We start from the raw sequence: 144,179 nt of genomic DNA on the forward strand, positions 1-144,179 counted from the left end.
AGTCTACTCTCAATCATCAGCAAAGTGATGGAAGGTGTCGTCGACAGTGCTATCAAGCGGCACTTACCAATAACCTGCTCACCGATGCTCAGTTTGGGTTCCGCCAGGACCACTTGGCTCCGGATCTCATTACAGCCTTGGTCCAAACATGGACCAAAGAGCTGAATTCCAGAGGTGAGGTGAGAGTAACTGCCCTCGACATTATGGCAGCACTTGACCGAGTGTGGCACCAAGGAACCCTAGTAAAATTGAAGTCAATTGGAATCAGGGAGAAAACTCTCCAGTGGCTGGAGTCATACCTAGCCCAAAGGAAGATGGTAGTGGCTGTTGGAGGCCAATCATCTCAGCCCCAGGACATTGGTGCAGGAGTTCCTCAGGCCAGTGCCCTAGGCCCAACCATCTTCAGCTGCTTCATCAATGACCTTCCTTCCATCATAAGGTCAGAAATGGGGATGTTCGCTGATGATTGCACAGTGTTCAGTTCCATTCGCAACCCCTCAGATAATGAAGCAGTCCGTGCCCACATGCAGCAAGACCTGGACAACATCCAGGCTTGGGCTTATAAGTGGCAAGTAACATTCGCGCCAGACAAGTGCCAGGCAATGACCATCTCCAACAAGAGAGAATCTAACCACCTCCCCTTGACATTCAACAGCATTACCATCGCCGAATCCCCCACCATCGACATCCTGGGGGTCACCATTGACCAGAAACTTAACTGGACCAGCCATATAAATACTGTGGCTACAAGAGCAGGTCAGAGGCTGGGTATTCTGTGGCGAGTGACTCACCTCCTGACTCCCCAAAGCCTTTCTACCATCTACAAGACACAAGTCAGGAGTGTGATGGAATACTCTCCACTTGCCTGGATGAGTGCAGTTCCAGCAACACTCAAGAAGCTCGACGTTATCCAGGACAAAGCAGCCCTCTTGATTGGCACCCCATCCACCACCCTAAACATTCACCCCCTTCACCACCAGCCCACTGTGGCTGCAGTGTGTACCATCCACAGGATGCACTGCAGCAACTCACCAAGGCTTATTCGACAGCACCTCCCAAACTCGCTACCTCTACCACCTAGAAGGACAAGGGCAGCAGGCACATGGGAACAATACCACCTGCACGTTCGCCTCCAAGTCACACACCATCCCGACTTGGAAATATATCGCCGTTACTTCATCGTCGCTGGGTCAAAATCCTGGAACTCCCTTCCTAACAGCACTGTGGGAGAACCTTCACCACGCAGACTGCAGCGGTTCAAGAAGGCGGCTCACCACCGCCTTCTCAAGGGCAATTAGGGATAGGCAATAAATGCTGGACTCGCCAGCGACGCCCACATCCCATGAACAAATAAAAAAAAGCGCACCGGGCCGGCGGACACTGCAGGGGAGATTTCAACCCATCAAGAACAGGTGGGTTGGGGGCGGGTGGGAGTTGAAAATAGTTGTTTTTTGGGTCGCAACCGCAACCCGGCTTTATTTCCGGGTTTAACTTGGGCGCGTAAAATACTGGCTTCCCGCTGGGAATGCAAAGTCCGAAAAATTTGCATTTGCTACCCAAAAAAACAACTATTTTCAACTCCCACCCGCCCCCAATCCACCGGTTCTTGGGGGTTAAAATCACCCCCTGCGTGTTCCTTCTCCAGGGCCACCTGGGCGCGGACAAGGCTGCGGAAGAGAGGCAGACAGTCAGAGCAGCCGCACCCAAGCTGGGCCTGTAAATGGCCACCTTGGCCAGGCCCAGGGCAGACCCACGAGGCAATCCTCTGACTTAGAATTTATTATGCAGAAGAATAGTAGAGGGGGGTATTGTTTTATTAAATACATTTTAAAAATGAGGAAATGGCATATTTTTTAATAAACAAATTAACCAACTGCTGTTAGCATTGTGGAAGGGGTGGCTTTGAAATGTTATGTTTTTGAGAGTGCAACTTCGTTGGGGGGGCGGGAGGGTGTTGGAGTCTTTAATTAGGGAGAGAAACTCATGTTATTCCAGAGTTCTTATCTTCCACAAACCTCTCGGCCTTCCAGGGCCAGTGGGCACCACCGGGTATAGAGGGGTAATTGACACTCACAATCGTATTATGAATTAATTATTATTTTTGTAATGTCGTTGTATTGTACATAGTTACTTATTGTTTGTTCATCATATTTGTGGTGCCCTAGGTCACTTGTCTTAATGTTTCCTGTCCCCGTCTGGTAACACTGGGGCAACTTAGTGACACCGCTACGGGTTTTACAAAAAAGACTCATATCTTCCAGATACCAATGGGCCTTCCACCACCGGTGGGCACTGCCAGATGTAAATTGTATTTTAGATGAGAAGAACATAATTGTTCTGAGATTCTTTTAGTTGAAATAGATAATCTGTAAGAGTGTTTTATTAGTGGTACCATCCTTTTGAGGGGGTTGGTGGGGTGGGTAGTTGCAGTGATGTTATTGGTCAGATGGCACCAAAATCATATTGATCCATTTTCAGATAGTCCTTACTCCTCTGGAGAGGGGACCCGCTCACATTTCTCGTGTAAAAAAAATAAAGTAAAGGTAAACCCTATCCATTTAAGACTTAATGGTACAATGATGTCATAAAGGAGGGTGAAACAACATGACTCCTTGCACCCTTACTGTCAGATAAAGCCCAAATCGTACCCAGTCACCATAGAGTCATACAGTACAGAAAGAGGTCATTCGGCCCATCGTGCCTGTGCCGGTTCTTTGAAAGAGCTATCTAACTAGTCCCACTCCCCTGCAGTTTTTGCCTTTTCAAGTATATATCCAATTCCCTTTTGAAAGGGAGTTTCAAACCAGTTCGCTTTTACCCAGCATCAAGACTAATGTTTTATTCTTAAGTGATTACCAGAACAATCTTATCTACTAACGCTTATCAGTTTATACTCTAATTGGAATAATTCTTAAGTCATGATCATACAATTTAACCTAAGTTTAAACACTGGCTGGAAACTATATTGAATCTTTTAAGTACTAAAAGTAATTTTGCTTAAAGCTTAGGTATAGTTGCCAGCCAGTGTTTAAATTCAGATTAAATTGATATGATCATGCTGACAGAAGAACTATTCCAATTAAAGATCGTGTTTCCTGAAATTTTAACACAATTGAATTCTCCTATTAAAAGTACCAGAATCCATTGAAGAATGCACTGATAATAGCTGACGGAACTTGGGCACAATCAGAAATGTATAAATACACATAATGATGTTTTTGAAAAGCCTGGAAATAAAAACAGTAAAAGCAATTTTAACCGAGGGCGAGCAGGAGCGTGGCGCCAACGAGGCGCACGTCATGCTCGCTCCGCCTTGCCGACGTGACACCCAGGCCATTTTAACTTTTGAGCTTCATTAAAGTAGACCAGGCAGGCATAACCTTTGCCCGAACCCAGCATCAATGAAGTTAGGCCAGCGGGTGGGCTGGAATCGGGTGAGCCGCGGCAGGAGGACACAGCTGGGGATCTGCAGGAACGGTCTCTGGCATGGTGAGCAAAGAGGGGTGCAGGCTCTGTTGCGATTGCAGAAGCCCAAGGATTCCCTGTGGGGCCTGAAGGAGCATTCCTGCTTCTCCTGGCCCCGAAGGAATTTGTAAGGAGACACAGATAAGAAAAGGTTCAAATATGGAGTTCTAACTTTAGCACTCAGTGAATCACAGGCAGAAAGGTTCCATCTCTACCAAAGCACTAGAGAGAGAGGCAAACAAGCACCTGCATCTTTCTCATGGCATGAACCATGTGGAAAAAGTACAGAAATGATAATGCCTGAAATTAAAATGGTCTTGCGATTTTGAGAATGAGATAGAGAGCCTGAGAAAGTAGAAAGCAAGATATTTACAGATTCACACATCAATGAATAGAAGCATTGTAAAATTACCCATTGTTCATATAATCTGTAAATTTAGAGATGTAAAAGTACATTTAGATTAAAAATTTGTAGTTAAGACAAATTCATGGTTGAACAACGATTAAATGTAACAGGATAAAATAACAAATATAGGGAGGTAACTTGGTACAACCATGTAATGTAGAAGACATGTTGATTGTCAAGTGGTAAGGGTAAGAGAAAGGTATAAAAAGTGGCAAACTTGGATTCGAATGGTTTGATCAACCTGAATACTGAGCTCAGAATCATAATGCATTAGAGTCCCTAACAATCAGGTGTGGTTGTAAATACTATTTAAAGTGTATTGCTATATACTTAATAAATCTATAAACACTTGACATCAGTGTTTTAAGAACCTTATTGATTGAGGAATAGATAGAACGTCTAATCAAAAATAAAAACTATCTTCTAACAAAACTTTAAAAAAATAAAAATAACAAACCTTTTCGGCTCTCTTCTGGGCCACATGATCATCTGTGCTGGGTTTCCCCGGTGAGGCCAGCACCAGGCATCTGTTGGATTTAAATAGAATAGTCATATATCCCGATTGGCCCTTATGTGGAGGTATTATAGGATATTGTCATACATACTTTACCTCAAATACAAATTTGAGAACTTGGAAACTCTGAAATGTATGGTTAATACTCTTTATTAATTGCCACTTTATATACCTTTCTCTTACCCCTACTACTTGACAATTAACGTCTTCTACATTACACAGTTGTAGCAAAAGTTACCTCTCTATATTTGTTATCTTATCCTGTTACATTTAATCATTGTTCGACCATGAATTTATCTTATGACAGATGTTAGGCTGATAATAGAAGTGAGAATCAGGCTGAATATAGAAAGTTCAGAGGGGAAGTGAAAAAGGAAATAAGAGGGGCAAAGAGAGAGTATGAGAATAGACTGGCAACTAACATAAAAGGAAATCCAAAAGTATTCTATAGGCATATAAATAGTAAATGGGTAGTAAGAGGAGGGGTGGGGCCGATTAGGGATCAAAAAGGATACCTATGCATGGAGGCAGAGGGCATGGCTGAGGTACTAAATGAGTACTTTGCATCTGTCTTTAACAAGGAAGAAGATGCCGCCAAAGTCACAGTATGATGTGGAGATGCCGGTGATGGACTGGGGTTGACAAATGTAAAGAATCTTACAACATCAGGTTATAGTCCAACAATTTTATTTGAAAATCACAAGCTTTCGGAGGCTTTCTCCTTCGTCAGGTGAATGTGGGAATCCTTGAACGTTTCGCATTTATATTCAGAGAACAATACCTAGTGATTACAGATAATCTTTCCAACTGCCCGTTGCCAAGGCAATCAAAGTGTTCAGACAGAGAGGTGTTACCTACAGGACCACCGAATATACAAACGGCCAGAACACAAGACAGAGAGAGAGAGGGAGAAACATCGGAAAGGAAGAGAAAGACAGAGAATGACCCGTTGTATTAAAAACAGATAACTTTTATTCGCTGGTGGGGTTACGTGTAGCGTGACATGAACCCAAGATCCCGGCTGAGGCCGTCCTCATGGGTGCGGAACTTGGCTATCGATTTCTGCTTGACGATTTTGCGTTGTCGTGTGTCTCGAAGGCCGTTTTGGAGAACGCTTACCCAAAGATCGGTGGCTGGATGTCCTTGACTGCTAAAGTGTTCCCCGACTTGGAGGGAACCCTCCTGTCTGGCGATTGTTGCACGGTGTCCGTTCATCCATTGTCGCAGTGTCTGCATGGTCTCGCCAATTTACCATGCATCCTTTCCTGCAACGTATGAGGTAGACAACGTTGGCCGAGTCACAGGAGTATGAACCATGTACCTGGTGGGTGGTGTCCTCTCGTGTGATGATGGGTATCTGTGTCGATGATCTGGCATGTCTTGCAGAGGTTGCCGTGGCAGGGTTGTGTGGTGTCGTGGACGCTGTTCTCTTGAAAGCTGGGTAATTTGCTGCGAACGATGGTCTGTTTGAGGTTGGGTGGCTGCTTGAAGGCGAGAAGTGGAGGCGTGGGGATGGCCTTAGCGAGGTGTTCGTCGTCATTGATGACATGTTGAAGGCTGCGGAGAACATGGCGTAGTTTCTCCGCTCCGGGGAAGTACTGGACGACGAAGGGTACTCTTTTGGTTGCGTCCCGTGTTAGTCTTCTGAGGAGGTCTATGCGATTTTTCGCTGTGGCCCGTCGGAACTGTCGATCGACGAGTCGCAGCAAATTACTCAGCTTTCAGGAGAACAGCGTCCACAACACGGATGAACGGACACTGCGCAACAATCGCCAGACAGGAGGGTTCCCTCCCAGTCGGGGAACACTTCAGCAGTCAAGGACATTCAGCCACCGATCTTCGGGTAAGCGTTCTCCAAGGCGGCCTTCGAGACACACGACAACGCAAAATTGTCGAGCAGAAATTGATAGCCAAGTTCCGCACCCATGAGGACGGCCTCAACTGGGATCACCTGACGAAGGAGAAAGCCTCCGAAAGCTTGTGATTTTCAAATAAAATTGCTGGACTATAACCTGGTGTTGTAAGATTCTTTACATAAAGTCACAGTAGAAGAGGAGGTAGTTGAGAAGGGCTAAAATTGATAAAGAGGAGGTACTAGAAAGGCTGGCTGTATGTAAAGTAGATATGTCACCAGATCCGGATGGGATGCATCCTAGGTTGCTGAGGAAAGTACGGGTGGAAATTGCGGAGATACTGGCCATAATCTTCCAATCATCCTTAGGTACGCAGGTGGGGCCAGAGGACTGGAGAATTGCAAATGATACACCCTTGTTCAAAAAAGGCCAGTTAGTTTAACCTCGGTAATGGGAAACTTTTAGAAACGATAATACGTGACAAAATTAACAGTCACTTGGACAATTGTGGATGAATTGAGGAAAGCCAGCACAGATTTGTTAAAGGCAAACAGTGTTTAACTAACCTGATTGAGTTTTTTGATGCAGTAACAGAGAGGGTTGATGAGGGCAATGCGGTTGATGTGGTGCATATGGACATCCAAAAGCCATTTGATTAAGTGCTACATAATAGGCTTGTCAGCAAAGCTGAAGCCCATGGAATAAAAGGGGCAGTGGCAGCATAGAAATGCAATTGGCTAAGTGACAGGAAACAGAGATTAGTGGTGAATGGTTGCTTTTCAGACGGGAGGAAGGTATACAGTGGTGTTCCCCGGGGGTCGGTGCTGGGACCACTGCTTTTCTTGATATATATTAATGACTTGGACTAGGGTGTACAGGGCACAATTTCCAAATTTGCAGATGACACAAAACTTGGATGTGTAGTGAACAGTGAGGAGGATAGTGATCGACTTCAAGATGACATAGACAGGCTGGTGGAATGGGCGGACACGTGGCAGATGAAATTTAATGCAGAGATATGCAAAGTGATACATTTTGGTAGGAAGAACGAGGAGAAACAACATAAGCTAAAGGGTACAATTCTAAAGGAGGTGCAGGAACAGAGAGATCAGTGGGTATATGTGCACAAATTGCTGAAGGTGGCAGGGCAGGTTGAGAAAGCAGTTAAAAAAGCATATGGGATCCTGGACTTTATAAACAGAGGCATAGAGTAGAAAAGCAAGGAAATTATGATGAACCTTTATAAAACACTGGTTCGGCCACAACTGGAAATTGTGTTCAGTTCTGGGCACCGCACTTTATGTGAAAGCCTTAGAAAGGGTGCAGAAAAGATTTACTAGAATGTTTCCAGGGATGAGGGACTTCAATTACATGGATAGACTGGAGAAGCTGGGGTTGTTCTCCTTAAAGCAGAGAAGGTTGAGAGGAGATTTGATAGAGGTCTACTCCTGCCCCTATTTTCTATGTTTCTAAAGGTGACATGAGGAAAAACTTTTTTACGCAGCAAGTGGTTTTGATCTGGAATGCACTGCCTGAAAGGGTGGTGGAGGCCGATTCAATCATGGCTTTCAAAAGGGAATTGGATAAATACTTGAAGGAAAACAATTTGCAGGGCTACGGGGAAAGGGCGGGGAGTGGGATTAGTTGGATTGCTCTTGCAGAGGGCTGGCACGGGCTCGACGGGCCGAATGGCCTCCTTCTGTGCTGTAAGCATTCTATGATTCTATGATTCAAAATCAAGTCAATGAGATAATAAAACACAACCCCTTACATGCAGTTCATATGAGATAGGTACCGATTGAAACTCACATACAAAGGACTCTTCAGGAGGTTGCAAGTATGTCATCTTGACTGCTTACGCCAGCCTCAGCAAGTCTAGGTCAAAATCCCCAAGGAGCTCCAATGTGTTGTATCTTTCATAGGTTTAATTACATAGGGCAAATGTGGATACAATATGTAATTATGTTCTGTGTGTATGCCGTTGATAAGTAAGCTCATTTAGTGGTAAGGTTAGCTGCTATCATTTGTTGTGCAGGCTCATTAATGTCTTAGGTTGTTTATCACACTCCAGACATTTCTACATGAGTGCTAATTAGTTTTCTATAGCCTTAAAAGTCTTATCTCTTCCACTACATCCATAACACAACCCTATTCATACTCCCCTCGTATTCTTAACGGATTTACTATATACCTACTATATTTCTTATCTCTTCTCCTGGACAGTTAATAAGGTAATGTCTCCTGTACCCCAAGCTCGACCTTGTTCTTTTGCAGATAATGCAAAATGAGTCTCTTTAATATGTGTGTGTATATATTTTATCTTAAGACAACCTTACTATGGCCATTCTACCTGGTACACCTATATTTACAGCATCAATCTCACGACTGTGGGTTAAAATGTGGTTGGGGTCTGAATCATCATCAGATCCCAACATTTGAATCTCAGAGGCCCTCTCCTCATTGAGATTCAAATGTCGGAGTGTGCTGATGTCATTCAGACCCCAATCAGTGAGTGCCAAACTACTGATACTTTAACCCCCCGCCCCGCACGCCCCGTTCTTGTCGGGTGTGGAAGGTTAAAATTGGGGTAAGGAGTCAAAATTCCAAGACTTTACTGCTGCATGGAGTCTCATTAGCAGTGAGTTTTGGTTGAAGAATCAGTGATATGTCATTATAACTCTTTCTTTGACCTATGGTCATTGCTAATAGGGCTCTTCATTAGGGAGTGGAAACTTGCAATTTTGGCCTTTAACTGTCAGTTTGGCTCAGTTGGTAGTATTCTCACTTCTGAATATGCCTCACTCCAGGACTTGAGCACCTAATCTAGGCTGATGTTTCAGTGCAATCAAAATAGTGTGTATCCCTTGGGTCCTCTTCGTGAAACACTGACACATGCTTTGAAGCAGTATCCTAGCAACTATGATCTCTGGAAGCTGGACGTGCAGGTTGAAAACACGTCTCACAATGCCAGCGGGGCCGGAAGGTTCTTCGGTAGCATCACCAGGACTGCGAAAGACATAGTACTACCATGGCTGTTTGCAATCCACAGAAGAGCAGAGGAAGGAGTGTGTAGATTCTGTGCAGAGGTATGAACTGGTCTGAAGCCACGTATCTCAAGAGTTGTACATTGACGACACCCAGCTCTACATCACCACCACCACCTCTCTCGACCCCTTCACTGTCTCTGATTTGTCAGGCTGCTTGTCCCACATCCAGTATTGGCTGAGCAGAAATTTCCTCCAATTAAATATTGGGAAGACTGAAGTCATTGTCTTTGGTCCCCGCCACATACTCTGTTCCCTAGCCACCGACTCCATCCCTCTCCCTAGCAACTGTCTGAGGCTGAACCAGACTGTTCGCAACCTTGGCATCCTATTTGACCCTGAGATGAGCTTCCGACCCCATAGCCGCTCCATCACTAAGATTGCCTACTTCCACCTCCGTAACATCGCCCGTCTCCGCCCCTGCGTCAGCTCATCTGCTGCCGAAACCCTCATCCGTGACCTTGTTACCTTTAGACTCGAATTTTCCAATGCTCTCCTGGCCGGCCTCCCACCTTGCACCCTCCGTATAACTGAGCTCATCCAAAATTCTGCTGCCCATATCCTAACTCACACAAAGTCCCATTCACCCATTACCCCTGTGCTTGCTGACCTACATTGGCTCCCGGTCTGGGAGCGCTCGATTTTAAAATTCTCATTCTTGTTTTCAAATCCCTCCATGGCCTCGCCCCTCTATCTCTGTATCCTCCTCCAGCCCTACAACCCTCCGAGATCTCTGCGCTCCTCCAATTCTGGCCTCTTGGACATCCCCAATTTTCATCGCTCCACCGTTGGCGGCCGTGCCTTCAGCTGCCTAGGCCCTAAGCTCTGGAATTTCCTCCCTAAAACTCTACATCTCTCCACCTCACTCTCTCTCCTCCTTTAATACGCTCCTTAAAGCATACCTCTTTGATCAAGCTTTTGGTCACCTGTCCTAATATCTCCTTATGTGGCTCCGTCAAATTTTGTTTGATAATCGCTCCAGTGAAGTGCCTTGGGACTATATAAATGCAAGTTGTTGTCAAGTTCACAGCTTCTCTGTGCTGAAGAAACAGGGTCAGAGAGTGTTGTAACGAATGCAGGAATATTCTGCCCAGTAATCTTTGCAACTCTTTTTCCTTTTCCCTCTTTCCACCCATTTTCTGCTCTCTGGACGAGGTTGACCATTTCCATGGCACAGGTTGCCCGATGGTACCTTGTCCATGTGGTCATTCTTGACGAATATGCCTTGACCATGTGTGTTAACAGGCTATCATGTCTTGGGGTGCATCACAGCTGAGCCTTATCTGGTCTTTCGCCAAACGTACACATGCACGCGTGTACACCATGTGTACATACGCACAGACGGCAAGGATGCTGAGGCCATTTGTAGCACAATATTTCACTGTCCTGGCTGAGATCAGCTGACTCAGCGTAGAACAGGGATCGAGTCTGGGTGCCTTCCTGCTCTTCACCGGCTAAATTTCGCTGAGCTATTTTGCGGAGCCATTTAAAAATGTGTCTTGAGTTTGACCTGTGACTATATCAGTCTTCACTATTCTGTCTTCTGATTGATTAAAAATTGGCACATTGATAGCCCGTGACACCAAAATCGGTCCCAGTTCGACCTGGATATGTGCCTTGGACTATTCCTGTTCGGTGTCATGGCAGAGGGGAGCCAGGAAAATCGGCCCCAAAAAGTTCTATGGATTTCCAAAACTTAGGACAGTGATAGGCAGCAATTGAATTTAGTATGGAGAAAGAGACAGAGATATGTTTTTTAGCCAAACATGTAAGTCAGGTTTGAGGGAGCTTGGGCGAGCAGGAGGGACATGAGAAAAAATTTGGGAGTAGAAAGCGTGAGAGGGAAAATGGGAGGACAAAGATTCAGGAAGTGGTGAAACTTGGGTTTTGGTGAGAACCAGACAAGGGTTAGGGTAGGCTGACTGGAGATGGAAGTGGCATTGATTCAAGGAGATGTCACGAGTGTTGGAGAAACATGGGTTGAAGTGAGAAGGGGAAGCCGCAGATGTGCTTTAGGCCATGCTTGAATAGTATTCCGGCTGCCTGGAGCGATTACCCTTTATTGGAGGAAAGACTGGTCATTGATTTCTGAATCCACTCTCCTCAGGGCAGATGTTGGGCTCATTCACAGCATCCTCCCAGAAATGGGCTTCGCCAATCGGATCAGGGCGCTGTTTGAACACACTGTTCAGACTGAGGCTGGCGCGCACTACGTTTTACTCTGGAGGATGTACCTTCACTTTACGGTAAGAAAGAACTGCGGACATTGGTACTGTCAGTAGGAGGAGCCTCCTGTTCTCCAGTCACCTTTGCTGTTTACGTTTGTATAATATCCTTACCGTGCCAATTAAACCCTGAAATCATAACTCATGGGGCCAGCTGAGAGCAAATTATGGTAAAGCCTTGGGGTGAATCTGGCACTTAAGGGATGTCGACACAATTAATACTGCAAATTAGCTCTTAACCTTTGGTTCTAAATCACAGAATCTCACAGCACAGAAGGAAGCTGTTTGGCCCATCCTGCCTGTGCCAGCTACAGAAGAGGAAAAGCTACTAGTTAGTCCCACTGCCCTGCTCTTGCCCCGTAGCCCTGTACTGTATGGAATTTGTATGCAAAAAATATATACAATTTTTTTAAAGAAGGGACTTGAGTTCCTGAATGAAGAGGACATTGCAGTGTAGCTGGGGAGAGAGAGTACAGGTTAGTTAAGGTCACTCAGCAATGTAACCATGGATAACCATTGTCTCCTGTGTCTCGCTTGATTGCCTAATGGAGTTGGGGCGGAATTTCTCAAGAGTTATTTTCCAGAAAGTGGCCACTGTGGTTTGTTTTGCCTCTCTACAGAGTTAGTCACTGGTTTTCGCACAGCAAGTGGTTAGGATCTGGAATGCCCTGCCCAAGGGGGTGGTGGAGGCAGATTCAATCATAGCCTTCAAAAGGGAACGGGATAAGTACTTGAAAGGAAAAAAATTGCAGGGCTACGGGGATAGGGCGGGGGAGTGGGACCAGCTGGATTGCTCTTGCATAGAGTCGGTGTGGACTCGATGGGCCGAATGGCCTCTTTCCGTGCTGTAACCTTTCTATGAAGAAATTTGAAAGACAAATCAATTAATGCACAGTTTGGAAAACTATGAGATGTGCCAATGACCTCACAGAATTAATGAGTGTTATATAAAAGCTTCTAAGGCAGGGACCTGAAATTAAGAAAATCACAGATTAATATGAATGTTCAAAAGGTGTGATTAATTCTAAGGCAGTTTGTTACCTTGATGACAAGAGCAACTGGCAGAAATTACAGAGTCAAGCTGAAAAGTAAACTTCTCACTAGCTGAGTGAAAATATGGATCCGATTTTAACTTTGGGCTGGTTTTGGGTGGATGGATGGCGAGGGAATTTGAGAAAAAGGGGGAATACGAGAAAAAGCTTACGCAGGATATCAAGGATAACACTAAAGGTTTTTACTATATTAAGAGAAAGAGGGTGGCTAAGAATAATATGGGACCCTTAAAGACAGACACAGGTGACTTTGAATTGAAAATCAGGAAATGGCAGACTTGCTAAATACTACTTTGTATTGCTCTTCACAGTAGAGGACGAAGATAGGGTGACCAGAGTTACGAGGAAAACTAAAAATAAATCAAGGGGAAGAACTTAGTAGATTTAATATAAGTAAAAAATTAGTAATGGAGAAAATAATGAGACTAAAGATAGACAAATCTCCAGGTCCTGATGGTTTCCACCCCCTTATTAAAAGAAATAGGTGAGGAAATTGTAGATGCTGTCGTCATGATCTTCCAAAACTCTCTTGATTCAGGAATTGGCCCTATGGATTGGAAAATTGCTAATTTCACTCCATTATTTAAGAAGGGTAGGAGAGATAAACTAGGAAATTATAGGCCTATTGGTCTAACGTCTGTTGTGGGGAAATTACTAGAATCTGTTATTAGGGATAGGGTGACAAAACACTTGGACAAATATGAACTGATCAGAGAGATCCAGCGTGGATTTGTAACGGCTAAGCCATTTCTAATGAACCTAGTTGAATTTTTTGAGGTAACTAATGTGGTAAATAATGGAGTGTCTATGGATGTTATTTGTATGGACTTCCAGAAGGCATTCAATAAGGTTCCACATAAGAGACTGTTGTCAAAAATGAGAGCGTGTGGAATTGGAAGCAACCTATTGACATGGGTAGGGAATTGGTTAGGAGGTAGGGATATTGGGTATGTACTCAAATTGGCAGGATGTGACTAGTGGTGTCCCCCAGGGTTCAGTACTAGGGCCTCAGATTTTCACAATATTTATAAATGACTTAGATAAAGGAATAGAAAGCCGTGTATCCAAGTTTGCTGATGACACCAAGTTAGTGGCTCAGTAAATAGTGTAGATGGGAGCAGAAAGTTGCAAAGGGACATTGATAGACACCAAGTGAGTGGGCAAAACTGTGGCAGATGGAGTTCAATGTGGGGAGATGTGAGGTCATCTACTTTGGACCCAAGAAAGATAGATCAAGTATTTTCTAAATGGTGAGAAGCTAGGAACTGTAGATGAGTAGAGATATTTAGGGGTCCAAGTACAGAAATCACAAAGCTAGTGGATAGGTACAAAAAATAATTTTAAAGGCTAATACAACATTGGCCTTTATCTTAAGGGTGCTGGAATGCAAAGGGATTGAAGTTATGTTACAGTTATATAAATCTCTGGTTAGATCCCTCTTAGAATACTGTGTTCAGATCTGGGCATCGCACCTCAGGAAGGATATATTGGTCTTGGAGTGGGTGCAGCGCAGATTTACCTGTTAAGGATGATGGCTACACATACTGTAAGATCCCCAGTTTGTGTCCCCTTTAATCGGTGCTTTATGAAGATTAGTTGTACAATGCTTCATTTTAGAGGGCGAAGAGTGTGCTGATGCCCAAGGAAGGCAAAGTGGTCAACATGTTACCTTGCCTGTCATGGTTAAGGTCATTGAACCTCTTGCAAGACTGGTCTGCAGTTCTGGGGTTAAGAATCGGCACTAAGTGCCAGTACCACCTCCCTCCACATGGCAGAAGACTTTTTTTTTGAGGCTTCCTCCTATGCAGACTCAGCACTCTCTCCTCTGTTCAATCTCTGAGGAGGGTTTGGAAGTTAGACACCCTAAAGTTCTGAGCTTTTCTTTTGTTCTACTTGGAATGCCTTTATCCCTTCTTTGGCTGTCTACAGCAGATCCTCCAGTCGCAGACATTTTTGAAAAGTGGGACAAGAACATTTCCCTCCTTGCCTGCTGCTCCCGGGATCTTCAGCCAGACTTAGATTTTTAAAGGCTGCACCTTAATTTCAAATACCCAGCACATTACTCTGACTTTACACAGGATTTGTGCTGTCAATCATCCAATAGTAATGCAAATGAGCTGACCAACAATTTTAAAAATTCATTCTTGGGGAGTGGGCGTTGTTGGCAAGGCCAGCATTTTATTGCCTATCCCTAGCTGCTGGGAGAGAAACTTGGAGGGGAACTTGGAAGCGATGGTGTTCCCATGCGCCTGCTGCCCTTATCCTTCCAGGTGGTGCGGGATTTGAGAGGAGCTGGCAAAGAAGACTTGGTGACTTGCCACAGTGCATTCTGTACATACTGCAACCACGGTACACAGGTGGTGGAGGGAATGAATATTTAAGCTGGTGGATGGGGTGCAGATCAAGCAGACTACTTTGTCCTGGATGGTGTCGAGTTTCTTGAGTGTTGTTCCAGTTGCACCCATCCAGGTAAGTGGAGAGTATTCCATCACATTCCTGACCAGTGCTCTGTAGGTGGAGAGGCTTTGGGGGAAGTCAGGTGAGCCACTTGCCGCAGAGCTCCAGTCAATTTAGCTCCGTAGACCATTAGCAGATGCACCTCCAGATGCATTGCCACAAATCCAGCAAATTTACTGTATGGAATTTCAAAGCTAATATCCCTCTCAGTTCTGCTATTCTATTCAGCACATTAATATGTAGTTGAAATGCTCGAGCCTGTAGCATGAGAGAGTGTTTAAAGAGATGTACTGTATGGGTAGAAATTGTGGCCCTGAATTTCCGCAGGGTACTACCAATCTCCTGCTCTAACATTGATGGGAGATTGGCAGAATCCTTGAGAACAGCTATAAATGTTCATTTTTAGCAGATTACACCAATTCTCCATGGGTTCTGTTGACAGCTGCCTGGAGAATCCCTGTGGAAATTCCAGGTGTGTAAATTTTCAATTTCTTCAATTGACTATTATGGCATCTTGGAGCTAAATTGTCAAATCAGTGCGAACTCTGACAAATGTGAAAGCAACTGTGTCCACTAAAAACTAAGCAGGTTGCCTATTAAACCGTTAGCAGCCAACAGAGAGCCTTCTTCATCTTAGATGGAATATATTCAAGACAAGTGTTCATCATTTGTGCAATCCAGTCTCCAGGTTGGTGAAATTTCATGTGCATGCATATATGAAACTGTTATGATATTTCAACAAGTGAATATGGTAATACTGCTAATGTAAGTATTTAATCAAATGCAAAGGCATTTCAAATAATGAAACTTTATTAAAGAAATGCAAGAATACACAATCTTAAAATTCAGCATGCTTACAAATTGATAGAAGATTAACCCTTTTCATTACTACATGTAGATTTTCTGGCCACGTACCGAATATTTATCATCTATCAAAAAATAATTAAGCACAATTTCCTCTCCACCCACTAAAACATTCCACTACAAGCCAAAATACAGTGGAGCCCAATTAAGATCAATTCATGTTTCTATGTACAGAAACTGTTTTCACTGCAGTATAAAATATCAAAGCTGTACAATAAAATCCCACCTAAGATTTAACATTTTTAAACTGTTTCCCTTCAAAGGCACCAATCTATGGCACTTAGAAACTGCTGTATCAGTACAGTATTAACCATGTAGAATAGCAATCTCATGATAAAATAAAGATTTTACACTGAACTCTATTATATTAGAAACCTGGGGACATTGATTATTAAATCTTAAGTCAAATTAACTTTCTCTCTGCAACAAACGAATACTGATCTTAACAGGGCACCAGTGTATAATAAAAACACATTTGAAATAGTTTGAAAAGAAAAAGAATATGAATTTGGATCTTCAACACATTTTGAAAATCCACTGTATTTAGATATTTGTAGTAAATGATTAACGTGTAGAAGAACTGCTCATATATGTTGTATGAGTACTGATAGTCATGCTGGATGAGGTGGCATCAAAGCTTCCTCGCCTTGACCCACTTCGTGAACCTGAACGGGAACCCGAACGGGATCCTGAACGAGAATTTGGTCCAGAGAAGCCACCTACATTGTAAGGACTGTTAATTCCTTTAGTAGAGAACGATGCTGCTTCCAACATCCGCAGGCCAGTTTTCTCCTCAACCATAGAACGATCTACTGCCTCTTTATATGAAATCTTCAATTTTGTTTTGGGACAGGTTAGGCATTTTGAACAGCTACTGGTGTCTTGCAGTTTCTGAGCTGTTTTGCCATTAACCAAGCCTCTTCTTACTGCTTCTTCAATGGTGATTCGTCCTGAAACATTTGGTACAACCAGTCCACCTGTAGCAATCTGGTACTCGAGGAAGCGTTGTCCAGCTTCATATGGCAGCCAATTCTCTTGCATTGCTTCTGCTGTAGAAAGCCTTTTTTTGTTCTTCACATCATCAAAACCAACATATGCTTTTTGTGCTGGCTTTAATCTTTTTCCCATGTCTTCCTCAATAATAGCTTGAAATATAGCATCTTGAATGGATAGCTTTTGACCAGTTGCAGGATTTATTATACCTCCTGTACAGGCCTGGGCTTCCAACAACCTCTGCCCCGTAATAGCATCAACAATGTTGCGACGTATGGCTTCAGAAATTGTTATTTTTTCCAATGTTTCAATATCAAATATGGCTGCAATGGGAGTGGAATCATCAAAAGAATCAAAAGAAGTTTTTTTTAAATTTGGCGATGGACTAGGACTCCTGTTTGTTAAACTATTCTGATTACTCCCATTAAATGTATTGATATTAATCTTGTCAGTGAACAAATCTGCAAACTGGGTAAGTGTCATAGTTCCAGAGCGGTAGTCATCTAAACTCTTTTTATCAATTAAACCTTTGTGTACCGACTCTTCAATGTCATACTGGTTCCCAGTTTTTCGGTCAACAACCACTGTTTTTATGGTCCCATCTGATCCTGTAATTGTTATTTCTTCCCACTCTGCCTCCTGTTCAGAAAGTTCTAGAAAAGTCTCATAATCTATCAAGTCTTTGTGGTATGCTTCACGTACTGTCATTTCCTGGTTTGTATCAGGATCTACAATAACAACTCTACGCTTTCTCACTGCGGATGACCTGGAGGTTGTGGTTTCCTTTTTCTTTTGTTTCAGTGGCAACAAACAAAGGCCTGTGGCTTGATCAGTAATACACCGTTCCATTAATTGAAGATAGGTCAGATTTTCTTCTGTGTTGGGATCAAAGAAGCCTTTGGTGTCGTCACTTGGATCAGACAGAATTTCATTCATGTTTTCTTCAAAGTAATTACGTTTGTAAGCAACATCAACTGGCAAACGGTGGCTCTTGTTGGGATCAATAATTCCACCAGTTGCAATTTGGGCTTCCAGCAAGCGAACTCCATGAGTGTGTTCAATCAGGCCTTTTCTCATTGCCTGAAACAATGAGATGATGTTCCCAGTTTCAGGATCTCTGTAACCAGTAACAGCCCTTTCTGCTGAAAGAAGTTTATTTGTGAATTCTCGACCTATAATTCCTTTTGCAGTAGCAGCCTCAACGGTCAGCTTTTGGTTATTGACTGGATCAATTATATAACCTGTGGCTGCCTGAGCTTCCAGAAGCTCAAGCGCTGTGCCCTGTCTGAGCAAGCCCTTCTTCATGGCATGGTAGACTGGAAGCTTCTCCTTTGTGGCTTCAACATACACTCCGGAAATGCTACTGTTGCCTTGCAGGTAGCCCCTATACTGGTTACTGACTTCCTCTACTGTTAAGCTTCCATGTTCAAGGGCTGTAGCTGTGCCTTGATCTATAACCTGGGCCTCCACAAGACTCTCTATTGACACTGGTGCTCTAATCCCTGGTAATGTTATTTCTGTTTTTTGCACTGGCAAAAGAAGCAAGTCTGTTCCAGGATCTGTTCTACAGGCTAACTTTAGCTGTTGATAGGAAACTTTTGTATTTGTATTTGGGTCAACAAAGACTTTTGAATCATCAAAAGGAGTGGTAAGCGTTTGATACATTTCTGCATCAATCAGCCCACGTTTATATGCCAGCTCTTTTGGTAAATATACGCTGTTCATTGCATCAATTATTCCACCTGCTGCAATCTGCGCTCCAAACAGGCGAAGACCTGTCTCTCTGTCAACAATATCTTTTTTCATTGCTTCATACAGTGAGATGACTTTTCCTGTAAATGGGTCTTTAAACCCAGTTGCAGCCTTCTCCGCTACCAGAAGTTTGTCTCGGTCTTTATAGTCAACAAGGCCCACTGCAACAGCTTCATCCACAGTCATCTTTTTGTTTTTGTTTGGATCAGTGATGAAGCCAGTAGCTGCCTGTGCTTCTAAAAGTGACACGGCCACATCGGGAGTAAGAATATTCTTTTTCATTGCTTCCGACATTGAAAGTTTTTCTCCATTTTTCTGTGAGTAGACTCCAGCTATGTTCTCCAACCCATGAAGATTCAATTTAATGTCATTGGAAATGTCCATCACTGTTTTTTGTCCTCTTAGTAGCTGATCTAAAGTTGATTTATCAATAAGGTGACAATCATACAACTGGTTTGCTGTAACCTTTTTACGGACTCCATCAAACAAAAGTTTTGCAGAATCTACCATAACTATATCACCTGTCTGAGTCGTCTTGTTGAATGTTGGTGGTTCCTGACTGAGTTTTTCAATTTCTAATTGTGTTTTAATACGCAGCTCTTCTAGCTCGGATCTCTTTGCTCTTTCACTTTCCTCATGTTTCCGTCTGTATCTTTCTTCGGTCATTCTCAGTTCTGTTTGCAGTCTGTCAATTTCAGCTTTCAAACGCTCAAACTCACTGCTTGACTTTCCCTTTTCTAGCTGTAGCATTTCTGTTTGACTCTTCCAGTAACTTAGATCAGTTCTGACCACATCATTTTCATCCTGAAGTCGCTGCTTCAAGCGGGATTCAGCTTCTAGCAGTGCCTTTATTCGACTTAGTTCATCTTCATAATGTTGAAGTCTTGATTTATCCTGCTCCAAGAGTTTGATCTTCAGTAGGAGAGATTCCTTTTCTTGCAAAATGTCTTTATGAGCAGAATGTGTCTGCTGAATCATATTAGTTGCCTAAATGTCAAGGTAGAAGATAAATATTATTTTTTCACATTTCAATATTTTAATCTTTAAAGGCAACAAAATTAAGATTTTTAAAATGGTTATTTTAAACCAGATTTTATAAATTTGCTAATATCATAACCCAATAACAAAATTATTCTTTAAACAGATTCCTAAATTTCAAGCCGCTATTATCTTACTTTACTTTGACTATTCACTATCTTATACACTTCCTTAATTTCAAGTTTGCCCTAAAGAGGTGAGTCTTTCAAGTGGGGAATCAAGTTATTGCATGTTATGAATCTCAAAATTATTTCTCTTGTTGATTAGTGTTATCCGTTTATAATATCACAATATGAAAAAACAGGTAATTATAAAGCAAATTTATTGAAATGTTTTAATATATGGTAATATTATATGATATCATCAGAATGATTGCTTGGCAAATTCAAAGACAAGAAAGAACTGGAGGCTGTATTGAAGATTTTTTCAAAAATTTAAAAGAAAGGCTTTTACTAAGTCATGGTAACAAGTTTAGGCAGAAGAGAGGGGTGAGCCCATTTTAGGCAATCTCTCTTATTTGAGCCATTAGCAGGCTTACTGCCACTGCCCCATCATATACAACCACCCGTCTTCTGCCAGTAGCTGGGTTTGCTGCTATTTCACCTGGAAGGCAGTGAAATTGCAGTTGGCCCGCCCGACCCATTTTCCTCCTTCTTCTGGATGATATATAGCAGGAGAATACAAGTCTCAAATTATTCTTCCTTCCAAGACAGACAACCAAGTTGGAGGTAATTCTCCAAGTTTGCACTGCTGCCAAAGAAACTTCCCCACTTCAGGTAGATATTGGAAAATTGTAGCGGCATATGCATGATTTCCTGGTGTATGCTAACAGTGCGCTAGGTTCCTCAGCACCAGCATCCATTTGGAAAATTTGGTCTATTTGTGTGTGTGCGCCGAACTAAGAATTGACTATAATCAACCACAGCAAGAAAGGCCTGTTTGAAAAAAATATAGCTAGGTAATGTTCAAATTGATCAAGGTGACAAGAATATATTTTATGGAAAACCATGGAAAAGGTATGATTACCTACCTGGTAGATATTTGGATGGATAAGCAACTTATACATACAACTAGACTAAGCCCAGGTTACTGATAAGAATAACACAAGGGATATCCCTTAGGCGGTTTTGAGCATCAGTGATATAGGTTCTGCAATCCTACCTCCTACACCTTTTAAAAGCATTCTCAACATTTTCATTTATTTTTCTTCCTACAATAAGGTAAACATATACCACCATACAATATGATAATGATAAATGATGCTAACTACAGTAGAATATGTGTATCCTTTCATCCTTAAAGATAGCAGAGGCTAGCTGGATGACTCAGGAAGTGCAGTACATGAAGGATATGTTCCATTTAAATAATAAAGAAAACTCTTGCATCCTCCGTATAACACTTGAGATTTTTCCTACATGGAAGAGTGTGGAACTTTTGCAGTGAGGCACAATACCTGAATTTAGAACTGATCTACCAAACAACAATATGCCCTAGAAGATAGGTCCATGCACTAGTGTTTGGTAAAGGTGTTGTACCATTGGTGGTTGTTTGGATTGGTCTTTCAGGTTCCTTTTATCAGCATGGACACAAGTTCCTCCAGGGATTGTTCTGACAAGAAAAGGTTGAAAACTGATATTTCTACCATATGTTCCTGAATAGAGCTTAATTGAAGACCTAAAATCAGATACATAATGAGCCATGTCACTAAGGTAAGAGGCAGAGGAAGGATTTCAGTTTGCATCCCTGCAGAATGTTAGACTCCAGTGATCATCAAACAGCCAGGAAAGAATCTTCTATCTGCAGCAGATGTGGTAATAAATGCTAGGGTTGGGTGAGGGAAAGAGACAACTGCAAAAGGAGTTCCAGTTGAAGAAATCTCATGAAAAGTCTCAGGTCCTGAGCTATCATGATGCCACTTAGGTCAGATAGAATCCTTACAATTGGTTTCCTGATGATTCTCAGTACAAAGAGAATTATTAGTCTCCTTTTGGAGGGCCAGAAAGCAATGTTGGAACCGGAGTATTCCTAGGGCATTTGGGAAACAAGCATTCATCCAGTCAGGTATTGCAAAAGTTGACTCAAGAGAGAATCCTGATGAGCCAGTCATCTAAATGTGGTGAGATGTACAGGTGCTGTAGCCTTAGTGATGTGTAATAGATGTATGGTGAATGGAATTGCTGATGGCCAAGGTGCTATAGCATGCAGACAGCACTGGCTGCGGACATCTGCTCAAGTAAACCTAAGGGTTAACTTTAAGTGTCAGCCAATTCTCAGAAACTCTATAGCTAGGCAGAATTGCAACAGGTTTAAATAAATTAACCATAGGACAAAGAAGTTGTCCATTGTAACATGTCTAGATAATATATACGAAAAGGACAAAGATGATGTAATTGACCTTTGCTAATCATTGTGAAGTTCTGCTATTGTTCTGTAGGTAGCCTTATATGGAAAATGTTTTTCCTACATTACAACAGTGACTACACTTCAAAAGTACTTCACTGGCTGTATTGTGCTTTGGGACGTCCTGAGGTCGTGAAATGCGCTATATAAATGCAAGTTCTTTCTCTTTTGACATGATCATGCAATGGACAGATGTACTGAGCTAAAGGTTAACAGGAAACCAATAGTCATGTACCCCCTTAACGGGTTGATAAAAACAGGGATTGTAATTATAACCGTTTCCTGAAAGTGCTAAGCTGACATGACTTGACGTTAAAGAGTTGTAGAAGGGGGGGATGTCAAAGGACTGTATAAAAGGAAGCATATTGTAATAGGATTTTTGATTTCGACCCGGGAAGACGGAGCTCAGGACTGTAACTCAAAACTCATTGTAACCCCAAGCAGATTAGCTTGGTTGCGAGTACTACTTTTAATAAATTTTGAACTTATGAACATGTAGTCTTTGGTGTCCTCATTTGAACTCTCAATAATTAGAGACTTGCTAGTTAACATTAGCACCTCAGTTGGGACATCAGACTTGTGAATCATTAAGGACGGACTGCAAAGGTAGCAACCTGACAATAGTACTTTGAGACTTCTACCGACTACAATGTTACTTATGGGTTACAGGAATTAGCCATCGCAGACAAATCTAACTTCGATAAACGTATTGAACAATTTGTCCTTGAGCATCAAGGAATGGACTTTGTGTTGGATGCTGACAGACACAAGGACCTCTTTGATGAGGAATCAAAAAAGTTGTTAAGCCACAAGGGGGAAAAAAAGGGTCTATATATGACCTGTAAGGCCCTTATGAAACAATTAGAACAATGTAATAATTTAAAGAACAATACTCCGCAGAGGAAGAGAAAGGTTCAGGATGAGAAGAAAACAATAGAAGTCTTTAATGTTTCTCTCGCTCATCAATTACAGGAGATGAAACAGAAGCTTTAGTAGCAAAAAAACGAGCAATTTAAAGAATGTGAGCACCAACGAGAAGATGTAAAAAGAAAAAAGATTTGAATTTATATAGCACCTTCCATGACGTCCCGAAGTGCTATACAGCCAAATGAAGTACTTTTGACGTGTAGTCGCTGTTGTAATGCAGGAAAAGCTGCAGCCAATTTGCGCACAGCAGCTCCCACAAACAGCAATGAGATAATGACCAGATAATCTGTTTGTCTTTTAAGCGATGTCGGTTGAGGAATAAATATTGGCCAGGACACTCGGGAGAACTCCCCTGCTCTTCTTCGCATAGTACCATGGGATCTTTTACATCCATCTGATGGGGCCTCAGTTTAATGTCTCATTCGAAAGACGGCACTCCCTCAGTACTGCACTGAGGTGTCAGCTAGGTTCTCTGGAGTGGGGCTTGAACCCACAACTTTTTGAACTCAGGAGGCGAGTGTGCTACCACTGGACCATGGCTGACACACGTGTAAGTAATGTTAACTCGGCCCTAACACACAATCTGGAAGAGACAAAAGAATCATGGTAAGGCCTCAAAACAGTGCAATTGGAAAATGAAAAATTGAAGGAAAAAGTAACAGATCTAAAAGGCGCTTGTAATGTTTTACAGGAACAATTATCCAAGATGGGACAAGGGGCACCATTGGACCACTATGAGTGTAGGAGATGTTGTAAAAAATTACAGGGTCAACTTATACCATGTATGGTATTTAACAACAAAGTTAGTCAGACAAGATATTTACAGGGGGTTGAAAAAGGAAAACCCCACTAAATGAGAGAGGCTTTGTGTTTACCTGTCAGAAATCGTTAAGTGGATATAACTTTCACGTGAAGCCTAAATTTTAATCGTAGTCATGATTAAGAAAATACTGTACAAGATTAACTAACAACTATTCATGTAACTGATTAAATATTGAAGATTAATCAAGGATTGAATATTATTTGAACAAAATATGTCTTTGATGCATTAGAGTACTTGTATCTGGCCAGCTTGGGCTCCCTCTACACCAAGGAAATGATCTAATTGGCAATATTTGGTGCCCAATACAAGAAGTCACTGGATAAAAAAATAATAAAAGGAAGAAAACAAATAATTGAACTACAATTAGTAAGACTAAGTTTAATAGAGAACAGAGGTTACAAAATGACATCCTGGAATGTGAAAGGAGGATAAATGTTTTTTTTAAACTAAGAATTTGAGATTTAACCTGTGTTTCTTTTATCACATTGCAGATGCCCTAACTATAATCTTTCAAAGTTCTCTAGATTCAGGAACTGTCCCTCTAGATTGGAAAATTGCACATGTCACTCCACTTTTTAAGAAAGGAGAAAGAGGGAAACCAGGGAATTATAGACCAGTTAGCTGTTGTGGGGAAAATGCTGGAGTCTATAATTAAGGATAGGGTGACTGAACACCGAGAATTTTCAGTTAATCAGAGAGAGCCAGCATGGACTTGTGAAAGGTAGGTCGTGTCTGATAAACCTGATGAAATTTTTTGAAGATGTGACTAAAGTAGTGGACAGGGAAATGTCAATGGATGTTATTTATATGGACTTCCAGAAGGCATCTGATAAAGTCCCACATAAGAGACTGTTAGCTAAGATAGAAGCCCATGGAAGCGAGGGAAAAGTACAGGCTTGGTTAGGAAGTTGGCTGAGCGAAAGGCGACAGAGAGTAGGGATAATGGGTAGGTACTCACATTGGCAGGATGTGACTAGTGGAGTCCCACAGGGATCTGTCTTGGGGGCCTCAATTATTCACAATATTTATTAACGACTTAGATGAAGGCATAGAAAGTCTCATATCTAAGTTTGCTGATGACACAAAGATTGGTGGCATTGTAAGCAGTGTAGATGAAAACATAAAATTACAAAGCGATATTGATAGATTAGGTGAATGGGCAGAGCTGTGGCAAATGGAATTCACTGTAGACAAATGTGAGGTCATCCACTTTGGATCAAAAAAGGATAGAACAGGGTACTGTCTAAATGGTAAAAAGTTAAAAACGGTGGGCAGTTCTGGGCACCACACCTTCGGAAGGACATATTGGCCTTGAAGGGAGTGCAGCATAGGTTTACTAGAATGATACCAGGACTTCAAGGGTTAAGTTACAAGGAGAGATTACACAAATTGGGGTTGTATTCTCTGGAGTTTAGAAAGTTAAGGGGTGATCTGATCGAAGTTTATAAGATATTAAGGGGAACAGATAGCGTGGATAGAGAGAAACTATTTCCGCTGGTTGGGGATTTTAGGAGTAGGGGGCAGTGTCTAAAAATTAGAGCCAGACCTTTCAGGAGTGAGATTAGAAAACATTTCTACACACAAAGGGTGGTAGAAGTTTGGAACTCTCTTCCGCAAACGGCAATTGATACTAGCTCAATTGCTAAATTTAAATCGGAGATGGATAGCTTTTTGGCAACCAAAGGTATTAAGGGATATGGGCCAAAGGCAGGTATATGGAGTTAGATCACAGATCAGCCATGATCTTATCAAATGGTGGAGCAGGCACGAGGGGCTGAATGGCCTCCTCCTGTTCCTATGTTCCGGTCAGATTTTAATTTCCTACTGATACATGTTCTTCAATATTGGAACTTGTTTTACTTGTTTAGTTATACATTGTACTTGTGATGCTGTCATTTGAGGTAACAATGTCAGCAGTAAGTATGTAATATATTAAACATCTCTGTGAAACATGTAATTCTGGTAATGTCAAGAAACTTTTATGTCTTAACTAATAGTGTTTAAAAATGGGCCCTATATTCAAAATTGAAGCAGCCATTTAAGTTGAAATTTATTTGGCAACATTCATCTGCACTTGACTGGGCAAATTTTGCCTGTGACTTTAATTGCATCTTGATCCTGGTGCAAGTTTATTTTACATTAAATTTATTATAGCGGTTTTCATAAATCCACAGGATGCATTATTCCACCATTAAATACAGATGAAGTAAGAAAAAAAAATAAAAAGGAGTTTAAGGAATTACAGACTTACAGAATCATGTCCTATTTTATGTAGATAATTTGGTCAATTTTGTGTACTATTCCTTTAAATTTACTCACAAATAGGGAAGCGCTGTCTGACGCAGCTTGCTTTCTAGACTGCTTGCACTGTGACTGTTATACTGTGATTAGTATATAGAACATGCTACCAAATGGAGTTGAGATGAATAGCCTAGATACATTTACAGGGAAGCTGGATAAGTACATGAGGGAGAAAGGAATGGAAGGATATGTTGATAGGGTGAGATGAAGTAAGGTCGGAGGAGGCTCATATGCAGCATAAACATGGCCTGTTTTTGTGCTGTACATTCTATGTATGTTATATGGAAATATGCAACCTTAATGTTTATTATGGCCACAGTCTACCAGACATTCTGACTGGATTTTAAAGAGAAGAATTGGTGTTTTGCATTTCAATCACAGACTGAATATGGGTAATAACTGATATTTTGGTTAAGAAATAGCACAAGGAACAGAGGGGCCGAAGTTCCTTGGGTGATCTGCCAGTCTCCCACTATAACTCAGGTGGGAGACAGAACACCCGACCCCCACTCCCTAAAAACAGTGGAGACCTGCTCATGCCAGGTCTCTACTCTTTCCAGGAATTTATGACTTGCCTTGTAAGGGGTGGATCCTCCATCAAGGAATCAGAGCCAGGGGCTGGGACTCCCTACACTGAGACTTCCTGCGCCACTTGGCTCAGTTGGGACCTGGCGTATCTGTGGAGATGGATATGCCAAGGGCATTGAGGCGTGCCGGTCTCCAAATGAGCAAAAGTGGACTCCATCAGTGGAGTCCAGGCCAGGACAACAGCTGGATCCCTGAAGAGTGAGACATTTAAAAAGCAGATTTGCTTATTGTCCCCTTTACTCAGGGGCGAAGGGGGATGTAGCCTAGATCGGTCACCAAGCCAAAACCCTCCCCCCAACCCAACCATGGTAATTGGGCACCAGAAACATGCCTGTTTTGGCGCTTGTGCCTGCCTGCTCCATGCTAATTAGATGCTTTCCCAATGATCCTACAAACTTCAGCGGGATTAGGGCACTCATGAGCACGATCCTGGATTAGGGGTAATATATTAACATGGACTGAGGATTGGTTAACAGTCAAAAAACAAAGTAGGAATAAACGGATCATTTTCAGTTGGCAGGTCGTAACTAGTGGGGTGCCGCAAGGATCAGTGCTTCGGCCTCAGCTGTTACAATATACGAGGGGCCAGAAATCGCATACAGCAGCGTGGCAACGCTCACCGCAGCTCCTTCAAATTAAATTAATGAAAATTCTTACTGCGAGGTGATCTCATTGAAATATATAAAATTCTGAGAGGGCTTGACAGAGTAGATGCTGAGATGCTGTTTCCCCTGGCTGGAGAGTCCAGAACTAAAGTCATAGTCTCTAGATAAAAGACCGAGATGAGGAAAAATTTCTCCATTCAGAGAGTGGCATGGAATTGCTTGATTTTGAAGTTTAAAAAAATTGTGCGCTATCAACCCAGCCTCTGAGCAGCGTGAGTTGACACGCGTGGAACAGTCTGGAAGAATGGAAGACACGCCCACAAAATCTGTCAGGAAGAGAAGTCACACCCACAGAATCAGGCTGCATTGCTCAAGCAGGCAAGCAGACTTCATTCATTTAAAGTTAGTATTCTGGATGTCATTGTAAATAAAAATTTTAATTTTGTTTTATAAAAAGCCAAATAAATAATTGAATTAAATTGAAGAGACAGAAGGGAAAAATAAAAAAATCAGTTTTTTTTTATTTTAATTTTTTTTAATGACCAAAAACTATTAAAAATAAGGAGTAATATGAGGCTCCACATTTTTAAAAGTTAATTTTTAGATGTTTGGCTATCATTAAGACTAACCGCGCTTTTAAAACTTAGTTTAGACCTGTATTTTTAAGCATACCTGTTTGGTGGCGGAATTAGTTACTTTCCAGCTGGGCAGATGAGCAAGTTTGGGATTTTTCAATGATTTCTCTGATTACAGCGTGCAATGGTCCATTAATTCAAAGCTGAAAAATTGCTGGCGAACCAATAGGAGCGCTGTTGAGCTCCTCCGTCATTTCAGAAGCAGTTTCTGTCCCATCATTGATTAGATGAGGGGATCAAGTGTAATATATCCAAGCTTGCTGACAATACAAATCTAGGTGGGAAAGTAAGCTGTGGGGAGGACACAAAGAGGCTGCAAAGAGATTATAGACAGGTTAAGTGAGTGAATGAGAAGGTGGCAGAGGAGTATAATGTGAAATTGATGGAGATGGAGAAATGTGAAATTATCTATGTGAAATTATGGTAGGAATAGAAAAGCAGAATATTTTTTAAAAAGGTGAGAGACTAAGAAATGTTGGTATTGAGAGGGATTTGGGTGTCCTTGTACATGAATCACACAATGTTAACATGCAGGTACAGCAAGCAATTAGGAAGGCAAATGGTATGTTGGCCTTTATTACAAGAGGGTTGGAGTATAAGAGTAAGGAGGTCTTGCTCCAATTATATATGGCTCTGGTGAGACCACACCTGAAGTACTGTGTACAGTTTTGGTCTCCTTACCTAAGGAAGGATATACTTGCATTAGTGGGGGTGCAACGAAGGGTCACTAGATTGATTCCTGGGATGAGAGGGTTGTTCTATGAGGACAGATTAATTAGAATGGGCCTATATGCTCCAGAGTTTTTTCTAAATTCGTTCATGGGATGTGGGTGTTGCTGGCGAGGCCGGCATTTATTGCCCATCCCTAATTGCCCTTGAGAAGGTGGTGAGCCACCTTCTTGAACCGCTGCAGTCCGTGTGGTGAAGGTTCTCCCACAATGCTGTTAGGAAGTGAGTTCCAGGATTTTGAACCAGCAACGATGAAGGAACGGCAATATATTTCCAAGTCGGGATGGTGTGTGACTTGGAGGGGAACGTGCAGGTGGTGTTGTTCCCATGTACCTGCTGCTCTTGTCCTTCTAGGTGGTAGAGGTCGCGAGATTGGGAGGTGCTGTCGAAGAAGCCTTGGCGGGTTGTTGCAGTGCATCCTGTGGATGGTATACACTGCAGCCACTGTGCACCGGTGGTGAAAGGAGTGAATGTTTAGGGTGGTGGATTGGGTGCCAATCAAGCGGGCTGCTTTGTCCTGGATGGTATTGAGCTTCTTGAGTGTTGTTGGAGCTGCACTTATCCAGGCAAGTGGAGAGTATTCCATCACACTCCTGACCTGTGCCTTGTAGATGGTGGAAAGGCTCTGGGGAGTCAGGAGGTAAGTCACTCGCCGCAGAATACCCAGCCTCTGACCTGCTCTTGTAGCCACAGTATTTATATGGCTGGTCCAGTTATGTTTCTGGTCAATGGTGACCCCCGGGATGTTGATGGTGGGGGATTCGGCGATGGTAATGCCGTTGAATGTCAACGGGAGGTGGTTAGACTCTTCCTTGTTGGAGATGGTTATTGCCTGGCACTTGTCTGACGCGAATGTTACTTGCCACTTATGAGCACAAGCCTGGATGTTGTCCAGGTCTTGCTGCATGCGGGCTTGGACTGCTTCATTATTTGAGGGGTAGCGAATGGAACTGAACACTGCAATCATCAGCGAACATCCCCATTTCTGACCTTATGATGGAGGGAAGGTCATTGATGAAGCAGCTGAAGATGGTTGGGCCTAGGACACTGCCCTGAGGAAGAATGAGAGGTGATCTCATTGAAATATATAAAATTCTTAGAGGGCTTGACAGGGTAGATGCTGAGAGGCTGTTTCCCCTGACTGGAGAGTCTGGAACTAAAGTCATAGTCTCAAGATAAAGGACCGAAATGAGGAAAAACTTTTTCACTCAGTTGTGATTCTTTGGAATTCTCTACCCCTGTGGATGCTCAGTTGTTGAGTATATTCAAGATTGAGATCAATAGATTTTTGGACACTAAGGGAATCAAGGGATATGGGGATAGGGCAGAAAAGTGGAGTTAAGATAGAAGATCAGCCATGATCTTAATGAATGGCGAAGCAGGCTCGAGGGGTCATTTGGCCTATTCCTGCTCCTATTTCTAATGGTTGTTACAACCACAAGATCACGTGTTGAGGAATTCTGGGGCTATATTTTTTTAAATTGCATAGGCATATAGTTAATATAATGATGTTCAACAGCACAATCCTTAACCAATCACACTAGGACCTATTTAAAATGTAACCCCTGGGAATTTGGAGAACTTTAATGTCAAATGGTGTTGATTAGCTAACTGACTTGCCTCTAAAAGGCAATGGATATTCCCATGCAGTTATAGGCAACTCTTTCCACCCCTTCCCCCATCCCAGTGAGTGTATGGGGCAACAGAATCAATGCTAAAATATGTAAGCTGAGGAACGTTTACCATGTAAAGTTTGTGAGAGCTCCATTTCGGCTATTACCTTGTTTTGGATAGGTAAGAATTGATAGATATGTTAATTTCCTCACCTCTTTGTGAAAGAATGTGGACAATGATTTTGCGTTCGGAACTGACTTAATTCCCTATATCAAAACGGCCCATCTCCTCAGACTCAGATGATGATGAGAAGCAAAATCTGAGTCCAAAGACCATGCCCAGATATGTGGGAGGAGTGAACTCTGCTACTTCAAGAATAAGATCTTTGGATTCCTGCCATATGGTCTCAGAGCTGATAAAAGGTTCTTTCCTTGGATAAGGTGGGTATTACAGTCCACAAGATCCCAAATCATAGGGATATCTGCCAGAAATCCATCCTTCATTCTGTCCACAGAAGAAATCAATATCTTGTATTGGATAAACGGGATACTGGGACGCTTTGCTGCTATCCTTTGGCCTAGCATCAATGTAACATCAAGCTGGACAAATCCTGACTACTAAACTGAATAGTTAGTAGCACGTTGGAAATTCTACAAAAAGTGAAACCCTTAGAGCTTTGTAGATGTATAGGCCAAGTCTTGACTCCAGCAGCCACCAGCAAGAATACATTCACTACAAAGATCTCAACACCAAACAGTAGAAAGACAGGTCATGAATCTCTACTCTAACTACTTACTTCAATGCTCCTTGGGTTTCATTGTCTTTGCTATCTCATTGATTAAGGATTAGACAATGGTCATGCCATATTTAGCTGAAGCAGAACAGACATCTCAGGTGGTTGTTGAGGATCAAAAGGATTCATAAGCACCTAAAACCCACTTGCCCTGTTGGAGATTCCTTTCCTTTTTATACTAAATAACTTTGAGAAAACTTGATGTTGGCTTCTTCAATAAAAAAAATGTACCTGGGACTGCAATGGGGAAAAAAATGCGCTAGCAATCGTGGGGCTTCTCTAGATCTCCCGCTGTAACATTAGCAGAAACCACAGATAAAAGGCGTCAAAGTCCATTTCTCCGGGATTTCTGTCAATCTTCCGCCAAAGTTACGGTATGAAATCAGGGAACTCCCATGGGTAATTCTACCCCATTATGACAGTAAAAGAAGTGTCATTTTACACATTGCAACAAGAATCACAGGACTAACATCACAATGTCACAGATGCTCAAAACATCTTATCATAGAATCATAGAAGTTACAACATGGAAACAGGCCCTTCGGCCCAACATGTCCATGTCGCCCAGTTTATACCACTAAGCTAGTCCCAATTGCCTGCACTTGGCCCGTATCCCTCTATACCCATCTTACCCATGTAACTGTCCAAATGCTTTTTAAAAGACAAAATTGTACCCGCCTCTACTACTGCCTCTGGCAGCTCGTTCCAGACACTCACCACCCTTTGAGTGAAAAAATTGCCCCTCTGGACCCTTTTGTATCTCTCCCCTCTCATCTTAAATCTATGCCCCCTCATTATAGACTCCCCTACCTTTGGGAAAAGATTTTGACTATCTACCTTATCTATGCCCCTCATTATTTTATAGACTTCTATAAGATCACCCCTTAACCTCCTACTCTCCAGGGAAAAAAGTCCCAGTCTATCTAACCTCTCCCTATAAGTCAAACCATCAAGTCCCAGTAGCATCCTAGTAAATCTTTTCTGCACTCTTTCTAGTTTAATAATATCCTTTCTATAATAGGGTGACCAGAACTGTACACAGTATTCCAAGTGTGGCCTTACTAATGTCTTGTACAACTTCAACAAGACATCCCAACTCCTGTATTCAATGTTCTGACCAATGAAACCAAGCATGCAGAATGCCTTCTTCACCACCCTATCCACCTGTGACTCCACTTTCAAGGAGCTATGAACCTGTACTCCTAGATCTCTTTGTTCTATAACTCTCCCCAACGCCCTACCATTAACGGAGTAGGTCCTGGCCCGATTCGATCTACCAAAATGCATCACCTCACATTTATCTAAATTAAACTCCATCTGCCATTCATCGGCCCACTGGCCCAATTGATCAAGATCCCGTTGCAATCCTAGATAACCTTCTTCACTGTCCACAATGCCACCAATCTTGGTGTCATCTGCAAACTTACTAACCATGCCTCCTAAATTCTCATCCAAATCATTAATATAAATAACAAATAACAGCGGACCCAGCACCGATCCCTGAAGCACACCGCTGGACACAGGCCTCCAGTTTGAAAAACAACCCTCTACAACCACCCTCTGTCTTCTGTCGTCAAGCCAATTTTGTATCCAATTGGCTACCTCACCTTGGATCCAGTGAGATTTAACCTTATGTAACAACCTACCATGCGGTACCTTGTCAAAGGCTTTGCTGAAGTCCATGTAGACCACGTCTACTGCACAGCCCTCATCTATCTTACAAGATGTCACTTAAGAAATTATACATTTCCATGAATATAGAACTCATGAAGTGGTTATCGGATAGAATTTTGATGGGGGTTCCCCAATCTTGCTGTAACTTTGGCAGACGATCGATGGAAACCCGGAGAAATGGTGTAAACTGTTGTTTATGCTGTTTCTCCAGGGGTTTTGCTGATGATCTGCCCAAGTTACGGTGAGAGTTTGGAAGAACCCATGGAAATTACTGTTGATTGTTTTTAAAATTTATTTTTATTTGTGAGGCTGATCAAATCACAAACCTTTGTGAAGTGATCAATTTATAACAAATGTTAGGCATTGAATTTTATTCTTTATTCTTTAATTCAATTTTTAAAACTAGGAGAAAATTAGTTAACCACGTTGCATTTCACCGATTCTCCATGACCTTCTAAATGTGGAGATAAGTGCCAATAATTTCTGCTGAGGATCTCTTCATCGTCTGCCATAATTTTGATGAAAGCCCCAAAGAAACGCCGGTAACAGCCATTTTACCGATCTGCCACTGGGAGATCGGGGAACTACCACAGAAATTCTACCTCAATTTATTTCCACAGTTCCTGGAAGCTAAGGGCACTTTCAAACATAGAATCATAGAACGGTTACAGCACAGAAGGAGGCCATTCAGCCCGTCTAGTTCGTGCTGGCTCTCTGCTAGAGCAATCCAGCTAGTTCCACTCCCCCGTCCTTTCCCTGTAGCCCTGCAAATTTCCCCCCCCCCCCACAAGTACTTATCCAATTCCCTTTTGAAAGCCATGACTGAATCTGCCTCCACCACCCTTTCAGGCAGTGCATTCCAGACTATAACCATTCGCTGTGTAAAAAAGTTTTTCCTCATGTCACTTTTGTTAATCACCTTAAATCTGTGTCCTCTGGTTCTCGACCCTTCCATCAATAGGAACAGTTTCTCTCCATCTACTCTGTCGAGACCCCTCATGATTTTGAGCACCTCTATCAAATCTTCGCTCAACCTTCTCTGCTCGAAGGAGAACAACCCCAGCTTCTCCAGTCTATCTACATAACCGAAGTCCCTCATTCCTGGAACCGTTCTGGGAAATCTTTTCTGTACCCTCTCCACGGCCTTCACATCCTTCCTAAAGTGCAGTACCCAGAATTGGACACTACACTCCAGTTGCAGCCGAACCAGTGTTTTATAAAGGTTCATCATAACCTCCTTGCTTTTGGACTCTATGCCTCTGTTTATAGGATCCCGTATGCTTTTTAACCGCTTTCTCAACCTGCCCTTCCACCTTCAACGATATGTGCACATATACCTCCAGGCCTCTCTGTTCCTGCACCCCCTTTAGAATTGTACCCTTCAGTTTATATTGCCTCTCCTCGTTCTTCCCACCAAAATGTAACACTTCGCCCTTTTCTGCGTTAAATTTCATCTGCCGCGTGTCCGCCCATTCCACCAGCCTGTCTATGTCCTCTTGAAGTCGATCACTATCCTCCTCACTGTTCACTACACTTCCATGTTTTGAGTCATCTGCAAATTTTGAAATTGTGCCCTGTACACCCAAGTCATTAATATATATCAAGAAAAGCAGTGGTCCCAGCACCGACCTCTGGGGAACACCACCGTATACCTTCCTCCATCCGAAAAACAACCGTTCACCACTGCACTCTGTTTCCTGTCACTTAGCCAATTTCATATCCATGCTGCCACTGCCTCTTTTATTCCATGGGCTTCAACTTTGCTGACAATCCTATTATGTGGCACTTTATCAAACAACTTTTGGAAGTCCATATACATATCAACTGCATTGCCCTCATCAACCCTCTCTGTTACCTCATCAAAAAACTCAATCAGGTTAGCTAAACATGATTTGCCTTTAACAAATCCGTGCTGGCTTTCCTTAATTAATCCACACTTATCCAAGTGACTGTTAATTTTGTCCCGGATTATTGTTTCTAAAAGCTGAGGTTAAACTGACTGGCCTGTAGTTGCTGAGTTTATCCTTACACCCTTTTTTGAACAGCGTGTAACATTTGCAATTCTCCAGTCCTCTGGCACCACCCTCGTATCTAAGGGTGATTGAAAGATTATGGCCAGTACCTCCGCAATTTCGACTCTTACTTCCCTCAACAACCTAGGATGCACCCATCCGGACCTGGTGAATTATCTAGTTTAAGTACAGCCAGCCTTTCTAGTACCTCCTCTATCAATTTTTAGCCCATCCAGTATCTCAACTACCTCTTCTGTTATTGTGACTTTGGCAGCATCTTCTTCCTTGGTAAAGACAGATGAAAAGTAAAGTACTCATTTTGTACCTCAGCCATGCCAACATAATTCGAAATAGTAAAACACTAAATTACATTAGCATTCACCTTTTCTATTTTTTTTGGACAGAAAAGACTGTTAATAAGATTAATACAAAATACTTCACATGATAAAACAGTAAAACTTGCATGTACCTCTAGAGCCTGCTTTTGGAATTTTTCAACTTCCAGTCTCAATTTTTCTCTCTCATTCTTTAACTCATTAATTAGCCCTTGAAGGTCAGTTGTTCTTTTGTTAGTTAGTTCAAGTTGGATCCGCAGTTCAGAGATGGCTTTTGATTTTTCGCCCATGGATTCATTTTGGTTTCTCTGACGATCCTCAAAATTTGTCTTTGAGTTTCTTAATTCTTCTTCCAGCTTCAGTCGTTCTTTTGTGAGATTTTCTACAACTGAACGCAGTCTGTCTATTTCGCTTATGCTTTCATTCAAAGCCTTGCTTTTTTCCTCAATAGTTTTCTGAAAGTGTTCACCTCTCTGATAAGCCTGTCTTGTATTCTCCTGTTCTTGACTCAACTGGCGACGCAATGTTTCTACATCAGTATATAATCTGTTCAATTCCTCTGTGCTGATATTCTTCTCTTTCAGGTGTTGGTCAAAAGCTTTCTGTTGTTGGCAGAGATCATCTTCAACTTTTTTCTTGATGATCGAGATATGTTCAATCTGTTGTTTGAGCCGAGTAATTGAAGTTGTATGTTCCCTACAACTTCTTTCAATGCGTTCAACCTCTTCTTCAGCCCTTTTTCTCTTTGAAGATTCTTCAAGTGCATTCCTCCTTAGTTCCATTAGTTCCTCATCTATCTTACATTTCACATCATTCGCTTCCTTTATACTATTCTGGAGTCGTGCAATTTCTTGTTCCAATCTACCCTTTTCTCTAGATACTTTCTCATATTCTATCTTAATGAAGGTAAACTCTTGCTCTTTAGTTTTAATTTTGGTTAGTTTTTCTGTGTCCTTCTTCTGAAAATCAATTTGCAGTTGTTTTAAGTGATCATTTTCATTTTCCAGATTTTTCCGTTTATTGACTTCTTCCTCTAATAAAATTCTTAGCTTTTCAATCTCCTTTCCTTTGTCTTGGATAGCCTTGGAGGTATCCTGCTGAAATGATTTAAGCCTCAGTATTTCCTCTGTTTTAAGTTTGGTGAGTGTTTGTATTTCTATTTCAAGTTCCTGTCTCTTTCTAGATTCTTCAACACTAGCAGATTTCCGCTGCAAAGCATCATTTTCTGCCCTTTTTCTACTGAATTCAGTTTCTCTGATAGAACTTCTTAATCGTTCTATTTCTTCCATGAGATTGTGTTTCTCTTTCAAAGCTTTCTCCAACTGAATTTTCAAAGTTGCAATATCATCTTCCTTTTTTATAGTTAGCTTTTCAACTGTGGTTTCTCTTATATGAACCTCTCTTTCAATCTGTGACTTCAACATCCTGTTTTCTTGCTCAAACTTATCCCTAAGCCCATCTAGTTCACTTTCAAACTCTCTCCTTTTTAAAGACTCTTCCTGCAATACACTCTTAAGCCTTTCTATCTCTTTTTCTTTGTCTTTAATTGATTTCTCAATATCCAATTTTAGCCACATGGCTTCATCCAGTTCCTTTTGTTTCATTCGGAAAACACGGTCATGTTCTTCCTTTTGCTGATCATACCGGTTTTCAGATGAATTTCTCTTTCTTCTTTCTTCATCAATTTCAAATGTCAGTCTTGTAATCTTCTCATTGATTTCTTTTATCTGGATAAGGTGTATATCCAGGTTCTGCTTCGTGGTATCACGTTCCAATTCAGCATTTCTCTTCTGCTCCTCTAGGAGTATAATCCTTTTCCTGAAGTCTGTATACTCAGTTTGAACCTGGCTTAAATGTTGATCAAGAAACTTCTTCTGGTGCATACTATCAGCATTTTCATCTTGGGCATGTTTAAGTGCCTCTTCCAAAAGTTCTATTTTTGTGTTTTTTATCTGTATAATTAAAATTAGATGGAAGCGGCGTGTGATATTTTGCTTTGTATCGCCTACATTTTTTAATACAAACAGAAAATCTATAATCTAAAAAGTTGTTTACAGTTGTAACCATGGTTATAGTTTTAGAGCAAATAAAGGCTGTCTAATTGGTAAATATACACAGTTTAAAAATACACCAGACTATATTACAAAAAAGAGAGAATATTTTTACTTCCTACTTGAAAACAGCCAGCTCCCTTGTAATATTTTCAGGAAGAGCTACAATATGAATATTAAATTTTCCTGGAACATAAAAATTAAAATAAATTCACCTTTACTTCTTCCATGTTCTTCAGCATTTCACTTAGATACTTGTAATAGTCACCAGATCTTGTAAGAAGTTCTATATAACGAGACTGCAGATCTGCAGACTAAAGAAAAAAAGTCAGGGTTTTTAAAATGACAATCTGGGAGCTTTCAAGATCATTATTTCTGGAATTAGCTCTCAAATTACCACATTTATTGAATTCAGAACTTGCCATGGTGGAATCTCAACTCATAACCTCTGGATTGCTAGTTTACTACCATAACCAGTGACCTACAGCAACCGCTGCAAAGCTGTTCAATGCCAAAAGTTCAATGTCCAAAATAAGGAGTGTTTGTTCATTTCCTGTACCTGATATCACCCTCATTAAGGAATGCTTTCTGACACCTGGATTGTATTTCATATGATGGCAAGCAACTGTCTTCACACTATTTTCTTCTTAAAGCAGAAAATGACCCACAACCAAAAATAATGACGTGACGCCTCAGACTCCCAAGGCTCCTGCTGGAAAGCATCAGCTAGCCATCTCAGAATCTTCTGCCGCTGAGGATACACAAAGGAAAAGGAGGTGGTTGGGACCGAAAGGGCACACATCTACAGGCACCAAGGGGAAACATGGCTGTTAAAAAAAAAATACTAGGAAGGCAAATAGATTTGTTTTCCTTAAAATGTTTCTGTCACTGACGGAATATGTGCAGAATGATTGGAGAGACAGATGTCTATCCAAAAGAAGCCCTGTATTGCAAAAATTCAGCAAACACAAAAAAAATCAGAAACTGCACATAAAACTAAACTTTCTAAAAAAACAACAGGTTTTAGCTTTATGTATTGACGGGGGTAATTTTCAATTTGGGCGAAGGTGGAAATCTGGGTGTTGTGGATCAGCCAGACATTTTACAGCCTGCCCAATTTCCCTTTCCACAGTGGAACGAAAAATCAGGCAAGATGTGCAACAGTCCACCGTTTCACAATGGCCAGTTTTCCGCCTGTGCCCAAAGTGAATATTAATCCTTGACAGTTTCAGTAAAACAGAATGAAAGCCACTGACTGCCCATTTCGATTGGGCAAGCAGCGCACAACTGGGCAGATTTTCCTCTACTTGCACTTGAGCGTAAAGGATAGCCTGGGTGGAGCGCACAAAGGAAAATTGCAAGCCTGATTTTACAACTATTTAAATTCATAGGTGGGAAATTGGTCAGGCTCCATTATGGACAGAGGATCCTCCTTGGCCGATTTCATCTATGCACTCTGCCCAGGTGATCCTTTACACCCAAGTAAAGGAAAATCTGCCCCAAAAAGCTCAGAGGCCAGAAAACATGGGGAAATTTGTGAACATTAATTTACATATAATGGGCTATAATAAGGGTCAATACTATGGGATTGACTTCCCCACTCTTTTCTTGCCCCAATCTGGCTGAGTGCAATTTTAAATTGTAGGCAGCAAAGATACTTGCCCCATGTTAGCTAAGATAGAAGCCCACGGAATCGAGGGAAAAGTACAGACTTGGTTAGGAAGTTGGCTGAGCGAAAGGCAACAGAGAGTAGGGATAATGGGAAGGTACTCACATTGGCAGGATGTGACTAGTGGAGTCCCGCAGGGATTTGTCTTGGGGCCTCAATTATTCACAATATTTATTAACGACTTAGATGAAGGCATAGAAAGTCTCATATCTAAGTTTGCCGATGACAAAAAGATTGGTGGCATTGTAAGCAGTGTTGATGGAAACATAAAATTACAAAGCGATATTGATAGATTAGGTGAATGGTCAAAATTGTGGAAAATGTAAATCAATGTAGACAAATGTGAGGTCATCCACTTTGGATCAAAAAAGGATAGAACAGGGTACTGTCTAAATGGTAAAAAGTTAAAAACAGTGGATGTCCAAAGGGACTTAGGGGTTCAGGTACATAGATCATTGAAGTATCATGAACAGGTGCAGAAATTAATCAAGAAGGCAAATGGAATGTTGGCCTTTATATCTAGAGGACTAGAGTACAAGGGGGCAGAAGTTATGCTGCAGCTATACAAAACCCTGGTTAGACCGCACCTGGAGTACTGTGAGCAGTTCTGGGCACCGCACCTTCGGAAAGACATATTGGCCTTGGAGGGAGTGCAGCATAGGTTTACTAGAATGATACCAGGACTTCAGGGGTTAAGTTACAAGGAGAGATTACACAAATTGGGGTTGTATTCTCTAGAGTTTAGAAGGTTAAGGGGTGATTTGATCGAAGTTTAAAAGATATTAAGGGGAACAGATAGGGTGGATAGAGAGAAACTATTTCCGCTGGTTGGGGATTTTAGGAGTAGGGGGCACAGTCTAAAATTTAGAGCCAGATCTTTCAGGAGTGAGATTAGAAAACATTTCTACACACAAAGGGTTGTAGAAGTTTGGAACTCTCTTCCGCAAACGGCAATTGATACTAGCTCAATTGCTAAATTTAAATCTAAGATAGCTTTTGGCAACCAAAGGTATTAAGGGATATGGGCCAAAGGCGGGTATATGGAGTTAGATCACAGATTAGCCATGATCTTATCAAATGGTGGAGCAGGCACGAGGGGCTGAATGGCCTACTCTTGTTCCTATGTTGGCAGGGTCCTCATCAAATATGCAAATGAGGCTCCGATTAAGTCAATGGTGCCCGATCTGCCATTTTAACCTGAATACTGAGCAGGGGAGCTGTGGTTACTTCCGTGCCAGGCAAAACCTGCCAGGAACAGCAGCCAGGGCCAGAAGCATTAAGTAAGTTTTAAAAAGCAGCAGTCCTTAGTAATACAAGGCTAGAAATTACTATAGGCTATCTCAGCAACCAAATGCTTAATGGGTTAAAATAAACCGGTCCATGCCTCTGTTAAAATAGTGAACATAGGAATATCATATGAAGGAGTTAAGAATTCAGTTATTAATATCCCCAACAGTAATTTCTGTCCTTTTAACTTAAGACTAGGAGACAGGTTGCAGAGCACTGCTGGTTTAAGCAAAAGTATGACAAAGAAAATGTTTTACATACTTCATGAAGAATTGTAGTGGAAATTGATTGTGCCAGTTGCCTCTTGATTGGAATATTAAGCAGTGTTTCCAGGCCAGCACTGTATGACGCTAATTGAAGCTCGTAATCCTGTTCAATAAATAAGATTATGCACATGACTCATCCCACAATATTATATATAAACAGTATTATTCACCTTATAGACCATATTGGAGTGTCTTACCTTTACCGATGTTGCACATAGGTCTGCAAGCTTTTGGTAGTCTTCAACATTGCCTCGTTTGCTCTTTATTTCTGCATACAAGTTCTATTTAACAACAAATATTAGTGCTCAAACAGGAATGAAATATTTTCAATAAAATCAGTCCATCTCAGTTATAATAATATTGAATGGCAGAAAATGTATGTTAATTCAGATACCTGAGTTGATATGAATGGGCCCAAGTTTCCTTTTGGTTAATGTCAATGTGGGGACATTATTGGGGTGGGCAGGGGCTCGCTGTGGTCAGAATTTGTGGCATGACTCATTTACAGCAGGTCATTCCCCATTTTTCCAGTGCCAGTGGTTCCTTGGTTGGAAGGGGGGAGGAAGAAGGAGTGGGATTGGATGGTTCCTGAACCGACCCCTTTGTAGCAGACAAAGGGGAGAAGGAGGCAGGACTGGCAGGATGTCACAATCTGGAGGAATTCCCACCAGTTCTGCATCTGGTGTCATCAATGTACTGTATACCTTCACAAAGCAAGCCAACAAGTACTGCCAAATGGCAGAATTGGGGTCCACCAGATTTGCAAAAGGCTGGTTTCCTTGCAGGAAAGTGATCAGCAAACCTAAGGAAACTTTTTTTTTTAAAAAAAGGGAAATTGAGTTTCCTTGTAGAGGTTCTTTAGCCAGACCTGGCAGCACTGGGGCCCAGCAGTCAGCCACCACAATTTCCAACCTACCTCCTCCCCATCTCGCGGATGCCCTAGCTGTACCATTACTTGCATGGGCACCCACTCACTTTGTACAAATTACCTGATCCTGGGCATTCCAATGGGGTCTAGGGGTGCAACTGGCCAAAGCACAAAGTTCTGCACTGTCACTGTTACAGTGCCATAGAAAGAAAAAGTCTTGCATTTACATAGTGCCTTTCAAGACCTCAGGACTTCTTAAAGCGCTTTACAGTCAGTAAAGTACTTTTGAAGTGTAGTCACTGTTGTAATGTAGGAAATGCAGCAGCCAATTTGCACACAGTAAGCTGTCTCAAACAGCAATGTGATAATGACCAATCTGTTGTAGTGATGTTGGTTGAAAGGATAAAAATTGGCCAGTACACCAGCCAGCACTCCCCTGCTCTTCTTCAAAATGGTGCCATGGAATCTTTTACATCCACCCGAGGGGGTAGACGGGGCCTCGGGTTATCGCCTCTTCTGAAGTAGGGTACCCCCGACAGTGCAGCATTCCCTCAGTACTGCACTGAAGCGTCAGCCTAGATTTTGTGCTCAAGGCTCTGGAACACACAACCTTCTGACTCAGAGGCGGAAGTGCTACCACTGAGCCAAGGCTGACACCAAGACTGCAGCTTTTTGGGGCCAATATATCTTAAATAAGCAAAAAACTTAACAATGAAATCTGTATTTTTTGTTACAGCTAGGACAAAATTTTATTACTACTACACCTGTGTTGGTGCAAATGACAATTCCAATAGAGTTTCTAAGGGTCAAGCGATAAAGTGAAACTCCAACATAAGGTACCATTGAGTCGAATGGCATGGGGGCAGATTTTCCTCTCCTTTGTGCCTAGATACTCCAGGTCACTGCCCCCTTTACTCCCCAAGGATGTCCTGGGGGAATCCCCCAAAGGGCAGTGGAGCATTTCCATCCATATCCAGAACAACCATTAAAACGAGGTGGGAGGAGGCATCATCCGGAAGAAGGCATCATCCGGAAGAAGTGGGCCTTATGCCCCACTTCCAGGTCCCAAATTAGAAGATCTGGGCAGGGCCAAAATACGACATCTTGGGGCTCACCAGAAGGTATCTTCTCTTTTGGCACCAAGATTATGTTTGGGCTGAAAGCGGTCTGACTCCTATTTAAATTGAAATTTAAGTTCCCTTCCAGCACGTAAGTGTGGCATACACAGGAATTGTGAGATGAACTGGTACTTCAAATGGACATTCCTCTGACTTGGATCGTATTATTAAAAAAACAAAACCCTGGTAATTGCTGAAATGCTGCTCAGGACTCTGACTCATTTTTAAAAATGTGAATTTGTTTAATCTATCTATCCTATGGGTAGTGAGATTAATCATACCCGTGGAACAAAATAAACACTGAATGTTTGTTACTGTAAATCCTAATTTTTGTGGAAATATGCAACACTGCTAATTGCAATAGTTCTTGAAATTATTTTGTGATAGCACAATGTACAATCTTAACCATAGTATCATAATAAGTACAGCACAGGAGGCGGCCATTCAACTCATGCCTGTGCCGGCTCTTTGAAAGAGCTATCCAATTAGTCCCATTTCCCTGCTCTTTCCCCATAGCCCTGTGAATTTCTTCCCTTCGAGTGTTTATCCAATTCCCTTTTGAAAGTTACTATTGAATCTGCTTCCAACACCCTTTCAGGCATTGCATTCCAGACCATTACAACTCGCTGTGTAAAAAAAATGTTTCCTCATGTCGCCTCTGGCTCTTTTGCCGATCATTTTAAATCTGTGTCCACTGCTTACCGACCCATCTGCCACTGGAAATAGTTTCTCCTTGTTAACTGTGTCAAAACTGTTCATGATTTTGAACACCTCTATCAAATCTCCCCTTAACCTTCTCTGTTCTAAGGAGAATAACCCCAGCTTCTCCAGTCTGTCCACATAACTGAAGTCCCTCATCCATGGCACCATTCTAGTTAATCACTTATGCACCCTCTCTAAGGCCTTGACATCCTTCCCAAAGTGTGGTGCTCAGAATTGAACACAATACTCCAGCTGAGGCCTAACCATTGTTTTATAAAGGTTTAGCGTAACGTCCTTGCTTTTGTATTCTATACCTCTGTTGATAAAGCCCAGGATCCCATATGCTTTTTTTAAAACAGCCTTCTCAACTTGTCCTACCACTTTCAAAGATTTGTGTATGTGCACCCTTAGATATCTCTGTTCCTGCACCCCCTTTAAAATTGTACCATTTATTTTATATTGCCTCCCCTCATTCTTCCTACCACAATGCATCACTTCACACTTCTCTGCATTAAATTTCATCTGCCATGTGTCTGCCCATTTCACCAGTCTGTCTATATCCTCCTGAAATCTGTTACTATCCTCCACATTGTTTACTACATTTCCGAGTTGTGCGTCATCTGGAAACTTTGAAATTACACCCTCTACCCAAGTCTAACTCATTAATATATCTCAAAAAGAGCAGTGGTCCTAATACTGATCCCTGGGGAACACCACTGTATACCTCCCTCCAGTCTGAAAAATAACCGCTCACCACTACTCTCTGCATTCTGTCCCCTAGCCAATGTTGTACCAATGCTGCCACTGTCCCTTTAATCCCATGGGCTTTAATTTTGCTAACAAGTCTATTATGTGGTACTTCATCGAATGCTTTTTTAAAGTCCATATACACATCAACCACACTACCCTCATCAACCCTCTCTGTTACTTCATCAAAGAACTCAATCAAGTGAGTCAAACATGATTTTCCTTTAACAAATCCATGCTGACTCATTTATTAGCCCATACTTTTCCAAGTACCAATTTATTTTGTCCCAGGTTATTGTCTCTAAAAGTTTCCCCACCATCGAATTTAGGCTGACTGGCCTGTAATTGCCGGGTTTATCCCTCTCCCCTTTTGTGAACAGGGGTGTAGCATTTGCAATCCTCCAGCACCATCCCCATATTTGAGGAGGATTAGAAGATTGTGGCCAGAGCCTCCGCAATTTCCACCCTTACTTCCCTAGGATGTATCCCATTTGGATTGGGTGACTTTTCTACTTTGAGTACTGCCATTCTTTTAAGCACCTCCTCTTTATCTATTTTTATCCTATCCAATAACGCTACTACCTCCTCCTTTAATGCTACGATGGCAGCATCCTTTTCTCTAGTGAAGACAGATGCGAAGTATTCATTTAGTACCTCAGCCATGCCCTCGGCCTCCACAAGAAGATCTTTTTTGTCCCTAATCGGTCCTACGCTTCCTTTGACTACTTATATGTTTAGGAAAGACTTTTGGGTTCCTTTTTATTTTAGCTAATCTATTCTCATACTCTCTCTTTGCACCCCCCCCACCAGTCCCTTTTTTTAGATCTCCTCTGTACTTTCTGTATTCAGCCTGGTTCTCTGCTGTATTATGAACCGCACATTCTTCATAAGCCTCCATAATTAAATATATGTAAATTTTATTACAACTGGTTATCTGGATTTAATTCTTTAAAACCGGTCTGAAATCAATACATATGTATAATGGTTATTTGTCCACTAATTATAAGTAGGCTGCATAACACAAAAGATCTTAAATTTCATACAAACCTTTTGCTCGTTTAGCTGATCCATTAGGACATTTGTATCCCCAAACCTATTGACCTGCAACCCATCCTGTTTGTGTTTTGTCGCATCAATCCACTTACTAAGCTTCTGGAACGACTCTCCGTAGTCTTTCAGCTGCCTATGTTGTTTATCTAGGTCCAAATATCTGTACAATGGAAAACAAAAAAAATAATGAATCTATTACACTTAACATTTTTTGATTAGACTATAAGTGAGTATGTGACTTGGTTTCTTTTGTAATTTACTAGCTAACCAAATTGCTGGCACATGACAGTTTCTAACCACATCATCAGAAATGTTATGAGCTTTAGCTGGGAACAGCTACAGGAGATAATTATATGAGAGAAGTTATTTGAATGAGTAATTTTAGCTTCACAATAAAATATATACTATGCACTGCTTACTCCAGCATTTAGATTTTACACTGAAATCGCCATCTCTCACAAATGGAAAAGTCCACCATCAGAATCAGGTGGCATTGGACAGCTAGCGCTGCCGGTACTAATCTGGAAAAGCTCCAACAAGCACGTGACATTAATGGGCCCTCTATTACCTCATTTTGTCACGGAGCTAGGATCAGGATATTGGTCCTCTTCAGCACCCTTTACTTTGGGGACACTGTGCTCCGAAGACATGGACATCCTGCTCTGAGGGTTTCAACTTGGGGTTGGACACAAGGGACCTTTACCTGCTTATTACAGATCTAGGTACCCTTCAACACCAATCGGTACACTCGTTGCAACTTTTGGGAAATGCTTGTGTCTCAAATATGCCCACCCCATGGGATTGTCCAAGCCCCTCTCCAGCATCTCTACTTGCAAAGCAGGAGGCCAAGGATAGAGGATTTAATACCCTTAACTCCTCTATCAAGAAACTTGTAGCTTCTTTAAACACCACGTTTCCCCACCACTGGGTCTCAAGCTGCACTTTCCCTGCTGGCTCCACTACAAGGATAACAGCCTGGAGTTGCCTCAGCCTCCAGTCAGTAAATGAGAGTAAAAGGAGGCAAATGAGGCCATTTTACCAGAAGACTGCTGTGTACATCAACATATTCAATGCTCAGGTAGCCCAAAGCCTAAACGCTCTAACTCCAGAAGCCACTGCACCCAAGGTAACCTTCCTTCAGGCAGGATTTGTTGCTAACACCTCTTTTTGGACCACCCCCATAAGAATGTAGACTGAAATGCAAAAACAACCCAGGATCGTGCCCAGATTAAATAAGGTCTACTAAGTCCATTATGCCTTAGGTGATCTCCTACACACTATTTCAATTATTGGTTGTTTTCAGGTTTTGTCTTGCTACAGCAAGACCACCGTTCAGAATTCAAATCCTAAATTACTCAGCCAAGAAGCCAGACTCGTGGAGACTACCAGTTTTCCAACAGGATCTGATACAGTTAGAATACACCTATCACCAGATACATTGAGCCAGACTTGTTCAGCAGTATTCAACTGAATCTATTAGTTCTTTTTCCTGTTATATATTTCACAATCGTGCATCTTCAACATCTCCTCAATCTATGACTGAAATCCAGTTTCATTTGTATCTTTTGGCAAGTTTAATCTTCCAAAATAACAGGTTCTTTGAGGCCCTCGGTAAGCTTGGCTCAGTAGTAGCACTCTCACCTCTAAGTCAGGAGGTCATGGTTTCAAGTCTCACTGCAGAACTTCAGCACATAATTTAGATTAACACTTCAGTGCAATGCTGAGTGTGTGCTGCATATTAAGGTAAGACATTAAAGCGAGCTCCATTCCACCTGTTCGAGTAAAAGGTAAAAAGATCCCTTGGTACTATTTGAAGAAAAGCAAGGGAGTTCTCCTGGTGTCCTTCATCCAACACCACCAAAACAGATCATAGTATGGTACAACATAGGAGGCCATTCAGCCCATCGTGCCTGTGCCGGCTCTTTGAAACAGCTATCCAATTAGTCCCATTCCCCTGCACTTTCCCCATAGCCATGTAAATTTTTCCTCTTCAATTATTTGTCCAATTCCCTTTTGAAAGTTACTAATGAATCTGTTTCCACCACCCTTTCGGGCAGTGAATTCCGGATCATAACAACTCACTGCATTAAAAAAATGTTTCCTCACTTTGGCAAAAGAACCAGAGGCAATCACCTTAAATCTGGTTATCGACCCTTCTGCCACTGTAAACAGTTTTTCCCTATTTACTCTATCAAACCGTTCATGATTTTCAACACCTCTATCAAATCTCCTCTGCTCCCCCAGATTATCTGGTCATTTTCTCAATGGAAGCAAAAGGAAAACTGAATTAGCAAAGACTTTAGTTTATTTTCTCTAACCTTGTTTTATGTGACAATTTCTCCCTCAACAGCCACCTATTTTACTTGTAACAGCAAGCTGGATGCAATAATTAGAGTTGCACAACAAAATAAAACATAATATGAAAAAGTCAGGTGCCATGGCGTAGCTGGCTCATAAAAGTGAGTGTTGAGAATCCAATGTCGCTATTCCAAAGTATGGTGCCATCTCAAATCACAATAGGTGTATTATTAGCAGATGATTAAATGGTGTATCAATGCTGGCAATATTGCTGACTACAATTCCTAAGCCTATTCAGGATAACATCAGTTAAATATCTGTGATGAGACATCTTTAGCAAACTACTTTAGAAAAAAAAGTTTGATTTTAAGGTTACCTAAAACCTTAAGGTTATATGCTAAAGTAATGGCATGGAACTTGATCTTACAATCTCCTGATTCAGAGGCAAGGCCGCTACTAAGCCAAACCGATATACTTTAAAAAAAAATTTTTTTTAAATAGGTAATAGCCAACCTGCTATCGATTTCTTTGTAGATCCTTTCCCATCGGTCCGTTAGCTGCGTGACTTTCTCGTTATATTTAGTAAGATCTATGTCACACTTGTAGAAAGATGGCATTATGTTATCATTGATACGTAGAGCTTCCTGCATATTTTGTTGCATCGATATCATTAAGTGCGACTTCTGATCCAGTTCACTCTTAATTTTCTAAGAAAAAGTGTAAAAAAAATGAATGCTAAAGGCTGCTTTTTAAAGAGGTAACGAATTCAATGTCAGACTTCCAGGTTGTAGTTTGGCTTTAGCATAAACAATAATGCGGGGCTAATCTAGGTCTGACAGGATAAAACTGGCGGGAGATGGGCAGAAGAGACACAGCCATCCAGTCAAGACGGAGGGGACTTGTCCCATTTTCTGGGTTCCCCCACATTCGGATAACTTAGGCGAGCTGCCAGTTCAAAATGCAATCAGCGTAGGCAGCTCATTGATTGGGGGAGGGACGGAGGCAGGAATATGGATGCTGCTGAAAGGGTCTGGCCAAAGTACCGAGGCAACCTTACAGAGCTGCAGGAAGATGACTGGGGGCAGAGGACGAGAGATTTTCAGATTCAGTCATGGAAGTGCTGGTGGAGCAGGTCAGGTGAGGAGTGACATCCTCTTTCCCTCTGGTCATTTTAAATACCATTGAAATGTCCACCTACGTTCTTCTGCCTCTTATGGTTTGTGGGCGGGACCTGGAAGTGATGTTATTGGGGCAGAACAGTCAGGAGGATGTGAAATGTGCTATATAAAATGCAAGTTCTTTCTTTGAAAATCTGGTGCAAAACATGCATTTAAAACACAGCCACCAAATACACTGGTTAGGTTTCAGGATGTTTTGGCCATTTATTTCCACAGAAAGGAATAGAAAATTGAAATTTTTTTTTTAAAAAGCAAACGTGTAATTCTCACAATTTTCAAGTGAAGACTCGTAGACGAAAGATGATTAAGGCGCTTAATGGGAGTTGTTTTTCCCAGAGACTAAACAATAGGAAATTCATTAACTTCTCCAATAATTGGAAAAAAAAGGACATTAATGGTGTTGGAAAACCCTAGGGAAGTAAAAACAAATAGTTTTCCTGCACCATTAGCTGATGCAAGTGATTGTGTGTGGTCACTGGGTGAAGGATCAGGCTTGGCTGCAACAACGACCATGATCAAACTGCCCACCAACACTCACTTTGCAAACTTTGACACCATGAATGGCCACATGGACAAGTTGCCAGAAAGCTGCCAGCATCCAAGGAATTGTAACCCTGCATGAGTTGCCACTTTAAGAGGGGTAAAATGAGAAAGTTAGGGAAATACAAGGGTTCCATAGGGAAACAAAATATAAATACAAGACCTCTGAAAGCAATAATTACTTTCTTCAAGATTTATCTGCAATCACTACTTTGTTTCACTATTATTTTTAATGTAGGGATCCTCTTCTCTCCACTCTCAATGGCTTATTAGGTAAAAGGTACAGTGTAGTGTCATACTATGTCCTACAGACTAGAAGAATCCAGGTTTGATTTATGGTCTATGCTGAATAATCTGATCTCAGCCAAGGCAGTTGAGAGTATTGCAATTGGCCTCAGTGACCTTGGGTATGTTAAGAGATTAAGATTGAGAAATAGTTAAGACATCCATTTTACACAAAAGAATCACTTACATTGTTTCCATTTTTAGTTCTGTATTTAAAATCTTAGAATTAAAAAAATCCGTAAATGTAGCTGACAGGCAATATCTGTAGAATGTCAATGAGTCTGTACGGCTGTAACTGTCGTCATAAAAAATAGTCTTGGATAGTTCTAATCATCTCATGGATACATCTATATGTTTATTCTTTTCTGTACAAGTAAGCCCTGGTTAGACTACACCTAGAGTACCGTGTTCAATTCTGGGTACCACACCTCAGGAAGAATACATTGGTCTTGGAGGCAGTGCAGCGTAGATTTACTAGAATGATACCTGGACTCCAAGGGTTAAATTACGAGGAGAGATTGCACAAACTAGGGTTGTATTCCCTGGAATTTAGAAGATTAGAGGTGATTTGATCGAAGTTTTCAATATATTAAGGGAACTGATTGAGTAGATAGAGTGAATCTATTTCCACTGGTTGGGGAATCTGGGAATAGGGGACACAGCCTAGAAATTACAGCCAGGACTTCCAGGTCTTCTACGTGCAAAGGGTGATAGAAGTTTGGAACTCTCTTCCACAAATGGCAGTTGTATCAGTTCAATTGTTAATTTTAAATCTGAGATTGATAGATTTTTGTTAACCAAAGGTATTAAGGGATATGGGGTTAAGGTGGGTATGTGGAGTTAGGTCACAGATCAGCCATGTCTCACTGAATGGCAGAATGGGCTTGAGGGGCTAAATGGCCTACTCCTGTTCCTAATAGATAAGGTGGTTTATGTTATGCCCTGAGATAGTGCTGTCAGGCCTTTTTGAGTCTTGTTATGTTGAGCTAATAATGTAAAACCAAGAGTGATGATCATGGAGGTGGTGATGGAATTGCGATTTAGATGAGCATAAAAGCAAGGCCATTATAATATGAGGTTGGGAATTGAAGGGAGGCATCTGGAGGGTTGGGCTCAACTAGCAGTAATATGTGTACCTTCCACGACCGTATCTTATGCAACCAATGTTGGCTGTGAGGATGTTGGTTCATTTAACCTTTAATAAACATTCAAGTGTTTGACTGCGTGTTGAATTCATTCTTGGCATACAGGCGCAGAACTGTAACGTTGTCTGTGATATTGTGACAAGTAGGAAGGCGGGGGGTGGGGGGGGGGGAAAGAGTATCAGCCTGCTGCTAATCCAGTGACCCCTGTTGGAAAGTGTACTTATGTTGGGAGAGTACAGGTACAATCTTGGGTGTGATCCCCTCCGCAGTTGAATAACCTATTCGTTTAGGCTTGCACACGAAGAATGGTCACTTTGTACTGGAGGGGTACCAATGTTTATTGAGTTGTACCCCAGTAAGAGTCATTGGGAGTAATTTTTACCATCACCACCTGAGTGGTAATCTGGCAGAGTAGATCGCATGCCTGTTGTAGAAATCAATGGGATGAAAATAGAGCAGGTTCTCCAACGAGTGGGCAATCCACTCCAACAAATTACCATCCAACTGATGAATGTGAAAATTACCCCCAATGTTTTCATGGAGAAAAGTGAAAGTGAAACAAGTAGTTCTAAGGCAGCTATGATTCTATTTACCTTCAGATTGATTCTGTAATTCTCTAATTTATCCAAACTCATTGGGACAGTTTCCTCTTCAGTTAGTCTAGCTTCATAAACTTTTATCACGTCCTCCGCTTCAAGGATATTTTGAAAGAGTAACCTCAATGCTTTCATTCTAAAAAATAAATAAATGCAATTAGTGCTTTCATGCAAAAAATAAAAACAAATCATTAACCCTGACTCACAAATAACGTTCCAATGTGGTTTCCATAAATTTTAGAACAGTGAATTCTGTAAAGGGCCATATCACTGCTGATTTAAAAATCAATACAATTCCAAAATATCCTCTTTTAGTTAAGTTACAATAAAGCAGTAATGATATACTTTTGATTCAGTTGTAATGATTCAGCTTCTTCCAATGATAAATTCATATGTCCACATTTATAATGGATTTTGCCTATGTAGTCTTGTAACTCTGTGGCAATGGAGATCTCCATTGCAGGAAGGGAGGAAAGGCTGATAGAAACCAAGCAGCACTTCACATTACTTAAATACAATTCCCATTCCACTGTGGTAAATGTATGAAAGAAATTTGAAACAGTATAGTTTGACAGGATCAGTCCCAGTCCTATGAGCCAAACATAGATGAGCACTGATCACAGTTCTACTGATGTTCGTGTCCCACACTCTTAGCATAATAAACGGGAGTGAAAATCTAAACAGGGTGGGGACCAGGTTAAAAAAAGGTTGAAGTGCAAATGTAACAAACTAGCAGATTGCTCATGGCAAGTCAGAAGATACACTGCTAAATAAGGACAGCAGCATTATACCAAGTAACGCACATATGGAATATAATGTGGGAAAATGTGAAGTCATCCACTTTGGGAGGAAAAATAAAAAAGCAAATTATTTGAATGGAGACATACTACAAAATGCTGCGGTACAGAGGGATCTGGGTGTCCTCGTACGTGAAATACAAAAAGTCAACATACAGGTGCAGCAGGTTATCCGGTAGGCAAACAGAATATTGGCCTTTATTTCTAGGGGGATGGAGTATAAAAGCAGGAAAGTCATGCTACAAATGTACAGGGTGCTGATGAGACCACACCTGGAGTACTGCGTACAGTTCTGGTGCCCTTATTTAAGGAAGGACATACTTGCATTGGAGGCAGTTCAGAGAAGGTTCACTGGGTTGATTCCAGGTATGGAAGGGGTGTCATGAGGAAAGATTGAGCAAGTTGGGTCTATACTCATTGGAGTTTAGAAGAATGAGAGGAGATCTTATTGAAACATACAAGATTCTGAGGGGACTCGATAGGGTAGATGCTGAGAGGATGTTACCCCTCATGGAGGAAATCTAAAACTAGGGGGCATGGGCTCAGAATAAGGGGGCGCCCGTTTAAGACGGAAATGAGGAGGAATTTCTTCTCCCAGAGGGTCGTGAATCTTTGAGATTCTTTACCCCAAAAAGCAGTGGAGGCCGAGTCATTGAATACATTCAAGGCTGAGTTAGACAAATTTTTGATCAGCAAGGGAGTCAAAGGATATGGGGAAAGGGCAGGAAAGTGGAGTTGAGGTAAAAATCAGATCAGCCATGATCTCATTAAATGGCGGAGCAGGCTCGAAGGGCCAAATGGCCTACTCCTGCTTCTATCTCTTATGGTCTTATTCTGCTTCTAAGGTGCAGCTCTATGGAACGTGGCATATCCTTTTAAGGCCACAAGCTCCAATTACAAATCCAAAAGTCAATTCCTTTTCAGCATCTTATTAGGTCAATTAAAGGGTGACTGTGTCTCTATTTTGCAGCAGCAGGAAATGACTGACTTTCTTTATTTTATACTTTTCTCGCAGGATTGTTTTGCATCTGTAACAAAATGTGATATCTGAAGTGAAATGGAATCAATTTTTTTTTAAATGTATGAATGATAGATTGAACAACACCACAGGAGATTTGTTATGGGTAGTCTGGAGCACAGTTGTGATATTTAGCTACTCAGCTGAAGTTGAGTTTAACCTGACCAGTCCCTTTAAGGGCACAGCTTAAGTACTCCTTCTGGGAAAGTGGTCTACATAGGCAACTGAAGGCAAATTATTGTTGCTTGTAAAATCCTGAGGTCAATTAAACAGCAGTTGTAGCTGCTTGTAAACTTCTGGCTGCATGTTAGAAAACCCATTATGGAAAGTCTACACTATTAGATTTCTATAAAATAAAGAAAAAACATGCATTTGAAAGAGTTTTTGACATTTATGCTATTGCAAAGCACATTTACATATAGTATCCATTGCTGTTTCAATCAAATTATTTAAATATATAAAACATGGTTACCATTTGCTCCCTCTCACCTCTCTAAATAGGCTGAAGAAAAATCACTACCATTCTTTAGTCTTTGGCCTATCAGGTTAAATTCTGTTTCATAGAATACTTTCGACTCACTCGACACGTTGAGTGAGTTATACCACCTTTTCTGTAGGCTGACAAAGTCATCATCAATTGTATTCAACTGATCTTGCACAAGCTGTCAAAATCAAAGTGAAAAAAAAAAATTAGAATGGAAACAAAGTGGCAGAGGTCAACCTTAACTTCAGATTTAAAAAAAAATCACAAAATTAGGCTTCAAGAATTCAGGACAGCTTTCAAATGAAATCTATAAGCCTGATGCAAGCACTATTTACAAAAAGGCACACAGAAAGACTACAGCATGGGAGGAAGCCATTTGGGCGTTTTGTGCCTGTGCTGGCTCATTGAAAGACCTGTCCAATTAGTCCCATTCCCTTGCTCTTTCTCCATAGCCCTGTAAATTTTTTCCCTTCAAGTATTTATCCAATTCCCTTTTGAAAGTTACTACTGAATCTGCTTCCAACACCCTTTCAGGCAGTGCATTCCAGATCATTACAACTCACTGCGTAAAAAAATGTTTCCTCATGTCACCTCTGGCTCTTTTGCCGATTATCTTAAATCTGTGTCCACTGCTTACCGACCCATCTGCCACTGGAAACAGTTTCTCCTTGTTTACTCTGTCAAAACTGTTCATGATTTTGAACACCTCTATCAAATCTCCCCTTAACCTTCTCTGTTCTAAGGAGAACAACTCAGCTTCTCCAGTCTCTCCATGTAACTGAAGTCGCTCATCCCTGGTACCATTCTAGTAAATCTCTTCTGCACCCTCTCTAGGGTCTTGACATCCTTCCTAAAGTGTGGTGCCCAGAACTGAACAATACTCCAGCTGAAGCCTAACCAGTGTTTTATAAAGGTTTATCATAATGTCCTTGCTTTTGTACTCTACACCTCTATTAATAAAGCCCAGGATCCCAGATGCCTTTTAACAGCCACCTTAACTTGTCCTACCACCTTCAAAGATTTGTGTACGTGCACCCTCAGGTCTCTCTGTTCCTGCACCCCCTTTAAAATTTTAACATTTAGTTTATATTACCTCTACTCATTCTTCCTAAAATGTATCTCTTCACACTTCCCTGCATTAAATTTCATCTACCATGTGTCAGCCCATATAACCACTCTGTCCACGTCCTCCTGAAGTCTGTTGCTATCCTCCACATTGCTTACTACATTTCCGAGATTAGTGTCATCTGCAAACTTTGAAATTATATCCTGTATACCAAAGTCCAGGTCATTAATATATATCAAAGAGAGCAGTGGTCCTAATACTGATCCCTGGGGAACACCACTGTATACTTCCCTCCAGTCTGAAAAACAACCATTCACCACTCACCTGCTTTCTGTCCCCTAGCCAATGTTGTACCAATGTTGCCACTGTCCCTTTAATCCCATGGGCTTTAATTATGCTAACAGGTCTATTATGTGGTACTTCATCAAATGAAAGTCCATACACACATCAACCACACTACTCTCATCAACCCGCTCCGTTACTTCATCAAAGAACACAATTTTCCGTTAACAAATCCATGCTGACTTTCATTTATTAGCCCATACTTTTCCAAGTGCAAATTTATTTTGTCCCAGATTATTGTCTCTAAAATCTTCCTCACCACCAATGTTAGGCTGACTGGCCTGTAATAGGTGGATTTATCCCTCTCCCTTTTTTGAACATGGGTCTAACATTTGCAATCCTCCGGCAACATCCCCATATCTAAGGAGGATTAGAAGATTGTGGCCAGAGCCTCTGTGATTTCCCTCAGTAACCGAGGATGCATCCCATCTGGACTGGGTGACTTTTTTGCTTTGAGTACTGCCAATCTTTTAAGTACCTCCTCTTTATCTATTTTTATCCTATCCAATATCACTACTGCCTTTACTGCTGCAATGGCAACATCCTCTCCTCTAGTGAAGACGGATGCAAAGTATTCATTTAGTGCCTCAGCCATGCCCTCAGCCTCCACAAGATTTTTTTTTTGTCCCTAAACAGTCCACGCTTCCTTTGACTACTCTTTTACAATTTGTGTGTTTATAAAAGACTTTTGGGTTCCCTTTTATGTTAGCCGCTAATATATTCTCATACTCTTTCTTTGCCCCTCTTAGTCCCTTTCTTAGGTATCCTCCGTGCTTTCTGTATTCAGCCTGGTTCTCTACTATATTATGAACCTTACATTCATCATATGCCTCCTTTTTCTGTTTCATTTATATCTCAATATCTTTAGTCATCCAAGGAGCTCTATAGCTTTGGATGCCCTTCCTTTCCCCCTCGTAGGGATGTATCTACTCTGTACCCAAACCAACTCCTCCTTGAAGGCCTCCCATTGTTCAATTACCATTTTCCCTACCAATTTTTGATTCCAATCCACTTGGACAAGATCCCTTTTAACTCACCGAAATTTGCCCCCCTCCAGTTATGTGCTGTCACACTTGATTGTTCCTTGTCCTTTTCCATAACTATTCCAAAACCTAATGATATCATGATCACTATTCACTAAATACTCCTCCACTGAAACATGCTCCACCTGCCCCACTTCATTCCCCAGAAGTAGATCCAGCACTGTTTCTCTCCTGGTAGGGCTAGAAACACACTGTTCCCCTCCTGGTTGAGCTGGAAACTGTTCCAAAAAGTTCTGGAACACATTTCAGGAATTCCTCCCCCTCTTTACCCTTTACACTGTTACTGTCCCAGTCTATATTGGGATATTTGAAGTCCCTCATTATCACTACGCTACTCTTGCATCTTTCTGTAATTTGCAAATGTTCTCTTCTATCTCCTTCCCACTATTTGGTGGCCTATAGTATACACCCACTGGTGTAATAGTACCTCTATTGTTCCTTAATTCTCACCAATTAGATTATGGGCGTCATTTTAGCACCTGCTATCGGGTGCGTTCCTGGCGGGGGGGCTCCGAAAATCGGAGAATCCCGGAGCTGACCGGAGCCCGCCTCGAACCCGCGCACTTCCGGGTTCCCCGCTGACGCGTGCGCGCGCAGCCCCCACTGGTGGGAATCCCGCAGGCAATTAAAGCCAGCGGGATGCCACTTGAAAGTATTTATTTAGGTATTTCAGGTCATTAACTGACCTGATTAAGGGATTATGTGAGGAGGGGTGGGATTTTAGAGCAAACTGGGACTGTTTCCCACACTGGGGGAAACACTCCCAGGTCAAATGGACATGTTGCAGCTGTCAGTCTGTGGCAGCTGCAACGGTCCATTTGACAGGTGGGGGGAGACCCTCACCCATTGCAGGAGGCCACTCTGTCACTTGGGACAAAGTTTGGCCTCCACCACCCTCCTCCTGACAGTCAAAGTCACCAACCTGCACACCTACCCTGGGGTCCGGAGACATGTACCTACCTTGCGGACCCCCTCAGATGTACATCTTGCGGATGGGGGCCGCCGTAGCTGCAGTCATGACCTCCTCGGAGGGCGAACAGCATCACCAGCCTCGCCATCCACGCCGTCCACCTCTGACAGGTGGAGCTCCACAACAGAGTGCTGTGACACATCCACCTGTACAGCAGGAGGAAGGGCTACCGCAGAGAGAGATGCGTCGCAGAGGGCACTACCCTCGCCACAGGGTCCACAGACCGAGGCTCAGCTTCCTGGACCTCTCTGAGCAGCAGTGCACATGGAGGCTCAGAGTCACTCGACATGTAGTCGTGGACATCTGCAGCTTCTTTCATGCCGAGCTGCTCCTGGTTGGCCCGAGCACCATCTTCTTACCTGTCGCTGTCAAAGTCACCACTGCCCTCAACAACTTCTCCTCCGCATCCTTCCAGGGTGCAACCGGGGACATCACCGATGTCTCTCCGTCGTCTGTGCAAAAGAGCCCTGCAAATACATCTCCACCCACTCTGCAGTGACACAATGGGTGGCATCAGTTGTGGGTCCTCATAGTGATCCTCAGGAGAGGGCATTATTGCACAAACCAGACAGGATTCGCGAAGACATGGCAGTAGTGGTGCCAATATAAGATGTAGTGTGAGTTGGTCAGAAATTCAATATAAGTAACAATCATGACAAACCCTCAAACACCCTTGTGCATCCCCTTCATGCTCACGACACGTTTGCCTTACGCTTCCTACTGCACATATGTGATGCATGCCCTGTGGCTGCAGCACAGGTAGTGGCAGGTTGAGTGAGGCTGGCCGTGAACGAGATGCACGAGAGGGTGAGTATGAGATAGAGCCATGAGATTGTATGAGGATTGGGTTGAGTGGTAGTGGCGGGATGAGTACTGGCGAGGTGAGTAGGTGCAGGTAAGATGAGGATGAGGTTTGAGTGGGTATGAGGGGTGATGTGACAGAGTAGTGTTGGCAGTGCTGAAGGAGATGTGGGGTGGGGGCAGTGATGTGGCAGACGGAGCGTAGGGGAAAGACTACGTGTACTCACTTTGGCTAACCTACTGAGGTCATTGGAGCGCCTCCTGCACTGTATACAGGTGGGCGATATGTTGGTTGCGCTGGTGACCTCCTCTGCCACCTCGAGCCAGGCCTTCCTGGTGGCAGAGGCAGGCCGCTTCCTCCCGCACGCCAGGAGGAAGATCTCTGTGCTCCCCCTCCTCCTCACCCCATGTATTGATACCTGGAGTGAGGCATCATTAAACTGGGAGCAGCCTTTCCACTGGGCTGCTCCATGCTGTAATTTTTGCTATTTGTTGCAGCATCTGTCAGTGGAGGACTGCCCCTTTAAATAGAGTGCCTCCAGCTGACAGATCTTACTGCACATGCGCAGCCCACCCGACGCGCAGATCAGCAGTGGGGAACCCGGAAGACCAGGTAAGTGGATCCAATTAGTGGATCGTCTGCTACAATCGTGCGGGAAGCTGACTAATTTCACCGGGCGCGATAGCCCCCCCACCAAGAACCCGCAGCCCTGCTAACATCGGGCCCCATGTCTTTGACCCCTTAACTACATCGTCCCTTTCCAGTGCTATAATAGCTTCTTTGATCAGTACTGCCACCCCTCTTCCCCCTTTTCTTTCCTTCCCTACCTTTCCTGAATACCTTGTAGCCAGAAATATTAAGTACCCAATCATCCCCTTCTTTGAGCCAGGTCTCTGTTATTGCCATTATATCATAGTCCCATGTGGCGACTTGAGCCTGCAGCTCACCAAATTTATTTACCATGCTACGTGCATTTACACACATGCACTCCAATCTCGTCCATCTTGAACAGGTCTCTCCTGCCCCAGAATTGGTCCCAATGCCCCATGAATCTGAAGCTCTCCCTCCTGCACCATTGCTCCAGCCACACATTAACCTGTCTTATCCTACTATTCCTATACTCACTAGCATGTGACACTGGGAGTAATCCAGAGATTATTACCTTTGAGGTCCTGCTTTTTAACTTCTTCCAAGTTCCTGAAACTCTGACTGCATGATAAGATCCTTTTCCTTCCTATGTCATTGGTTCTCACATGGACCACAACTTCTGGCTGCTCCTCTTCCCCCCCTCAAAATGTTCTGCACCCTCTCAGTGATGTCCTTTACCCTGGCACCAGCAAGTGGTCTGCATTTTGCGATGAAGGAGTACGGGAAGGGTTTATTTTGGTGAATTTTGTACCCATCAGGCTAAGTGTTGTTAGCATTGTTTAATGGAGCACCTTCCTATTTCACACGCTTATGTCTTGAAATTAGAGAGGAAATCTTCCACTCTGGCATATACTGGAAATTGCGTACCCACAGTCTGTGATTTTCTATCCATTAATTTTAAAAGCAGAAAATCTCACCTTAGATGTTGCCTGCTATTTTAACAAGGTGCAACCCATTTAAAATAAACATATTAACACCTCCATTAAAGTGGCAGATAAAGGAACTTCATAGGTATGTTAACGCTTGAATCCAATTTCAAGGCATTATTGTCAGCATTAAGCCCGCTTCTCAGATAGGAGTACAACAACCTGTAGCATAAAGCTCTCTCTATTCTGCCCTAACATACCTAGGCCCAACCTCAAGAGAACTCATATGGTACTTCCATTTCCCACATTGAAACTGACAATTAGTGTTTAATTAGAGGTGATTTTACGCTGCAGGAGGCCTACATTCACTAGGAACTGGCTTCAGACTGACCAAAGTCATTTCACGTAGACTTCTGCATCTGGCAGAGAGAGAGAGAGAGAGAGAGAGAGAAACCTTCATCCCATTAGTCTGGGTTGGATTTTGAGACGTGAAAAGATGGTTTGTTAATAATAAAACTTGTACAGCAGAATATCTGTTGTTGTGCTGGGATGTAAATAATCAACTGGAAGGAGTGCACAAATGAAAATTAGGCAGGTTGGGGAAAATCGCTTGTGTATTACTGGAGCCTGCCTAATTCTATATCCATTTAAATGAAAGGAAAGAAAATGAGTAGTCTTCAGTACTGGTGTGTAATCCTCCCTGTCCAATTTTCCTCTATGGGTTCTGCTCAGCCATTTATTTACCCCCTAACACAATAGAGGGAAATCTGCCCAATAGTTTCAAAGAGGATTGCACCACCCAGTCCTCCGAGTCAACTTTTAAACTGCTTTACTATAATGCAAAATACTTCCCATTTTATTTCATAACCATAAACTTTAGGAGAAATTCAGCACTAACACTGCAACATTACAGATCAGATGGAAGCTGTGATTTACACTGAAGATTGCTAAAGGCACAGTCGGCGCTTGCTGATTAATGATTGACTATTTTCAAATATATCTGACCCGGCCAAGAAGTGCTTTGTACTTCTGTTTCTCTCTCCTCCATCATTTCTCTGCCACTTCCTTCACTGTTGTCTATTCCCACTTGTTTTCAAATATTCAAATAGTAAAATATGCTACCTGGTGAATTTAATCAGTAAGAAGGTAATAAAGCCAAAAGCATTAAATAGAAGATGATTGGTTGTCTTTGTTGAATGCCTGGCATTGCTGGTCCAATGGTTGAAACATTTCTTCCAGCTCTGGGGTCCAATTTCAAATCTGACCTACTTGAATGAAACAAGGCTCCTCTCCCAAATGACTCATTATTCTGTGAGCCTTGATGTGATCAGTTCTGAGCTATTTATTTCTAAATTGCACATGCGTTTTTCCACACAGTAATACAGAGAATGTACAGCACAGAAGCAGGCCATTTGGCCCAACAGGTCCATGCTGGTGTTTATGCTCCACACGAGCCTCCTCCCACCCTTCTTCATCTAATCCCATCAATATATCCTTCTATTCCTTTCTCCCTCATGTGTTTATCAAGCTTCCCTTTAAATGCATCTATGCTAGTCGCCTCAACTACTCCTTGTAGTAGTGAGTTCCACATTCTAACCACTCTCTGGGTAAAAAAAGTTTCCCCTGCATTCCCTACTGGATTTATTAGTGACTGTCTTATATTTATGGCGCCTAGTTCCCGTCTCCCCCACAAGTGGAAACATCATTTTACGTCTACCCTATCAAACCCTTTCGTAATCATAAGACCTCTATCAGGTCACCCCTCAGTCTTCTCTTTTCTAAAGAAAAGCGCCCCAGCCTGTTCATCCTTTTTATAATATGGAGACCAGAACTGTTCAAAGTAATCCAAGTGTGGTCTAACCAAGGACCTATGCAAGTTTAACATAACGTCCCTGCTTTTCAATTCTATCCCTCTGGAAATGAACCCCAGTGCTTTGTTTGCTTTATTTATGACCTTATTAACCTCCATCACTTCTTTCAGTGATTTGTGGATCTGTACCTCCAGATCCCTCTGCTTCTCTACCCCATCTAAACTTTTATTTTCCCAAGGAGTATGTGGCCGCCTTTTTCTTCCGACCAAGAGATACCACCTCACACTTAGCTACATTGAAATTCATTCGCCAATTACATGCCCATTCTGCAAGTTCATTAATGTCTTCCTGTATTTTGTCACATTCCTCCTCAGTATTAACTATACCCCCAAATTTGATGTTGTGCGCAAATTTTGAAACTGTACTTCAGATTCCCAAGTCCAAATTGTTCCTGTAAATGGTGAACAACAATGGTCCCAGCACCAATCCTTGTGGAACACCACTTCCCACCTTTTGCCAGTTTGAGTACCTACCTTTAACCCCTACTCTCTGTTTTCTGTTTTGTAGCCAGCTTGCTATTCATTCTGCTACTTGTCCCGACTTCACATGCTCTGACCTTAGTCATGAATCTACTATGCAGTACCTTATCGAAGGCCTTTTGAAAATCCAAATATATTACATCTACTGCATTACGCTTGTCTACCCTTTTTGTTACTTCTTCAAAGAAGTCAATAAGGTTAGTGAATCATGACCTTCCTTTTTGAAATCTATGCTGACTATTCTTCATTATATTTTCGATTTCTAGATATTTTTCTATTGCATCTTTGAGTATAGATTCCATTATCTTTCCTACCATCGATGTTAAGCTAATTGGTCTATAGTTCCCTGGACTTGTTCTATGTCCCTTTTTAAATATAGGAATCACATTAGCTGTCTGCCATTCCTCTAGCACTATTCCTTTTTCCAACGAATTTTTAAATATATGTAATCTTACTTCTGCTATCTCTTCCCTAATTTATTTTAATATGTGCAGATGCAATCCATCCCGACGAGAGGTTTTATCCTCTCTATATTTAATTAGTTTATCAATTATCTCCCCCCTAAATGTCTTTACATCTTTTCTGATCTCTTCTAATGTTACGCCCATCATGTTAGTTTCCCTGGTAAATACTGAGGCAAAGTAATTATTTAATATTTCTGCCATTTTATTGTCATTACCTGCAAGTTTATCTTGTGTATCCCTTAGTGGCCCAATCCCTATCCTGATTTTTCTTTTGTTATTTGTGTCTGTAGAATACTTTACTATTTCTTTTTATATTCCTTGATAATTTAATTTCATAGTTTCTCCTTTCCATTTTAATTTTTTTTTTAAAACTTCTTTCCTAACTTTCTCGTACTTACTTTTGTCATCTTCTCCTTCGTTGTACATGTACTTACTAATGCCGCTGCCTTTAGTTTCAATTTTGCCCTTATTTCTTTATTCATCCATGATGCGTCATTCCTGGCTAGTTTGTTCTTGCTTTTTAGTGGGATATATTTCTCCTGGAGTCTATTTGATCATAATTTTAATTGTTTTCCTTTCCCAGTGCTGTTCTATTTCTTTGTTTGTCAATAAATTTTTCAGTTTATTTTCCCTTGTTCCATTCTCATCCCCTTAAAATCAGCTTTTTCCCAATTTATTACTTGGTTTGTGTCTTATTTATGTCCTTCTCAATCTTTATCTTAAACCTTATTATGTTTTGATCGCTATTGCCTAGATGTTCCCCTACACTTACTTTTCTCATCTGTTCTGGTTCATTTCCCATTACTAGATCCAGAAGTGCTCCTTATGTTCCCTGTTCTTTATGTAGCCATGTTTCAGTTATTCCTACTACATCCGGTTCCTCACTATGGGTTATTGCCTCCAGTTCCCCTGTTTTATTTTGGACGCTTTGTACATTGCTGTACAAGCAGTTTAATTCATCTTTAATAGTTGTTCCTTTTACTTTATTTTAACAGTCCTTTTATACTTCTGTTTTATAACAGTATTTGTTCCATGACCGTTTAGGTTATCTTTATTCCTTACCCTGATCTGACCTTTACACTCATCTCCTGTTTCTTTTATCTTTAGGCTTTTGTTATTGCTACCAGATCCCTCCCCCCATCTTGCTAGTTTAAAGCCTTATCCACCCTATTTATCCTTTCCGCTAGGACTCTAGTCCCATTCCGGTTCAGGTGGAGTCCGTCCCAACAAGACAGCTCCTTCCTGTCCCAGTACTGGTGCCAGCGTTCCATGAAATGGAACCCCTCCTTCCCACACTACTCTCACCTTTCTGATCTGCCTATCCCTATGCTAATTAGCATTTGGCTCAGGTAATAATCCTGAGATCATCACCAGTGAGGTCCTGCTTTTTAATTTAGTTCCTAGCTTCTGATATTCCCTTAGCAGGACCTCCTCCTTGCTCTTCCTTATGTCATTGGTGCCGACAAGGACCATGACAACTGGACGCTCCTCCTCCCTTTCCAAGTTCCTCTCCAGTTGCTCAGAGATGTCTTTTACCCTTGCACCTGGTCGGCAACACACTTTCCTGGACACTCGGTCATGACTGCATCTATCCCCCTAATTATCGAATCCCCTAAGACTACATTGTATTCTGATCCTCGACTCCTCCACCCTCTGGACTGCCTTATTCTCCACGATGCCATGGTTAGCATTCTGGCCATCCTCCCTGCAATCTTCGTCCTTATCCTCACAGATATCAAGTACCTCGTACCTGTTGGATAAGACCTCTGTCCGCAGGACCTCCTTCCCTATCTCTAGGTTCCCACTATCCTGCTGACTAACAGTCACACTCTCACCTTCCTGCACCTGTGCTTTCCTCTGAGGTGTGACTGTACTATGGAGAAAACTATCTGGGATATTCCTCCCCCTCCCTTATTTGTCAGAGTTTCTCTAACTCTCGCTCCAGCTCAAAGACTCTGTGCCGGAGTGTCTCAAGCCAGAGACGTTTACTGCATATTTGCAAATCCGGGACAGTCTTGCTGCTGTCCACAAACTCCACCTATTACAGTCCTGACACACAGCCTATACTGCCATTTCTAGTTTTTTTTTTAAATTATTTATTTGTTTATCAGTAGTTTATTTCTAGGATTAATAGAATCATTTGAGATCTAGATTATATTTAGTAAATGGATTTAACTTGATTTCGAAATAATTAGTAATTATGTAATTTTAAAAAAATTTAATTTTTAAAAGTTGATAGATTAGTTTATTGTTCCTTGGTTTAAATAACATTGCACCTCGTTCTCCCTCTGCACCTAACTCCCACACTGATCAAATTCCCAGTTGAAAGTCCTCACTCCGTTAGCAATTCACTTTCTGACCGTAGCATGCTCTGTGCTCAAGCTCCTTGCTTTTGCAAAGATTCTTGTAATATATACCTATCTGACACACCCTGGTTATAATTGGTTAGTCAACTTCCGGCCACAATAATTAACACCTAGTCAGCGACCTACTTACAGCTGATTGTCTGTCTGCTAACTATTAGCTATCACTGACTTGCACCTTTTTAAAGTTAGTAAACTAAGTTTAAACATATTACATTGAAGCTAATGATATATATTTATAAAATCCATCAATAACATGGAAAACAAATAAACACTGATGTTTTAGATTAGCAGTTTTTTTTAAGTTAAAATTTCAGATTGTTGATATTTCATACTAACCTCCAACTCAGACATCCTTTGTGCAAAGTCCTCGTGTGCATTAGAATCAATGAGGAGATGTATTTTTTCCATCATTTTATGTTCGTTCTGCTCCAAACGGCGACGTATCTTCTGGAGTTCATATTGGAAACCAGTGTCTACCTTTGGCAATGTTGTTTGCATTGGTGGTAATGCTGCATTACAGGAGAACATAACGTTTGGGATTAGAAAAAGCCATTACTACATTACCTCCACAGACCATGTAGAATTTGCCTCATCATGGACCCTACTCATTCAGTCTCCCAAAGCAGGCAACCATCCATAAACAAGTAAAACCTCGAAAAAGATAATGCAAATTTTCCTCATGCCCCCCGCAAAAAAAAGCAAAGCAAAGCTCTGGAATATTAATGCAAACTTACAACTCACCCATACAAATCCGACTAGCTGCACTACATATGTGAACTGATCTATCCTCATCTCCATTTCTAACCAGGTAGTTATTCTGCTAATTTATGAAGGAGTTAATCATAACATTAATAATCATAACACTTTTCCCCTATTATTTAAGGGGTGGAGGGAGAACAAAAAAGTTTTGAATCTCTAGTCTTGCTAATTTTGCAAGCATGTTCTCTAGCCTGAAAACTTGATTATCCACCATAGTGAAAGAAACACCATTAGCAATTAAATAGGCACAAAATTGACAGTTCCTCATCTTTCCATATAATAATTGGCAGTTGCCAGACCGACCCCCACTAGTCCTAATGGCATATTTTTTTAAATTAAAATTCACACAGCGTCCATAAACCCTCCCCTATCCACCATGTTCGTGACTTCCTCAAAAAAGTCAACTAGATTAGTCAGTCATGACCGACCCTTCACAAATCCATGCTGACTCTCTTTGATCAACTCATACTTGTTCAAGTGCTCAGCCACTCTGCCCATGATGTTAAAGTTCTAGTAACTTCCCCAAAACTTCATGTTAAAACTGACAGGTCTGTAGTTTTCTTGTTTCTCCCTCTTCCCCTTCTTAAATAATGGAGTGACATTTGCAATTTTCCAATCCAAAGAAACAATTCCTGAATCTAGAGAGCTTTGGAAAATTATGACTACTGCACCTGCACTTGCCTCACCTGTTTCTTTTAATATCCTGGGGGAGAAACCATCAGGTCCCGCAGATTTGTCTATCTTAAGTCACTTTATTTTCACCATTATTATTTTTAAAATTATATTAAATACAGTAAGTTCCTCCCCATGACTCATTTTTATATTCCCTTGTACTGCTGATATTTTGTCTTCCTCTAATGTGAAAATGAATACAAAGGGCCTGATATTAGGAGGGAGGCAGGTTGCCAGTGGGTGGGGGGGGTCGACTGGACGCGTGGGTAACCCGCCCAGTGAAATCAGTGGGTTTGGCATGCGATCGTGAGTAAATTGAAGCCACTTACCTTGGCTACCGGGTTTCGCGCTGGAAAGCTGCGCAGCGGGCGGACTGCGCACCCGCGTCATAGGCGGTCAGCTGGAGAAGCCCTATTTAAAGGGGCAGTCCTCCACTGACTGATGCTGCAGAAAGGAGCCAAAATTACAGTATGGAGCAGCCCAGGGGGAAGGCTGCTCCCAGGTTTAGTGATGCCTCACTCCAGGTCCCACTGGATGGGGTAAGGAGGAGAGGGAGGACAGAGATCTCCCCAGCGGGCGGGAGGAAGCGGCCTGCCTCTGCCGTCACGAAGGCCTGGCTCGAGTTGGCAGAGGAGGTCACCAGCACCACCAACATATCACACACCTACATACAGTGCAGGAAGCACTTCAATGACCTAAGTAGGTCAGCCGAAGTGAGTACACTTACTCATTTCCCTACACTCCGTCTGCCACATCACCGCCCCCACCCCACATCTCCTTCTGCACTGCCAACACTACTCTGTCACGTCACTCCTCACACCCACTCAAACCTGATCCTCATCTTACCTGCACTTACTCACCTCGACAGGACTCATCCCACCACTACCACTCAACCCAATCCTCATATAATCTCTTGGCTCTATCTCATACTCACCCTCTCGTGCATCTCTTTCATGGTCAACCTCACCCCACCTGCCACTACCTGTGCTGCAGCCACAGGGCATACATCACATGTGTAGTAGGAAGCTTAAGGCAAACGTGTCGTGAGCATGAAGGGGATGCACAAGGATGTTTGAGGGTTTGTCATAGTTTTTACTTATATTTGATTTCTGATCAACTCACATTAAATATTATATTGTCATCACTACTGCCACATCTTGGCTATTCTTATCTGGCTTGTGCAATATTGCCCTTTCATGAAGTTCTCCATGAACACCCTTGATGCCACCCATTGGGTCACCTTACAGTGGGTGATTGTGTAGTTGAATGACTATTTTGTGCAGGTGCCTGTTGCGCAGCACTGTGTTGTGTAGCTCCATGTGGCGGAGATGGATGGCATGCCTGGCGAGGCTGGTGATGTTGCTCGTCCTCCAATTGAGTGATGAATGCAGCAGCAATGGAACCCCCCCCCCTCCCCCACCTTCCTGACGGTGTGTGTGAGGGGGTCCACAAAGTAGATAAACGTGTTTGGACAGCAGAGTTTAGGGTATGATTTAATAATTGAGTGTGGAGATAACGGTGTGGCAGGCAAAACTTTGAGGTGACAAAGTGCCCTGCTGCAACGAATGAGGGTTTACCCCGCACCCGTTAAATGGGCCTTTGCAGCTGCCACTGGCTGCAACACATCTGTTTAAACAGGGAGCATTTCCCCCAGCATGGGAAACACGCTCTGGGTAGTCCAAAATCTGAATCCTCCTAAAATCTCTAACTAATGAGGTCTGTAAACGACCTCAAGTGGGATCCCGCCGGCTTTGATTGCCGATGGGAGTCCTGCATGTGCGAGCTGCGTGCACACCGATTCGCGTCATTGGGGAACCCGGAAGTGGGCGGGTTGGAGCCGGGCTCCGGATCCGCTCCGGGAATCCCCAATTTTAGGAGTCCCTCCGCCACGAACGCACCCGCTCGGCCATCCGATAATTGACCCCGAAGTATCCATTTAACAAGTGTACCATTTCCTTATTGTCCATTATAATCTCACCTGCATCTGTCTTGATAGGCCCACATTACCCCACACAAGTCTTTCTCAATATATTTATAGCTTTGATATTCCTTGCAAGTTTTATTTTTCATATTTGTTTTTTGCACTGAGTACTTTCATCATTGAAAATAATTATAATTTGTATTTTTCCTTAAGTAAACACAATGAATCACAGTAAATGTTACAAACCTGACCCACGAATTCTTTCTTCTTCCAAGGTGCTCACCAAGTATGTGTAGTGCTTCTTGCTTGAGCCAAATTCAGTTTCTAGTGTTCTCTTATCTGTGTCAGTAAAGTATTGCGAATCCTTACTGTACATCTGGAAAGCTTCAAAGTTCTTTTCCATGTTTCTCATGATCAGCTCATAATCCTCACGAGACATTGTCCGTAACTGAAAACAAAACAAAGATTACTTGCAAGGGATAATTTTCTCACTTAATTCCCCCTGGCAGGTCACCTCACCCGCTGCGAGAGCACATCAGATATCTGAGGGTGAACTACGTATGATTTTCCCACCATTTAAATTAATGATGGGAAAACCAGGTGTAACACAATAAGTTTCTGATATGCATCTCTAGCAGGGGATACGCCTCATCGGCAGGAGTTCAAAAATTTCTCCAATAGCTACAAATGTTGAGTAAATAGAAAATGTGAATTGTTTCTCATTTCGTTCTTCTCATCTTCCTCATTTTGTTAATTTCTCCAGTCTTTTAGTTCCCTCTGCACCATTCATCGTGCCTAATGGAGAGCAGACACGCTTTTTCAACACGACAGCCTATATCACAAGCTAATTGAGACATGGGGCCCGATTTTACCAGGGGTGCGGGTTCTCGGCGGGTAGGCCAGCGGGCGCGTTTTCAACGCGCCCGGTGAAATTAGTGGGTTGCCCGCGCGATCGTAGCAGGCAACACACTAATTGGATCCACTTCCCTGCTCCTCCGGGTTCCCCGATGCTGATCTGCACGTCGGGCGGGCTGCGCATGCGCAGTAAGATCTGTCAGCTGGAGGCGTTCTATTTAAAGGGGCAGTCCTCCACTGACAGATGCTGCCACAAACAGCAAAAATTACATCATGGAGCAGCCCAGGGGGAAGGCTGCTCCCAGTTTAATGATGCCTCACCCCAGGTATCATTAGATGGGGTGAGGAGGAGGGGGAGGACAGAGATCTTCCCCCCGGCAGGCGGGAGGAAGCGGCCCACCTCTGCCACCAAGAAGGCCTGGCTCGAGGTGGCAGAGGGGGTCACCTGCACCACCAACATATCGCCCATCTGCATACAGTGCAGGAGGCGCTCCAATGACCTCAGTAGGTCATCCACAGTGAGAACACGTAGTCTTTCCCCTGCACTCCGCCTGCCACAACACTGCCCCCACCCCACATCTCCTTCGGCACTGCCAACACTACTCTGTCACATGACCCCTCATACCCACTCAAACCTCATCCTCAACTTACCTGCACCTACTCACCTCGCGAGTACTCACCCCGCCACTACCACGCAACCCAATCCTCATACAATCTCATGGCTCTATCCCATAGTCACCCTCTCGTGCATCTCTCTCACGGCCAGCCTCACTCAACCTGCCACCACCTGTGCTGCAGCCACAGGACATGCATCACATATGTGCAGTAGGCAGTGTAAGGCAAACGTGTCGTGAGCATGAAGGGGATGCACAAGGGTGTTTGAGGGATTGTCATGGTTCTTACTTCTATTGAATTAAAGAACAACTCACATCACACATTATATTGGCACCACTACTGCCATGTCTTCGCGAATCCTGTCCGGTTTGTGCAATAATGCCCGCTCCTGGGTATCCCTATGAGGACCCACCACTGATGCCACCCAGTGTGTCACTGCAGAGTGGGTGTAGGTGTATTTGCAGGGCTCTTCTGCGCAGACAACTGAGAGACATCGGGGATGTCCCCGGTTGCAGCCTGGAAGGCTGTGGAGCAGAAGTTCGGGAGGGCAGTGGTGACTTTGACAGCGACAGGTAGGAAGATGGTGCACGGGCCAGCCAGGAGCAGCTCGGCATGAAAGAGGCTGCAGATGTCCACGGCTACATGTCGAGTGACTCTGAGCCTCCGTGTGCACTGCTGCTCAGAGAGGTCCAGGAGGCTGAGCCTTGGTCTGTGGACCCTGTGGCGAGGGTAGTGCCCTCTGCGACGCATCTCTCTCTGCGGTAGCCCTCCCTCCTGCTGTACAGGTGGATGTGTCACAGCACTCTGTTGTGGAGCTCCACGTGTCAGAGGTGGACGGCATGGATGGCGAGGCTGGTGATGCCGTTCGTCCTCCGAGGAGGTCATGACTGCAGCTACGGCGGCCCCCATCCGCAAAATGTACATCTGAGGGGGTCCGCAATGTAGATACATGTCTCTGGACCCCGGGGTAAGTGTGCAGGTTGGTGACTTTGACTGTCAGGAGGAGGGTGGTGGAGGCCAAACTTTGTCCCAAGTGACAGAGCGGCCTCCTGCAATGGCTGAGGGTCTCCCCCCACCCCACCTGTCAAATGGACCTTTGCAGCTGCCACAGGCTGACGGCTGCAACACGTCCATTTCAAGTGGGACTGTTTCCCCCAGTGTGTGAAACAGTCCCATGTTTATCCAAAATCACACACAGTCCCTTAATCAGGTCAGTTAATGACCTGAACAACCAAAGTAAATACACTCAAGTGGCATCCCGCTGGCTTTAATTGCCTGCGGGATTCCCACCAGCGGGGGCTGCGCACGCACCCCCGCACGTCAGCGCGGAACCCGGACGTGGGCGGGATCGAGGCGCGATCCGGTCCCGCTCCGGGATTTTCGGGGCCCCTCCGCCGAGAACGCACCCGGTAGCGGGTGCTAAAATCGGGCCCATGGTGTTCATCAGAGCAGGACAGATCATTGTCTTTCCTCGCATCCTCTGGATAAGTGTGTTGTTCGTAGCTAATGTGGGGCTTTAGTCTCTTATTAACCAGTACTGAAATGGTATACACTTTTATTGTTTTCAGTATAACGTATTGCCTCATTTGCCATCGTGAAGCTCCTCCAAACAGATAAGATTTGAAGAACACACAAAAAATTATTTTAAAAAAGTTTTCAGTCCTTACCACAGACATAGTCCAACTACGTATCTTTTCAATATCCATCATGCAGTATTGCCAAGATACCAAGCTCTTCATGTTAATATACAATTGATTCCACAGAGAAAGAATAGCCTCATAGTACTGATCAATTCTGTTTCCAAAAAGACAAAATAAAGCACCATTTTACATTCACAACAAGGCACCCAAACTGTATTCATAAATTTTAAAAAAAATAAAAGAACAAGGGATGTAGTTTCATACTTGTTTGCAAGCTCAATTGCCCCAGGATTTGGAGGTGGGATGAGAAGGCAAACAGATGGAACCGTCATTTCCATTCCACCAGGTCCGATCACCCTCCACTTGCTGCGTTGTGAGTTATCCAATAAAATGCATTCATTTCCCCTATGGACAACCCTCTAAAAATGCACGTTAAACGAGAATTAATATTAGAAACACTGCAAAATTATTTTAAAACATATCAATTATTATGTCTCCTCTAGGAAACACCTTACTGAAACCAAACACACTTTAATGTTTGGCAAAAGACTTCCTGGCAGACACTTTTAATTTATAACCTCAAATTGTTCCCATCATCATCTCCTGTCGCTAACGTATAAACATTAGTACAGTCTACTTCTGTTAATTTAAAATTGCTTAATTTGAATTACTGGATAAATTGAATTGCACTTAAAAAAAAGCCTCTCTTGCAGTTTTATTTCAACTGCTTTTTCAAATTATTGGATAATTCAAAATTTTAGTCCAAAAAATGTTGAATTACTAGGAATAGATTGTACAGCAATCTAATGTTATATAAAGCAAAAAACTTTCTAAAGACATACCCTAAGCTCAGCAGGACAAATCTTATAAACTATACTGCTAGGAGTTTTTCCACAGTTCAAAAGAAACATACACCCAGCTACCATTACTGTTCAGTGAAATCCTTTGCTCCTGAGTTAGATCAGATTTATGCTAAAACTTTACATAGAATGTACAGCACAGAAACAAGCCATTTGGCCCTACAGATCCATGCCAATATTCATGCTCCACACAGGCCTCCTCCCTCCCTATCAGCATATCCTTCTATTCCATTCTCACTCATTTGTTTATCTAGCTTCCCCTTAGATGCATCTATGCTAGTCGCCTCAACTACTCCTTGTGGTAGCGAATTCCACATTCTAACCACTCTCTGGGTAAAGAAGTTTCTCCTGAATTCCTTATTGGATTTAAGAACATAAGAAATAGGAGCAGGAGTAGGCCAATCGGCCCCTCGAGCCTGCTCCGCCATTCAATAAGATCATGGCTGATCTGATCCTAACCTCAAATCTAAATTCATGTCCAATTTCCTGCCCGCTCCCCGTAACCCCTAATTCCCTTTACTTCTAGGAAACTGTCTATTTCTGTTTTAAATTTATTAGTGACTGTCTTATATTTATGGCTCCTTGTTCTGGTCTCCCCCGCAAGTGGAAACATCTTCTCCACGTCTACCCAATCAAACCTTTTCATAATCTTAAAGACCTCTATCAGGTCAACCCTCAGTCTTCCTCTGTCTAGAAGAAAAAGCCCCAGCCTATTCAATCTTTCCCGATATCTGAACCGAGGGGTTATACCTATCATCCGTGTAAATCTTTTTTGCACCTTCTCCAGTGCCTCTATATCCTTTTCATAATATGGAGGCTTCTTTTTGTGGAGCTCAATTCGATAATATTGAGGGAAGTTTTAAATACTTTAAATTATCTAATCAACAAAATTACACAATGCAAAGTTTCTCATTTTGACTGGGCATATCCTTCATGTTCCAATGGACTGTGATACCAGTATAATGAAAGTACATTCCCATAATGCATTTAACAATGAGAATTTTTTTTTTCATTTATTCGTTCATGGGATGTGGGCGTCGCTGGCGAGGCCAGCATTTATTGCCCATCCCTAATTGCCCTTGAGAAGGTGGTGGTGAGCTGCCTTCTTCAACCGCTGCAGTCCTTATGGTGAAGGTTCTCCCACAGTGCTATTAGGAAGGGAGTGCCATGATTTTGACCCAGCGACGATGAAGGAACGGCGCTATATTTCCAAGTCGGGATGGTGTGTGACTTGGAGGGGAACATGCAGGTGGTGTTGTTCCCGCATGTGCCTGCTGCTTGTACTTCTAGGTGGTAGAGGTCGGGGTTTCGGAGGTGCTGTCGAAGAAGCCTTGGCGAGTTGCTGCATTGCATCCCGTGGATTGTACACACTGAAGCCACAGTGCGCCGGTGGTGAAGGGAGTGAATGTTTAGGGTGGTGGATAGGGTGCCAATTAAGCAGGCTACTTTGTCCTGGATGGTGTTGAAATTCTTGAGTATTGTTGGAGCTGCACTCATCCAGGCAAGTGGAGAGTATTCCATCACACTCCTGAATTGTGCCTTGTAGATGGTGGAAAGGCTTTGGGGAGGCAGGAAGTGAGTCACTCGCCGCAGAATACCCAGCCTCTGACCTGCTCTTGGAGCCACAGTATTTATATAGCTGGTCCAGTTAAGTTTCTGGTCAACGGTGACCCCCAGGACGTTGATGGTGGGAGATTTGGCGACGGTAATGCCGTTGAATGTCAAGGGGAGGTGGTTAGACTCGCTCTTGTTGGAGATGGTCATTGCCTGGCACTTATCTGGCGCGAATGTTACTTGCCACTTATCAGCCCAAGCCTGGACGTTGTCCAGGTCTTGCTGCATGCGGGCTCGGACTGCTTCATTATTTGAGGGGCTGCGAATGGAACTGAACACTGTGCAGTCATCAGCGAACATCCCCATTTCTAACCTTATGATGGAGGGAAGGTCATTGATGAAGCAGCTGAAGATGGTTGGGCCTAGGACACTGCCCTGAGGAACTCCTGCAGCAATGTCCTGGGGCTGAGATGATTGGCCTCCAACAACCACTACCATCTTCCTTTGTGCTAGGTATGACTCCAGCCACACGAGAGTTTTCCCCCTGATTCCCATTGACTTCAATTTTACTAGGGCTCCTTGGTGCCACACTCGGTCAAATGCTGCCTTGATGTCAAGGGCAGTCACTCTCACCTCACCTCTGGAATTCAGTTCTTTTGTCCATGTTTGGACCAAGGCTGTAATGAGGTCTGGAGCCGAGTGGTCCTGGCGGAACCCAAACTGAGCATCGGTGAGCAGGTTATTGGTGAGTAAGTGCCGCTTGATAGCACTGTCGACGACACCTTCCATCACTTTGCTGATGATTGAGAGTAGACTGATGGGGCGGTAATTGGCCGGATTGGATTTGTCCTGCTTTTTGTGGACAGGACCTACCTGGGCAATTTTCCACATCGTCGGGTAGATGCCAGTGTTGTAGCTGTACTGGAACAGCTTGGCTAGAGGCGCAGCTAGTTCTGGAGCACAAGTCTTCAGCACTACAGCTGGGATGTTGTCGGGGCCCATAGCCTTTGCTGTATCCATTGATGGACATTGAAGTCCCCCACCCAGAGTACATTCTGTGCCCTTGCTTTATTAGTCCAACTATCTACAACACGTGATCTATCTGCCAATTCTCAGAACTTAAAAACAGAAAGCCCACTGAACTGGCTGTTTTAAAGATTTATAAAAATGACTGAACTCGCAAGGTTCAGTTAGAAAAATGCTCAGCAAAAATTATACCTGATCCTGTTTGTAGTCACAAAGAGCCTTGAGAATGATTTGGTTTGGAGCCCGTTGATCTGTACTAATAGGCGGATTGCGTGGTTTTAATTGTACTATCTTCTTTGATTTGTTTACCAGGTTTGACACCTGTCTTTTGTGTTCATGGATTTTCTCTTTATCTTTCTGCCAAGGTAAAACAAAAAAAGCATATAAAGTAAATGTAAAACTCAAAGCCAGATAGTAAGAAGCAGATCACTTTATAATAGGAATAGATTGTACAGAAATCTAATGTTACATTAAACACATAAATGTGCTGTAAATGTGCTACTGCATTACAATAGAGGTTGAGCGGTCTAAAGCTACATGTATATAGAAACCATTAAATTTGTATGCCTGAATACAGGATAATATCTCATACTGTAGCATTTAAGAAACAATTTGACCAAAAGTAACAGTCCACAAAGTTAATTGGTCCAATTTCTCTGTCCCTACCCCTCTGTCCAGGCTGAGCTACAGCTGATTTTGGTGTGGCACGCCATTAATATGTCCTGGGGCATCCCCGGTGCAGGCCAGTCCCTTGACAGGGCCCTGAGCCAGAAAACAGATGTAAAATGAAGTTGCAGGTCTCGCCATCAGCCTTCAGGCTTTCTGGTTGCTCTTTGAGAACAGCAGTCCCAGGCCTCTGGGATAGAAACTCAAACTTGGCCTGCAAAAAAAAACTTCCCCACCTACCTTCCGGTCTTGCAACCAGATCGCCTCAATTTAATAGTCTCATCAGTCTAAAGCACAATGCAGACTTCCTTGGGCACCATGAAAATGGCCGCCCAAATAACAAAAGGGGAAATTGAGATGGCGGCCTCAGGAACACCTTCTCCAGCCTCTTTTGCATGGCATCATTGGAGGCTCAGCTCCCCTCCCCTAGGCAAATCCCGAAAGTCCTGGGGCAACGCAAGAGCATAACATGTCTCCAACACTTTACACCTGGAGAATGGGCATTCCCTGAGGACAAGGTCAGGAAAATCAGACCCAATATGTTTAAATCTCATGTGAAGATCGGACATTTAACAGTTCTGACATTCACCTAATGTCGGCCAACAAAAAGAAAGTCTTAGCTTTAAAATTATAAGCCAAATACCTCAGAATCTGTAATCAACTTTTCCAATTGCTGCAGTGGTGTTGACTTATCACAGACAAATTTCTTTCTTAGGGAGTCCTGCATTTTCTTCAACGAGTTTTCAGTTACTTGAGCATCCTCAAAAAACTATAAAATGAAAGGAGCTTGTGAGTTAATATAGCACGAGCAAGAACAGAATCACACAAATGTGTAGCGAAGAGTGCAGTTTAGCTGATTAATTTTTATCTCTTGCCCACCTAACCGTTTTCTTAAACTGCCTTTCCCCAGTTTAAAAAGAGGGTCCACCCAACCTTCCTTGGTGCCATAGTTAAGATTGATTGAAGGTGTTAATCCATAGGGCAAAGTGAACAGCATTAGTTTCACCTTCTTCCACCTCCCCATTCTCTGAAGATAAAACATTTGCAAGCAATGGAATAGCTCTACAGCTATCCCATTTGATAAATTTGAAAATATGTGTTCCAAGTTACATTGACTGATCTGTTGAACTGGTCAGTATACCTGAAAGTAATTGGAGTTTTCTTTCAAATGAACCTCAATGCATTTGGTAAGCTGAAGAATCCAACTCCACTGTGTCTGCAGAGTATCGATGTATGCCTGCAATTTTTAAAAAAGTGCACAATTTTCTCTTAATATATATTCTGTAGATTCAAAGTAAAACCAAGCTGTGTGATACATGTATAACAGAAGTGTATAATTTGCTATGATATCATTATTTTTATACAAGCTAGCAGAAGTTCTAGATATTATTTTGGGTTCTGGTGTCATACGAAAAACTGGCCCGGTCTGATATCCATATTTTTCTAAAAGCTAGTAAAGTGTCCTTTTGTACATACATTAAGATGTGGAACGTTATTGTAGTACACATCTTTTCCTATTGTCTAGTTAAAGTATTCATTATGTAGCTGTCAGTGTTCTTATAGAACTATGCAATTTTCTTTCCAGTGCTGATGGATCTGCTGTCTATTTCCAGCACTTGCATTTTTATTCAAATCTTCAGCATTTGCTGTTTTAAATCTAAACATATTTAGAAATGCTCATTACTGTTTCCTCGGTCTTTTTTGAAAATGACCACCAAACCTATGGGTTTTAACTCAGAAGATCAAAATCTGTGTTCTTCAAAAACTGCAAACAATTAGGTTACTTTTTTTATGAAGACATTGCCAAGATGTGAAGTTGACGTTTTCACATGTCCAGTGTATGGAGAACGTAAATGTCTGGTGAGAAATGGAAGTAGATAATTTTGTACCAGTTTGGGTTGTCTTTAATTAATCTAAATAAAATGTAACTTAAAAGGCAAAAATCTAGTCACTTATTGGTCCAAAGGTTACCAGAGGTTCAGAGGTGTTACAATGCAAAGGCTAAGGACAAATTTCACATTTTAAGTAACTTCTGCAATCCAAGGGACGTGATTTCACCAATTATAACCTGAAAACTGCAGACAGCGTTTGTTCTATTTAAATGAATTGTAAATTAAATTGAAAACAGTAAATGGGGTTGACAATTTGCTTTATGCTTTCAGATCACAATAGTATCTGTTCTGTTGCAAGCAGAAGCCTTTCATTGAAGAGTACTGCTTTAAAATACTACGCATTAATGAAAACTGTTCTTTCCTCCACACATGACAACTCTTGAATCAGTGATGTTTCATGTTAGAGCCCAAGGGGACAAGGCATTGTACTGAAACAGGATTTTATATAGGGCAGAGATGGGTGCTACATAACATACATATCTGGCACTTCTAATATAGAAACTACAGCATGCAGTATTATTATATCAATGCTTAACATGTTTCTAATCACATTTATTTTAACAGGGTAACCCCTCTATTAATATAGCAAAAGACTAATGTGTTACGCATTCATAAGATATCAAACAATATACTTTCCATCCAATAAATGCTACAAATATGTGTTGTGCCAAAGTTCAGGAGACAAGAATTCAGCATTGATATCTGCCCCACTTTTGTATCAAACTCTTGCCCGTTGGGGCATTAATTTGTTTACTTTAAACACCTCCATTAAAACAGCAAAGGAATTTGATACAAGCGCAGCATACAATCTAATTTTCAGGCTTGTTGCAATTGTCGCCAACATCTTGTACAGATACCTAGGTAATGAATGCTGATCGTGCTCCATATTTTCAAGAGAGGTTATATGTGAATGTGCACACCAGTATAAGCGCCGTCACTTCCCTATCTCTAAACCTGGTGGCAACCTTGACTGACCAAGACCTTTAGTCAAGATTTGCACAGCCCTTAATTGATTGATTAGCCAGGCACCCCCACCTCAATCTTGTTAGCAGCAGGATGATTATTTGTTACTAGCTGGTCACCGTCTTGTTTGAGTTTGTTTAACTGCTTTTCTTTTTCTTCCAACTGGCTCATCATCGTCTAGCAAAAACAAATAAAATTTAAATAATTAGCCACAAGATGTGCACAAACAATGCAGTAAAATAAAATGTTTTTAATTCAATGAAAGTCGCCCCACAAGATAGTGTCAAACACTGAAGTCAGGCTGAACATACCATATAATGTCACTTTCAAAAACTGCAAAGCCTCTTCTGGCATATATACACACAATGTATCTTTGTGTATAAAAAAATCTCTACGCCTTCAACAGTGTACACCCATTTGATGTCAATTTACATGCACTACATTCAAATTATGCCCAGTTAACCAACATGGTCACCAAGTCAGAAGCCTGATAACCACACCAAAGAAATACACATCAAGGTTCACAAAAAGCACATTTGAGAGAGTCTTGCCAAGATTGCTGGCCCAATATGTTCTGAAAATGGGGATCAAAGAACATATAATCTTACTGTGTAGTTTATGGATTTCCAAGGGAGTTAAAAGGGGCCATTTTCAAAACTCCTGAAGCACTGTCCCAGGTGTTGTTTCTATCAGAAGGCATTTCAGTTTCTCCACCATGAAAAACTTATTTCAAATTATAGTCCATCTCCTCAGGTGTTCCATTTTTTGGTGCAATGCAAAACCTATATTTATATTTATTTTTAAACTTGGCTATTTGTTTCCCATAATTTCTTGGCCAATTCCTCTGTTCCATTTTATAGTAGCTTACTGCTGACAATCATATAATTTTGCATTCATTACCACAGGTTAATTATACAGGATGTAAATGCTGCGGCAACTCCATAAGGGTGCAGAAAACAAAACAATAAAGCTGAAATATTCCCTTTCTTTTCTAGAATACAGGGAGTAGTGAAGAAAGAAAGAAGTTTTCAAAAGAAAATCAACTTTTTTCCTTCAAGATGCATTTTCAGAAAGCATCTTTTTTTAAGCAATTAAAATTCAACTGTTTTTGAAGGGACACAGATGACTGTGAAATGATTAAACAAAAATCACATCTTTACATAGAATTTGGAATGCAAATTTTTATGTACGAACATTTTATGGCCATTTAAATGATATACGTTATAACTGGGTATCACTATTTACAAGCTTTTCACCTAAAGATTTAAGTTATTCTATAAAAATGTACTCTAAATGTATAAAACTAAAACAGGTGAAAACTCACAAAATTATACAAAAAGAATGTTGATGCAGAAGTTCATGACAATCAAGGGCCAATTAGTTATAGACAAAAAAATACATAATTCCCTGCATATGGCTTTCCTTAAAGAAAAGGAAACCAGACGATAGTTTAAAAAAAAGGCATTTATTATTTTATTTTAACCAAACTTGATGATGGGGTAAATTTTAACAAGTTAGCGCCCCTGGCTTGGATCCTCACTCCATGATAGGTGCAGATAGCGCCATTTGGCGGGGAGCTGCAGGCACACATCCGATTTGTGGCTCTCCCAATTTTTTGTTCGAGAAAAAATTGCGAGGCCAGCAACATGTTACACGCCCTCCATGCCCAATCTTTCCTTCCATCGAGCGAGGCTCTGTGCAGGGAGTGCTAACTTGTAAATTTATCCCAATATATGCTGGTAGTTAGACATTAATGATCACTGACAAATGGTACAGACGATCTTTGAATTAAAAAATACACCCCTTTTTCAGGTTATTTTATCAGGGATCGACGTTCCAAGTTCGAAAGCATTACATTTGACAATAATTTGAAATTTCACAGAAAGGAAATTTGGAGGAAGGTGTGAGAGAGCATGAAAAAGAAATTTAAGTAAAAATGTTACATGGATATATAGTCATGAGTATTTGCCTTTTTTCAAATTTAGCTCAGTAAAGCCAGCCAGCCAGTCAGTAGGAACCACTCATGTTTTAAAAATGCTTAGCATCAAGAACACACATGCATATTTCTGAAGTAAATACAATACACTTATTGATTATCCACCTTGGGCATAAATTTTACCACCCTCACTACTGTCTGATTTTTCTTCGGGGGGGGGGGGGGGCGAGGAGGGAGAGGATGATAATTTACAATTCTAACTTGTAATTGTAGAATGCAGCTTTGGTGAATTTTGTGGTGTTCTGAGATATGTTGACTTACTGAGAAAGTTTCTTGTTTTTCGGCAATGTTTGTGTTCTTATCACTCCAATCGTGAACTAGCTCTTCTTCTTCACGGTCATTTATCCACATAATTTCATTGGATGTGGCTGAAATTATGTTCTGAAGCTTCTTCAGTTGATCAAATCGATCCATTGAAGCTTTCTAAAATGTACAAAAAACTAGACTCATTATTTGTTCAATTAAATAATGCAAAATGCTACTTTTAGCTTGATCAAGGACTTCTGCTTACCAAAATGCTTTCGTAATCATCTTCTACTGCTTGAATGCTTTCTCTGTAGTTTTCAGAATAGTTGTCACTCTATGAGAGGAAGACAAAGCAATCATAACTTCTGAATGCACAACCATCATTAGATATTTGGTGTGTAATCGTAGCAGAAAAAATGGCATTCATAATTATAAAGTAGAATCCAGATCTATTTGGCAAATAGCATAAATGATTGCTATATCTAACCAAGCATTTATAGCAGATGTCGGGTCTCTTGCGATCCTCCAAGTCCCCATTCAGGAATAATAAAGCAGCAAATAATTTAATTAAAACTGCTTTTATATTGCACAAGATCCATGCTAATGGCACCAGTTCAGCACATCCAGGTCCTGTGTGGCTGACTGCAACCGAAAAGCAAGCTTGCCAGAATTTGCCACGCAGCAAAGCAGAAAGACCCATTACTAGACTACTGGGTCTTTGCGTCACCGGTTTTAGCAAATCTCAACTAAGTTATTTCTGGATTCCAGCCAGCAAATACCAGGAGAGGGGGGGATTTTAACTTTCAACGCCGGACGGTAAATTCGATATTGGAGATCGGGCACACGTTATACACCCGCCATTGAAAAGGAAAATCGGGAGGGCTGTATAACAGGCAGTCAAACTGCTATCATCAGTTCCTCAACCGACAGTGAAAGTTAAAATCTACCCCTGGAAGTGAGCGCCACTAGCTTTTAATAGTTGTCTTTCAATCTCATATAAATGTTTATTTTTATGGTAAGTAGTGCATCGGCAGGGCAGCTCAGGTGGTAATTGAAGGTTAATGTTCTAAGCTGTATATTCAATTTTTTGTGTAAATTGGTCATTGGTCATTAGCCAACGTTGATGTACCATTTTTGTTTTAGCAAATAGTCGGCTAGAAATTCGTCATGGTCCATTTTCAGCTACATAACTGATAGCATGCTTCCAGCGGGTGCCCGAACCAGGAATTGGGCCTCATTGTAATATTACCGGCGAGCTGCGGGCGCATATCGCCCCTCCAAAGGCAGCTCGCTTTGGGACCAATGTGGGCCGGTTGTCTCGCCGGCAGCCCTCGGGTAAATACTGGGTTGAAGGAAAAGTGAATGAGAGGGAGACTGAGCAGGTGCCAGCAGTGGCTCGCAGTAGTACTGTGGAGCAGAGAGCAGCACGCCTATTTTTCCCGGCACCATAGGTTAAAAAAAAGTTTACCTGCCCTTTCTTTGGTGGCTTCTTGCGGTCTCAAGGAAAAACTAGTATGAGCATGCTCTGCCTAGCTTTTGACCAATTTCTGGGAGGGGGCCTAAAACCTCACAGGATAACCCCTGATCTGTTTCAGGTGAGCGCCACAGATGGCTCAGAAGCCGCCTTTTCCAATATAGCAGAGCCTGTACTCCAAGCGCAGATTGGGCACGGGACATTGCACCCCTAAATTACTCCTCGTTGGTCCTATTTTATGCTCATAAAACGTGCAGAATGAGGACCAATTCCCCTCCCCACATTGTATCAATTGTTAGAAGTGATAAAGAAAGAGAAGGAACTTGCATTTATATAGTATGATTTCATGACCTCAGGACATCTAAAAGTGCTTCATAGCCAATGAAATGTATTTCTGAAATGTAGTCATTGTCATAATGTAGGGAAATGCAGCAGCCAATTTGCACACAGCAATGCCCCATACACAGCAAAGCAATTATTGATCAGATAATCTCTTCTAGTGATGTTGGTGAGGGACACCTCCCCTGCTCTCTTCGAATAGTATTTGCATTATGGAGTACTATATCTATGTGATCACTATACGCAGATTCTCCTGTATTGGGTCTCTTGTAAGTGAGAAGCATATCCAGTCTGTAATATAACTTTTGTGTTTGCTAGTAAATCTACAGAAAAGGTAATTATTAAGCAAAAAGGCATATGTCCAAAATTGCATTTGGTAATTTTTACAATTACTATAATTCTTCTCAGGCGTCTATTAATGGTAACTGTGTCTGGAATGTTCTTTTCTTGTACTCTGTGGGAATTAGTCATTTTTAATCATTCACCAAATACTTGATGGCAATTAGTCAATTGTACTTTTCTGGGTCAGTGTTCAGAAAAGCAAACATGCTGTGCAACAATAGCATTTGAATATTTAACGTCTGTTAAAATTGAGGATATCAGAATTTCACAGAAACACATTAAGCTTCATATGTTAAAATCGATTTCACCTTGTACGTTTTGTGAATATACAACAACTTACATTTATATAGCGCCTTTAGCATAGTAAAACGTCGCAAGGTGATTCACAGGAGTGTTATCAAACAAAATTTGACACCGTGCCACATAAGGAGATATTAGAACTGGTGACCAAAAGCTTGGACAAAGAGGTAGGTTTTAAGGAGCGTCTTAAAGGAGGAGAGAGAGGTAGAGAGACAGAGAGGTTTTGGGAGGGAATGCCAGAGTTTAGGGCCTAAGCAGCTGAAGGCGCAGCCAGCAATGGTGGAGCGATTAAAAAGGGGAATGTGCAAGAGGCAAGAATTGGAATAGCGCAGAGATCTCGGTCTTGATTTCTATGGTTTAGGTTGACTTTACTTCCAGTGTGAATGAATCCTAAATGTTCAGCACAGGCATTCATGGACTTGTGAAGTAGTCTGACAGAAGGAACACTTTAAAGCAGCTATAGCACATCTAGGTGTGCTATAAGGAAGGATTTTGCTGCACAATGGCATGTTTATAGGAGGTACATGTAAAATATTATTGTTCAAGGCCAATGTTACATGCTCATTAGAATTTTTTTGCTATAAAATACATAAACCACTTTCATATCTGCTAATAATAGTCTCTCCCAAAAGGGTGCTGTGGATAAGCTTACTGTGCTACTGGGTAAATCATCTGCTGTGTGTGCTTCTGCTGTCTGCTCACAGCCTGCTTAGCCATGCGATGTTGCTAGAACAGAGACACCACCAGTTTCTTTTTTCTCTTGCAATCCAAACCAAAGGAAAGCAATGCTGTTGGAGTCATCCTGGCATTCGTACAGCTGTATGTTGATATATGGCAATGACTATATGGCAACTCCACTCTATGGTACAACTGAATTTATAAGCTCCCATGTGAGGAATGGCAGGCACAGACCCATCAGTACACAATAGAGCACGTAGGTACAATCCAATGTGGCCCTCAAGCAAAACACTGCTCGAGTCTGTAGCCCTCAACCAAACGTTAGTTACATTGCACTAATACTTTATGATGGTAACTCGGGTTTACTAATTCTCAGTTTCAATTTTAAAAAGTGCCCCTCTCATTCACATTATTGCTCTTCTTACACACTTCAAAAATAAACTTATACTTCTTAGTCCATTTCTAGTTACACATCATGCTTTTTTAAATGTTCAAGTTTATAAATCTGCAGCATCACACCTTGTACAACTAAAATAGGAAGCTTCTTATAATCAAAAGATACATAGGCTATTGTTTTCCTCTTCCGTAATCCCCAACGAGAGATCTTCCACCCATTCACTTTAACGGACTGCGAACCACGGGCTGGCCAGCGCAGAAGTGGAAAACCCTGGCCACAATACTTTTCTCATCCCCAAAGATTTTAAACTCAAGATGGTGCAACAATTTCAAGAAGTGATTTTTTTTCAGTTTACGTGAAAACATTCAATTTTTGGGAGGGTCTCAGGTACCAACAGCCAGTTTGGAGAATTTCCAGACAGCATGGTCCTTCTTCCAGGAATACTGTTCCAAGTGCAGCAGCAACCTTCTTGCCACATACACTTCCATTTAAATCAGATGAAGCAAAATTTTAGAAATATGGGAAAAAAAATGTTTGACAACAGCTTTGCACAATTACCTGTTCCATTTTCATTTTATCTATTTTCCAGCGAAAGTCTTCTAGAGCCTTATGGTATCTTCTTTGTTCGTTTAGCTGTTGCTCTACCGAGGCTGCATCAAAACCCCATTCTTGAGCATCGAATATGAGCTGTTAGGGGAATGAAGAGATCAATTTAGACAGAATTTTGATTTTTTTCTGGAACCCCTTTCCTGTTACATAAGGGTATTTGCAACCTTGCATCAGGATGCGATTTAGGCGGCTTTTAATTTTTAAAAAACAATTCTGGTCTCTCTATTGACTTAATACGAGACACGAGCATTAGAAATGACACCAGAAAATCAAGCCTTTAGACACAATCTTGGCAAAGTGACTGTGTGGGACACAGATCAAGTGTAAAATTATTACTGATGACCTTGTCTGCATACGACACACAGAGCTGGATTTTACTTTCCTATACTTCCTGAGCGGGAAGGCCTACTACCAAATACCTGCCCCTAAATCAGCCTTTGGAAATTTTCCTCTCCTTCCCCACCCCCCACCAAAGCAGAAATTTCTGCAGCCCACCCCTTCCACATTTAAAGGACAGGGACGGGCCTAGGGAAACCAACTTCTCTGCCTTCCCACCACAGTACCGCTCCCAAATTAAGAACAGGGGCGGTGGTACAGACTCTACAGTGGCAGGAAGATCATCAAAGGCACAGAGAAAGAGTACCTGGTCCTGGCCAGCTCTCCAATTCCCTCCTCCCCTTCGTGGCTTCATCTCGAGCCATTAACTCAGAATTTCTTTTTGATATTTGCAGGGGGATTTTGCTCCCATCAGCTTTACTGCCTCCCTCTTCCAGTGGTGCAGCAAGTGTCCCACTGCAGCACCACTGGATTTCCCTGCTACACAGTGGTGGGCTTCCTCTTAAGAGCAGAATTAATGCTAGGAGCCCACCCTGTAGGTATAATTGACCCCCTACCCAGGAAAATGGGACGGGTTAAGGCAGAAGGCCCAACCTACCTCTGACGGGGACACCACCCGGAAGAAAATTAAGCCCATTTACTGAATTGTATTTTGAAAACCTCTAAACCACTGCTCTTAACTATAGAATTTCAGTCTCCTCCCACTGACACCGACACTACTTCAAGCATCAGTAGCAGCCTGCACAACACAATGTCGCAGGTATTGTATTGCTTGGACCTATCTATCTGCAGACTGCTCTGTCCATGTCACAAAGAAAAATGCACATTATTGTATTGTAGGTTATATAGCAAGAATTCTTTCTAAAATAAAGCACAATTATTCAACCAATCTAATTAGCCTGAGAGCCTAATACAAGCAATATGTGGCTTTTTAAAAAGTAATAAAATTAATTTATAACTGAATGAATCATTGTGATAGGTATAGCATGATATATGCAAACATAATAAAGTTGATATTGCAGTGGGATCTGAAGGCACGTGGCATCATGTAACTGATACTACATTACACGCTGACAGAGTACTAGGGAATAAACTACACTATGGCAACAATTTTTCAATTTTAGTGCACTAGCCCCCTCATCCATACACTATAGCCTAGAATTTCCTGGCAAAACCTATGCAAATTCAGGTGTTACAGAGGCAGTACGACAAGGGAAATGTGGTGGGACAATCTACTATCGAACCCCCACCCCAGAAAATGCCCATTACTTTCCTGCGGTGACCTCAATGTAGATTGCATCTGCCTGTTCTGATGCATGTAGGTGAAGGAAGGGGTGTGTGGCTGTGTTATCCCCAGGAGTTTCTTTAGTTTCTACCCATTTCCCACCTGCAGGCAACACCACCATTATAATGGTGTTAAATCCAGTACATTGTCTCTAAAGCGGGAAAGTATAATTGAGGCCATTGCTTATGCGGATTGGCGAACCGATATGACCGAAAAGCCTTGAAGTGACTGCCAATAAAGCAGCCTATTGAAATCTATGGAATTAAAAGGTTGTTGCTAGATTCATCAACCAATTTAAGGAGATAATGGATTTCCCTCTTGGAATTCTATTGCATCTATGCTTGGAGGAAGAGAATAATGAGGACATGGAGGAGAGGATGGAAACCAAGAAAGGGCAGCATCATGTACAGAGGCAACACCCAACCTGTGGGTATCCATGCCAGACAGTCAACCAACAAGATCCTGTCTAGATTTTTCTTATTGGTATTGTGCAATAAGGCTACAGTTTCCCCCAATGCAGAAAGTGAGATTTACCAGCTGTTGGCACCTGACCTGCAGCTTCTTGTCACTGGGACACAGCTGTAAAGCTGACAACCACTCTAAATTTTTTATGTAATGGGATAGTTCCAACGAGCCTCAGGTAACATTAGTCGTACAAGACAATCAGGAGTGCATCACTTCAGTAAATAGTTGACAAAAACCCTGCTCAGACAGGCCTCAAATTCATTATTTTATCTGTGGTCCAAAGGGAGAAAAGGAGGAAAAAAAAATCCAATTTTTTCAAGTGTCCCAAGGACAGGCTGCCATTGATAACACCCATGTGGTAATAAAGGCCTCAACTGAAAATGCTATCAAATTAAAAACTGGAAAAGATTTCATTCACTGAATGTGCAGATTGTGAGTGACACAAGCCACTTCATTCTGCATGTCAACACATGCTACCCAGGAAGCAACCACAATTCTTTTGTTCTCAGGCAATCCAAGATACCTGAACTCCTTAGTCAAAGTAACGTGACATGGGATACCTGCGTCAGCCATGGATAATGACACCTCTCGGTCATCCAAAGATAGAGGCTGACAACAGGTGCAATGAAGAATCGAGTGCTACGACACTAATTGAGATTCTGCAGACATTCCATTGTCATAATGCGTTCATTTCAGGTGTAGGTGATGCAGGATTCACTCTACTTTTCACTCAAACATTACCACACTTGATCTCGGGCAATAGAATAAGGAGCAATGGAATAGTAAGAAAGGGATGTGTGGCTATGGGGGAGGGCAGGGAGGGGAAAGAGGGGTGGTTGTTAGCCATGTATCTCGTAAATGAAGAGATGAAGGAGAGAGTTAATATGCATATTGTATGATCATGGATGGTGTAGAGGTGAATCATGCTGCCAGCATGAGTTTGTGATCTACATGGGTACTCACGCCTTCACTTACCTTGGCCATCCTTGTGAAGTCACTAAAACCTTTCTGGCACTGCATTCCTATTCATGAGGTGGTTGAAGTGATGCTGACTGCGTGAGCCACCTCCCTCCAAACTGCAAAAACCACTCTTTTCTAGAGCTTTCTGACCTGGGTGCCAACATACCTGACCACAAGATTCTGCAGGAATTCTCTAGATCTCCCACCGTAACTTCGGTGGAATCCTCCAAGAAATGGCTCAAAAAGTCTGTTCATGCGATTTGTCCAAGGGTTCCATTGATCTCCCACTGAAGTTACAGCAGGAGATTAGGATAACCTGCCCGGAATTTCCAGGCTCTAGTTTCTTCTTGCCCTGATCTCTACCAACATTACCTCCACCAAAGCTTAGGAACATAGGAACAGGAGTAGGCCATTCAGCCTCTCGTGCCTGCTCTGCCATTTGATAATTTCATGGCTGATCTGTGATCTAACTCCATATACCCACGTTTGGCCCATATCCCTTAATACCTTTGATTGCCAAAAAGCTATCTATCTGAGAATCTTGGTCACTCTCGGCACCCCCCAATACTGCTCCTTCTTCTGTCATTTTAATCCTCTTCTTTCACTCTCACTGTGTTTCTCCTCAGACAAATTTATGATCTTCTGAACCTTTTAACATACAGCAAATTGCTACAGCCAAAATCGCATTTGTCTGCCTCCCAGCAGTAGAGATTCCAAGATTAAACCTGCACTGCTTATAAAATTAGGCCTTCCCAGGAAAATGCTCTCAGGGTCACATGGAAGGGTGGAAGTCGCACCCCACCATGTTTCTGAAGAGCCCAGAAAGACCCAGGCCCATATTTGTAGGCATATCATAACACTAATTGGATTGATCTAGGTTTTTAAAATGTTGAAACGTATAGATGATGTAGCTGTAAGCAGGCAGTAGCTTAGACTGGGAGTGCAGAACTGGAAGATACAGCCTCGAAATTCCTGTAGGGCCACTCCGCCAGTGGACAAGTGGCGGAGCATATCCTAAGGCCACCCTAAAGGACAGGCCCAGACGCCGTCCCAAATTAATTGGGACAAGGTCATTAGTATATACAGGGTGGGCACATCAACGGCACCTGCTAAGTCACCAGGAAAATCAGGAGTGGCAAGGCACCTCTCTGAGGATGGAGAAGAGGCCTGGAAGAGCTAAACGATAATAATGGTAAGGGACTCTTCAGCTCCAAAAAGATTCAGCGGGCCCATTATTAAGGTTATTTGATCCCATCCAGGATTGATAACCTCTTGCTGCAGGATTGTACCATCCAGCCAATTGCCATTATACATGGAGTATCTCAGTTGCTTGGCTAAAGCATATTGGTGAAACACTAGATAACTGTCAAAACTAATTGTACAATAATTTAAATGATTCCTGGAGAATAAGAGGGTTTTCTGGAGTGTATTTGTATTATTTGGTAGTTTTTATTGGAAAAGTGATGAGAGGTATATTTGGAGGTGATTCAAAGGCACACCGTGTTGAAAGGATAGTAGTGGGTACCCAACATCACAAGATTGTATGTATGAAGAACAATGTCCTTCTTGGGCCAAACACCCCAGAAACTTGCTCCCCATCTCCTGAGCCTGGTGAATTCCTCCTCTGCATAATCAAGGTACTAAATTAACTTCATCAAATCAGGAATCATGCCGCATTAATGAGAGTAAGCAATGATTTGTGGCCAAATATCCTTGTCACTTATATCTGAGGTCACAGAATATATTGAAGTGACCACCACTCCCAGTATTAATTGCTAAGTGTGCACCTACTGAAGACATTCCAAGCTCTACTTAGACTAAACTGCAATTTGTTCATCATGTTCATTAGTGGAAGAAAGACACACAAAAAAAAGCACACTAGGGATTACTCATGCTAAGGGCAGAAGAGGCCCAGATGACCCTCAACCAGGCATGGCGCCTTCCCCTCAACCCACGTTTCATAGAGCTGGGAAAGGGAACAGTGTCCACCATCTCATTACAGTACATGCCATAGATGCTGTCAGATATTCCCATCATAACATCCACTTTTGGAAAAAATGGATATTGTGTCTAAATGATTTAAACATCAATTTCACCTAATATCCGTCCCTATTTCTATTAAAGACTTATTCCTGGGTGTACTTTTCATTTTAAAAAAAATCAAAAGTGGCTTAGTGGGTAAATGGTACACCTGTGCAATACTATCCAAGCAGGCCAGAAGGTCCTAGTTTGTGGCAGGCTAGCTGATTTTAGCTGGGGCAGTAGGTGGGGCCAGGGGGGGCAACTGCAAGTGGCATCAATCCCCCTAGGCTAGAGGAGGGGGAAAATAACCAGGGTTCTCACTCTTGATCCCTGTCCACCTATCCCTGTTGCCGGGTGCATTCTGCACATGCCAGTACATTACAATGGCACTCGGATAATCCACTTACAAATAAGCTAACAATACTCATTGTCCAGGCTCATACATAAAGAATGACCACTTGATCACCCATAATACTCATTAAGGGTGAGTGCCTTTAGGAGAAAGGACAGAAAACTGGAAAAATTTAGACAGGAAAAAAAAGTAAATATTAATAAAAATCTGAATTACAAAGGCCAGTTCTCCTTTTTATTATTCTGTAAATATATGAAAGTGTGACTTGGTTTACCTTTTGCTGTTTTATCCAGCTGAACAGCTCATTAGTTGACCTTGAAAGCCCTTCATCCCAGGAACTTCTGGATCTCTGGATAGTGTGATGCCATGCTGGCCTGTTACGCTCAACCATTCGGTCAATGTATCGGTCAGTGATAGCTTTAGAAATGGCACGCATCTGATCACGAAGATGATGCACACTGCAAAAGAGTTTCAAAGACCAGAACTGAACAGATCTAAGTGAAAAGGATACCAATAAACTACAATATTGGTTTTCCACTATAAGCTTTGACATGTGTGCATTATCCACACCAGTGTTATCACATGAATTTAACACTTGCTCTAATGAATAAGCAGCAACTTCATGGAGTAGATTTTCATCTCTACTATCAGGGCATAAAACATTTCAAAGCACAAAGGAAAAATCAGGTGGGGTGGATCATATGGCCATAACAGAGCCTGCCTGACAGAGCTGGGGCAAGAGAGGCCCAAGGATTTCTTCCTGCTCCTCCTGGCTCCCAAGGATTCTAACCGAAGAATAAAAATAATCTTACTTAGCTCGGCCTCTTCTGGCCACTCTGCTGCATCGTGCCAGGTTTCTCTGGTAGGTTTGACATCAGGCGTGTCTCCCCTTGAGTTAAATTCACATTGCAGCACCGATGACGTCATCGGGCCACAACTTTTAAATTTAAATTAGGCCTTCGCTTGCCTGCAGCGGGAGCATCGGCTGAAGTTTAGATGTCGCTAGGCAGGAACGGAGCGACCTCAAGTCGGTAAGTGGATTCGGCCTGATCTAAACCCCTCCCACGCACCATTCTCACTGGGCGAGGGGGTTAAAATCGATCCCAAAGGGAATCAGCATATAATCAATATTATGACACTGTAGAATCTGATGAATCAAACCATTTTGCAACAAACATTGTAATAGTAAACAGCTTAAGATCTTGCCCAGTTTGCTTTGTTAACCTTGAATATAGGGTTTCCATAATTATTCTGATTTACAATTATATTGTAATAACAAAATTTCAGTAACGTGACAACCCAACCAACATCTTATTATCCTGGCACCCAAATTTTCAGGTGAACTGAGTTAGGGAAAGCTGGACTTGTAACGAAAATACAATATAAAATAAATCACGACTCACAAGCATCTTCAGTTAAAATGTTCTCATTTAATTTTGGTCTACTGAAAGATTTGCCATAAACACATTTCAATTTATTTTAATTCCATCACACAGATGTACATTAAGAACATTTCACTAATCCCTCAATTCCTACTGATGAAAACAATGTTATAATTGGTGTAATGTATTTATTTCATGATCAGGTTTCTTTTGAAAGATTTTTTTTCGGATTGAAATGCTGATGCAGCATTCGCTGAGTTCTTTGGAATCTATAGAGGTGGGTTGCATGAAGCAGGCCTGCTTTCACTGATGACTTGCAGCTGCAGAGCCTTTTGTTAATACTTGTGTATGCACGTACACAACGTTGCATACATCTGTTTAGTAGTTATATGTACTGAGCTGGGTGAATCTGCTGACCAATCACTATGGTTCTGTCCTGGATTATACCCTCAGGTGAATTTGGAGTTAATAATTCAGCACGTTTTCATGCCTGTGTTCAGCCTGCTCCAGTCTCCATTTACCAATATTAATAAAAAAGGTGAAATAAGCCACCTTCACCTAATTGCTTTTCTTAATACAATTGCTACAGAGCGAGTTATACAGGAGGTGTTAAAAGGACTGGCATCCAGAGTCAGAGCCTCGAAATGATATCTTCAAACTCCTATTTCCAAAACTCAACAGTTTATTATCTTCCTCTACAGAATATCGCCTTTATTATAATAGTAAATTTACACCACCTTTTTGTAATTTTAGGGTTGTGCACAATGTAATCGTTTCTATTCATGGTATATTCCTGCAACGGCTTGGTGCTGCAGAACACTTAATTTATTAACAAACTGCATCACAGTGTGACAGGTTGGATTCCCCCACAATGAGTGCCTGATCTTAAATGGGTTGTCAAAGGGACAGGAGAAGAGTCTCTTTTGCGTGGGAGAAAAAGGAAGAAAACCATTTTAACACAATCACAAGATGAAGTTGTCGCTATCCTGTAGTTAGCATAGCAAGCAACAGAATTAAGATAGCTAGTGTTAACTCGAAAGCACATAACGGACCCTGACTAAACAGTTCGGCATCAAGGTCAAAACAAATTGTTAAAAAGGTTGCTGCCATGATCTTTCCTGCATTCATGTGCACTGTTTAATTTGCCTTATGCCTATGTCAATAAAACCGTCCAGATACTGTGTAGCAAACATTGCTATCTTGAAATCAATTAAGATGCTGATGATCACTAGGGTACTTTGCTAACTGCTCGCAGGTGGCTAAAAGGGGTTTATGAAGAAATATCTTTAAGAATTCACAAGCTGGTCAGTCAGACTCAAAGTAGTCCAGTAGCTAACCAACCATTAACAGTAATTTTTTACTCTTTTGGAATATCTTGATAATGCACCTTCTCTATACATGTAGACTAAAGGGCTACATTCTCCACCCATTCATAGTTAATGAGTGGAAAATCTAACTGTGTATCCCTTACACTGTCTTGTTTTGTAAGCTAAAAAATACTAACATAAAATATTCATGATTGGTCCACAACCAATATATTTTTTGTCTCAATTTGGCCAAAGCAATTACTAATAAAATTGTATGCAGAAAATAGCCTGAGACAATGTGGGAGAGAAGGGGAGGGAGAGAGCGAGCTAGAGTGAGGCGGGGGGGGGGGAAAAGAGAACGAGGAGTTTGGAATTATTTTCTTTCCTAAAAACAAGGTAGCATCTATTGAAATCTTTCTGGTGCAATTTCTTTTGATTTTAGTGTTAATAAAATCACCTTATTTTGATATAAGATTTTCCTGACAAAATGAAGTTTGTTGACAGTGGTACTTCCTAAACAGTCCACAATTATAGAATGACATCTCTTTCTGCTGTTTGTCATTCATTTAACTATTCATGTATTGTTTCATTACACAGTGTGGGGCTACTAACAAACGTTGTGTGAATACAAACAACTACATTCTGACCTCATATTTTGAAATGTTGATAATCTTTGATTAACTGTAAAAACTATGTTCTTTTAAATCAGCTTAAAAAGTCACAAAAGAATCATGGAAGCCAAGTGATTTACTTTTAACTTCAAACTTTTAGTTACCAGTGTATCAAAATACAAAAATAGTAACTTCTTCATTTTGCAATATCTGAAGGATGTTTTCTGTTACAAAACACAGTATACAAGATGGAGATTTACAGATTTTTGTTAGGTAAGTATATTAAGGGATATGGAGCAAAGGCAGGTAACTGGAGTTGAGCTACAGAGCAGCCATGATATAATTGAATGGTGGAACAGGCTCAAGGGGCTGAATGGCAGACTAAAGTTTCTGTGATTCAAAACAGATCTTCAGTACATTTCAGTTTAAACTGGAATCAAAGTAATTTTTCTTACCTTTTTTTGATTGATTCAAAAGGCTTCCCACTACGCTTTAAGTCTTCCATATAGTCTTCAATTGCTGCTAGCTGCTCACCAGCCAATTTTAACGCAGCATCAATTTCTGATCGGTATTTCCCAGGCAGGCCATTTCTGAAAGCAGCCAAATCCTAATATAAAATAGAGAGAGAAAAAAAAATGGCATTTGAAGGTTTTAACCAAACATAATTATGTTCCAATGTAAGCAGAGTCAGGTCCTCAGTTCAAACAACAAAATATGGTATCACTTTACAAACATCTAATGTCTCTGTTCAAAATTATTTTAATGGTTTAACATGACAGGTTATTGCCTCAGTTAAAATAAAGGACAAAGCAATTTCATTTGAATGCATTATGTATTTTGTGCAAAGCTTTTCTATATACAGTACCAACTATTGAACATATGAATGTAACAGTTACCATTAATATACCACTCGGATGCCTGTACATCCCAGTCACACAAAAACGATTACTACTCAAACTGCGCACAACTATGGTCCGTACACATCACAATTTAATTTAAACAGGAGCTTTGCAACAAGATGGGACGTTGTGCTTCTTCCTACTCCTTACTACAGTTGACGCTCCACTATAACCTCACACCCAAAAAGGGGAGATATTAGACTGGGCTATCCTAAGGGTGCCAAGTTAAATATTTCTTTATTCCTTCTCCCCTGAAGTTGACTACTTTTTGCTAGGAATGTGTTTTGTGGGTGTCATACACATCTTCAGTATCTCATCCAAGAGGCCATTCATCCCGTCAGTTTAGACAGTGAACATCAACAGAATATTCAGCCAAGCAGGCACCACAGCTGAGCTCAAGCCTGTCCTCACTGGACATCCATAAACATGCATGTCCAGCAGGGATCAGGGCAGGAACCCGTGTCAATATTCCCCTCTCTGATCCAACTGTAACCCTGACCCCGCCCCAATTGCCATTCCAGCTTAAGATCAACTCATTCAATATAAATCAGGGATTGAATCACCTAGAACAGGAATGTCAAGCTACGGCCCAAGGAACAGTTTCCTCCAGCCCATGGTACGCTGTGCTGTGTTTCCAGTGCATGGGAGCCGCCCTGGTGTGCGAGTCATGTGTACGCGCGATAGACTTGATATTGCAGTTACACACTGGAACATGGCAGCTCACATAGAGACAGAGTGACTGCAGAGCTAAGCAGCTCTCAGCACTTCACACTGCAGGCGAGTGAGGGATGGGGTTAGTCCAGCGGTGCCGGATCAGGTCCTGTCTGTCCTGCAGCAGCACGCTAGTGGCGGTCTGCATGGAGCTGCGCGCCCCGGTTTTATATTGCGAGCTCCAACCGGTACTGCTCACATTGGGCAGCCGCAGCCCCATGTCCTCGGCGCCTCTATCAGGGTACCAAACCCAGGCCTGATACCTCAGTCTCAACTGTTGTCGCCCCGCTCAAGTTCTCGCAGAGTTTGCAGCCTGAGCTTCAATCAGCAGCAAGAACAGCTGATCGATGGGGCTTGAGGGAGAGACCAGCAGTCCTGGGGGTGGGATTAACTGTTTGCCCATGAAATAACCATCAAATCCATATTCTGAGGGAGAATCTTTGAAGAACTGCTTGCTAAAACCTGCAGAAATAATGAGGTGGAAAATCGTTGCTGGGTCAAAATCCTGGAACTCCCTACCTAACAGCACTGTGGAAGAACATTCACCACACAGACTGCAGCGGTTCAAGAAGGTGGTTCACCACCACCTTCTCAAGGACAATTAGGGATGGGCAATAAATGCTGGCCTCGCCAGCGATGCCCACATCCCATGAACGAATATATAAAAAACTTCAAGCGCACACCAGAAGGTGGAGCCAGAGGCTCATGCGAAATTGGGCTTCAGGCCTCGTTTTAATAATAGCGGCGAGTTGCTGGCGTCTGTTGCACCTCCAGGGGCATCGAATCTGGGAGGTGGGGCGGAGGAAAATGCAGGAAAGCGAGCCGGCAGCAGCACTATGGAGCTGGGAGTGGCACTCTTTCCCTACCATTTCTTCAGTGGCCTCCAGCGATCCCTTTAAGGACCACCATTTAGCCCACTGTAGTACTGAAAAAAAAATAGTCGCAGCTTTCACAGCACATGCTCCACCTAGGTTTTCATGCATTTTACAAAAAGATCCTGAAACAGGCACAGGACCTTTCTTTGCATATTTAAATTGATCCAATGCTGATTTCAGGTGACCACCAGGGATGCCTGTAAATAGTGAGGATCAATACGGCGGCTGCCATAGCGCTGGCACAGATTAAGGGCAAGACCTCGCACCCAGAACTTGGTATGGATGTGTCCATTTTACGCCAAAAAACGGCAAAACGCATACCAATTTCTAACCGAGCATGTCCTAATAACATTTACTGAATGTGGCCCATGCCAAATTCCAGGATATCAGATCAGGCCCATCATAGAAAATGAGTTTGATACCCCTGACCTAGAAGGACATGGGCATCATGGGAATACCATCATCTTCAAGTACTCTTCCTGACTTGGAAATAGATCGTTGTTCTTTCATCATTGCTGTGTAAAAATCCTGCAACTCCCTACCTAACAGCATTGTGGGATACCTTCACTACACGATCTGCAGCAGTTCAAGAAGACTGCCCACAACCATCTTCAGGGAAACTAGGGATAGACAATAAATGCCAGCCTTGCCAGCGAAACCCATATTCCAAGATGGAACATTTTTTTTAAAATCCTGGTCTGTACAGCTTAGCTTTAACCAATGAGCCATTGTAGGAATCCGAACAGTTTAAGTTTTGCTATTCAAACAATGTACCATCTGTATTTGTTCTCAGGATGTGGCCTACGCTGGGCGACATTTATTGCCCATCCCTAGCTGCTCCGACCAGGTAGCGCACTCCCTCTTGCCTTATGTTCATTGTTTTATAAGTGAGTGGCTTGCTAGGCCACTTCAAGAGGCCATTAAGAGTCAACCCACGTAACATGGGACTGGAGTTTTTATGCTTATCCGGTAGCTTTCATGGTCATTTTTCTCCCCCTGGTGCCAGCCCACAAATTACCAGATTTACTGAATCCAATTTCACAGCTTAGTGGGATTTGAACTCAATCTCTCAGTTGCTAGTTCAGTACCATAACCACTACACTAACCTACATTATTTTGGGTCTGACATTAGTGAAGCCTGTCTAAAACTTTAGACAGAAAAATTCATTTATGCTCACAAAAAAAAATTTGCAAGCCCATTTGTACACAACTCCATTTCTGTACAAAGCAATGTTGCATAATTTAACTATATAGTAATCATTATAGCCACTAAATTGCCTCAAAAAAATTGTTCCTGTCATACAATAGCCAAATTTTCCAAACAGCACAAAGTTTCATGTTGTACTGATTGTGGAAATCTCCCTTCCGGAGCACAATGGGGCTTTGTAGACATCAGGCTATGAGCATTATTCCTATGACTTAGCTTTCCCCACACACTATGTCACCAATAACCATGGCAGTGGTATCTAAAGCTTCAAAATATGGTTGATGTCACCAAAAAACCCCAGAAATAATCAACTTCCAAACATTGTTCTCTTCATTACAATTATTATTTTCTACTTTAATAAAGACCAAAAAGGTTCTTTACCCTAGTGCTTATTAAGACCAGCTTTGAAAGAAATGTGGATTCCTAGTCAACCAGTTTGAGAGAGTAGTGTTCCTGTGCATGAATTAATAATTCCAGCAGATATATAGGACTCAATTATCACAAAATCATACAAAGTTATGGCACGGAATTCGGCCCATCGTGTCCGTGCCGGTTAAAATGGTTGTGATCTTTACCAGAAAGAAAATTGTGAAGCAACAGGAAAGGAGACTGTAGACTATTACATCGAAATTAGATTTAGCACAAAAGTTCTAAAACATGAGACCCCACAAAAAACATACTGCAATTCCCTAAACAATAATAGGACTTGGCGTAAAATTGCTGAACAAAATGCAGTCTTGCATCAGAATTTAGAAGGAGCGTAGGAAATGATTTAATTTCAACAAGAGAAAGGTATCCCCCAACATGCAGCACTAGGAGACACAGGAAAAGGAGTAGGCCATTCAGCCCCCCCGAGCCTGTTCCACCACTCAATTAGATTGTGGTTGATCTGTTCCTCAACTACAATTACCTGCTTTTGCTCCATATCCCTTACCTAACAAAAACCTAATGATCTCAGTCTAGATCATTTCAACTGACTCAGCATGCACAGTCTTTTGTGGGAAGAGAGTTCCAGATTTTCACTACCCTTTGTGAAAAAGTGCTTCCTGATTTCATTCCTAAATGGCCGTGCTCTAATTTTAAGATTATGCCTCCTTCTTCTGGATTCCACTACCAAAGGAAGTAGGCTCTCTGTGTCTATCCTATCAAATCCCTTTATCATTTTAAAGACCTTGAATAGATCACCCCTTAAACTTCTAAACTCAAGGGAATACAAACCAAGTTTATGCAGTCCAACCTCATTTTAACCTTATAAGCCCCAGTATTATTCTAGCAAGGCCAATATATCTTTCCTGAGGTTTGTTGCCCAAAACTGAACGCAGTACTCCAGATGGGGTCTGACCAAGGCTCTGTACAACTAAAGCATCACTCCCTCGCTTTTCTATTCCAACCCAACTGTGACAAAGGCCAACATTCCATTAGCCATTTTGATTATTTTTTTGTGCCTGTGCACTAGTTTTTAGTGATTTGTGTACATGGGACACCTAAATCCCTTTGCTCCTCCAGACTTGCCAAACTAAGTAGAATCCTGAGCAGCCAGATGAATAACTCATCAGGAGGGAAACACTCGAGGAGGTTAAGTGAATAAGAGTAATGGCAGATGCTACAAGATAGGGTGAGAAAGGAAGAGGATAATCCAGCCATGCTTCTATTGAGAGCTACCGTGTTCTTTTGTACTTTAAATCTCAGTTGTCACACAATTAAAAACATGGGGGTAGAGTTTCCACTTTGGGCACAAATTGCACTGGCTGGGTTTCATTCAGAGTTTCCACTAAAATGCGTTAACATAACCACAAACGTAAAAGCTTACATAAATCAGTGCAATCCGTCAGCTGAACAGCACGTAATCGTTCATTTTTTTGTAATAAAAAATATTCATTGATGTATTTAGGAGTGGTAACCTGGTGCAGTTTTACTAATACAGCTGAAAATGGATTTATCACAAAAAATAAGCATTTATAATAAGTGTCCAGTCCTCCAGCTGTGAGTAACCTGATTTTAAATCACTGCAAATGACTAAAACTATACTGTACCATTTACTTCTTTCATTGGTGTATACTAGTCAGTTTCTTAGTAAATTAAACATTTTTTAATATTTAAAAGCATTTAAAACATGCCTACCAGTGCATGTGCGCCTAAGAAAACGAGTTTAATATGAAGACCCTCCTCGAATGGCCGCTATCGGCGGAAACTCACCATCCTGGTTATTTCATTCAGGGGGCAGGGCCAGCTTTGGGGGCAGGGCCGGCTTCAGCGTGACTATTTTAGAACCAGCGCAAAAGATCGCGGAAACTCAAACTACGCTGAACATAATTTATGCCCAATATACATCGAAATTCCTTGATCTTTTGTGCTGATCGGGACAAATTGCGCTGAAAAAGCCAGCGCAATCCAGCAGAAACTCTACCCCATACTGTTTGCTCAGGGAGAAGAAAAGGTAAATTAAATTGTCCTTTCTTTTTGGAAAATGTTTTAGTAGCAGGAGGGGTAAGGTATAACCTTAGCAAACAAACGCAACTGTGTAGGAAAGCTGGATACATGTGCAATAGGAACATAGGACTAGGAGCAGGCCATTCAGCCCCTCGTGCGTGCTCCGCCATTTGATAAGATCATGGCTGATCTGTGATCTAACTCCATATACCTGCCTTTGGCCCATATCCCTTAATACCTTTGGTCGCCAAAAAGCTATCTATCTCAGATTTAAATTTAGCAATTGAGCTAGCAACAATTGCCGTTTGCGGAAGAGAGTTCCAAACTTCTATCACTCTTTCTATGTAGAAATGTTTTCTAATCTCGCTCCTGAAAGGTCTGGCTCTAATTTTTAGACTGTGTTCCCTACTCCTAGAATCCCCAACCAGCGGAAATAGTTTCTCTCTATCCACCCTATCTGTTCCCCTTAATACCTTATAAACCTCGATCAGATCACCCCTTAACCTTCTAAACTCTAGAGAATACAATCCCAATTTGTGTAATCTCTCCTCGTAACTTAACCCTTGAAGTCCAGGTATCATTCTAGTAAACCTACGCTGCGCTCCCTCCAAGGCCAATATGTCCTTCCGAAGGTGCGATGCCCAGAACTGCTCACAGTACTCCAGGCGCGGTCTAACCATGGTTTTGTATAGTTGCAGCATAACTTCTGCCCCCTTGTACTCTAGTCCTCTAGATATAAAGGCCAGTATTCCATTAGCCTTATTGATTATTTTCTGCACCTGTTCATGATACTTCAATGATCTATGTACCTGAACCCCTAAGTCCCTTTGGACATCCACTGTTTTTAAACTTTTTACCATTTAGACAGTACCCTGTTCTATCCTTTTTTGATCCAAAGTGGATGACCTCACATTTGCCTACAATGAATTCCATTTGCCACAGTTTTACCCATTCACCTAATCTATCAATATCCCTTTGTAATTTTATGTTTTCATCTACACTGCTTACAATGCCACCAATCTTTGTGTCGTTGGCAAACTTAGATATGAGGCTTTCTATGCCTTTATCTAAGTCGTTAATAAATATTGTGAATAATTGAGGCCCCAAGACAGATCCCTGCGGGACTCCACTAGTCACATCCTGCCAATGTGAGCACCTACCCATTATCCCTACTCTCTGTCGCCTTTCGCTCAGCCAACTTCCTAACCAAGTCCGTACTTTTCCCTCGATTCTATCGGCTTCTATCTTAGCTAACAGTCTCTTGTGTGGGACTTTATCAAATGCCTTCTGGAAGTCCATATAAATAACATCCATTGACATCCCCTGTCCACTACTTTAGCCACCTCTTCAAAAAATTCAATCAGGTTTGTCAGGCACGACCTACCTTTCACAAGTCCATGCTGGCTCTCTCTGATTAACTGAAAATTCTCAAGGTGTTCAGTCACCCTATCCTTAATTATAGACTCCAGCATTTTCCCCACAACAGATGTAAGGCTAACTGGTCCATAATTCCCTGGTTTCCCTCTCTCTCCTTTCTTAAAAAGCTGAGTGACATGTGCAATTTTCCAATCTAGAGGGACAGTTCCTGAATCTAGAGAACTTTGAAAGATTATAGTTAGCAATGATCGCAAGTTGAGGAAATGTCTCGATAGAACTTCCCTCTCCACTCCAGAGCCATGCTGCTTGAAATAGAATAGAATCAAACTCTCAACTTGTCTCAAACTGTACACAACATTCTTGGAAGCTATGGCACAAATTTAGAGAATCATGTGTCATCTGAGCCACACATTATGAAAATCTCACATTTCAGCGTACAATACATTGGATTCCAGTTTCTCATCTTTGTGTGGTCATCAATCTTGGCTTCACCGTTATTGCCAATCAGCAACCCACATGTTCAGATTCCCCAGATGCCTCAGTTGATAAAGAAAGTATGAAGGCAAGCTATATAGACAAGATGATCCCGGGTTCAATTTCTAATGTGTGATAAATTATAGTGTTGCAATTAGCCTCAGTACTCCTGGGTATGGAGAAAATAATCAGCTAAGATGCCCACCAGTGATAATCCCTGCTATTAAGTGCACACTTATGAATGCTGGGGTAGGACAGATTCGAGCCTGGTTGTAGTGTCCCCACAGTTAACAACCTGTTAAATCTAAGGCCTGGGTATCCTTCTATGGTTCTCCCAGTCTCCCGCTGTAACTCTGGCGACAGACAGACAGCTTCCCAGAGAAACGGTATAAATTACCATTTTTGGTATTTCTCTGCCAGTTTCCCTGAGCTCCCACCAATGTAATGACAGGAGATTGGGAAAATACCCACTGCATTTCAGGGCCGAATTGCCTAGGCTTTCATGAGAAAAGGCCTCGAGTGAGCTATCAGAATGCACCCCGCACCCGTGGAACCACATACCAGCATAACTGAACATCTTTGGTAGAAGAGAAGGGCGGAGAAAAGCGGGGGAAAACAATTAGCAAACGATACTTAGCCACCATGTACCAAATAGAAAGTGAGATTTACGGTCACTTTCAATCCGACAGACAGGCAGTGGAAATTGAGTCAATTTCCAAATCTTCCTTCAACTCATGTCAAATGGCCAAAATGGCTCATTTTACGGAGGATGGATCTAGTACATTATTGTTCTATGGGTCAGCTAATTCTGTAGTAATAATTTCTGTTCGCTCTCCCATTTCCATAATGTCAGACCCATTGCCCTCACTCTAGATGTCTAAAATCCAAATAAGAGGCACAGGCAGGTCCTATTAATGCCAAATTACAACATAGGAGGTAAAGAAAGATTAGGTAATTTGGTCCATCAAATCTGCACAACCATTCTGTTAACCATGGCATTATCTTTTTAATCCAAATTTCTTGTCTTTTCTCCATATCCCTTTATACCCACTTTCCAACTAAGTATCTATCTTACTTTTAAACATGTCAACTGACTTTGCACCTAAGGCCTCCTGGGGCAGTATGTTCCTCTCTCTCACAACTCTGTGAACAAGTTCTTCCTAGATTTACTTTTAATTGGCTTTTCTCAAATTTATAACTTTTTTAAAAAATTAATTGTTCTCGGAATGTGGACCACACTGGCAAAGCCCACATTTATTGCCCATCCTTAGGTGACCCAAGAAAGCGAGGAAAGACCTTCCTGAACCACTGTGGTCCTTATGGTGATGGTGCTCCCATATTGGCATTAGGTAAGGAATTGCAGGATTTTGACCCAGGAACGAAGGAGGAAAAGCGGTACATGTCCATCTTGGAGATCCGTGATATTGCTGCTCTTATCCTTCTTGGTGGTAGAAGTCACGGGGCTGAAAGGTGCTATTTAACCACACTTGTTGAGTTGATGCATTGCAGCCTGTAGATAGTGCATTCTGCAGGCACAGTGCAACAGTGTTTGGAGGAGGTGGATATTGAGTCCAGCAGCAGGGAAGCTGATCAAGCAAACTGCTTTGTCCTGTATGTTGTCAAGTTTGAGCGTTGGTGCAGCTGCACCCATCCAGGTTACTGATGAGTATTCTATCCCACCCCTGACTTGAACCTTGCAGATGGTAGAAAGGCTTTGAGGAGTAAGGAGGTGAGCCACTCATCACAGAATACCCAGCTTCTGCCCTGCTCTTGCAGACAGTGTTGATATAGCTGGTCCAATTAAGCTTCTGGTCAATGAAACTCCCAATATGTTAATGATGTAGGAATTGGCAATGATGGTGGCCTTTGAAGATCAGGGTTGGAGACAGCCATTATCTGACACTTACGTGATGCGAATGTTACCTGCCACATTTCAGCCCGAGTCTGTCCCTTGATCTGAAAAACACTCTCAATGTGCAGGGAAAATTGCATGTGGGACTTGTTTAAGACACAAGTGTCTCTTGCAGCATTGGAAGTTGCCCAGTATTCCATTTGGGAGATATTTATTATCGGTGTTGGTTTTAAAAAATGCACTGAATATGTTGGACTGTAGTTTGGACAGAAATGTTCGCGAGAAAACCACTTCCGACTAAGGTACTTCTAGCATGTTTTTAATTATATATTATGTTAATGTTCAATAAATTAATCACAGTGCAGATTTAGCGCGGGTAGAAACCAGTCTTGTTCGGCAGCGTAAACCAGGCAGTACTGCATGGGCCGCCTGTTAAGCACATCGCCCGGTATTCAATTCTACTGAAGTCAATGAAACCGAATACCAGGGGGGCAGGTGCGATACTGCCCAATTTGCACTACCGCCCGAGACAAATTTCTACCCTAGTAGCTTCTACACAGCAGTAATAGTTGTAAAGTCTGAATCAGATCATCATAGGTCCGTCGCATTAAGGAAAACTTGAAACTGTAGAAGGTTACAAAGTTAAAATGAAACCGAATCATAGTTATTGGAAAAAACTATATTAAAAAAAAGTGACTCTGGAAGGGTTTTCTATTTTATTAAAGCCAAAGTTCAATGTGCTATAATGGTAGCATTTTTATTTTAAAAAGAGCACATTTGTAAATCATTTTTGACCTTTGTTACTTGAGAGTGCAGGCATTTGAACATTAAATTTTGTTGTAACATGCAACGAAAGATGTTATTGCACCTTTGTTTGTTTTTAATGCGAGTAAGAATTTACCTCCCGGAACAGCATCTCTGCCTGATTGAGGTTCTCCTCACACCATCCCGTCAATGAATGGATTGGAATATGGCGTTTCTGTAGCGAATCCATATTACTTTAGAAAGAAAAACAGAAAGTGTGTGCAAAACAAGTACGCGTGTTTATATATCAAAAATCAACTGATTCTGTACTATAACATATAGCTGTGGTTCTGCACATTGCTACATTTAACCCTAATATGTCAGGAGAACTCATTGAATAGTATGCAATTAAATATTAGAAAAATTAATACTAAAAATAATTCTGAATACTGTAGTTCAAAAGATGCATGTAGTGGTTGTGCACTTCTTCAAACACTTAACCATATTTTAACTGAGAAAATTAAGCATTTTACAAGCAGCCACTCAGGAAAAATAGTTGAGTTGAGGGGTTGATAAATCTCCCGACCACCAGTTTTCAAACTGGGGTCCCCATATCCAGGGGGGAAAAAATAGGTTGGAAGATCCTGGGGAAAACCCAAGTTCACCAAATTTCTGACTCATTATCATTTTACTCTAATTGTTGGCTCAGTACGTGTTACTTTTGTTGCTGTAACTTTTTTTTAATAAAATCTGCAATGATGACACTGCTTTCCTGTTAGCTGACACTGTCTTTCTTTTGTTAGTTAGGACACCATTCTTTAACATAAGAAACAGGAGCAGGAGTGGGCCATACGGACTTTCAGACTGCTCCGCCATTCAATATTCATGGCTGATCTTCGACCTCAACTCCACTTTCCTGCCCGATCCCCATATTCCTTGAAGTCCAAAAATCTATCGATCTTAGCCTTGAATATACTCAACGTCTCAGCACCCACAGCCTACTGGAGTAGAGAATCCCAAAGATTCACAACCCTCTGATTGAAGAAATTTCTCCTCATCTCAGTCCTAAATGGCCGACCCCGTATCTTGAGACAATGACACCTAGTTCTAGACTCTCCAGCCGGGGGAAACAGCCTCTCAAGCATCTACCCTGTCAAGCCCTCTCAGAATCTTATACGTTTCAATGAGATCACCTCTCATTCTTCTAAACTACAGAGAATATAGGCCCATTCTACTCAATCCCTCCTCATAGGACAACCCTCTCATCCCAGGAATCAATCTTAATTAACTTTTGTTGCACTGCCTCTAAGGCAAGTAAGGAGACCAAAACTGTACACAGTACTCCAGATGTAGTCTCACCAATGTCCTGTACAATTGCCATGATGTGGAGATGCCGGTGAAGGAGATAATCTCCGAAAGCTTGTGATTTTAAAATAAATTTGTTGGACTATAACCTGGTGTTGTAAGATTCCTTACATCTGTACAATTGCAGCAAGACTTCCTTACTCTTGTACTCCAACCTCCTTGCAATAATATCCCTTAGAACGGGTCAGTATTTAAAAAGCACCCCCAGGATGTGAGAGTAATTTGCGGGGGCATCTCCTTTCCCCCACGAAAAACGTGAAAGGAGAAAGAAAGACTTGCGTATTATATAGTGCCTTTCACAACCTCAGAACTTTCCAAAGCACTTCACAGCCAATTAAGTTTTTTTGAAGTGCAGGAAACGCAGCAGCCAATTTGTGGACAGCAAGGTCCCACAAACAGCAATTTGATAAATGACCAGTTAGTAATCTGTTTTGATGATGCTGATTGAGGGAGAAATATTGGCCAGAACAAAAATCCCTACTGCAAAGCTGTCTCTTTTTAAGGTTATACGATAAATTATATTACTGCCTACAAGTTAATAATTGTCCTATTTTAAAATCTACAAATATAGATTTCTAAAAAAAACCTCGACGATTCCGCTAATGTTATCGAGCTCAAATAAGCAACCTGTTAAAACACAGGTTGCATCACAACTTTATATTGCAAAATGGATTTAAAAGGTGCAGCAAAGGGTTAACACGCCCAGTGCAGGCGAGCCTTTCAACCAAGTATCCATTTTGAAGCGTTACAGGAACTGATTCGCACACACCCAGATGTCACCTTTCTTTTCGCTCCCATCCCCCCCCCCCCAAAAAATAATTTTTTTGAAAAAAAATTCAAGTAAAATTATTTTCCAAGATACTAAAACATTTTTAAACACATTTTAAAAGAAAGCACAAAAAACAATCTTTGCCAAAGTTAGTCATCACGACCCAAAAAGTTGCTTCGAAAAATACTGAGGAGGGGAAAAACATTGCCAAAGTTTCTCTTACTTGGCGTATTGTTTGGTTCCCACCATGTCGAAGGTCCTTCCCCCTCCTACTCGGGAATGTACAGCTGCCGCGGGTGACATGTCGCCTCCGCTGCTCAAGGTTCGGTGCTGAGAGCTTCCTATCATGTACAGGTCTCCTCCTCCACCACCACCTCCTGCTATACTGAACAGCTGCTGTCCGGACAGGTGTGCGTCGCCTCCCCCGTACTGCTGTTGCGGGGACACGAACACCTCTCCCCCTCCATCGCTGCGGGTCGAATACTCGCCCTGGTAATGACGATCGGAGAACGAGTGCCGGTGGAGCGCCGTCTGCGAGCCGTGCAAACTCATCGCGGCGGCGGCTGCTTCCTCCTCTCCACGCTCCCAAAGTGGTCCTCAGATCGGCCCGCAACTGGAACACAAGCTAATTGCGTGTGTGCATATATATATAAACTTCAAGCCGATTGCGCGGCACAGCAACAATCAGACGCCTTCACACCTTCCCGCAGTACTGTACGCAAACTACAGGAAGAATTGCCCTTTGGCTCCAGAAACTCCTCCTCCAATTTTGGGCGTATCAAGGTTACACCCTCAGCCACCGCCCACACCTTGAGCAATACAGGCTTGGCCTCTCTGTTCCCAGGTCTGCGACGGCTAAATTATTATTTGACTTTTTTAAAACAAAACGTCTGCGACTGCTGTTGCTTTCTGGCAACAAAATCTAGGTTTTCTTTAAACATATATATATTCTAATGAGACAAAGATCCAGCCACCTTTTCCTGGCATTTTTGTTTAACCAGGTGGAGCATTAATAAGAAGCATTATTTGTTGGAATTAAATTTGTGGGTAAAGCTGGCTTTAGTGGGAGTCGAGTTTTTTTTAATGATGTTTGGTTTAAAAGTGCCGCTGTGGGTGGATGCTGTGTGAATGGCTAAATCTGACCCTGTGCTGTACTTTGTGAAATGGAAGATTTATATTTCGAATCGCCACATAATATTTAATATTTCCGATTTGAAGCCGATTGTTGAAGTTTCTGGCGCATAGTTTTTAAATATACAGATTTTTTTTATCAAGTGAAAGCGGGGGAGGTGGGCGCTGAAAACATCGGTTCCAAAAGTTGATCATATCCATTGATCAATTCGGATTCAATCTGAAACAGGCCTCGTGCATTCGTAATGTAATTAATCCCACAACACTAAATAATGCAACAACTAAAGGTAAAGCGTTTCTGGAATAGTTATTCCGATCTTTCAGAGGGATTGGGGGGGGGATTAGAGGTTGGAAGATTTTTTTAACTGAAAAGCGTATGATATTTCACGAAGAATAATTTGTTGCCCTTTGATCGTGAAAACTGAGATCGCCGTAACTAGGCTGTTCACATGCCTAAAATCTCTGGTTGAACCAGACTACCCACTTTTTGGAGTGGATATTCACTGGGTGGGGTAAGATCGAACTTATTGTTTCAAGTTCGCGTGCTCTTCCCATCACGTAAATGAGGTAAAGCAAAACCCTTTTGTGGATGCAGTTCACTATTGTGAATGAGTTAACCCTTTCTTGCCAAAGTTATTCAAAGATAGAATCATATACAGAAATCAGTGAATGAACATTACTGTATTAATGCATGTGTGATAGCAAGATTAATGCCATCATAAGATTAAGCATTAAGGAGTACATAAAGTACTTGGTAGATATGGTTAACTGGCAGAATTTAAACCATTACAGGGGTGAATGTAGTTTAACTGAATCATAACAACTCAACATCAGCTGTGCTTGACTTTATACAGGAGGAAGTTATATTCAATGTCTGATATTAATGTAAAGCTAGTAAGGCAATTTAAAGTTAGATTCCTTACAGATAGCTGACAGGGTAACAGCTTTGAATAACAAGTATGTCCAGGTACATTTAGAATCATAGAAAGGTTACAGCACGGAAGGAGGTTATTCATGCCAGCTCTATGCAGGAGCAATCCAGCTAGTCCCACTCCCTCGTCCTATCCCCATACCCTTCAATTTTTTTTCCTTTCAAGTACTTATCCAGTTCCCTTTTGAAAGCCATGATTGAATCTGCCTCCACCATCCCCACTGGCAGTGCATTCCAGATCCTAACCACTCGCTGTGTAAAAAAGATTTTCCTCATGTCACCTTTGGTTCTTTTGCCAATCACCTTAAATCTATGCCCTCTGGTTCTTGACCCCTCTGCCAATGGAGTTTCTCTCTATCTATTCTGTCTAGACACTTAATGATTTTGAATACCTCTATCAAATCTCCTCTCAATCTTCTCGGTTCCAAGGAGAACAACCCCAGCTTCTCCAGTCTATCCACGTAACTAAAGTCCCTCATCCCTGGAATCATTGGAGTAAATCTTTTCTGCACCCTCTCTAAGGCGTTCACATCTTTCCTAAAGTGCGGTGCCCAGAACGGGACACAATACTCCAGTTATGGTCGAACCAGTGTTTAATAAAGGTTCATCATGACTTCCTTGCTTTTGTACTCTATGCTTTTATTTATAAAGCCCAGGACCCTGTATGCTTTTTTAACTGCTTTCTTAACCTGCCCTGCCACCTTCAACGATTTGTGCACATATACCCCCGGATCTCTCTGTTCCTGTACCCTTTTTAGAATTGTGCCCTCTAGTTTATATTGCCGCTCCTCGTTCTTCCTACTGAAATGTATCACTTCGTATTTTTCTGCATTAAATTTCATCTGCCACGTGTCCGCCATTTCATCAGCCTATCTATATCCTCTTGAAGTCGATAACTACCCTCCTCACTGTTCACTACACTTCCAAGTTTTGTGTCATCTGCAAATTTGGAAATTGTGCCCTGTACACCCAAGTCCAAGTCATTAATATAGATCAAAAAAAGCAGTGGTCCTAGTACTGACCCCTGGGGAACACAACTGTACACCCCCCTCCAGTCTGAAAAACAACCATTCACCACTACTCTCTGTTTCTTGTCACTTAGCCAATTTTGTATCCATGCTGCTACTGCCCCCTTTATTCCATGGGCTTCAATCTTGATGACAAGCCTATTATGCGGCACTTTATCAAATACCTTTTGAAAGTCCATATACACCACCTCAACCGCATTGCCCTCATCTACCCTCTCTGTAACTCATCAAAAAACTCTTATCAAGTTAGTTAAACACGATTTGCCTTTAACAAATCCATACTGGATTTCCCAATTCAATCCATACTTGTCCAAGTGACTGCTAATTCTGTCCCGGATTATCGTTTCTAAAAGTTTCCCCACCACCGAGGTTAAACTGATTGGCCTGTAGTTGCTGGGTTTATCCTTACACCCTTTTTTGAACAACGGTGTAACATTTTCAATTCTCCAGTCCTCTGGCACCACCTCCCATATCTATGGATATTTGGAAGATTATGGCCAGCACCTCTGCAATTTCTACCCTTACTTCCCTCAGCAACCGAGGATGCATCCCATCCGGATCGGGTGACTTATCTACTTTAAGTACAGCTAACCTTTCTAGTTCCTCCTCTTTATCAGTTTTTAGCCCATCCATTATCTCAACTACATCTTCCTTTACTGAGATTCTGGCAGCGTCTTCTTCCTTGGTAAAGACAGATGCAAAGTACTCATTTAGTACCTCAACCATACCCTCTGCCTCCATGTGTAGATCTCCTTTTTGGTCCCTGATCGGCCCCACCCCTCCTTTTACTAACCGTTTACTGTTTGTTGCCTTCTCCTGGTATATTGAACTTTGCAAATGCTGGACTATGCTTAATTTTTGATTTCTGTCTCTGCTAACAGAGACTTGAACTGATACATAACAGCTGATACACTTTAAATGTTTGACTCCATCAGACAAAATGCTCTCAATCTTCCAAATAAAGCCTTTCTTTTTCCAACTTACCTTTTGGGCTTATTCCTAAAACCTTCACCCATTTGTGTATCAAAAGTATAATCTGTTATACATTGTATTTTCCTGGAATTTATTGTATAAACACCACTTTTTGGGCCGCTAAAAAAAATCACTTTTTAGGTCACTTTCCTGCAGGATCTGACTCCAGAATTACACTGGCACTTTCATTTTGTTGCACACCTGAAACTAATTGCAACAACAAAAAGTAGCACTATGCACCTTACATTCATCTTTGTGTAACTCTTGCTATTATTTATTGCTTTTAGATCCCTTTTTCCCTTGTTGCTGATTTTTGGGTCTATAGATTCAGTAATGATTCTTTCACTTTCCTTTTTTCTCCCCTCATCACATTTTCTTTTAATGCTTTTTCGACTTTCACATTTGTCCTCTGCATTATATATTTCTCAATTCTGTTAATTGTTTTCCTCTGGGACATTTGTCCTCTTCCTTCTCATTTCAAATGTGTTGGTTCCATTGTTTTCTTTTGCTCTGTAACCTCATTATCTTCTCATCTCCTGCGCTGTCAAGCACAGAGTCGGAAACGGCGATCATGTAAGTGAGCACACTGGGCGTTTCATTGTGGTACAAGAAAATTGCATGTGGTACTTAGCACAGAACAATTATGCATGAGGTGTGGCTCCCCGAAGCATTGCAAACCAAGGCATAATTCAATGATGGGAGCACTGGGAAGGAAGCAAAAATACAAGACCCAAAATTGTGGATCTGCACTGCCACCAGCTCTTGGGGTAACATCACGGTATCTTTAAAGAGCTGTCAGCTGTGGTCGACATACCGATCAGCAGTCAACAGCACTGAGATTTAAAAAAAATCCTTAGTGCATTGCACTACCCAGTTCCCAGTTATTCATAGGTCCAGGATGCATAGAATCTGTGGGGAAAGTCACGCCGATTGCTTGCTTTCTTTCCATGGATTTGAGTGCTCAGTTGGCCCTGGAGAGGGATCGCGCAGTGTCCTCCGGTACACTTGAGGCCTTCTTAGACCGGTGGGTATCGCAAGATGTTTATAATCAATGAAAAAAAGGAATTATGATTTTATTTTATTTTTATCTTACACATATTTTAGTTTGGACAAACCATCGTGTATTAGTGCTTCCTTCCTCCTTAAGGGAGCAGTTTAATGACGTTTTTGTTCAGGTGATTACCCCAGTGTCAATCCAATGGCTGGTTCACAATAGTCCCAGTTTAACTTGCTTTAGCTAATATATCAATGCCTACGTTACTAGTTTTGCAAAATAAACTTTTAATCAAATTTCTTGGCAATCAAGAGTTTTAAGCCAATAACAGAGATGAGCAAGAAGTGCTTCATTTTTAATTTATACCTTTAATGCCCAAGCATTACTCAGGTGGGCGTATGCAAGTTTTGATGGAAAACTTGAAGCAGCAGCACTTTTTATCATCTTGAAATCCAATTTCCTGTCATTAACCAATAATTTTTAAGTAACTCCCTTCACCACCCTATCCCACCCTCCCACTTCAACACAAAAACCCTACCCCATCCATATAGAGATTTCTGTTTGTTTATGTTTGAATTTGTGAAATCTCCAAGTGTCATCTCAAGTTGGCTTTTCTCCAGTCAAACTTTGGGACAAAAAAATCCCACAGAAATGGGTGTTACACGAACTATAAGGAGCAATCCAGGGACAGTATTTTTTTTTCATTCATGGGATTTGGGCGTCGCTAGCAAGGCCAGCATTTATTGCCCATCCCTAATTGCCCTTGAGAAGGTGGTGGTGAGCCGCCTTCTTGAACCGCTACAGTCCTGTGGTGAAGGTTCTCCCACAGTGCTGTTAGGTAGGGAGTTCCAGGATTTTGACCCATTCACCCATAGTATGGTGACTATGTCTACATCAGAAATAGTTGTAATGCAGATTTTCTTGTAAGAATCATCTCCAAGCCAGTTTAATGTGCCTGCCTAGTAGCTAATGCAGATGTTATCGACAGAAACCTGGAAATGAGTCACCTATCAGCCCTCTTGGCCAGAGTTAGTGCATTACTCAGGGAGCCCAGTTAATGAAGAAACAGATAGAAAGAGAGATTACATTTTTTTTAAGTTACTGTTTTTTCTACACCAAAATATGATGCTGACTGCACACTATTGTACTTTTTATATACACCTCTGTGGGTTGAAAGTTAATCATTGAGCAAATATATTCAAAGCTGCCAAATTCTATTTGTTAGTTTCAATGAAATGATAAGACAAAGAAAGTTAGACCAAACCCCAATTGTAGCTCAGCCTGAGGTTGGACCAACCCCAATTGTAGCCCAGCCTAAAGTTGGACCAAACCCAACTCAAGCCCAACCCGAATTTGGACCAAATCCCAACTCTAGTCTAGCCCGAAGCATGTTGTGTTTTATTGTGTGCGATTTGAGTCCGTATTAATTAACATCATAGCAATTTAAATAGGACTTACCTTTCTGTAACCATCACAACCCAAAATTAATGTAAGGAGATCTTCATTTCCAACTTATGAGAGAGACTGAATGGATCAGTTGTTCTTTACCTGCCCTTTTTCGTATATTAAAGTAAATTTAAAGTGTATTTCTCATTTTATATAAATGAGTACTTTGATGGTTGTTTGATTTTGAGTTTGCATTGAAGTTAAAGCCTTACATCAAAATAACAGGGAAGGGGCTACATTTTATGAACCTGGACTCAAATCTAGCCCAGACTAATGGGCAATATGATTGCTCTCTTCTTTTGCCTTAGTTCCTAGTGGGTTCAGACCCACGACAAAAGCTGATACTTAAATTGGCGGTCTCTCCCAGAAAGCCCATAGGAACAGATGGTGTTAGAAATTTACAATAGTGTGCTAGGGTATCTTTCGATTTGAGAGTATAAAGAGAATGTAACATTGGGGAGAAGAATTTTCAGTCTAAAGTATTCCCCATAGAAAAAGGTTAGACAAAAAAAATCAAACACCATGAGAGGAAGTATTCCAATTTATGCCTCTTATTATTGATATACCATCTTCTGACGTTTTTGTGCCAATCCAGGTGAGACTTGTGAGTAAAAAGGAAAAAACTTTAAAAATGCAATCAACTATACATTACCCCTGAGTGTGGTTGGATAAAATGCATTGTTTGTGATCAGGCACCAGACTTCAGACACAGTGCATATGATCACTGAGTGAAAAGTACTTCACAATTGGATTTGAAAGATAAATAGCCAACAAAATGAAATATAATTAAACTTGAGTTCTTTAAAGAATGTGTTATGTGTATTATGTTATATCTTAAAACATATGGTTGTACAAGCACTCTTATGGTGTTGTTTTAGTAGCTGCAGTTATACCCTAACTTGATTGTGTGTTCACTTTGTTGTGAGAAGGGTGAATACTGTATCAGTCACTGCTTTACTTTTTCCATAGTAATTTAGTCAATGATGTTGTCCCTATTATACACTAAGTGTTATTCAACTTTCCTGGCTGCTCACTCAGGTTGAATGAGATAGTGTGCAACCTCAGTATCCTGTTTGACCTGGAACTGAGCTTCAAATCCCATATCCTATCTATCACTAAGACTGCATTCTTCTACTTCTGCAGTATTGTTGGCCAACACAGCTATGTTATCCCTGTCATGGTTGAAACCCTTATCCATACTAATGCTTCCTCAAGACTCAATTTCTTGAATGGCCTCCTCGCTGGCTGCCAGAGCGTCTCCCTACACAAATTCCAACCTGTCTGAAACTCTGCTGCCTACATCCTGTCCCATAGTAAGTCCCACTACCCATCATCCTATCCTTTCTGATGCCCTTTCGCTCCCTGTCTCCCAATGCCCCAATTCAAAATTCTTATCCTATCTACAAGTCCCTCCATAGTCTTGCACCACCCTACTTTTGCACTATTCTTCAGCCCAATTCTGGTCTACTGTAAATCCCATGCTCCCCCCACCCCTCCCAGCATTCCTTTCTTGATGGCAGAGCTTTCAACTATCTAGGTCCCACCCTCTCGAACTCCTTTCCTAAACTTCTTTACCTTGCCATTTCTCTCCCTGCTTTTAAAAGTCTTCACAAAATCTATCTTTTTGTCAATTCTCCCAATACTACCACCGCTCCATCTGTTTTCTCACATGCGAAACACCGTGGGACATTTTATTATATTAGTCGCAGTATACAAGTACAAGTTATTGAAGATTGTTTCAATTTACAGCCTTTATGAGATATTTTACTACACAGAATGTAATCCAAAGTATTTTGTAATAATACAATGATGTTTCTGCAATGCAGTGACCCATTTTATGTTGTTATGTTACAAACTCAGAGAAAAGGTTGACCAACACTGTTCTGTAAAGGCCAAGTTGCTTCAAAATCCATTTACACAGAAAAGGTTTTGGGATCCTGCTGTGGGCAAAATGGCTGCTGCATTCACCTATATAATAACTGTACTTCAAAGTAATGCATTGTATGTAAAGCACTTTGGGATGTTTCTATATGATGTGCTACATATATGCAAGTTTTCTTTTTTGTCCCCTGCACTGGAGCATAGTAAAGGATATTCGCCACATTGTGAGGAAATTATACATTGGATAAATGTATAAAAAGCTCAAACATACTGTTAAGTTGTATGTATCATGAATGGGTAGATAAAAACTTGGCAACGTTTTTACTCCACATTGTGAACCCCTTGATCCATCCTATCTGCTGGAACTAAGCTCTGACAAAGCACTGACCACATTCCCATCAGCTTTCAATGTGTAGTGCTATCAACATGTACAGAACTATGTACGGTCCACAATGTATGTATCTGCAAGCACTCTGTAACCTGCAAAGTACTATGAACTTAGCAAGTTTGTAAATTTTGCTGAATTCATTAAAGAAAGTTCAAAAAAGAAAACCCTGTAGAAATGTAAACTACAAACAAATGGAAAATCTCTGAAGTCAATACCACATGATGCTGTGGAAAACACAATTTATTGTGTGAATAGATTGACGGTTCCTCAGTCATAAGCTTTAAATATATTGTCCATATAAAGTAGCTTCTATGTGGTATATAATTCATAGTATTTTCTATTAGAGATTCAAGACCATTTATTAATAGGATTTGATTCTACAACTGTTAAATTTAGTCAGGAAACGGTTTTGTTTTCTTGAAAAAGAATCTGTACTTGAACCAATAAAGCATAAATTCGATAGGGCCTATTATTGGGCGTAGGTAGCATTATCCGCTATTAACCCATGCCCAATGGCCCCTGCGCAGGCAGGACGAGAACTTTGTCCTGCTTCAGTACTCATCGTAAATCTGCGTTGAAATCCAGGCCTTGCACGTCGATTCGATGCAATTTGCACTTTCCACCAGCAGGGGGAGCCCCATTCTCTTAAAGAGAGGATGTCTCTTCAAATCTCTTAAAGGTAGCCGGTACCTGTTATTTGCTAAAAATAACAGTCTGCTGTTTGCATGCAGTCTGAACAGAGATCAGACATCGCACATGTAAAACAACACACATGCAGGTCCCATTCCTATGGTTACACACTTATGAGTTATGTTAATACATTGAATAAAGGTTGCACACTACTAAATCCTCCAATCTGCATGCCAGACCTCACCAATCTGCCATCCTGAGTTGGTACCAGGCCTGCGAGAGAGCATGCACCAAGGTTCTCTGCTGATACACTACTGGCAAGAGGTGGACAGAAGGAAGGACATCCTATATCCGCAGGGGGGCGAGGGCGCAAACGGCCCTCCAGACATATGACCAAAACGCAGTGGGAGGCAACAGGGGACAAAGTCAATACCAGGTGCACAGCACCACGAACATGGATGTAGTGCAGGAAGAAGTTCAATGCTTTGACACAAGTAGTCAAGGTGAGCGAGGTCAACTGTCAAGGGGTATCTGCTACCAACTGCACCACTAGCCATGTCCACTGCCCCACGCACTACACCCCCATCACCCACATACCAACAAATTCTTTCCAGCAGTACTCAATTCTTCCAATCAGATGCTTCCTCTCACCCTCACACATTACCACTGTTTCAAGCCACCCACCCACAACTCACAGGTCACACACATTGGCAGCTATTCAACCATGACAAGCACATCACCCAGACACATGTTCCACTTTCTTGCAGAAGGTGGCGCATAACAAGAGGCAGCAAGTGGCAGTGGCATTTAGCCCCTCGAGCCTGTTCCACCATTCAATGAGATCATTGTGGACCTCTGACCTAACTCCATATACCCGCCTTAGTCCCATATCCCTTAATACCCTTGGTTCACAGAAATCTATCAATCTCAGATTTAGAATTCACAATTGAGCTAGCATCAACTGCCGTTTGTAGAAGAGCGTTCCAAACTTCTCCCACCCTTTGCGTGTAGAAGTGTTTCCTAACCTCACTCCTGGCTCTAAATGTTAGGCTATGTCCCTGCATCCTAGTATTCAAGTATAGGAGACTTCCAAAAACAGTTACAAATGTATCAGCAGCCAGAAGCAATAATCCAGCTACTAGCCTGTAAATCCTACATGGTCCCTTTAAATAGCATTGGTGAGGGTCCTCCAGGCACTCTAAGACACGTTCAGTTGGTCGTGGTTAAGACTCTGTGTCCAGTTGTGCGTTAAGTGCCAAAATCAGCGTTGCACATTGGTGGCATCCATTTTCTCCTTACTTTGCATGCTTCGGGCATTCGGTATTTGTGCATGCGCTAACTCCTATACCAAGATAGCGCCATAACAATGGGCGCTACACGGCCCAATTTAGCAACCATCATGTTTCATTACCTTATCTTTAACACAATTCGTGCTTTCTTTACATCAATAATTGGTCTTACTCAATAGAATTATCAGGTCCCAACTATGCAATGAGAAAGGCTCAAAATAACACACTGTATTTGCAATTAAAATCCTTATCAGACATTGAATGAAGGCATAAATTCTACATCAAGCCCAAATATTGTTTAAAATATTTACATGGGCATAAGAGATTTGTTGAGACGTTAGAATAGGGCATTTGTTAGTGCATGTATACTGCTTCTTACTGTCAGAAAAAAATCAAAGACAAGTAGGCTATATTGTTGGAACATGTCGATACCTGTGAAGCATTTTTGCAGCCACATCAGCAACACTCGAGAGATGCACACACTTAATATTAATACCCATGCACACAAAAGTTATAAGGAGAATTTAATTGACTTATACCTTATCAATAACTATAGTTTTCCTTACTTAATGAGCTCTTTTCCCATAGGGCTAATGAGATCGGTATAATTCACTTACTTTGTTACCTTATCGATAATTTCACTCTTGTTACATATAATTGCTATTTGCCAAGTGAAACCTTTAATTATAAGTCTGTCTTTTTTTCTGTATAATTGGTGCCAATTTAAAAGGATGATGTATGCCCAGTCATTTTCCTTTGCAGAACTAACTGTTTTCCCACACTCATTATCAAATGATTAAAGTTCTCTGAAACTTATGAATCAGTATGCAATGGCATGTCTTTAATTAAGTTTACTGAAGTGATAAAACTGGCCATTGCTGTAGGGTCAGTCTTAGTTCAACAGTTCAGTGGTCACTGTTTTAATATTGACTTTTACTACCAAGTTTAACAGGCAAAGGCTAAAGGTTAATATTGCTACAATACAAAGAGAAACCAATAGTAGTATAACATTAGCAGACTTCAGGACAGTCTGATTAACCTCTGACTAACAAAGAGATGATTAAAATATAGCATTCCTGAAAAGTTAATTCATGGGGTAGATGAAATAGATACCCATGTTGTCAGAAACAAAACCCATAGACCACAGAAGCACAACAGAGCTCATACTAGGTACAGGTTACTACCTGCTAGTTATATAATTACAATTTAGCTTTCCTAAATTCACAACTGAATAAGTGCATATGTCTAGTGTAGATTTAATAGTAATATGTAGCACACATACAATAATAATGTATTACATCTCAATATTTCCATCTGCTGTGATTATCTGATAGACTTGGACACACTTTAATGTATGCTAGCCAGTGTCCTGTCATTTTCTTCATTCATGACACCAGGAACACAATACATTGGGCTCCTAAAACAGCCACACCACAAGCCCTCTGAGAAAACTGGCAGCCTTTAGTCCACTCGTAGCCAGCACCATTCATTCTTTCTCCTGGCCGTCGCTGGGGTTGCCGGAGACAGTGGCAATAAGCAGGGAAATGGGGAGGCTTGTCGAGCCCTGTAGCAGGTGGGAAAGGGGCGGCAGCCCTGACAGGGCAGAAAGAGGGAAACTGAAGTTGGAAGCAGGAATGTGCTGGTAGGCTTCTCTGTCCAATTTGGCCCAGTTTTGTGTCGCTATCCTGCTCAATTTCAGGCAGGACAGTGGAGGAAAATCCAGCCTCAGATGTTGGTATTTTAGCTCTGACTATTTAAACATTGCAGGAGGTTACTTTCAGGATTAGATTCACCCAGTAGCTGGTCTGATATGGCCATCATACTGTGAACATACAGATACAGAGATGAGTATGAAGCTGGGTACTGTACTTAGCAGGTACGGTGAATGGCTTATTATAATTTTATCAATTAACTGAAGTTTATTACTTCAAAGCACAAGGTTGTACAGCATTCAGAGCTGCCAACATTCACCTGCCTGCCATAAGTTCCTTAAATCACTGCACAATACATTGCGAGGTGTTTCTTCTGCACGTGCTGAAACATTGCGCACACACTGTGGGGCACTTTTTGAAGTCCTGAAATTGATGTACATTTGCCACATCGTGTGAGTAGTTTGAACAGAAGCCAGAAACGCTGTGGCCCACTCAAAAAGCAAGCAGTCGGCAACTATGAGTGAGCCCAAACAATTATCGTATAAGGAGAGCTCCTACCTCAGAAGGCGAGTTTTGGCCTGGCCATTAAAAAAATATGTTACATCCTCATGGACTAAAAAATACCTCATCTACACTATTATAGTCTCCAGAAAACCTTCCACACAAAATATATATATCAAATGGATGTGGTGTCAGAATAAGGGCACATAACCCATTCTCTGTGCCATTCGTCATTTACTGACATATTTGCAATCCATTCTAGAGAAGAAACTTAAACTTAAATCTGTCAGAACATGCAGAGCTGTAATTTCAACTTTCGAACTGTCCAGGGGAGTTCTCCCCAGTGTCCTGGCCCAATATTTATCCCTCAACCAACATCACTAAAACAGATTATCTGGTCATTATCACATTGCTGTTTGTGGGACCTTGCTGTGTGCAAATTGGCCGTCGCGTTTCCTACATTACAACAGTGACTGCACTTCAAAAATACTTCATTGGTTGTAAAGCCTTTTGGGACTTCCTGAGGTCATGAAAGGCGCTATATAAATGCAAGTCATTCTTTTATTTTTTTTAAGTGTTGTATTGATGCTGACCATCAGCTCAAAAGGTGGATGGTTGATAACGATGGAAGTGAGAGAGTGAGCTGCAGGAACCAGTTAGTGCAGGCTATGCTAATGGAGATTGTTAGCAATGTTTCAGCATAACCTTTGAACTATTCTGAGTTACATATATCCTTGGTCTTTATTTGCTACATGTTAACACTTTAATGCAGAATATAAGAGCATTAGCATTGTCCTTGAAGCTAATCCACAGCCCAGCGAAGTGCTTTAGGGAGATATGGCTGTTGTCCAGCATTAAATAGTCTTCAGTATGAGTAAGGAATCCATCTTCACTTATATACAGCTTCAGGATTAGTTACACATCATTTTCAGTGGTTATATGTTGCTATTGTCCATCTGACCTCCTACATGGATGTAAAAGATATCATGGGATTATTCAAAGAAGAGCTGGGGAGTACTCCAGGTGAACCAAAAGCAAAATACTGCAGATGCTGGAAATCTGAAATAAAAACAGAAAATGCTGGAGAAGCTCAGCAAGTGAGGCAGCATCGGTGGAGAAAGAAACAGAGTTAACGTTTCAGGTCAAAGACCTTTCGTCAGAGTGCTCCAGGTGTCCTGGTCAATATTAATTCCTCAAGCAACATCACACAAAACAAATTATTTGGTCATTTATCTCATTGCTAATTGTGGGACCTTGCTGAGGACAAATTGGCTGCTGCGTTTCCCTACATTACAACAGTGACTACACTTCAAAAGTACTTCAATGGCTGTAAAGCACTTTGGGACGTCCTGAAGTCATGAGAGGCGCTATATAAATACAAGTTCTTCTTTCTCATTGCAGCACAAATCTTGACTCCTGGGAAGCAGCATTCTTTAATATGCCTCAATGGTACTGAGCAGATTACACTGGCTGCACTGACTGCATTCCTCCACTTCCTTAAATCTCAGAGTACCAAAGTACAGATTATGTTAGTGCAGATTGTCATGCTGTTATATATCATGCACATTTTGGGCATGTTTAGTGGTGTACTGAGATACAGAGGAATTCTGTGAGTCTTCTGTGAGTGGCCAGTATAACTGGACCCATACAAGTTAAATTTACTCACTGGTGCATTGCCCTTTAAGCTGAGGAATGTAAGCATAGTTTCAGCTTCCAAGTTTTACATTTGAACTGACATAACACAATTGAACCTTTTGGGAAATCATAATCACTGCTGGCACAGTTAATAACAAGCTGTACATATAAAATGTAGTTATAATTGATATAAATATATTAAAAAGTCCTCTATCTAATGCACGTCAATCCAAATGTTGTAATCTTAAACCATCTTTAAGAAAGAAAACCAAGCATTTCATCCTGGGTTCTTCTGACCTAGAGCATGAAAGTTACAAGCACTTTTCTGACCTGTAATTGATGTAAGGAATTTACAACCAGTTACAATTACTTGGATTCCCACAGGGAGTACTTCAGCAGTTACCCTAAGGGGAAAGGTCAGTTAGCAGCTCCAGACTCGAGACCATGGGTAAATTTTAACCCGGAGCCGGGAAGAATGCGGGGGTGGGGAATTCCTTATAAGTGCCTTTATCACACTGCTTGTGGGCCCGGAGGAGCAGGAGTGCTTCCCCCAGGCCCAACAAGCCCACCTGCAGCGACCCCACCCCCCTCATGATCTCCGACCCCTCGATCTCCAACTCCCCAATGACCAACGTTGACCCCCGATGACCCCCAGCCCCCCCAAAGACCGACCCCCGATGACCGACCCCCGATGACTCCTGGCTCCTGATGATTCCTGACCCCCAACGATTCCTGACCCCTGATGACCCCCCGACCCCGATAATTCCCAACCCTCGATGACTGACCCCTGATTACTCCCGAACCCTGATTACTCCTGAGGCTGATGATTCCTGACCCCCCAATGACTCCTGACCCGCCGACGACCCCCAACCCCTGATGATCGACCCCCGATGACTCCCAATGACTCCCGACCCCCAATGACGATCCCTGATGACTCCCGACCCCTGATGACTGACCCCCTGATGACCGACCCCCGATGACTCCTGACCCCTAATGACCCCCGACTTCCTGATGACCCCTAACCCCCAATGTGGCATGAAGCAGACAACCCAGGAATCTCAGCCACCAGGAGTTAAAAATAAAAAAGCTGTAAAAATGGAGACCCACAGCCTTCTTGAAAGCTTTCAGTGATCGACCCGCCTCCTAAGAGCGGGTTGGTCGCCCGCCCCTTGACCTGCCTCCGTTAAAACTGGAAGTGGGAAGGTTGGAGGTGAGATGGGTCGGGTTTTAGTTTTTTTACAAATTTTACCTTCCCATCCGCACCCCACCCACCCGTTCATGGGATTAAAATTTAGGCCCATCTCTCATGGGAGATCTGCTATATAAAATTAATTTCATGCTTCCAATGAAGAAATTTACAGCATTTCAGGGAAACATCACGGAGCTAACTGGAAAAGAACTGTGATGCTTTGGAATGTTCTGCATTTTTCCACAGAAAGGACTTGGAAAAAAAGTTACTTTTACTGTTAGGTTTTTAAAGCAAGGTGTATTCACACAAGTTTAGGAGAAGAAAAAGAAGGCATCTATTTATTACACAAAACTAAGGTCTGCTGAGCTTTTTAAAACAACTTTTCAACATGCTAATGAAAATTGATTTCTCCAAAGACTATAAACAATAACCAATCTTGTTAGCTTATCCTGATAATCGATAAACACCTCACGCACATTGTTTTGGAAAGTCTTTGATCCCTTTCTGCCTGCAAAGAGCGGTAGGTAAAACACAGAGGAGAGCCACAGCCAGTCAAGGCTCAGCTACAGTTACAAAGGCAGCGAGGATTTAAAGAGAAAGCTGTGTGAGAGATTTTGCCAAGACTATATGATAACAGATTTCCCATGGCAAGTGGTCTGGAGTCTGGAGGACAGTAAAAATTCATTTAGTTTAAATCAAGTAAGATGACCGGCTGATGTGGGGAACCAGAACATGTTCATTATTTTGTATTATTATGCAAAAACAAGCTGTACTGATTGAAATAAGTGAAACCAATCATAACTGCTTATTCAATTGCTGTGAAATAAAGCAGTTTAAGGACTCATATCGAGCCTCATCTCACCAAGTGTTTGCTCGATCTGCCTTTGGACAAATTGAAGAAGCAGACATGTGAAAGGCACAAATATCCAGTTCAGATCATAAAAGGATAATATTGTTACACTCCTGGGTTAAGCTATTGTGTACTGTAGTTAGATATCGGGTAGTATGGGCATATCCCAAAATGTAAGATGCTCAGAGTACTTACAAGGGTGACTAGCACCACTATATCTGAGAGAGTATCTAAGACAAGACCCTCAGCTTGTAATTGGAACATTCAAACGAATGAAAACACACCTGTCTTTGCCATTCTGACCATTGTTCAGTTTCCATATTTTCTTACCTTCTCCTCTCCAAAAGAACATAATTGGAGGTATTGCCCGAGGTGAACTTTTTGCTTTCAATTGACACTTTTTATTCATTCTTGGAAATTGGGCGTTGGTGACAAGGCCCCATTTATTGCCCCTCCCTAGTTGCAATGGATTGTATTTCATAGAGATTGTACAATTGAGTGGCTTGCTGGGCCACTTCAGAAGGCATAACAATGTACTGTGGATTAGAACCACATGTAGGACAGACCAGGTAGGGGGATCTCTTCCACGAAGGATATTAGTAAATTTGTTGGGTTTTTACAATACAGAAACTTCTTGGACATTTTTTTCTGCTGCGAGCCCACAATTTATCAGATTTATTAAATTTAATGTTATAACTTATTACCTTTGGGTTACTATTCCACTGCCACAACCACTATATTCTTGCACCCCAATTTAGTTTCTTCTTTCCTCACTTTTTCTATGTTTTCATAAAGCAATCTGATGATAACATGGCAAATTATTACTTATTACATAAAACCAGGGTCTCATATGCTTTTTTAAACAGCTATTGTCTACCAATATATAGAAAAGACGGTAACAGTACCACAAAATAGAATAGTGTTGATACTACTAAACGTAGCATAAGCAATAATGTGTGTCTACTATTTGCTCCCCTGGTGGCTCAGTGAACTAATTGGAGTGAGAAGCCCAGTCGAGCTGACCAGGAAGTTCCTAGTTTGCGTGGAATGAGTGCAGCTTAGCGGGGGCAACAGTAGGGCCAATGCAATTGGTCCCAATGCACCTGGGTTAATATCCAGAGACCTCTGCTGGAAGTGTGCACGTGTGAATATTGGGTAAGGAAAGGATCAGCTTAGCTGTGATGCCCCCGCAGTCAGATAGCCCATGACACTCACAGTCAAGGCTGACACGTGCATAAAAAATTGCATATTTACAGCATTTCTCCTGTAGAAGGATGTCTCAGAATGCATTACAAAAGGGCGAGGACATCTAGCAGCAGACAGGAAATGTTAATGTGTGTGGCTGGACTGAAAGACATGAGATTTTAAGAGGCTTAAGAGAAATAGCAAATAAAAGTGGATTTAGAGGAGTTTCAGAGAGCAGGAGTAAAGTGACTGAAATCAGCCACTGGCGGTGGGACCAGGGGGATGGTATCACCTGCTGAAGTTCCCATTGCCTCTGCCTCCTTTGCTCCAAGTGCCCTGGATGCTGGCAAGATACCGACATCCAGGTCAATGGAGTGGCAGAAGTGGGGCCCACTTGATTTTAAAGACTGGGGTAATGGCCCGGAAAGCTGCCAAAGATAGTAGCATTTAAGTTTGAAATTGTCCCTCTTCTAAATCATTGATTGGTCCCTTTGAAGCCAGGCCTGGCATCCAAACATCACGTCTTGTTCCCCCTCCCTCTAGTGGATGCCAAAGACGCGCCCAAACTGGTGCAGGCTCACATTTAAATTAAGTGACCCTGCACCGACCCCAGATACTCCAGCGAGGCCAGGAGTGTTGATCACCGGTGGACCAGTATTCAAGCTGTAGAGCTCAATTGGGGAATTTTGGCCCCAGTCACTACTTTGCTCCAAGAATGTGGATTGACCCCAAACTTGGAAGTGCTGTGACAAAAGCAGAGTTTTCATCCTGAGAAGAATATTTTTTATATATAATTGGAATTTGTATTGAGAACTGGGCTGGAACCTCAGTGGCCTTTGTTCCCAAGTTAATCACCTTGTAGGTTCTTTGAAAATTAGGGGACAGTTCATTTCTTCATTTCATTTAGCACCCCAAACGGGATTGTGGTTTCAATTACTATTAAATGTCAAAAAACAGACTATTCGATGTCTAGGAAACTTCAGTTCACACCTTGTCCATCGAAGTGTTAAAAATGGTTAACATTTGAATTGTTTGACCATTAAATGGTCTTGCTTTTACAGAAATAGTAGGAAAACCCATATCTTTCAGGATCAGCCTTGCAGCCTCTAGTTTCCAGTTTAAACTAGAGGGGACTATTTGAACATTTGAGGGGACTAAGAGGTGCTCCATGAGGATCACGTAACTTCAATCAGAAACTGTTACTTAGAAGCTACTGAAAAGGGTGTTGGACTTTTTCTCTTTTTTTAAATGTTGAAATACTGTGTGTTGTGTAAGGAGGTCTGTACCTTCTAGTAACTTGCTGTGTCATTTTGCTTCTTATAATATTTCATTTGTAAATAAACTTGACTAAATAGACCAATATATAGAAACAAAACTAAGTGCAAAATTTTTCACCTTTAGAGAATGCAGTGGACATCCCATTTATTTTCCAATAAGCAATGTACTACGATTAGCAGTTGATTGTTAGACCCAGGCACAACACATATAGATGTCTGGCTTTTAGGTGTGGACAGTGATGGGAAAAAGACCAAACTGTAGCAGAGCACCCCCTGCTGCATCAGGATGAATATTTCCATCAGCAATTGCTACGCCCTCTTTGGAGGGAGGTTTCTCACTTAGTGTTCAAATGTGCCAAAATGTGGACAGTTCTTTACTATGGACATTAAAGTTGAGGCTATCCAATCTCTTTTCATGTAGGAACCCTTGCAGCCAGCAAGCAGATGAGACTATCATCTTATCAGTTCTTAGACGGTTTCAATCCTGGTTCCCAAAAGTGAGAAGTTAATGTTCCAACCCCTTTCTTCACCCGTGTGTTCTCCACAAAGGTTGAAAGTATGTTGCCACTTTAATGACAGTTTCAAAGCTCACCCTTTTTAAAAGATCTACATAAAAGATACAGCCCAGCCACTGCTAATGCTCACAGTAAATGAGTCACAGACGTTATACTGACCGTTCTGCTGCTATGATGCGGTGGAATCTATTTGTTTGCACATTAGTTATCCAATAAGAGACATGAAATGGTTCCAATATGCCGTTTACAGGGCCTGCCACACAGTTTTTCAAACCACTCCTTCTCCTCGGGCAAAGTACAAGGCTACGCTAGTTTTTGGCTCTGCATGAATACAGGTTGTTACTTGTTCGTCATGGGCCTGCTCCCACCTCTTTTGCAGATCAATTGCATTTGAAATATTTGAAGGTTTCTAACTATGTACTTAAAAGAATTTTGAACAGTGCAACGTATTTTGAATTGAATGTGGGAAAACTTTTGCAGTGTTTTCAACTATCCACAAGTTATATTGGGCAGGAACATTTTTTCCAGCTCCCTCCCCATTACCATTCTCTTCTGAGGGCAATAATTCACACTGGGCTACGATTCCACAGGCACTGGCAGCCTTCAGGTATCTTGCCATCATTTTTTATGTGTAGGCCTATGCGGTGAATATTAGCCGACATAGAAGACATCACATCTGAGCCAGATCCTATCATAGAATGATACAGCATAGAAGGAGGCCATTCGGCCCATAGTGCCTGTGCCAGCTCTTTGAAAGAGCTATCCAATTGATCCCACTCACCTGCTCTTTCCCCATAGACCTGTAAATGTTTCCCCTTCAAGTATTTATCCAATTCCCTTTTGACAGCTTCTGTTAATTGTATGATTTATATCAATTAGTGTTAATTGTATTCAAGTGGTGGGTATCACTTGGGGACTCTCTTGCATCCTTTTTATAGGAGCGCTTAGGTTGTGTGTGTATATAAATTTTTAAAAAGGGAATCTCTGTGATTAAAGATTGGCAGCAACTAAATACCAGGCACGAGTATTCTATCCTTTGTCACATGACCATCCAATTTTAACAGTTATTATTGAATCTGCTTCCACCACCCTTTCAGGCAGTGCATTCCGGATCATAACAACTTGCTGCGTAATGTTCCCTCTTTTTTTTACCAATTACCTTAAATCTGTGTCCTCTGGTTACCGACCCTACAGTTCCTCCTTATTTACTCTATTAAATCCCTTCATGATTTTGAACACCTCTATCAAATCTCCCCCCTAACCTTCTCTGTTCTAAGAAGAGCAACCCCAGCTTCTCCAGTCTCTCCACATAAGTGAAGTCTTTCATCTCTGGAACCATTCTAGTAAATCCCTTCTGCACCCTCTCCAAGGCCTTGACATCCTCCCTAAAGCGTGGGGCCCAGAATTGGACACAATACTCCAGCTGGGGCCTAGCCAGTGTTTAATAAAGGTTTAGCATAACTTCCTTGCTTCTGTACCCTATGCCTCTATTTACAAAGCCAAGGGTCCTCTATGCCTTTTTAAACAGCCTTCTCAACTTGTTCTGCCATCCTCAAAGACTTGTGTACATACACCCCCAGGTCTCTCTGTTCCTGCGCTCACTTTAAAATTGTGCTACTTAGTATATATTGCCTCTCCTTATTCTTCCTACCAAAATGAATCATTTCACACTTCTCTGCATTAAATTTCATCTGCCATGTGAATGCCCATTTCACCAGCCTGTCTATGTCCTCCTGAAGACTGTTACTATCCTTCACATTGTTTACTACATTTCCGAGTTTTGTGTCAACTGCAAACTTTGAAATTATGCCCTGTATGCCCAGGTCCAGGTCATTAATATATCTCAAAAAGAGCAGTGGTCCCAACACTGACCCCTGGGGGGCACCACTGCACACTTCCCTCCAGACTGAAAAGCAACTGTTCACCACTGCTCTCTGCTTTCTGTCCCTTGTATTCACACTGCCACTGTCCCTTTAATCCCATGGGCTTTAATTTTGCTAACAAATCTATTATGTGGTACTTTATCAAAGGCCTTTTGAAAGTCCAAATACACAACATCAACCGCACTACCCTCATCAACCCTCTCCGTTACTTCATCAAAGAACTCAATCAAGTTAATCAAACATGATTTGCCTTTAACAAATCTGTGCTGGCATTCATTTATTAACCCATATTTTTCCAAGTGCCAATTAATTTTCTCCTGGATTAATGTCTCTAAATGTTTCCCCACCACCGACGCTAGACTGACTGGCCTGTAATTGCCAGCTTCATCCCTCTCCCCTTTTTTGAACAGGGATGTAACATTTGCAATCATCCAGTCTGCTGGCACGATTCTCATATCTAAAGAGGATTGGAAGATTGTGGCCAGAGCCACTGCAATTTCCACCCTCAGTAACCTAGGATGCATCCCATCCAGACCGGGTGACTCTTCTACTTTGAGCACTGCCAACCTTTTTAAGTACCTCCTCTTTATCTATTTTTATCCTATCCAATATCGTTACTACCTCCTCCTTTACTGTGACATTGGCAGCATCTCCTTCTTTAGTGAAGATGGATGCAAAGTACTCATTTAGTATCTCAGCCAAGCCCTCTGCCTCCACAAGAAGATCTCCTTTTTTGGTCCCTAATCGGCCCCACCCTTCCTTTGACTATTTATATGTTTATAAAAGACTTTTGGGTTCCCTTTTATGTTTCCCACTAATCTATTCTCATATTCTCTCTTTGCAGTTTATTTCCTTATTCAGTTCTCCCCTGTACTTTTTGTATTCAGCTTGGTTCTCTACTGAATTATGAACCCAATATTTATCACAAGCCTCCTTTTTCTGTTTCACTTTAATCTCCATATCTTTAGTCATCCAGGGAGCTCAAGGTTTAGATGCCCTGCCTTTCTCCCTCCTCACCTGACATCCACTCAAACGCACTCCCTCTTTTTCCCCCCAGGAATATTGAGGATAATTGCAGAACTCCCAGGGTGAGAACAACTAAATCAGCAGAGACCGGAAGCTAAGTTCACAGTGAGTTCTGGGAACAACGTTTTCCTGGTGCTAATCTGCTTGTCTGCCCTGCCAATATTTTACTTAACCCATGGGTGGTTTGGTGAGTCTGCCTTTGGAGCTGGAGGAGGATTGGGAGCAGGAAAGAAGACAGGAGCGAGCAGGAACAGCTGGGAGAAGAGGGAGGAGGAGGGCACTGCGCAGGAGGCCCTACCCACAGCAGGTATTCAGGGAGCACTTCTCATGCCTTAACCTGACTGAGGAGCAAAGTGTGAGGCACCTGCGCTTCACCAAGGAGGCTGTAACAGAGCTCTGTTACCTGCTGAAGCCACAACCGGAGCCCCAAACCAGGGCATGGACAGCACTGCCTGTGGCTGTCAAGGTCACCGTTGCCCTTAATTTTTACACCTGCTGCAGTCTTTCCAGGCTGCAGCAGGTGACATCATTGACATACACCAGTTCACAGTCCAGCACTGTATCAGGGAGGTGACCAGCGGTCTCTACTCGAGGAGGAACACTTACATCTCCTTCTCTATGGACCAAACGAAGCAGGACGAGACAGCACTGGGCGTTTGCAACCATTGCAGGTTTCCCCAGGGTCCAAGGTGCCACACATTGCTCTGCGTGCTCCCCATCACCAGCCTGGCATCTTCTTTAACAGAAAGTGGTACCACTCCCTCACTGTCCAGCTTGTTTGCGACCACAGGTAACTTATGATGCCTGTCTGTGCCCGTTTTCCTGGCAGCAGACATGATGCCTTCATTCTGTGCCAGTCCTCTGTCCCACCTCTAGTCCCACCAGGCCATCAGGTCACAGGCTGCAACACGGGATATCTCCCCCCGGACATGGCCTATGATTTCTGTCAGGAACCCTACGCAGGGCTGGCCTACATGCCACCAACAGAAATCTTATTGAGCAGACCGTTGGCATGCTCAAACAATGGTTCCGCTGCCTGGACCGTTCTAGAGGAGCTCTGCAGTACACCCCTGACCATGTCTCCAATTTTGTCATGGTGCGCTGCAAGCTGCATAATTTTTCTATACAGAGGGACTGTTGAATAAGTCCTTTACCCATTTAATCAGATTCAAAAAGCTAGAGACAGTAATATGTCTGATAATTCACTTCATTTATTATTGACAAAACATTATAACTCTGAACACCCGTACAGAGACGTGCACATTAGCCTTGTGACTGAAAACTCACGATTTAATGAGAAACTGTGAAGATGGCTTCTCCAAGCCAGTTCATGTCACCGAGTCTTGAAGGTAGCAAAAAGGTCTCTTTTTCTAAAAAAGTAAAAACATGGCACCTCTTCTTATACCGTTTGCTTTTATGGTCGGTTTCCTGTTGGATGCAACACTCTCTGATTTTTTTTACAAATCCCAGTTCTTTGAACAGATTACCAGATAGGGATGAGAGGCCCCATGCCTTTTCACACCATACTGTTACTTCCTATCATTGCTTTCCTGAGCCATTGTAAACAATTTTACAACACCAAGTTATAGTCCAACAATTTTATTTTTAATCCCACAAGCTTTCGGGGGCTTCCCCCTTCCTCAGGCGGTGTGGAAATGAATCATAGCTTTGTTCGAAACAACCTTTGATGTTTGCTCTTATAGCAACATGTTGCCTTTTATATTCCAGCAATTTCCTTCCCTTACATTACCCGCTTCTGTGATGAAAAGCATGTGTTTTAAAAGCCTAACAAGCCTCTAAGCTCACTATTATCCATCTAGCTTATTTATTTAATAACCTATACATGCCTATCCGTTCAGTACAGTGTCTTCGGCCCTGAAACTCATCCTCTCCAATGTTATTAGCGTCACTGAGGGGAAAAGGCAGGATTTGCGAGAACACGGTTTAAACCAATTCTGTCTACATTACTGCTCTGCCTTTGTTGGGAATAAAAGTAATGTAAAAACATATCGGTATTCTTACAGGGAGCACCACTCGAGCAGGAAGAAGTGGAAGAGGAGGTGAAGGAGGAAGGGCAGGAGCAGCATCGACCACCAGTTCCCCGAGCTGCCAGAGCTCTCAGAGAAGAACTCAACCAAGAGCACTTCAGCTGGACCATCCCTCCCCTTCCCAATATACCAACAGTCCCACCATCCTCACAACCACCATCCTCACAACCACCATCCTCACAACCACCATCCTCACAACCACCATCCGCACAACCACCATCCTCACAACCACCATCTGATTGTACTCCTGCAGTCCAGCCTCATGGGTCTTGCCCACTCGACTACAAATATTAACACCAAATCCAAACCAAAAAGCTATATTCCAACAACTCAATTCATATTTGACTAGCAGTTAATTTGTTGAATTAAGAACCAAACTTGTGCAAACCCTGAGCGCCTGTCTTGTGTGCTCATTTACTTATCCTAGTGCTCCTACAAAGTAGTTCCCCGGAGGCTGCAGCTCGGCCTCCTCCTGTTGCAGCCTCCTGCCGCTGTTGTGCCCATCCTTCTCCTGCAAGAAAGAAGGAAGTGTGTTAGTGGCAGCCTTGTGAGCTGTTTTTGTGCCTGTCATGGTCGAATAATGCAGATGTTGTACGCAAGATGTGAGGTGTGGAGAAGTGAGGTTGGAATAATGCTGAGAGTAGGAAGCGCAGAATGTGTGAGTAGGAGGAGAAGGAGGTGGAGTGAAGTGCTTGTGGGAGAGTGAAGAGATGCAGGAGGGTTGTGAGTAGCAGGGCTGCAGGTGCTGGAGGTGTGAGCAGAGAGTAATTGAGGTGAAAGGAAAGATCGTTACCTCAACAACTCTAGCGAGGTCATTAAGCTTTTTATGGCATTGTGGCCACGTCCTGGGAGCTAAGCTCCTGGTATTGACCCCCTTAGTGACCTCTTCCCACTGGCTGAGGAGGTGTTGCTTGGTGGGCTTTCTGGCCCCCAGGGGAACAGAATCACCTTCGTCCTGTCGTTAGCCTGGACCAGGCCCTCCAACGCATCATCGGAGAACTTGGATGTCTTCTCTGGAGCTCTTTCAGCCATTTTCCATCTTTCAGAACATTTACTGCTGCCTACAGCCAGAGTGCACTGTTACAAATTGGATAGCCAGGTTGTGAAGGATCGAATACTAGAGCCTGGTCTTCAGTTGCTTCCAATCCTTTATTCACAGGGATCAACATAACCCACACCCTAGATAAGCTTTCATATAAATGGATACAAGAGAGTTCCCAATTGATATGCACCACCTAAATACAATTAACATGAATTGATATAAATCATATGGATACAATTAACACGTGCCTCCCCTTTCAAGAGGTGCAGCCTGCCTCAAAGTGGCCTCAGAGAAGCCCGATTTCTCGCTCCCCTAAACCAGCGTGCAGCCAATAAGCAGCGTGGGCAGCACTGGCTGCACGCCTGTCTCATTCCAATGAGGTCCCAGGACGAATTTCCCGTGTGACCACATGAACAGGCGTGTGCAGAACGCACCCCAGCTCCTGCGCGACCCATTTCCAGGTGCGATCGTATTTCTAGGCCAATGTCTCTTTGCCCAGAGGAGGAATCGGCATGACCATTGCTTGGAAACTGGGATGAACAGACCATCCCAAATATGGCCCAGGAAGTCACAGGCGATGAGGCTAGCAGGAGGTTTTCCCCCAAAGGAATTCCAGCCGCTCCTACCTTTTTTTTTATTCGTTCATGGGATGTGGGCGTTGCCGGCAAGGCCAACATTTATTGCCCATCCCTAATTGCCCTTGAGAAGGTGCTGGTGTGCCGCCTTCTTGAACCGTTGCAGTCCGTGTGGTGAAGGTTCTCCCACAGTGCTGTTAGGGAGTTCCAGGATTTTGACCCAGCGACGATGAAGGAACGGCGATATATTTCCAAGTCGGGATGGTGTGTGACTTGGAGGGGAACGTGCAGGTGGTGTTGTTCCCATGTGCCTGCTGCCCTTGTCCTAGGTGGTAGAGGTCGGGGTTTGGGAGGTGCTGTCGAAGAAGCCTTGGCGAGTTGCTGCAGTGCATCCTGTAGATGGTACACATTGCAGCCACAGTGTGCTGGTGGTGAAGAGAGTGAATGCTTAGGGTTGTGGATGGAGTGCCAATCAAGCGGGCTGCTTTGTCCTGGATGTTGTCGAGCTTCTTGAGTGTTGTTGGAGCTGCACTCATCCAGGCAAGTGGAGAGTATTCCATCACACTCCTGACTTGTGCCTTGTAGATGGTGGAAAGGCTTTGGGGAGTCAGGAGGTGAGTCACTCGCCACAGAATACCCAGCCTCTGTCCTGCGCTTGTAGCCACAATATTTATATGGCTGGTCCAGTTAAGTTTCTGGTCAATGGTGACCCCCAGGATGTTGATGGTGGGGGATTCGGCAATGGTAATGCCATTGAATGTCAAGGGCACGTGGTTAGACTCTCTCTGGATGGTGATGGTCATTGCCTGGCACTTGTCTGGTGCGAATGTTACTTGCCACTTAACAGCCCAAGCCTGGATGTTGTCCAGGTCTTGCTGCATGCGGGCACGGACTGCTTCATTATCTGAGGGGTTGCGAATGGAACTGAACACTGTGCAATCATCAGCAAACATCCCCATTTCTGAACTTATGTTGGAGGGAAGGTCATTGATGAAACAGCTGAAGATGGTTGGGCCTAGGACACTGCCCTGAGGAACTTCTGTAGCAATGTCCTGGGTCTGAAATGATTGGCTTCCAACAACCACTACTATCTTCCTTTGTGCTAGGTATGACTCCAGCCACTGGAGAGTTTTCCCCCTGATTCCCATTGACTTCAATTTTATTGGGGCTCCTTGGTGCCACACTCGGTCAAATGCTGCCTTGATATCTAGGGCAGTCACTCTCACCTCACCTAGAGTCATAGAGTTATACAGCACGGATAGAGGCCCTTCAGCCCATCGTGTCCGCGCCGGCCATCAAGCCCTGTCTACTCTAATCCCATATTCCAGCATTTGGTCCGTAGCCTTGTATGCTATGGCATTTTAAGTGCTCATCCAAATGCTTCTTGAATGTTGTGAGGGTTCCTGCCTCCACAACCCTTTCAGGCAGTGAGTTCCAGACTCCAACCACCCTCTGGGTGAAAAAGTTCTTTCTCAAATCCCCTCTAAACCTCCCGCCTTTTACCTTGAATCTATGTCCCCTTGTTATGGAACCCTCAACGAAGGGAAAAAGCTCCTTAGTATCCATCCTATCTGTGCCCCTCATAATTTTGTACACCTCAATCATGTCCCCCCTCAGCCTCCTCTGCTCCAAGGAAAACAAACCCAATCTTCCCAGTCTCTCTTCATAGCTGAAGCACTCCAGCCCTGGTAACATCCTAATGAATCTCCTCTGCACCCTCTCCAAAGTGATCACATCCTTCCTGTAGTGTGGCGACCAGAACTGCACACAGTACTCCAGCTGTGGCCTAACCAGTGTTTTATACAGCTCCATCATAACCTCCTTGCTCTTATATTCTATGCCTCGGCTAATAAAGGCAAGTATCCCATATGCCTTCTTTACCACCTTATCTACCTGTTCCGCCGCCTTCAGGGATCTGTGAACTTGCACACCAAGATCCCTCTGACCCTCTGTCTTGCCTAGGGTCCTCCCATTCATTGTGTATTCCCTTGCCTTGTTAGTCCCTCCAAAGTGCATCACCTCGCACTTTTCCGGGTTAAATTCCATTTGCCACTGTTCCGCCCATCTGACCAACCCATCTATATCGTCCTGCAGACTAAGGCTATCCTCCTCGCTATTTACCACCCTACCAATTTTTGTATCATCAGCGAACTTACTGATCATACCTTTTACATTCATATCCAAGTCATTAATGTAGACCACAAACAGCAAGGGACCCAGCACCAATCCCTGTGGTACCCCACTGGCCACAGGCTTCCAGTCACAAAAACAACCTTCGACCATCACCCTCTGCCTTCTGCCACTAAGCCAGTTTTGTATCCAAAGTGCCAAGGCACCCTGGATTCCATGGGCTCGTACCTTCTTGACCAGTCTCCTGTGGGGGACATTATCGAAGGCCTTACTGAAATCCATGTATACCACATCCACTGCGTTACCCTCATCGACACGCCTAGTCACCCCTTCAAAAAATTCAATCAAATTAGTCAGACATGATCTTCCCTTGACAAAGCCATGTTGACTATCCCTGATTAATCCTTGCTTCTCCAAGTGGAGACTAATTTTGTCCTTCAGAATTTTTTCCAATAATTTTCCTACCACTGATGTTAGGCTCACTGGCCTGTAGTTCCCCGGTTTTTCCCTACTCCCCTTCTTGAATAATGGTACTACATTAGCGGTTCTCCAGTCCTCTGGCACATCCCCTGTGGCCAGAGAGGTTCTGAATATGTGTGTTAGAGCCCCCGCAATCTCCTCCTTTGCCTCACACAGTAGCCTGGGATACATTTCGTCCAGGCCTGGGGATTTATCCATTTTTAGGCCTGCTAAAACCGCCAATACCTCCTCCCGCTCGATGTTAATATGTTCGAGTATATCACAGTCCCCCTGCCGTATTTCTATGTCTACATCGTCCTTCTCCATAGTGAAAACAGATGCAAAAAATTCATTTAGAACCCCTCCTACATCTGCCGGCTCCACACACAGATTGCCATTTTTGTCCCTAATGGGCCCTATTTTTTCCCTAGTCATCCTCTTACCCTTAATATACTTATAAAACATCTTAGGATTTTCCTTTATTTTGCTCGCCAGTGTTATTTCATGGCCCCTCCTTGATCTCCTAATTTCTTTTTTAAGTATCCCCCTGCACTTTTTGTACTCCTCTAGGGCTTCCTCCGTCTTTAGCCTTTTGTATCTGCCAAAAGCCCTCCTTTTTTTCCTAATCCATTCCCGTATATCCCCTGACATCCAAGGTTCCCTGGAGTTCTTGGAACCACCCTTGACCTTTACGGGAACATGTTGCCATTGTATGGTCTCAATCTCCCTTCTGAAAGACTCCCATTGCTCCGATGCGGATTTTCCTACAAGCAGCTGATCCCAGTCCATTTTGGCCAGATCCTGCCTTATCCTATTAAAATCGGCCTTCCCCCAATTTAGAACCTTTATTTCCGGCCCCTCCCTGTCCTTTTCCATGACCACCTTAAATCTCACCGAATTATGGTCACTGTCACCAAAGTGCTCACCTACTAGCACTTCTTCCACTTGGCCGGCCACATTCCCTAGAATTAGGTCCAGTACCGCCCCCTCTGGAATTCAGCTCTTTTGTCCATGTTTGGACCAAGGCTGTAATGAGATCTGGAGCCGAGTGGTCCTGGCGGAACCCAAACTGAGCATCGGAGAGCAGGTTATTGGTGAGTAAGTGACGCTTATTTCTCTTCGGGCTCCAAAAATCACTGATGGATGGAAATGGAGGTACTCAGGTCCGACATTGTTGTACCTGCCAGATTCAAAAAGAAATTCTACTGAATCCAGCATAGCAGAGCTAATTTTCACTGTCAAAACACTGGGAATGAGTCTATCACAAGTTCACTTATATTGTGTTTGCTACCAATTGTAAGAAAATATAATGATGTGGAGATGCCGGTGATGGACTGGGGTTGACAATTGTAAACAATTTTACAACACCAAGTTATAGTCCAGCAATTTTATTTTAAATTCACAAGCTTTCGGAGATTTTCTCCTTCCTCAGGCAAATGTTTCAAGATCTCCTTGAAGCCTACGCATTTATACATATTGAACAATAATAAATGGTGTTTACAGACTGCCCCTGCAACTGCCCGTTGCCAAGGCAATCACCGTGTTCAGACAGAGAGGTGTTACCTGCAGAACCTCCGAATACACATTCAATAAAAAAACAAACAGGGAAAAAAAACAGAGAAAAAAAAACAGAGAGAGAGGCAGAAACATCCGGAAGGCAGAGAGAGCCAGCAAATGACCCATTATATTAAAAACAGATAACATTTGTTCGCTGGTGGGGTAACGTGTAGCGTGACATGAACCCAAGATCCCGGTTGAGGCCGTCCTCATGGGTGCGGAACTTGGCTATCAATTTCTGCTCGACGATTTTGCGTTGTCGTGTGTCTCGAAGGCCGCCTTGGAGTACGCTTACCCGAAGGTCGGTGGATGAATGTCCATGACTGCTGAAGTGTTCCCCGACTGGGAGGGAACCCTCCTGTTTGGCGATTGTTGCGCGGTGTCCGTTCATCCGTTGTCGCAGCGTCTGCATGGTCTCGCCAATGTACCATGCTCTGGGGCATCCTTTCCTGCAACGTATGAGGTAGACAACGTTGGCTGAGTCACAGGAGTATGAACCATGCACCTGGTGGGTGGTGTCATCTCGTGTGATGGTGGTATCTGTGTCGATGATCTGGCATGTCTTGCAGAGGTTACCGTGGCAGGGTTGTGTGGCGTCGTGGACGCTGTTCTCTTGAAAGCTAGGTAGTTTGCTGCGAACGATGGTCTGTTTGAGGTTGGGTGGCTGTTTAAAGGCGAGTAGTGGAGGTGTGGGGATGGCCATAGCGAGGTGTTTGTCCTCATTGATGACATGTTGAAGGCTGCGGAGAACTGCGGAGAAAATATAAGTTTTAGGTTTTATAAAGGTATTTAGGGGAACTAGGCTCAAAAAGGTGTAATTAGTTAAAACTTTAGTTGAAGGTACTGTACTATAACATGGACTGCTTTTAAACTAACTTACTGCATCGTCAGGCAATAAAAGCCATTAGAATCATGTCATAACAAACTAAGAGAAGAACATGTGGGTAACATCCCCACTGCTCCAGATACCCTCCAATACTGAAACGAGATATGTCTTGTCACTTTTGGAGCCTGTAGGGTGATTTATCAACTGTAAGGTCTGCAACCAAGTTAAACAAAAAGAGAGATTAAAGGTCTCCAACTTAGTAGGAGGTAACTCATGGGAATGTGAACATCACCAGCCCAGAGCCCACTGTTGGCAGGCCCCCATTGGCCCACTGAGTAATTAAGAGATAAGGGAAAGTAACCTGAATGGGTTAATGGCTGTCAATCATCAGGCATCATTTCTAGAATAAATAAGAGCCCAAAACTCATGCTTGTTGTAGAGGACAGAAAAGAAGGTACCTAGCAGGTAAACGAGAATGAGAGTGCATGTATGAGGGAACGTGGAACCGAGTCGTGGCCTCTACCCAAAGGAACAATGAGGTAATATAATTCTCAATTGTACTTTGTGAACTACTGCAATGTATTGATTCTTACTTGTACTAAATAAAGTCACATGGCCATTACCCATTATGGTGTCAGCCTCGAACATTGAATTGAGAGTCAAAATTGACTGCACAATAGCACTACACAATAGTTTGGAACTCTCTTCCGCAAACGGCAATTGATACTAGCTCAATTACTAAATTTAAATCTGAGATAGATAGCTTTTTGGCAACCAAAGGTATTAAGGGATATGGGCCAAAGGCAGGTATATGGAGTTAGATCACAGATCAGCCATGATCTTATCAAATGGCGGAGCAGGCTTGAGGGGCTGAATGGCCTACTCCTGTTCCTATATTCCTATGTCACTGCTGAATCATAGAATCATAGAAAGGTTACAGCATGGAAGGAGGCCATTCAGCCCATCAAGTCCACGCTGGATCTACGCAAGAGCAATCCAGCTAGTCCCTCTCTCCTACCCTTTCCCCATAGCTCTGCAATTTTTTTCCTTTCAAGTACTTATCCAGTTCCCTTTTGAAGGCCATGATTGAATCTGCCTCCACCGCCCCCTCAGGCAGTGCATTCCAGATCCTAACCACTCGCTGTGTAAAGAAGTTTTTCCTCATGTCACCTTTGGTTCTTTTGCCAATCACCTTAAATCTATGCCCCCTGGTTCTTGACCCTTCCAGGGTCGGCAGAAAACCTACAGTACAAAATATCCAGTGTACTATAACTTGGAAGCAGCAAGTACCAGTTGATGTTTCTTAGCCATTCTCTGCAACATGAATGGCACTGATGCAAATAAATATCCCACCACCAGGTTCAAGGTCATCAGTGCTTGCAATCCCTCCCCTACACAAAGCTTCCTCAGCTGTTGGGGGGAGTATTGAATCTTACTTGCAGCACAGAAGGAGGCCATTCAGCCCATCGTGCTGGTGCCGGCTCTTTGAAAGAGCTATCCAATTAGTCCCACTCCACAGCTCTTTCCCGGTAGCCCTGCAAATTTTTCCTTTCGAAGTGCATTCCAGATCATAACAACTCGCTGCATTAAAAAAAAAATCTCCTCATCTCCCCCCTGCTTCTTTTGCCAATTATCTTAAATCTGTGTCCTCTGGTTACCAACCCACCAGCCAGTGGAAAGTTTCTCCTTATTTACTCTATCAAAACCCTTCATAATTTTGAACGTCTCTACTAAATCTCCCCTTAACCTTCCCTGCTCTAAGGAGAACAGCCCCAGCTTCTCCAGTCTCTCCACATAACTGAAGCCCTTCATCCCTGGGATAACTGGAGCCAAAAGGAAATGTCTGCTTTAGAAAAGTTTTTAACTTTGCACCTGTGCAAACCACTTCTGTTTGCAAACTCAGTATATTTTTAAAAGCTAATTACTATGATTCCAAAAATATGTGGGTTAGCGTCAGAGAGCAGTGCCCTTATCTCAGGCACTGCCACTTTACCTCTGCCTGACCATGGGCTATTAGTTACATCAGGTCCTGATATAAACAAATTACGTCAGCCCGTATGAATGAATAGATTTGCTTCACCTGGTATTAGTATAAATGTGTCACTGCAGTACCCAAGAATTTGAATATCTATGAGCAACAGTAATATAGGTAGGGCTTAACATTATCCTATCTTTTTGTAAGTGGTACATGACAGGCAAATACACATAGAATCATAGAAATTTATGGCATCGAACGATCTCCAAGTTAATTGTTTTATCATTTGAAATTAGATTCAGAGAATCCTCGAGATTGGTGTTCATGTTCCTCATTCAGAGTCCTACTGTAACACAGACTATCTCATTGGTGTTGGATAACATAAACAGGCACAAAACATCTGCAAACGCCAGCACAAAACCGTCTGTGGGAAATTCCTGAAGGAATCAGAGCAGGGAGTGTATCACCTCTTTATCTGTCTTGCATACCTATTAATCAACCATTCTTATTTGCTTACTCCTCTGCTATCACAGCCCTGAGTTTATCTGAACTGTTCAGTATGTGGGAGGCAGAGAGCAGTCATCTTGATGCTGAACAGTACCAAGATTCTTCACCCTCTGTTGAGTCAAAGAGGAACACATTTCTTTCTGCTTGAACATTTAAAGGGGCATTGACGTGGGAGAGTGAAGAGATCAGTAATTATGATAAGATTTTAAACTGTTAGGAACAGTGATGTGTACAGTGCACGTACAATTGTAAATAACTGGATTACTCCCGAAAAATATAATTTCTAATCTGTTACCAGATGGCCATGAAATGGATTATTTTGTTTCTATGTGACCCTTTAAGCATATTGTTGATCTTATTTGCAAAATAAACTCTGAATAAATATGGTGACATTTATGTTCACGGAAATTGACTACTTGGGAATTAAAGGCATGAATGTACATCTGCAGCATCATTGAATGCTGATATCTGGATACCACAACAGTATTGCCTAAGATGTAGCAGACCATATCTTAATGCAAATCTCACCCACCTCCCTCTCTGGGATGAAACCTTTCCGACTTCTTCCCTGGCCCTCTCTCCACTGCCTTAGCCCCTACTCAACCATTTAGCATCAGCCTTCAAAATGTCTGTTCTCTTACAAATAAGGTTCCCACGATTTCATCCTGGATGAGTCTATCGATATCCTGGGCCTGATCAAAACTTGACTCGCCGACAGTGACTTCAATCACCCTCACTAAAAACCATCCCACCCAATTACTGTACTCGTTCCACCACATTCCTACCCTAACCATTGTGATGGCTGCATAGGTCCATCACCAGTTCCCATTTCAACCTATTCCCTTACTCCTCTGGCACTTTTTCCTCCTTTGAGAACATTACTCTTTACCACCCTTCCCACCTCTACTGCAAAGTTCTTATTGTCTATCGCCCTCCTAAGTCCCCTACTTAGCCTCTGCAATAAGTAGATCTTCGTCCTTGGTGATCTGAATCTTCACCTACTGCCCTCACTGGATCTCACCTTACACAACGACACCCCCCCACCCACGCACGTTGCCATCTCCTTGACCTCTCTACCTCACAAAGCTTTGCCATCTCTAAGGTTACTATCACTGGACAAAGCCATCTCACATCACATCCTCAATTCCTTCAACATTCATATCGCCCTGCTCACCTCCAACCCCTCCAAGATAATCTATTTCAGTGATTTTGGTTTAGGGATAAATGTTGGCCAGGACTCCGGGAGAACTCCCCTACTCTTCTTCGAAAAGTGCCATTCTTACATCTACCTGAGAGGGCAGATGGGGCCTTTATTTAACATCTCATCCAAATACAGCACCTCCAACAGTGCAGCACCCCCTCAGCACTGCACTCAAGTGTCACCCTAAACTGTGCTCAATTCTCTGGAGCTTGAACCCATGACCTTCTGACTCAGGGGCATCAGTGCTACCACTGAGCCAAGGCTGCTATAATCTAAGATGCCTTGTCCCATCTGTTCCTCCGAGCTTTCCATTCCCACTACTCTCCTGATAAAATTCCTACCTCCATGTACCTAAATCTGAGAGTCAAAGGCTTGAGTGCACCAGGTGGCCTGGATGTTCACTTTTAGATCTAGCTGGATCATCTTAAGCAATGCTGCATCTCCCTCTCTATGATTATCCTGGAGTGTAAAGACAACGTCAGTCTCCTGTTCTCTAAGACAAACCGTCTCCTCTGGCTCTATTCCCTTCCTCACCTCCAACACAAGGAGCTTGTAAATATTTTAATCTTATCCACTTGGCTGTCTCAGCACATCCACAGCAACCTCCCATACGCCTGCCCTAACCTCATATCACTCAGCTTATTCCCCACCTGACAACCTCAAAAAGCCTGCCCTCAGCCCTTTGTCCTATTCAATTACCGACTCTCCCCAGTCTCCTTTTCCTCTCTAAGGTCTTCGAATGCGTAGTCGCCGTCCAACTCCATGCCCACCTCTCCCTTCAGGCCCTGATCCAATCAGTTCAGCCCTGTTTCTGCCCTGGCCACAGAACCAAGATAAAATGTGGAGAGATTATCGAGCTTATATAAACATTTCCAAAGTTGATTTGAAGCCCAGAGAAGTTCAAAAGTGAAAGTACACCGGTGCCAAAGTTTGGACGGGAAATACAAAACTCAGTACACATAAGTAGGAAAAACAGGAGGCCAGCGTACAGATATGTAGGGCCCAAAATTTCTACAACGCCATTGTGCCATCACAACTGAAGCGGACTGGAACTTCAGCCCACCTTCAGGCAAGCGTTAGTTAATTTAAACAGGCAGAGGCATGCAGGCTGTGTAATTATTCCTGCAATGTTTCAGACATGCTGGGGGGAGGGGCAAAAAACTGCAATGCAGGTGGTATAAAGGCCTCAAGCGGGCCATGAAAGGGCCTGGAAAGTACCTGGAGGGAGAGTGAGGAAGGGGATGGGGATGGAGAAGTGGGGGACGTGGGCTGGAAAATAAGCAGGAGAAGAGTCAGAGACCTGCTGCTGCTACTTAACAGGGCAATGGCAGCACTGGAGGAAACAGGCAACCTGGGCAACGAGGATGGCAACCAGATCAAAGAAACAAGCAGCAAACTTCCGGGAGCTGAACCTGCACATCCTCCTAACGGAGATATGGAGCAGGAAAGATGCTTTGTTTGGGGTCGGGGGCCAGAGACCCGTCAATAATGTTGTGTGCACTACTTTGTGGAGGGAGCTGGCTGTGGCAGTGAGTGCCACTTCTTTGAACTCTCAGGACTCTTTTGCAGTGCAGGTAGAAACTTAGCGACCTCACTGGAGCAACTAAAGTAAGCCACCTGCGCCCCCTTCCTTACAGTCTCTTTGCATGTGTGTCACTCCTTCATTCATTAACCTCGCAGTGTCGGAGGAGTCAGATATTAAATATTTTGGAGTTGGAAATTTGTCAATAGTAATAGGTTGAGAAGTAACCTGTAGTTTAATCTAAATAAATAGATTATGTAAATATATGGTTACACTTTGACCTGGTGGCTCAGTCAGACTTGGAATTTATCTGTTGTAGCAATGCTGATAACTTTCCAAGTCTTTTAGGATCCTGGCATTGGTTGCTTGTTTACATTTTTTTTTACATTGTTTACATAAAAGGGCTACCTACATTCCAGTTGAATTTTGTTTTTCAGGAATTATCACTACAAAATATGACAGTCTGTAAAAAGGAGGTGAAGTATGAAGATGTAACATTTACATATCTATGACAAAACAACCAAGAATAGCAGCATAATGTGGTGCTTCTGGGAAATTAAATAAAATACAATATGAGAATGATAATTTTACCAATTTGGTTTCATAGTAAACAAAATATTGAAAGAATATTAAAAGTTGTAACATCTGCAGGGGATTAGGTGGCATCAGATAATATTCTTTCATTTCCCCTCCTATTTGTTGTTTAAGTCTCACCAATTTGTAGGTTTCACTCTCTGGCCATTAATGATTCCCTGGCTGAGGGAGGAGACAAATAAACTTCTTTTCCAGGCCGCAGACAATGTTGTTTTATCACCAGCTGTGATAGATACATCGGGACCTTCGCCCATTCTGAAGAAGTGCCTTTGCTTGGCAGCTCTTCAGACAACCAAATTAATCAAATGCTAATCACAGCTGCAGCCAAAAATTGCCATTCCATTATACCATAGTATCCTAGTATGATACAGCACAGGATGAGGCTATTCAGCCCATTGTGCCTGTGCTGGATCTTTGAAAGAGCTATCCAATTAGTCCCACTCCCCTGCTCTTTCCCCATAACCCTGCAAATTAGTCCTCTTCAAGTACATATCCAATTGCCTTTTGACAGTTCCTATGGAATCTGCTTCCACCACCCTTTCAGGCAGTGCATTCCAGATCTTAACAAATCGTTGCGCAACAAAATGTTTCCTCATGTCACCTCTATATTACCTGCTGCTACACTAAGGGTCTGAACCACTTGCACACCGCTAAAATAAAGCTCAAAACCAAATGAGGAATTGGGTTTAAATTCAATTGATACCAAAGGATAAAGGTCTCTGATTTTATTAAAGATAACCCATCTATTGGCAAACTCAACCTAATCTTCAGTGAACTTTCATCCAAAATATTACACTGCCCTTAATTTAACAAAAGATATACACCCAAAACATTAACCTGTCTCCTGCATTTTCTGCCTTATTTCAGATTTCCACTATTTTTGAGTTTCTTTCCTTTTTTAGCTGTACTGAACTTATACTACCCATCAATAGACTTTATTTAACCGGGCTTGCTCTGAGAAGCCACAAGGCAGAACTTGTCAAAATTGAAATTTCACACCAGTGTACCAAATTAAACTCCTGAGGATCCTGACAGTGGTTGCATAGTGGGAGAATCTTTTCATTTTCCACGTTGAAATCCCTCAGTCTGAATGTAAACACACACAGACACAGATTGTTACAGGCTGTGATCCATTCATTGGTCTAAGGGTCATCATGAAATAGACAAAACTGGAAGTGAAATGCAACGCTGAGTTGATTTGCAAAAGAGAGTGAACTACTGGCATGCATTCCTCAATCTGTTACTTTAACAAACTGTTAGCTTGTGCAATCCGCCAATAAATTATCTTTTTTTGAAGTTCTTCAGAACCTCCCTTCAGAATTTCCTATGAGGTCACCTGGATGCAGCAAAAGGAGAGCAGTACCTATTAACTCAGGAATGTTTAACGCAAAATATTTGTACAACGCATTTTAAGTGCATTTTGATTCAGGAAATGACGGAATCAGCAAATAATCAAGTCTGCTTCAAGTAATCCAGTGCAGGCCTGTGAGATAAATTTGTGCACTGCGAGCATTTCACTACGATTCAAGTAACAGCGCTAGAGATGGAATGGCAAACAGTCCTCACACTTAACAGTCTTTGATGACTATCCCATTATATCATAAGATGTAAAGCAATACATATTGGAATAGGAAATATAAGATATGTGTACCGAAAGGTGGAAAACAAAAATCATTTGGATGTGATTGTTCACTATTTTTTAGTGGACTACGTAATTCAAATCAGAAAATTTTTAAAATACATTAACCTCCACAGCACTTGATCTCAGGTGAAGAATGTTGGGTAGTTCTTTAGGGTTCCGATATTTTCACTTGATCTATTGGAGCAGATTTTACTCCTACTTACCATGTTATTTTTGTATCAGGGTGTATCTGGCTTCCTACCGAACTTAACAGCGTAACCACATCCAGCACACAAATCAAACCTGCCAGACTGCAATGGCTTTCTTTACAGTATCACAGCCTTGTAAAGATGATTCTGGGTGGAATCTTTGATATC

General features: G+C 42.3%; 1 protein-coding gene across 2 annotated transcripts; it reads right to left on the minus strand.

Annotated features, from left to right (window-relative positions):
* Positions 1-15,808: 15,808 nt before the first annotated feature.
* On the minus strand, positions 15,809-106,062 carry dspa (desmoplakin a). 2 transcript variants are annotated; one of them, XM_067981971.1, is made up of 24 exons: positions 105,566-106,062; positions 103,366-103,462; positions 93,095-93,246; positions 89,614-89,797; positions 83,869-83,997; positions 80,046-80,114; positions 79,796-79,957; positions 77,611-77,715; positions 75,825-75,920; positions 75,327-75,452; positions 74,210-74,374; positions 70,842-70,996; positions 70,605-70,731; positions 67,714-67,915; positions 64,452-64,624; positions 53,204-53,376; positions 50,897-51,035; positions 47,669-47,862; positions 44,855-45,017; positions 40,570-40,653; positions 40,368-40,475; positions 37,366-37,464; positions 35,234-37,051; positions 15,809-19,612 (listed from the first exon to the last, which is right to left on the minus strand). In XM_067981971.1, the coding sequence occupies exons 1-24, from the start codon at positions 105,892-105,894 to the stop codon at positions 16,445-16,447; spliced, it is 8,217 nt and encodes a 2,738-aa protein (XP_067838072.1). In that variant the 5' UTR covers positions 105,895-106,062; the 3' UTR covers positions 15,809-16,444. The 2 variants fall into 2 exon arrangements, with proteins under 2 accessions (XP_067838072.1, XP_067838073.1); XM_067981972.1 differs by lacking the exon at positions 35,234-37,051 and having other exon boundaries at positions 105,566-106,060.
* Between the last annotated feature and the right edge of the window lie 38,117 nt (positions 106,063-144,179).

The sequence above is a fragment of the Heptranchias perlo genome, chromosome 3, assembly GCF_035084215.1.
Source record: "Heptranchias perlo isolate sHepPer1 chromosome 3, sHepPer1.hap1, whole genome shotgun sequence".
NCBI classification, from domain to species: Eukaryota; Metazoa; Chordata; class Chondrichthyes; order Hexanchiformes; family Hexanchidae; genus Heptranchias; species Heptranchias perlo.

Bases quoted from the DNA above. Each gene is read 5' to 3' on its own strand.
- dspa (XM_067981971.1), bottom strand. From the start codon at position 105,894: ATGAGTTTGCACGGCTCGCAGACGGCGCTCCACCGGCACTCGTTCTCC. The intron at 103,463-105,565 runs GTAAGAGAAACT...TTCTTTCTAAAG, and splicing joins GGAACCAAACAATACGCCAA to TAATATGGATTCGCTACAGA. The intron at 37,052-37,365 runs GTGAATTTATTT...TTAATTATACAG, and splicing joins AGAACATGGAAGAAGTAAAG to ATAAAAAACACAAAAATAGA.